This window comes from Urocampus carinirostris, chromosome 8, assembly GCF_059441175.1.
Source record: "Urocampus carinirostris isolate Australia breed hairy pipefish chromosome 8, RoL_Ucar_1.0, whole genome shotgun sequence".
In the NCBI taxonomy this organism is placed as follows: domain Eukaryota; kingdom Metazoa; phylum Chordata; class Actinopteri; order Syngnathiformes; family Syngnathidae; genus Urocampus; species Urocampus carinirostris.
Window position 1 is genome coordinate 39140652 of NC_142356.1, and position 143780 is coordinate 39284431.

Here is a 143780-nt window from a genome sequence, read left to right on the forward strand (position 1 = left end):
GGGGCTCAGTACTAAAAGCATTACATTACGATCTGCGTGCAGATTGAAGTTAAGCCTTAATTTTCATGCAGGAAGCGTGATAATGCTAAAACATTTTGAAAATATATGTGTGAAGTGCTGTTGGAAAATGCTTTGAAAGGGACAAAACATGCAGGCCATCAATATCTGTCCCTTTGGTTCTGATCATTTAAAAAGTATTCCACAAATTTGCTAAGTGTATAAGTTATTATATGTACCGTTATTTCCAGCAGTCAACACCCTTGACCCGTTCTGAGTTGAGGATTGCAAAGTAAAATTGGCTTTAAGTGGGGTACACAAACTGATGGTAATGCCTTCCAAATAACCAGTACAGTAATCGCTTGGTTTTAGCAGGGGTTGCATTCTTAAAATTACAGTGTATAATGTTTAGTGCCTCCTATTGATACAAAAAAACGTTTATTCAGTAAATAAAATAAAATAAAATAAAACACATTTGTTTGAATACTTGGCAAAAGTACATGAGCTGTCATACCAATGAAAATGTTTATAAAAAAAATTGGTCGAGACATTTGTATTCCTTGTTACGTTGCGCTGAGAGGATCCAAATGCAAAATACACGTTTCAGTTTTTACAGTCTGAAATGGGGAGAAGAGAGTAACAAGTACTGACTTGCAACATCTCTATAAATCATACAAGGTTCTGAACTAAATTAAGAAAAAGGCATTGTGCATGGTAATTCAGGCGATAGTATATCTGTATTTTCCTGATGGTGTTTTGATTGTTATACCGGCTGGCAACCGGTTCAGGGTGTCCCCTGCCCACTGCCCAAAGATGGCTGGGATGGGCTCCGGCACCCCCGCGACCTTACTAAGGATAAGCGGTGCAGATAATAAATGGATGGATGGATATATATATATTCATATATTCATATATTCATATATTCATATTCATGGCCTGGACGGATCTATTGACACTAACAAAGATGTTATATAATGAAATTGTGAATATGTTTGATTTTCGAGAAGGTTTGTTCAAACCTCACTTTGTGTTTGCTGTTAAAAACGTAATATTGGAATATAATATTGTGAATGTGCTTAATTGCTGTTGAGATTGTCATGATTGTTTTCTGTTTTTAGTGTCAATAAATTTGTTCAAACCAAAAAAAAAAAAAAAATGTATGTATATATATATATATATATATATATATATATATATATATATGGCACTCCGGTTTCCTCCCACATTCCAAAAACATGCGTTTCAGGTGAATTGGCCGGTCCAAATTGTCCCTAGGTGCGAATGAGTGAGTGCGTTGTCTGTCCCCGTGTGCCCTGCGATTGGCTGGCAACCAGTTCAGGGTGTCCCCTGCCCACTGCCCGATGATTGCTGGGATGGGCTCCAGCCCCCCCGCGACCATACTGAGGATAAGCGGTGCAGCTAATGAGATGAGATGAGATATATATATATATATATATATATATATCATACCTGTCAACCTCCACGGCTCCATGCCCTTACAAACTGTCGTATTTTCCCTTACAAAATACAAAATAATATTACACCACTTTTTTTTTTTTTTGAAACGTGTTTCTGTAGTTTAACATGTTATATTGTACATGTGTTTCGTTATATCATATATATTGTTATTAACATTTTAATGTGAGATACTGAGTTGCTCGACATGAATGAGGTTTATTATAAAAAAAGTTCAAAAATTAAGTAGCTTGGACGTTCACTGTAGAATAAAAATACATGCAAATATAATTAAGTAGAATAATACATTTTCTTATTCAAATTATGAATTCATTTTCTGCATTAAATAATTGTTGGTAATATAGTGATTAAAGGGATAACCACAAACCTGTCTTTATTTTGGGTTTTCTCCTTTTATGCTTCCTTTTTTCCTAAATTCTTTATACAACATAATCATTCGTAATATAATGCATCAAAGCAAGTGAGCCGTTTGAGAGCCGGCTCTTTAATGAGTTGAGCCGAAAAAGCCGGTTCTCTAAAAAGAGACGGACTTCCTTTCTCTACACAACTACCACATGAAATCCGATGTTGAATGATGCATGATGGGAAATCCCCAGGCGGCAGACGCATGCGCACAGTAGCATCAAAACGCTAGCTTCGTTTGCAACGAAAAAAATGATATCGAGATAGAAGCTACTACGGCGAACTCGTTAGACTAGATTGATTTGCCGTTTCGTAATTGACAAATTTGCGTTTTTCCGTACAGATTTTCTTGTACGTCGTACACGTCTTAAAATGCATAATAAATGTACTTTGTATGGCAAAAACGTACAGGTTGACCGTCCCACCTTGCCTCAAAACCTCCACCATCATTCCCGTCCCCAAAAAGTCAGCAGTGGAAAGCCTCAACGACTACAGGCCTGTAGCTCTCACGCCTGTGGTCATGAAGTGCTTCGAGAGGTTAGTGTCCCGGCACATCAAAAACTCCCTGCCACTCACACTGGACCCCCACCAGTTTGCCTACAGGGCAAACCGCTCCACTGACGACGCCATAAACACAGCACTTCACACCGTGCTGAAACACCTGGACCACCGGGGGAGCTACGTCAGAATGCTCTTCCTGGACTTCAGCTCAGCCTTCAACACCATTATCCCGGAGATCCTGGTGGAGAAACTTGCACACCTAGGACTCTCTCCCTCCATCTGCCACTGGATAATGGACTTCCTCTCCAACCGCCCACAGTCGGTGAAACTCGGTACCCACGTCTCTCCCACCCTAACACTGAACACTGGCTCCCCCCAAGGTTGTGCACTGAGCCCCCTGCTTTTCACCCTCTACAGCTCCGACTGCTCACCGACCCACCCCACAAACACTATTATTAAGTTTGCTGACGATACCACCTTGATCGGCCTCATCTCTGAAGGGGACGAGGCGGCATACAGGGATGAGGTTGAGTCACTTTCAACGTGGTGCTCGGAAAACCACCTCATATTGAACACAACAAAAACAAAAGAACTGATTCTGGATTTCAGAAGGAATAGCAGGAATCCAGCACCACTCATCATAAAAGGAGACTGCGTAGAGAGAGTCCACTCGTTCAAATTTCTGGGCGTGCACATCGCCGACGACCTCTCCTGGTCTGCAAACACCAGAGCGGTGGTAGGGAAGGCCCAGCAGCGACTGCACTTCCTGAGATTGCTCAGGAAAAATAACCTAAAACAGCAGCTGCAGGTGTCTTTCTACAAAGCCACAGTGGAGAGCATCCTAACATACTGCATCACGGTGTGGTATGCGGGGTGCACAGCAGCAGACAGGAAAAAGCTCCAGAGGATCATAAAAACAGCCCAGAGAATCGTCGGCTGCTCTCTGCCCAGTCTGGAGGACATTGCCTGCTCTCGCTACCTCAGCAGAGCAGAAAACATCGTCAAGGACTTTTCTCACCCCGGCCACCATCTCTTCGATCTGCTGCCTTCCGGCAAGCGCTACAGGTCACACAAAGCAAAAACGAACAGACTCAGAGACAGTTTCTTCCCCACAGCCATTACCACCCTAAACAGACACCGCACAAACAACTGAAAACTGTTGCAAAAAAAAATAAATAAATAAAATACCTCACACGTATGTAAAATGGTACTCACGTACATGCTGTCTGCACTATGTTTGTTCACTGCTCAACAGACACCGCACAAAAACTGAAAACTCGTGCCAACACTACCTCATACGAAAATAATGTTACTCAAGTCTTGTTCTTGCACATGTCGACTGCACTACGTTTAATGCTCAAATTGCACAATGTCTGACCATTTCCTTTTTTTGCACTATGATGTCTATGCTTGCACCAATGTATATGCGGACTATTTTTGCACCATGATGACTTTGCACCAAATGCAATATTGCACAACCGTTACGATACAACGTTATCACGACAACCCTGTATGTAACATCCCACATGCTGACATTGTTGTGTAAATACCATGTAAATTATAACTATAGCCTTATTCCCCTTGTTTTATAACATTATCTTCTCTGTTCCTTTATCTTCTTGCTCATACCCTCACTATGTGTAAAACTGGAGTGTCATGCCCAATTTCGTTGTCACAATATGTTAGCCCATTTGTAACAATGACAATAAAGGTATATTCTATTCTATTCTATGATATATATATATATACATATATATATATATATATATATATATATATATATATATATATATATATATATATATATACAGTGGAACCTCGGTTCTCGACCATAATCCGTTCCATTTCTTTGTACGAAAACCGATTTGTACGATCACCGAAGCCATTTTTTCCCATTAAAAGTAATGTAAAATTGTTTTAATCCGTTCCAACACCCTGAATGTTTATCTTAAATATTTATCGTAAAGCTAATTTTTGGTCGAGAACAGATTTGTTCGAAATGAGAGGCGTTCGAAAACCGAGGTTCCACTGTATATATATGTATATATGTATATATATATATATATATATATATATATATATATATATATATATATATATTAATACAGTGCTCTTCAAAATAATAGAAGGGCAATGTGACTAACCAGTATATTTTTGGTTGTTAAATGCCAAACAAGTTACCAGTAGGTGCGGTAGAGTCTCAGAAAAAAAACAAGACCCAGCATTCATAATAGGCATATCTTGTTTTTTTTTTGACAGCTAAATTGGCTCCTTTTTGTATCGTTTACAGTATAATTGTTATGTTTAACAATATGCATTTCCTCAACTGCACTTTTTAAAATGTGGGAGTACAAATATGTGGAAAAATAAAACAAAATAAAAAAATAAATACTTTCTTTACCAACAAAATACATTTTTTTATTTTTTTCCATTTTTTGTATTTATGTATAAACTTTTTTGGGTACTTGAGTTTGAGCGGCGTAAAATACATTTAAATACAAGTAATTGAAACAAAAAATATTCAATGCATTTCTCCTGATGCATTAATTTAAGAAAATAAATAAAAAGTGGTTATATAACTTAATGTGTGATCCCATTAGAATTCTTGAAAATTCCAGCTCGGTCCAAGCGGGCCAAGAAATGTTCAGGTTGAGTGAGAGCTGACTGAATTCTTGGATTCTATGTGAACTCGCTTGGGACTTTTTGTGGCAAGCTCCTTCAAAAAGTGTGGGGGATGTTGGACATGTGATCCTGCAGCCAATCAGATCGTTCCGTTTTCTGGATGCGAAGCGAGACAAAACGTATATAATGAGCTCGTTGGAGAGGATGGAAGCAGAAACCAACAGCTCATCTGAACCTCGCACCCAAGAAAACAAGCAAACTCCGACTTAAAGACAAGATGAAAACTCTCAGACTTCTCGCCATCTGCGCTCTGGTTGCAGCCTGTTGGGCCATGGGAGGTAAAAAAAAGTTCTCCGGATCGTCTCCGTTCTTTTTTAAAATATCTTGTTCATAGTTTGGGTTTTTCTCTTTTTCTCCAGGTGAAAACGGAGCTCAGGATGGCGATTCGGACCACTCGGTTGCCGCCATTGTCGCAGACGATGCAGACAATGCCGCCGATGCCGGTGATGCCGGCTCCTCGGCATCCGACTCCTCGGCATCCGACTCCTCGGCATCTGACTCCTCGGCATCTGACTCGTCCGCGGCTGACTCTTCGGCATCTGACTCCTCCGATTCTGACTCCGACTCAAACTCTGACTCCGGCTCAGACTCCGACTCTGATTCCGACTCCGCATCTGACTCCGATTCTGCATCTGATTCTTCCTCTTCTTCATCTTCATCTTCCTCTTCATCCGAGTCAGACAGTACTGAAGGTAAGCTTGTCCCAGATGAATAACTCCATTCATAGTCGTACTCCTTTTCTAATTCGCATCAATTTAGCGCCATCTCATGGCATCTTAGTAAATTTCGATTCGACTCAACTTTATTTATAAAGCCCTTTAAAACAACCCCAGCTGAAGAAAAGTGCTGTACACAAGTAAACTATAGTTAACCAAAACAAAGAGCAAAGTCTCAAGTTGGGTCAAAAGCCAAGAAATAAAAACGTGTTTTAAGACTAGTATTAAAAATGGACAGTGAGAGAGTCTTTAAGAATGACATTTCAGAATACAGTCGTACCTCTACATATAAGCTACTCTAGCGTGAAATTTGAGATACAAGATGATTAGGAAGATTTGTATACCAATAAGGGTGAGTCCGGGAACATATTAATTGGTTTTCAGTCATTCCTAATGGGGAAAATGTGTTCAATATATGAGAAATTACAGATACAAACTCAATCTGGGAACAAATTAATCTCATTTTCATATTCATCATCTCCTTTTTTTGTTAAACGTTTTAAGGAAAAATTATATCGATGAAAAATTCGTACCACCTAAGAAGGGGGTCTCAACAAGCGGCTCTGGAGCAGCATGAGGCTCTTTGGCGCTCCCTTGTGGCTCCCTGGGGGTTTTTCAAAAATGTTTGATAATGGAAAACTATATGGTTTCTGTTGGAAGACAAACATGATACAAAGATTGTTAAAGGTGGTGTGCATTGTTTGAGGTGTCCTTAAAAAGTTGAAAATTAAATATTTTCTCTATTAAGTATGTGTTAACAACGCCCAACTGAGTTCAAAGAGCCCTATGCTTTATTTTTCATTGGGCCTGTCTGCTTTTATCTAACAATTATCAAGCCATTCGGGGCGAAAAAACCCCAAAAAGATGAAAAAAGTTTTTTCGAGCGTGTCTAAGAAATAAACACACATCATGTGTTACTCCACCACTATCTACTGGCTTAAAGTCATGATTTCAGCCTTAAGTTTTCAATTAGCGTACCCCACCTTTAACGTTTTCCAATGAATAAAGATAGGGGCACAATTCCCTAGGATGGATTTTGGGCATGTACAGCCTGGAGGCACCCAATCCTCTCCAGTCCAACATATGTCTCCACCCGGTCTCGAACCAGGCTTTTCATGTTTTGCCAACCCCTGACCTAAGAGGGCAAAAAAATTGAAAAAAAAAAATGTAATTGTCTGTATTTTTCCACTTGATGGCGACAAACTGCAACATAATCCTGTGGCATTTTTTATGTGTAAGGATTTAAAAAAAGTGCTCCCAGAAATTTGAAAAATTATTTTAAAAATGAGTTTTCAACTGATTGAGAAAAAACAACATAAATAATAATTGTAGTAATCCAGATGGTGACAAACTGCAACAACATCCTATGGCATCTTTGGAAATTTCATAATATTTTTGGGGGAAATGGGTAAGGTAAACAGAAAAAAACCTGAGAGGAATTGAAAAAATTACTACGAAATTTAGGTTTTGTAACACGTAAGAAAAAAGGGAGAAAATATAATTGCTTGTTCGTGTCACTAGATGGCGAGAAACTAAAAAAACATCCATTTGGTATTTTAGGACATTACAGAAAACAATAATTCTTTAGAAAATTATTGGGATAGGAAAAAAAAACCTGACAGGAATTGGAAAAAACAATTAAAATTTGAAGCTTGTAAGAAAAAAAAATAGAAAAACATAATTGTATGTATGTTTCACTAGACGGCGATAAAGTGCAACAATATCCTCAACTGAAAGGCTGATAATAATTTTAACTAAAAACAATCAACATGTTAACCACAATAGGGCATCTAGAAACCACTATATGTTTCTCAAAAGCAGAACAGTTAACGTATGCAGTATAATTCAACAACAATACAAAAAAAGTGTAAGCAATTTTGTACAAAATGTTAGCATAAACAAAAATATCCATTCAAGTAGTCACAACATGTTTTGTGCTAACATAAAATTATTGTCCAAAGGAACAACAAAAGAGGACTTGCAATGAGCGTTTGAAAGTTCTGCCCTTTTCTTTTGTTTGCTTTTAGTAATCAACAATTAACATAAGAACACTAGAGGGCAATTGAACTCTCTGTGTTTCTCAAAGGCAAAACAGTTGCAGTATGAAGTATCTTTTCATTGTAATTATGCATTTCGACTTGTATTCACTGAATTTTCTGGTAAATAAGGCGCGCCCGATTACAAGGCACATTTTCATATTTCTGACCAAAATTTGGGTAATTTTAGGTGCGCCTTATAGTCTAGAAAATATTTGTCTATTATTATTATTATTATGAATGTATTATGTTTATATTAAAATCAATGAATATTCCTTATAGAAAAAGAAACTGAAAACGCTCACGTCATCATGAAGCGAGACGTGGCTTCCGTCTTGCTCAGGACGAGACGCCAGGCCCCTCTCACCCTTTACCAGATGGAGCGGTACGACCCAAAACTTTTCATTTTCCATTTCTATGATTTTTGAATAAGGTCACTAACGTTTTTTTTTTTATTTCTTAGCCTGAGGGAAGTGTGCGAGCTGAACGCCGGCTGCGACGAGATGGCCGAGACGCAGGGGCTGGTGACGGCCTACACCGCCTACTACGGGCCTCCACCCTTCTAAGCGGGAACCCCAATACCCCAAAACCCCTCTAAAGAGTCACAAAAATTCCAGTTTGGACCCCATAGTGATTCAACGGACAGCAGCCACGAACTTTTGCACAAGCCACGTCCAGAAAGGTGCACATAAAGTATTTCTCAAGACCCGCCCACATATGTTGAACATATTCCTCAAACCCCGCCCACTTAATGTATTTATTCGTATACAACGTGCGTCTCCTAAATTTCTTTTCACTTTCTCTCAGCTTAAACTAACAATTTCCCTCATCGTGCTCTTTTTGTGTTTATTTGTATCTTTTAGGACAACTTTATGTTTTCTCCATTCGTCTTGGATACCGTGACTAAAATGGCGTAATATACGAACAACAGTATGATAAACCTATTTCTAAAGCTGCACCCTCTTATGTTGAACAAATTCCCATAGCCTCGCCCCATAGATGTTGAAAATACCCAACTTACCCCGACCCCCCGCCCCTTCCAGTTACGATACGAGTGGTGCTAAAGTGTATTTGAATGATTGTATTGATATATTTATGCCACGCTTCAGCAACGGTTGTATTCATGAGCTATTCGTAGCGTTAGTGCGCAGTGTGCGTGAAATGAATGATCTGTAACCTCATGTTGCCTCGGGATTTTGAAGAAATAAATTATTTTATTTGTCCAACTCTGACTTCAAGTGCTTTTTTCTTAACTACAGGAGGTGTCTGCAGCTTGAAATGGATATATATATATATATATATATATATATATATATATATATATATATATGGTCTGCATTTGTAAATGGTCTGAATTTATACAGCACTTTTCAAGTCACTGAAGACCTCCCAAAGCGCTTTACAATGTGCTTCACACTTTTCCTTTTACACACACAAACTAACCGACAGCAGCGTCAGCCATGCAAGGCAACTACCTGCTTTTTGGGGGCATTAAGGATTGTCCAACACGGGGGAGACGGGAATCGAAACTGCGACTGCTCGATCCCAAGATGAGCCCTTAACCTCCTCCGCAGGCTTAAGTGACAAATGTATTGAATACGTGCGGCAATGATTAAAATAATTTATTAAAAACTTAAACTATAAGCAAAGTAAGATCGTATTCCACACCGAAAATTAAAATCATCATCAGACGGGGTGGCCTTACCCGGACGGGGTCCACTGTATTTAAAGTACAACCATTGTGACAAATTACGCAGTAGACAACTTTCGACACCTACACCCTCCTTTATCTAAATATTTTCTAATGCAGTTTGAGTCACTAACGCTTGGATCTGATATGACACAAATAATTAACTCTGCTATCAGTATTCGATAATGACCTTGTAATTCATTTACGAAGATCAGCAAGTTCATTGGGTTTGTTTGATTTGAATGGATGTTTAGTTTGTTACGTAGTCACTCTAACATACTTTGCATTACTGTTTGAAGCATTATGAAATTGCTATTCTTTTGTTACGTGCTCTCCAGATATTATCAATCAGGTGAACAAAAACATCGATTATGTGAATTGCCAGAGTGGTAAAAATAACTTGTATCCAACCCATGGGCCTAGCCAGTCCGCTTTGGGGGTGCTCAAGCACCCACCAATTCAACCCAACAGCCCCCGAAAATTATAGCAATATTAAGACTCTTTTCCTTGATAAAGGACAGGTTCAGCTTACTTATCATTTAAAAAAATGCTAGCTAAAATATAAAAAAAGTAAAACAAAACAAAAATGTGTTTACTTTGCTTAAACAATCTGATGGGAATCAAAATTATTGAATACGTGGCGGCAATGGCTCAGGAGGTAGAACGCTCGTCTTAGGATCAAGAGATCGCAGTTCGAATCCCGGCTCCTACGTGTTACATGTCGAAGTGTCCTTGGGTAAGACACTGAACCCCTAATACCCCCAATAAGCAGGTTAGCCCCTTACATGGCTGCATGGCCGCTATTGGGAAATGTGAAGCACACTGGGAAGTCTTGACTTGAAAAGCGCTATATAAATGCAGATCATTTCATTTCATTTCAAAATAAATGATCACGTGCGGTTTTCATGCATTATTTTCCTGTTGCGTTTGTTTTTGAATGAATAAATAAATACATAAATAAATACATCAAAGGCTACGTTACGGTGTCACTGTAAAAAACAAAAACCTAAGAAAAATAAACAATTTACCATTTTTTTAAAAAACACTTTTGTTTAGAATGACTTCTACTCAAGTAGCATTCCAGCGCTTGAACCCATTTTATTTATTTTGTTGAATTGTTTTCTGTTATAAATAATAATAAAATATTCCTGATCCGAATCAAAATAAGTCGTCACATATAGTTATCATATATTAAATTGTGGTCTTCTTTTCTTTTTGAAGGAAGCAGTCAAAAAATACAAGTTTACGTTACGACACCACAGAAAATATAAAATTAATAGGCTGATTTAAAAAATAAACCATTACAAATACTAAGTTTTCAAACACTATTGGGCGGCGAACTAAGTAGGGATTCCAATAAAAATTAAATACAAATTTCTCCACCTATGATTTTTTCAAATAAAACTGAACTTATAGTTCATGTTGTCAGATAAATCTTTTTTTTTACTGAATGAAAGTTTTTGTACCACAAGGAGGCACTGAATAATACTCACCGTTTCTTTAAAATTAATACTGTTTAGTATTTTCTTTCTGTTTCTGTCTCCCCACACCCCACTCACTCTGCCTTTCATGCAGTCCGTTTCTCCAGCTCTCTGGGCGGACCCAGAGAACTGGGCGCACAGTTGGGGCCTGGATCGTCCCTAATCACCTTTATTCCACCTGAGTTCTCTCAAATAAAATGAAATTTCACTTCCAAGAGCCAGGTCATTGAGGCGGTTCGTTTTGCAAACGACACATCACTTTAAACTGGACTCAAGGTCTAAGTGTAAATTCCACGGCAGGCCACTGGTTCTACTTGATCCGATTTGAAACCATTTTAAGCTGGTACGAGCTGTTGTGTTTCATTAAACCTTGGCTTTAAGGTTGCAACAAGCAATATCTTAAAATATGTTTGAAACATTTTATACATTTGACTATAAAGGATTTTATAATCTTGTGAATGAATTGAATACAAGCTACATTTATTGAGTTTAATGCAAGATATTCACTGACTGTTTTTCTTCAAGGTACATTAGAAGGTTAGGCTGTGCGGAATGCATCAGACGTATTTCTGATAACAGAATTCCTGTGAGTGCTACGAAGAAGGCCAGACGCACAAGGACAGATATCACGGCACCCTTCGGCAAGGAGGTGGTGAAGCCCAGGGCGGGCTTCCCTGGCATGCCCATGAAGGGAGCCGGTGTACCATTGTGCGGCGAGAAGATGGCCAATAAGAAGAAAGCTAAAGGACTTGAAGAGAGGGCTTCCCAGAGACTCAGACGACACTAATTTGACTAATTCAGCCGATTTCGATGGAGTTCACTTAGTTAATTTGTTAAATAAATTAAATCTGCCCCCGTGTGAAAATGTCAGCTATTCTTGTTCATTTTTTCCATCGAGAAACGAGCGCGCATTGTTGGGTGAATGTAGGTTGTGTTTGGTTAATGGAGTCGGATAACTAATTCGAACAATTTGGTAAACGATACATTTTTAATATTTTATTCCCAACATGTTGAATCTGTTGGCTATTTTATTGATCAACCAATGAAGAAGCTATATATATTATCATTTTAATCACTTGATACGTTTATAGTTTAGTAGACACTTTAACAACAATTTAAAATTTCTTATCTGTGGGATTGGTCTTCTAATATTCTCCTTGCAAGTTCAAAATCCAATGATGCCTTCTATCCTTATTTTAAGTGACTACTAAACTATATAATAGTCTGTAGTTCGCAATAGTCTGTGGTCTGTTCAGCACGTTGATACTCCTTGTTATTAAGGGCTATACAAATAAACATGACTTGACGCGACTTGACTCTTTGACATCCTCACACAAAAAAACTGCAGAGTTCAACACTGCTCTCTGCTGGATATTAAACACGTAACAAGGACTCGTTTCCCTGCTCTTCGTGTAATACAGAACCCATTAAAACGATATTGAGTATTTTTTTATACTTGTGGGCCTAAAAACGTGCATTCAAAAACTGGAGCTGTAGTTGAACCACTTGAAATATCAGCATTGTTTCGTCTCTTTTCAAAAACAACACAACCAGTTTTCTCCTCTACAGTCAATATCAGTTTAGGTACTGCTGGCACTGAATGAGATTAGTTTGAATAAACCCACCAAAAAAACCCATCTTGTGTCCGCCCATTTTATTCTATCCATAATTCTGCCTGGAAAATTAATTTTACATTGTGGTGGGATAGATTATCACAACAGGATCACAGCCCAAATCCTTCCTGCGCTCCACCTCAAATTTGACAACAATACTGACAAAAAATGAGTACGTTTTCCGAAAGAGAGGTCCACATAAACCAAAAGAGTGAACCTTTGGAGAAGGAATGTATCAACATCAAAAAATGGTTTGGGCTCTAATGAAAGGTAAGACTTTGCGCTAAATATCCACCATCTGTATTAAAAAACTGTGGATTCCAGGCTTTGGACTAACTATATTACTGGAATACATTTACTGAATCCTTGTTTAGGTAATATCATAATTGATGATGGATTATGAAATTGGGTCGGACGTTAATGAGGCTGAAATGGTGAACTCCATATTTTATGTTAATTAACCATTGATTTCCTGCAAATATGATTCTCTCTTATTAGGTTGTGTTGCGTGTTGCGTGTGAGTGGGATGAATGAGACTGCAAAGAAAGAGGTCCGACCGCACATGGAAAATGTAAACAAAACTAATGCGAATGAGGAAAATAGTTTAAAAAGAGTTAAAACTAGCGCACACCGGACATCAATATTGTCACCTGTAGTGTCCGACATAAAAATGCTTTTGAATAAAATTGTAATCCTGCAATGTAATCCTTGTGTTTAATAATATTTCAATTCTAGTCAAGCCAAATCACTTGTATTTGTAAAGCCCGTAATCACAAAATATCTCAAAGAACTGCACAGGTTACAATAACACCATCCCCTGATCTGAAACCAACATGCAGGCAAGGAAAAACTCAAAAACCTCAACATGAGGAACATGAGGAATACACGAAACTTTGAGAAAGGGTGGTAAAAACAAATGTAATAACCTGTAATTTGATTACACCTTTTTTCTGCAACTGTAACAGAAAAAAATTACTCTGTTTTGTATCATGATTACGTAATGCCGTTACATGTCTTCCCAAGCCTGTACATCAAGTGCATGTGAATGATTTGAAGTTGTTCTGCACCTACTGAATTTCCCTCAGCAATGCCGAAGAAATGGGAGGACACGTTTTCCTATTCATGGTGCAATACATGAAGCAGTTTTACTCAAAAAAATCACTTTTGTTATACTTGGAAGAGAACAATTATTTAATTTCACCTTTTTGTTTCAGTTACGAAGTTGCTTTCTTATATTTATTAATGTATTTGTTTGTTTATTCATTTTTGACTTCTGTGGCTCTAAACCACAGGTGTCAAACAGGCGGCCCGCGGGCCAGATCAGGCCCGCTAAGGGATTGAATCGGGCCCGCGAGATAACACTCAGAGAAGCGCAAGAGAAAAACAAGCTGCAGGTTGAAATATGTTAACTTGATGTTGCCAAAGCCAGGTGCCTCTCACAAAGTAACTGTACTTGTATTTCTCTCTCTCTCTCTCTCTCTCTCTCTCTCTCTCTCTCTCTCTCTCTCTCTCTCTCTCTCTCTTTCTTTTCCACCCCTTTTCTCCCACTCTGTCTCTTTCACTCTCTGTGTCCCTCCTTTTCTCTTCCTTAGTTGCTCTTTGTCGCTTTCTCTCTCTGTGTCTTTTAACCTCCTTTGCTCTAACTTCCTTTTTTTCTTTTCTCTCTTTTCTCTTTCTCTCTTCATACCATTTGTGCTTTCTTTTCTCTTTTCTCTCCTTCTGTCTTTCTATTTCTCTTTGGATTTCTTTCTTCCTCTCCCTTTCTTTTCCCCCTCTCTCACGACTTTTTATCTTTTGTTCCTCACGTTATTTCCCTCTCTCTCTTTTTCTTTCTTTGTCCCGCTGTCTCTCCTTTTCCCTCCCTCTTTCTCTTTTTTCTTTATTTCTTTTTCTTTCTCTTTAATCTACTAGTCCGGCCCCCGACAGAATGTTTTTTCTATCGCGTGGCCCCCGAGTTAAAATGAGTTTGACACCCCTGCTGTAAACCAATTATTGAAAGCTTAGCATCTATTCAATTCATTGATACTTTAGAAGCTTTTGAAATATGACAAGAGATAAGATTAAAATGTTCTTTCGAAAGCAACGCTCACCTGTAAAAGGTTAACCTATGCACTCCTGTTCTATACTTTGCCAGTCGCACGTGTTGAAACATTCTTATCATCAAGTGGGAAAAGGTTTAAAATTGAAAACTGTTGTTAAGTTCAGATATTTTTTTATTTTGATCATGTAACTGCATTTGATCACCAGCAGGGGGCTTTTGTCTTGGTTTGAATATATTTTTGTCATGTGGGGAAAAAGATACAGTATCAGTTAGAGTTACTATTGCTAGCTCTTTTGGCAATAAACAAGGATGAAATGAAGGGGGTTAGCATTGAAGCTAGCAGCCATTTTAGCACTGTATTGGCTATTGCTAATGTTCAGCGTGTCTACGAGCGACTAAAACTAACGACTTAGTGCTTCTATCACCAATGCTAGGGATTAGCATGGCTAATGCTGCCACATGTAATAGCGCTCAAACAGCTAGTTTTGTGTTTTAATAGCTAATGCTGGCGACATTAAAAATAGTACTAACTGAAGGAATTCTTTCCCTAACTACTAAATTAATGTTGAATTACAAAGCAAAGCAAACTCAACACACATAAAAGTTCAACACATTTATTTAGATGGACTCTCATCTAATTTCAAACCACATATTCTTTGAATATAATTACCGAATATAATTACAAAATCATTTCACACCTTCATAAGATGTGTCAACAAAGTCATAGCAGTGAAAAAAAATATTTGAAAAGTTAATAGCAGATAAAAATGAACAAACAGCATTGTTGAAATAGTGATGTTTTTAAAGGAACAGTGTGGATTATTTAGCACCACAATACAGTGACATCTAGTGTTTAAATAATATACACTTTCCCTTTAAGTAGCACCTAGATATGGTTATTTCCACTTTTTCTTTTTACGCAGCGTGTACGTGGAAAATGTGATGTGCAGTTTTATTTTATGCCACACGGGACAGTATTGAGGCAAGATTGAATCGTGTGAATGAATATCGTCGCTGTCATGTTAAAAAATGTTGGTCAATATCTTTACTTTTAAGTCTTTATAAGATGTTTACATTGTAAAACTTATCAAAATAACTTGTTATCATGTGAAAAAGCACATACATTGTTTTCAGAAAGCAAAAAGAGGCAAAACAAAGCTAAAAAATTATGAGATTTTCTTTTTCTTTAGGAATGTTTACCTTGCAAAAACATTTTGTCAACATTTTGACGAACGTTTTTTCTAATGTAAAATAATTACATTTTTGTAATTGTTTTCACTCTTTGCATTTACGACGAAAAAAAATACACCCAAAGGACAAAAGACTGGAGATACGTTTTTTCACTTGACAGCGATGATATCATAGTACTGAGAAAAATCGTGGGGTTAAGGGTTAGTATTTGTGGGTTAGGGGTTAGGGTTCAGGTTAGGAAGTTAGGTTTAGGGCTAGAATTAGTGGGGTAAGCGTTAGTGGGTTATGATTAGAGTTAGGGTTTAAAGTTAGGGGGTTTGGGTTAAAGGCTTGGGTTAGGTGTAGGGTTAGGGGGTTAGGTCTAGTGGGTTGCAATAAGGGTTAAGGTTCCGGGTTAGGGTTAGGGTTAGAGGTTAGCGTTTAGGGGCTAGGGATAGTATAAAATTAGCCCACAAAGGAAAATCAAAGTTTGGACATTTTTAGACTTCCAAGCTCAATCTTAATCTCATTTTCCATTTCTTTCTCGGCACACATCACAGGGTTATCGTAGGTTTCCATCGCCCCCTTTTGGTCACCCTCATCGATGTTGCAGCATTTGCAGCAGCAGCAACACTTGGATGTCACCATACCCACAACTTTGTCCCACGGTTTCAGAGAGTGAGCCCAAAGAGGGAGGAAATCCCAAGAACGCAACGTGGCCGGAAGGCACGCCGGCTTCTTCTTCTGCAGCACGTTGATGACAGTAATGACGAGGAGGAGGGCCAGAAGGGGACAGGCCACGCCCACCAGTACCTGCCACCCAGCCAATGAAAGACTGAAGACCAGGAGTGGGAGGAGGAAAAAGCAAAAGACAATGTAGACTGCAGCGAACCAACGATAGGAGGCAGTTATGTTGCCCAAGGCTTTGGCCAATCGGATGGGGAGTCGTGTGAATGGTATCGGATACCACAAGATGATGCCAGAGATGTTGAACAGGAAATGGACAAGGGCTATCTAGAGAAGCCATCGACACGCATTTAAATCCACAAGATTGGGAATGGGTTGTTTTGTGATGCGTGACTGACCTGCAGTGCGTTTGCCAACCTATCTCCTGGACTGGCCATGGCTGCCAAGATTGCGGTGGTAGTGGTGCCGATGTTGGAACCCAGAGACAACGGGTAGGCTCTCTGGATGCTGATCACGCCGATACCTGGAAACAAAATGATTGGTGAAAACCAGGTTGAGAAATGGTTGGTTGGTTGGTTGGTTGTTTTTTTGTTGACGACAAAACAGTCCGTGGTTTTTTTCCAAGTCAGCTGGACCAGACTGTCCTAAACAAAATAGCCACTGGAAATCTGGAATCCTGGGAGAAAAGTCTCATCCAGAAGTGGTGTGAAACGTATACCAACGTGGTAAGATCAAACATCACATTTGTGCAATAATACCAGCTAAACAAAAAAGTTCATAGTATGCTTAGCATTACGAAACTTAAACATACCTCAAACAAGACGAGATGTCGAAATCACACTGTACATTTATTTCCAGTACTGAAATATCTCAAAAAATGTGCAAATATTATCAACAAACATAAACAGGAAACTCCCTTTTGCTAGATTATTACTTTTAATAATTCAGTGTCATAACTAATAATTACCTAATTACTGAACTTTTTGTTTTTATTAGGAACTTACTTTAGTTTGGGCTTTTTGAACTCAATGATAGTTCTCTTATGTAGTTTAAACAAGGTTGAGTCTAATGTAGTGAGCTGCTAGCATTAGACACTAGCACGTTAAACTAGAATTAGCCACTAGAACGCTAATACTAGGAGCTACGAGAGCAGTACTGCAAGAGGCAGCACTGGCTATTACAGCACTAAAGTTAGCAGCTACGTTAGTGCTTCAGTAGTTAAAACTAGTAGTTAAAGCGTTCGTGCTATTGTGCTGGTTGCTTACTCCATTCAACTCATCGCTGTCTAGTGCCATGGCTAGCATTAGATTAAAAGGGGATGGAGGGATTTATAAAGAAACAATTGATGAATGGATGAATGTGTGGATAAATTAGTCCATAAATAGGGGGTGGATGGATAAATAGGAAGTTAAACAGGGGATTGATGGATGAGTAAATAAATAGGTGATGGATGGAGGTGATTCCATCCTTTGTTGTCCCTCATATGACGGACGGACAACAGAGTGTCCTCACCCACAAGCGGCGTGATGGCGGAAGTAAAAACGGAACTGCTCTGCACGATGAAGGTCATTCCAGCCCCGACCAAAATGGCGATGTAACCGGTCACCCATCCGAAAGGGAAAGGGAAATCTGCGCACACGCCTTAGGTTAGCATGAGGCAGCTTCACGCAGAACCGTTTTTTTTTTGTGTTTCCGCTAACCGGTGTTGAGTATCTTCTTGATGATCATGGCCACTTGTCCTTTGAGCATGGAATTGAGCAGCTTGACTATGAGCAGCAGGCAGGAACACAAAACCAGCAGTGACAGTGCCAGAAGGATCAGACCCACCGCCAGATCCGACAACTGCACATCCACAAAAAGGTGCTCACCTGCCAAAACAACCAAGGTGGAACCGCATCGAGTACACGCGCCCAGAAAATGTTTTTTCTCTACCACGTTTCACTCACATTTTTTGATGTTAAAGGTCTGTGAGATGTTCTTGAGGGTGACTGTTTGGTTGCCGTCCACCCAGCACAGTGAAGGAGATGTGCAGTTCTCTGGACCAGGGACGGTGACGTTGACAAAGCTCTGAAAGCCGGACAAGTCACAAATATGTTCATCTCTTTAAAACTCAGACTTTGCAAAAAACTAAGATGTTCCGTTCCTCTAATGGGGTATCAGTCACTAAAACTAGCAACTAGTATTGCTAATGGTAGCTGTAGTGGCACCAGATAGAGATGAGTTGGGGGTTAGTCGCTAGCAAGACCCATAAAAGCGCTTAAGTGCCATGCAGGTTTAGTTACAAGAGCACTAAAGATAGCAGATGTTTTGATGATATGGTAACTTGTGCTAATGGCTAGCATTGCTAGTGCAGCCACCAAAACATTTTCTTAATACTGCATTAGCACTTTTGTAGCTTCTAGCATTAGCGTTATAACTGCCAATGCAGTGGTCCACTTCCTTTACCTCAACCTTGTTTTAAAAAACACTTAAGGACAACTATCATTGTGTTCAAATATCACAAATGGTGGAAAATGTATTATGCTATCTCTGGTGGTGCCAAACAAGGATGAGTTGGAGGGAGTTAGTCACCAGCAGGACCTAAAACCACCCTTAATGCTGCCAGGTTTAGCTGCTAGAGCATTAAAGGTATCAGCCGTTTTAGCCCTTTAGTAGCTAGTGCTATTGGCTAGCCTTGGTACTGCAGCTACTATAAGTAACAACTGAGAACTTCAGTCACTAATGCTAGGGTTTAGCATCACTTATATTAGAACTTTCTTAGCTAGTAGCATTAGCGTTTTGATATTATTGTTTATAATGCATTTTGACACATTTGTAATTGCATTAAAAAAAACACATAATAAAGTCACAAAGAAAAGGTCAGTGACTATTTTACTTAATTTAGTAGAGAAATAGAAATATGAGTGAAAAATAATTCTGAAACAAATGTATTTAAACATTTCTTGGAAAAACAAATAACACAAGCATTTATTATGCTAGCCGTGGCACTAAACAACGATGAGTTGAATAGAGTTAGTAACCAGCACAATAGCACGAACGCTTTAAGTAATAGTTTTAACTACTGAAGAACTAACGTAGCTGCTAACTATAGTGCTGTAATAGCCAGTGCTGCCTCTTGCAGTACTGCTCTCGTAGCTCCTAGTATTAGCGTTCTAGTGGCTAATTCTAGTTTAACGTGCTAGTGTCTAATGCTAGCAGCTCACTACATTAGACTCAACCTTGTTTAAACTACATAAGAGAACTATCATTGAGTTCAAAAAGCCCAAACTGAAGTAAGTTCCTAATAAAAACAAAAAGGTCAGTTATTAGGTAATTATTAATTATTACATTGAATTATTAAAAGTAATAATCTAGCAAAAGGGAGTTTCCTGTTTATGTTTGTTGATAATATTTGCAATTTTTTTTAGATATTTCAGCACCGGATATATATGTACAGTGTGATTTCGACATCTCGTCTTGTTTGAGGTCTGTTTAAGTTTCGTAATGCTTAGCATACTATGAACTTTTTTGTTTAGCTGGTATTATTGCACAAATGTGATGTTTGATCTTACCACGTTGGTATACGTTTCACACCACTTCTTGATGAGACTTTTCTCGCGGGCTTCCAGATTTCCGGTGGCTATTTCGTTTAGGACAGTCTGGTCCAGCTGACTCGGAAAAAAAAACACAGACTGTTTTGTCGTCAACAAAAACGTTTTTTTCAGAACAGGAATCCAAGCGTCGTTAATCGTTACAATTGGGAACATGCATGCAATGATCTGATTGGACATGGAATATGCCAGAATTCCCATTTTCTAGGAAGGATCGTTGGCACCTTTATAATGGAATCAGTGAGTGGGTCTGTGATGACATTCAAGAGGTCGGGGGGTTCCCCGCTCTGGATCTGGAAGGAGTCGATGATGAGCTTGGTGACCACATACAGGTAACCCGTGGCCACTTCCAAAGGCAGCAGCACCAAAACTGAAAGCCAGTTGAAGAAGTCGTGCACGGTGGCCCCTGCGAAGGCCCTGAAGCCGGTCCGGTTCAAAAGAAAATTTAAATTTAAAGGTCATGCAAAAGGACTTTGTCAGCTTCTATCGGTAGCGGTGTAATATACTTTATCATTAGTGTATTGCTTGAGATTATGACTACAGTGTCTGTTTTATGACACACTGGTTGATTTATGGAACTCCCACAGCAAATGTAAACATACTATCACAGGTTGATTTAATTGGGTTTAAACCTCAGCATTTGTTGTGATCTGGGAGGAACATAAAATCTGTCATTAAAACATTGGAAGCTGCTGACATCAAGACAAGAAAATTCACCATGCAGAAAGGGTTCCTCCCCAAGTCCAGCACCCTACGCTAAGTAGAAAGAGGCAGGTCCAGGGCTAGTGAGCATCAATTCTATGGTCCAGGATGAAACTTCGAGAATACAGGAGTACATTGAACAAATAACCCCAAAATACTGTATGACCTGCCGAGTGAATGTTTCAGGCAGCAGAATCCTGATGAGAATTTAGAGGAGGAGGAGCAAACATCCTGAAGGGACAAGTCGCTACATGGAATCTACCACCATCAGATAAAGTCGGTGTCTGACATCAAAGAAATCCTACCAGTGGCTGAAAATGCAGGACTGACAGACAGCACAGTGGCTCTGTTCACAGCAGCATAAAAATAGGTCATAAGCAAAAGAGCCATAGAGGCCAGGAACTACCAGAGTAGATCAGACCCAAGGTGTAAAGTGTAGACTGTGCAGAGACGCCCATAAAACAATCCAGCACATCGTGGCAAGGTGTAAGAAGTTAGCTGGATCAGCGTACATGGAGAAGAAGAAGCAAGTAGAGCAGGAAATCTGCAACAAGTATGGCATAGAAGTACCCAGATCTCTGTTGGCCGTACTCCCCCCAAAAAAATCTGGTTAGAGCGTAGCCCCACGGTGCAGAGGTCCAGGAATCAATTCGAGCTACCACAACCTCCCCATGCAGGGTTTGCATGTTCTTCCCGTGCCTGAATGGGTTTTTCCAATCCACCCCTGGTTTTCTCCCACATTCCAAAACATGCGTGCCAGGTTAATTGGCTGGTCTAAATTGTCCCTAGGTGTGAATGAGCGAGTGAGTTGTCTGTCTCTGTGTGCCCTGCGACTAGCTGGCAACCAGTTGATAGCTGGGATGGGCCCTGGCACCCCTGCAACTATAGTGGGGATAACCGGCGCAGAAATTGGATGGATGAATATTTAGAAGGACTGCAATAAACACAAAAACAACAGTTTCTTTGAATTGGCCCATTTTGTTGTATAAATTGCTTAAAACACTTCTAGGTCAAGACTGTGTTAATCCAAGTGGGTTGTTTCAGAAATCCCACTTTCCTTGATTGTAACATTATTTCCATTGTTTACCTGCGAAAGACACTACGATCCCCAGCCTGTGTCATGGCAACCAACGTGTTGGTGACCGATGTTCCAATATTGGTACCCATGATGATTGGAACAGCTAGCTGGACTGTAAGCACTAACAAAATAGAAAGGTTAAACATCTTAAACCTAAAACTTGACTTTACATCAGATGTCTTGACCCTTACATCCCGAGGAGACCATGCTGACGACAATTGAGGAGGACGTGGACGAGCTCTGGACCAGCAAAGTGACCAGGACGCCGATGACCAGACCGGCCAAAGGGTTGGACAGGACAACGTTGTCCTGGAAAATGTCACCCGCCGCTTTGCCTGAGTGAAAACAAATTGTTTTCATCACCCAGGTGCAAGCGGTCGGTCCTTTTTATGCTGTAGTACCTCCGACGAGTTGGAAAGCAGAGCTGAGGACGTCCAAAGAACAAATGAATGTGTAGAGGAGACCAAGCAGCACCACCAGTTTCATCACCGCGAACAACACCCGAAGAACCTTCCCTTTAGTTTCCAAAGCTGATAGAATAGGCAAAGTCAATCAATCATTCAATCGTTATTGATTTTTCTCCAAACTTCAAACTGTGATTCTCATCACTTTAGAGAACACATCGAAGCCCCAGTGTGTAACATTTGACCACTGTATGGCACTGTGTTGTCTGATGCGAGTTAGGGCCAGTGCCACGGAGCCCAGCGTGGCAGCACTGATGCCGATCAACATGGCAGAACCCTAAGCGGGGATTCCACTGTGTAAAGGAATTTTCTCGACCTATGATTTTTTTTTCTTTTCTTCTATTAAAAATTAACATTGGGATGATAGTTCATGTATTCTTGCTTAGTATTCAAATCAATATTTACGAAAAACATGTTTCATTATGGGCAGCATGGCGGCGCAGTGTTTAGCACGTGTGTGACACAGTTCTGAGGTCATGAGATTGAACGTCCAGTGTGGAGTATGCATGTTCTCCCCATTCTCGCGTGGTTTTCCTCCCACATTCCAAAAACATGTATTTTAGGTTAATTGGCCGGTCCAAAATGTCCCTAGTTCTGAATGAGTGAGTGAGTTGTCTGTCTGTGTGTGCCCTGCGACTAGGCTGGGAACCGGTTCAGGGTGACCCCTGCCCACTGCCCGAAGATAGCTGGGATGGGCTCCAGCGCCCCCGCGACCCTACTGAGGCTAAGCGGTGCAGATAATGGATGGATGGATGTTTCATTATACTTTTTGAACCCACTAATGCAGTCTCAAATCTCTACAGCAATACATAAGGGAAAAATATACCGTAGACAAATCCAATAATTGTTTTATATCATCATGGCCATTTCAAAAATATGTTTTTGTCTGTTTTTTTGGCCTTTAGCACAATGTGGCTAATATTTTTTTATTTCTGGGAAACATGATTATAATAAATCTATACTGCCAAAACTATGGCCCCTGGGCCATTAATGATCTGCCCACTATATTTCAGTAGCCTGCAGCATAAACTGAAATCAAATGCTCTGCAAAAAAAGGTTTTTGACTTTTGATAACTTGTTTTTTTCCAATATTATTGAACACCATGCCTACTGTTAAGCATGGGGGTGCTTTGGGGGTGTTTTTCTGCACATGGGACAGGATGAGTGCACTGCATTAAAGAGAGGATGACTGGGGGCTGTGTATTGTGAGATTTTGGTAAAATACCTCCCTCCCTTAGTCAGAGCATTAAAGATGGATCGTGGCTGGGTCTTCCAACACGACAACGACCCGAAGCACAGCCAGGAAAACAAAGCATGGCTTCGTAAGAAGCATATCAAGGTTTTAGCATAGCCCAGCCAGTCTCCAGACCTGAACCCAATCGAAAATCTTTGGAGGGAGCTCAAACTCTGTGTTTTTAAGCAAGGACCCAGAAACATGACTGATCTAGAGCAGGGGTCGGGAACCTATGGCTCGCGAGCCATATATGGCTCTTTCTATGAGTATCTGTGGCTCAGAGACAAATTTGATTGCATGCAAAATTTCTCCATCTTGTTTAAAACTTGAGTTGTCTATCCTATTCTGATACACGCAAAGCCAATTCAAAGCTAAATGACATGATATTACTTTGCAGTATATATATAGGGCACGTTTTTCACTACAATTTACAGTCAAGGTGTCACACAAAAAAAGGGGGAAAAAAACTCGTTTTGGTTGTACAACGCTAAAGAATCCTTTATATAAAAGTTCACTATATAATCTGTGTTCAGTGTTCAGATACCTTAGGATGAATCCACAGAACTGTAAATACGCCAAAACACCGGAAGAGAACTTAGTCATTTGATTGGGTGAGTGGGAAGGATGGGTGGAGCTATGCAAAAAGTGCAAGCACTCCCTCCCATCTCTCGCCATACGCTGTCTGCGCCAAAAGTGAGCTCATCAGGCTCCCTATTTGCAGAATGTTGTGACGTTTTTACACAATAACTGCTTGCATCTGGTTTTGAAACCAATATATATGAAAAAAAGGGTCAAAAGGAGTTTAACCGATCTTGAGTAATTGCAAGAAAGAGACAAGTTTAAAGTTTTATGTTTGTTGATTTTGGGACAGGGGCTCTGGCATTATTCTCTTTTCATAAACCCGGGGCGCGGGTTTAGCAATTTAGTAAATTTGTCTCATAATATATGGCGTGGCTCTTTCCCAAAATAAAATTAATATTTTTTGCTTTTATGGCTCTTTGAGTCAAAAAGGTTCCCGACCCCTGATCTAGAGGAAGATCTGTGTGGAGGAGTCGGCCAAGATCCCTCTTGTAGTTTGTGCAAACCTGGTGAAAAACTACAGGGAACGTTTGACCTCTGTAATAGTAAACAAAGGCTACTGTACCATTTTCTCAGGGGTTCAAATACACACACACACATACATACATACATACATACATACATACATACATATATATATATATATATATATATATATATATATATATATATATATATATCTCATCTCATCCCATTAGCTGCACCGCTTATCCTCAGTAGTATATTTCATATATATATATATATATATATATATATATATATATATATATATATATATATACAGTTATTTCTGGGAAACATAATTATAATAAATCTATACTGCCAAAACTATGGCCCCTGGGCCATTAATGATCTGCCCACTGTATTTTAGTAGCCTGCAGTATAAACTGAAATTAAATGCTCTGCAAAAAAATGTTTTCAACTTTAGATAACTTGTTTTTTTCCAATATTATTGAACACCATGCCTACTGTCGATCCATCCATCCGTCCATTATCTGCACCGCTTAGCATATCTATATACAGTTCTAAAGTCTTGGGAACCTCCTGTGTCGGTTCTTGCCCAATTTCGTTGTCACAATATGTTAACCCATTTTGTAACAATGACAATAAAGGTATATTCTATTCTATTCTGTTCTATTCAAATCCAGCTACCGGACTTCCTGTGCGGAGTTTGTATGTTCTCCCCGTGCTTGCGTGGGCTTCCTCCAGGCACTCCAGTTTCCTCCCACATTCCAAAGACATGCATTTCAGGTCGATTGGCCGGTCCACATTGTCCCTAGGTGTGAATGAGCGAGCGAGTTGTCTGTCCCTGTGTGCCCTGCAATTGGCTGGCAACCAATTCAGGGTGTCCCCTCCCCACTGCCCGATGATTGCTGGGATGGGCTCCAGCACCCCCGCAACCCTACTCAGGATAAGCGTTGCAGCTAATGAGATGAGATGAGATGAGATAATGTATTCATCATATATATATACTGGACTGTCTCAGAAAATTAGAATATTGTGATAAAGTTCTTTATTTTCTGTAATGCAATTAAAAAAACAAAAATGTCATACATTCTGGATTCATTACACATCAACTGAACTATTTCAAGCCTTTTATTATTTGAATATTGCTGATTTTGGCTTACAGCTGAAAAAAAACTCAAAAATCCTATCTCAAAATATTAGAATACTTCCTCAGACCAAGTAAAAAAAAAATTTTATAACAGCAAAACTAAATCAAACATTTGAAAATGTCCATTGATGCACTCAGTACTTGGTTGGGAATCCTTTTGCACGGATTACTGCATCATTCCGGCGTGGCATGGAGGCAATCAGCCTGTGGCATTGCTGAGGTGTTATTGATGCCCAGGATGCTTCGATACCGGCCCTCAGCTCATTTGCATTTGTAGGTCTGGTGTCTTTCATCTTCTTCTTAACTATACCCCACAATTTCTCAATGGGGTTCAGGTCAGGGGAATTAGCAGGCCAATCAAGGACAGTGATGCCATGGTCAGTGCACCAGTTACTGGTGGTTTTGGCACTGTGGGCAGGTGCCAGATCATGCTGGAAAATGAAATCCTCATCTCCATAGAGCTTTTCAGCAGATGGAAGCATGTAGTGCTCTAAAATCTCTTGGTACACAGTTGCATTTACTCTGGACTTGATGAAACACAGTGGACCAACACCAGCAGCTGACATGGCTCCCCAAACCATTGCTGACTGTGGGAACTTCACACTGGATTTCAAGCAACTTGGATTTTGCTCCTCTCCAGCCTTTCTCCAGACTCTGGCGCCTTGACTTCCAAATGAAATGCAAAACTTGCTTTCGTCTGAAAAGAGGACTTTGGACCACTCTGCAACTGTCCAGTGCTTCAGTCAGACGCTTCTTCCGTTGTCTTGAGTTCAGAAGTGTCTTGACCATGGGAATACGGCTATTGTAGCCCATTTCCCGGACACGTCTGTGAACTGTGGCTTTTGATACCTGGACTCCAGCTTCAGCCCACTGTCTTTGAAGCTCCCTCAAATTCTGGAAGCGGCTCTTCTTCACAATTTTGTTAAGGCTGCGGTCATCTCTCTTGGTTGTGCAGCGTTTCCGGCCACATTTTTCCCTTCCAACAGACTTTTTGTGGATATGCTTTGAAACTGCACTCTGTGAACAGCCTGCTCTTTGAGAAATTTCTTTTTGTGTCTTACCCTCCTGATGGAGGGTATCAATGATGGTCCTCTGGACAGCAGTCAGATCAGCAGTGATTTAGTTTACTGAACCAAGCTGAGTGTTTTCAAGGCTCAGGAAACCCTCGCAAGGTGTTTCGAGTTAATTAGATGATTCAGGTGATTAGTTGAATATCCTACTTGTATACTTTTTCATGATATTCTAATATTTTGAGATAGGATTTTTGAGTTTTCTTAAGCTGTAAGCCAAATTCAGTAATATTAAAATAATAAAAGGCTTGAAATAGTTCAGTTGATGTGTAATGAATCCAGAATGTATGACATTTTTGTTTTTTTAACTGCATTACAGAAAATAAAGAACTTTATCACAATATTCTAATTTTCTGAGACAGTCCAGTATATATATATATATATATATATATATATATTGGATGAATACATTAATATATGTTTCCGTTTAAACATATATTTTGATTTATTTGAAATTCAATTGTCTGCACTGCCATTGGTATCAACGTTGTGAAACATTGTATATATTCAAATTGGACATAGTACGCCTGAGAGATAATAGAGACTTTAAAGAGGGGGGAAAAAAGATAAAAGACTTTCAGGATAAAAAAATTATATATTCAGATTCAGATTCAGATTCAGATCTACTTTATTGTCATTCTAGTACACGTGTATACAGAACGAAATGTCGATACATCTGACCCGCACAGTTTCCTTGAATGTACAGATATAAATAAAATGTAGTATTGAGTTGTAGTATTGAGTGCTAATAATATACTAAATAATTATGGCTATGTATAGTATTTTACAGTAGCTCAAATAGTGCAAGAGGAGTAGCTAACCAGATGTGCAAAATGGGCAGTCAGGTAAACAAGTCAGGTAAACAGAACAATAACACTATAACAATAACGCTGTAGGTACAATAGTGCAGAGAAACCCTGAACTGGTTGCCAGCCAATTGCAGGGCACACGGGGACAGACAACTCACTCGCTCAGTCACACCTAGGGACAACTTGGACTGGCCAATTCACCTGAAATGCATGTTTTTGGAATGTGGGAGGAAACTGGAGTGCCTGGAGGAAACCCACGCAAGCACGGGGAGAACATACAAACTCCGCACAGTAAGTCCGGTAGCTGGATTTGAACCCATACAGGAGGTTCCCGAGACCTTAGAACTTATATATATATATATATATATATATATATATATATATATATTGACAACATAGTCCTTAGAGACTAGACTAAGTACTAAGAATAGTGCAACATTTGTGAATGCAAAAGAATAAGGAATTGTATAGTATAGTTCAATGAAAAAAGTGCAATAATATTTAGCAGCAACGAATACAACTAAAATAGGTCACGAGGAATGTATTTTCATGGTTTCTTGTAAAATATTTAGATGCTTTCAGTTATTTTATGATTTTTTTACATTTATACATATTCTGTAATTTCCTTTGTTTATTTCAGGAAAAGTGAACAGTTTTATCTAAGGGAATGTTTAATGAACATTTCTGTGTTGTTTTTTTTTTTTACAATTTTTTTTACAACATTAGCTCAGTATTTTGATTAATTTTGTTTTCTACAATCATAAAATTAATTAATATAATTGTTTACATTGTTTAGTTTGAATTCTTATCATGTTTATTTTCACCAAGTATGGCTGTGTTATATATAAATATATTATATACATATATATATATATGTATCATTAATGTATGTCTTCTACCATATTAACTTTAAATAATATTCCCTTTTGTATATAGATTCTACAACTATAAAATGTATTATTATTATATTTATACACTTTAGTTGAAATTATCATCATGTTTTTCCATCAATCATTAGATTTATTGTATATATATTGTATGTTCTCTACAGTGTTAATTTTAAATAATATTCCTTTTTTGTATAGGGATTTTAATCAGTTATTTTTTTATTACCGTAACTGTAAAATCAAATAATCGAAAGATGACTATAATTATAAAAGTGTCCATTGTAGCAGGCCTTGGTGCTGTTTATGCAGAAGATGCTGACCTCAGCATTTGTTTGCACTCTACACGAACGATAACCTTGATGATCAACATGTACATGTTTTCTTTATCACCAATTCTCCATTATTATGATACCAAATCTGTTGAGGGAACACGCCCAACCTTCTCCAACTTGAATTTATGACATAATGACAAACCCAGCTTTGCGGTAGTCATGACGCCTCGCTTTGGAATGTCACTGATCTTTTCTTTTTCCTTCTTCTTCAAGTGGCGCTTGGCACCATCACTTTGGTGCATTAACTCCTCTGATATGTTTATCCAAATAAAAACAATTTCTTACCTGACCAGGGCTCTCCCGTGTCTTTCAGCTCAGGAAGGTCCCAAGGGTCTTCGTCCTCCTCTGGTTGCCCGTCCACCAAAGCCAGGGTGGAGTGGCCAAGACCTCCTTTGCCAAATATTGACACATTTAAGACAAAAATACAGTGATGATCAGGTTTTCCTTTGTTGTGTCTTGGACAAGTACAGCCTGGTGGTGCCCATCTCTCACCAGGCCAGTTTTTTGGGTTTTTCTCCCCCACACAGGATACTAAAAAAAAGATAACTAGTAGATAATGAAGTATTATTATCACCCTTGTATTTCTGATTGATTGATTGAAATTGTATTCCAAACTCGAGCAAACAAAAATGAAACAAAACAGGTCAAAAAACAAAAACAATGCTAATGTTACTTGCCTGAAAGGAATAGAAAGAAGCATGTGCTTATTTAATCCAACCCCTTCAACTTCCTTTTTGATTGCGTCTTACAGCTAGAGCTCCTAGGTATTTACCCTTACAAATATACATATTTACATTGGTTCTGTGGATTCACAGTCACTTCAACATCATCACTATCACCACCAGCATTGTATACTTTATTATGCTGCAAAAATAAATCATCATACTTTTAGCAGAATATGTTTCCATTATTAAAGCCCCAGTGTGTAATATTTGACCACTAGATGGCAGTGTGTTGTCTGGTGTGAGCAAGGGACAGTGCCACATAGCGCAGGGCGGTGGTAGGATGCCGGACAGACATGGTGGCGACCTAAGTATACCACTGTGTAAAAGAAGTAAAGATTTCTTGACCTATGATTTTTTTTTTAATGAAAAATAACATTGGTATACTGTAATGGTTCAAGTGTTTATGCCGAGTACGCAAATGTTTTTTTTTCACTGAATGAATGTCACGGTCGCCATGGCTACCAGTCTGCCGCGCCCCCGAACTCAGCTGCAGCATATCAGCTGATTGCTGGTCTGCTATTTAAGGCTGGATTTTGGGTTTGGCGGGCGCTGGCTCATTACACAATCCCAGGTCTGTTATGCCTTGTCCTGTTTTAGGTTTAAACATTTTCCGTCTGTTATGCCTTGTCCTGTTTAGTTGAGTTGGAAGAATCAACTGTTTGTTTTGTTACGTCCCAGAGTTTTGGACAAGTTTTATTTTGTTAAATAAAACTTTTGGATCGTTACGCAATTGAGTTCTCCCTTCCTTCCTCCTGCCTCTGTTCTGGTCCGGTCACTCCTTCCCCCCACCACGCCACGTGACAGAATGAGCCAGCCACGACAAGAACTCAGCGAACAATCCCAGCGCGATTTGGGGAGACCTGGAGAACGCAGCTTGGCAAGCGCCCACTGAGTCCGACTTCGACTCCCTGCCCGTTCGAACCACGGCCCCGCCCGTCGTGGCCATTGCTGTGCCTCGAATGGGGTCCCGGGAGGAATTGACGCCTGCCTGTTCGACTCTCATGCCTGCCTGCCCGACTCCCGTGCCGATTGCCTGCTATTCAGTCTCCCCTGCGTGCCAGTCCAACTCCGACTCCGCTGCCTGCCGGGCCGACTCCGACTCCGCTGCCTGCCGGGCCGACTCCGCTGCCTGCCGGGCCGACTCCGCTGCCTGCCGGGCCGACTCCGCTGCTCCTGTTTTGCCGGTTCTGATTTTGACTCTCTCCTGTTTTGCCGGTTCTGATTTTGACTCTCTCCTGTTTTGCCGGTTCTGATTTTGACTCTCTCCTGTTTTGCCGGTTCTGATTTTGACTCTCTCCTGTTTTGCCGGTCCTGATTTTGACTCTCGCCTGTTTTTGCCAATTTTGACTGTCCTCTGTGTTTGCCGGTTCTGAATCTCTGTCTGTCCTCTGTGTTTGCCGGTTCTGAATCCCTGTCTGTCCTCTGTGTTTGCCGGTTCTGAATCCCTGTCTGTCCTCTGTGTTTGCCGGTTCTGATTCCCTGTCTGTCCTCTGTGTTTGCCGGTTCTGATTCCCTGTCTGTCCTCTGTGTTTGCCGGTTCTGATTCCCTGTCTGTCCTCTGTGTTTGCCGGTTCTGATTCCCTGTCTGTCCTTGTGTTTGCCGGTTCTGATTCCCTGTCTGTCCTCGTGTTCGCCGGTTCTGATTCTCTGTCTGTCCTCTGTGTTTGCCGGTTCTGATTCTCTGTCTGTCCTCTGTGTTTGCCGGTTCTGATTCCCTGTCTGTCCTCGTGTTCGCCGGTTCTGATTCTCTGTCTGTCCTCGTGTTTGCCGGTCCAGTTTGCCTGCCGGCCCCCCCCAACCCTGCCGAGCGTCGAACCATTCCGGGGCGTGAGGTAGTATTTTTTTTTTTTTTTTTTTTTTTTTTTGGGACCTCAGGAGCTGTCCCTTAAAGGGGGGGCTCTGTCACGGTCGCCATGGCTACCAGTCTGCCGCGCCCCCGAACTCAGCTGCAGCAGATCAGCTGATTGCTGGTCTGCTATTTAAGGCTGGATTTTGGGTTTGGCGGGCGCTGGCTCATTACACAATCCCAGGTCTGTTATGCCTTGTCCTGTTTTAGGTTTAAACATTTTCCGTCTGTTATGCCTTGTCCTGTTTAGTTGAGTTGGAAGAATCAACTGTTTGTTTTGTCACATCCCAGAGTTTTGGACAATTTTTATTTTGTTAAATAAAACTTTTGGATCGTTACGCAATTGAGTTCTCCCTTCCTGCCTCCGTTCTGGTCCGGTCACTCCTTCCCCCCACCACGCCACGTGACAATGAAAGTTTTTTGTACCACTGAAGTTTTTTTTTCTCTTTCAAAATAAGAAAAATAATCCCTATAATGATCTCATTGGGCAGATTATTTTACTAATGATTTTTATATATTTTACTTGTAATGTACAAATGTATCTACCATCCGATTTATCAAACAAAAACAATTATTTCACAAATAAATGAAAGTGTGACAAGAAGTTCGACAAGCTAGTCTGAAAACACTATATTATTGTTTTGAGATTATTTTACACTTCATTCACATAAAATCTTACCTTTGCTGTCATCCCTTTCGATGCGATCCTCAACAAGCTGAAATTAAAACAAATATGATAAATACCTACACACCATTTTACACACTATCAGATGCCACCCCCAAAAAATAGTATTTTGTGATGTATTGTTCTGCCCTGCAACTGGCATCACTGGCAACTAGTTGAGGGTGTCCCCTGCCCACTGCCCGAAGATAGTTGGGATGGGCTCCAGCACCCCTGCGACCCTACTGAGGATAAGCGGTGCAGATAATGGATGGATGGATAGATATATTATTCATATATCTTATATTATTCATATGCTGTATCTGGCGCATTGGGCTGACTATAATGTGCATGGAATTAATACTACAGCAAGAGCTAGGGTTGCAAAATGAGCACAGCGTAGCAGCAAGAGGGCAGACAAACATGGCGGCAACTACAAGGCATGTAAAAGAAATACAAATTTCTCTATGAATATTTATAAAAATCACTAGAAGCACTAAATACTATACAATGTCCCTTGAGAATAATTATTTTCTGGAACATAAACTAACATTATGTAATTTCACTACTATATTAATGCATTCATAAATTGTTATCTTATGCCAGGCCTTCCAAACATATGGCCCGGCGGCCAGATTCGGCCCGTTGGATGATTTAATCTGACGAGAAAATCTCTAGGTCATTTCTATCTAAGGGGCCGGTCACACAGACATTTGCGGCTGAATCACGGCCAGAAATTTCTGCCTTTGAGGCGGACGCTATTGGACGCATTAAGATCGCCATTCAGACGAGATACAGCAGTGCTTAACACGAGGTCGGAAATTCGCACGCGGGTGGCAGCGCGCAAAATTTTTGCGCTGCTCAATTCTTCAGAGCGCGGGTACACAGCCTTTCACGAGCGTATCAAGGTTGAACCACGGCCAAAAATTTCTGGCCGTGAAGCAGATGCTGTTGGGCGCTGTTGGACGTTTTGAGACCGCCATATAGACGAGATACAGCAGTGCTTTACTCGCGGTCGGAAATTCACACGTGGTTGGCCGCGCGCAAAACTTTTGAGCTGCTCAAAAGTTTGAGCACGTGTTAAACCGCGTGCCGCACACATGGTCAACACGAGGTAATGACGCGGAAATGACGCGGAAATGACGCGGAACGACGTGCTCTGGCCGCGGCCAGGGCGTGGTTACACATGGGTAGGACGGGAAATTTCAGCGGGTAATCGTGGGTGGAGCATGGTAATAGCATGTTCTGCGCCTGTATCGCAGTGTTATTACGTGAAATTAGCGTGTTACGCGTGTGACGGTCAAACGCCTTTTCTCCGCGTATATACAGCGCGATTTGCCGAGCACACTCAGTTGTGCTCGAGACGTCAAGGGGGTGAACATGGATTCCCGTCAGCGTAGTGACTTCGTCTTAATCCATTTTTGTTTCTTGACATTTCTTTTCAAGATAATAAAATAAAAATGATGCCATAGCTTGAAATCTTGATCTTCACTGGACTGTGTCTTGAGCGGTTATGATTTCTACAGCCCGGTGTTATCCGAGAAATGCATCCCTGTCGAGATTCACATCCCCACTTTTACCTCGTTTTATCTCACTTTTAGGGAATGTAATGGCGAACATATAACCAAAACCACTTCGTCTTGCATTTGTTGGGAATGTAATACAACTTAAACCATTCCGTCTTTGTTTTTGTTGTGAACGTAATCGAACAGTAAATCCCCCCCCCCTCGCCTGAACGCGCATTCTGCTGCGCTTCCAACAAAAGCGATCGTATTCTATATAATACGCTTATTAAAACAATAAAGCGAGCTAATTATAACAATTGGGAGATCCTAGTCTATATAACGCGTTTATTTAAACAATAAAGTGCGATCGTATTCTACAAAATGCGTTTGTTAACGCGGATGAAAAAGTCACCAACGTCAATGCACGCTTCCCACAAAAGCGATCGCAGCAGAATGCGCGTTCACGCGAGGGGATGGGGGGGTGGATGTGTTGCGTAGGAGTCGGATTTGGGCACAACACCGGCTCGGGAGCTTTTATACCCATGGTCCACACGAGAAAATGACGCAGAAATGACGCGATGAGGAAGCGGAACAGTCGCCGGCGTGTTTTGCGGGCATACCACCGATGAACAGCGGGTTGGCCAATTTTGCGCATTTTCCATCGCGGGCAACCACGGGCAAAAAAAAAAACGCAAAATTTTAGCCGTGATTCAGCCGCAAATGTCTGTGTGACCGGCCCCTAACGTTATGATATTTCAAATAAATGCAAACCAGATTCTCTCTTCAGCCGCTAGGGAGCATTGTTGAGCTCACATAGGATAGTGAGTTGGTTTTGATGTAAAACTGCATTCACCCTAACTGTTAAAGGAACAGTGTGCAATATGTAGTGCCTCCTATGTGGTACAAAACAAATCTGTCATTCAGTAAAAAACAAAAAACAAATCTGTCATTCAGTAAAAAAAAAAAAACGTGATTTGAATACTAGGCAAAATACATCAACTATCATACCAATGTAATTCGTTAAAAATAATCATAAATCGAGAAATGTGTATTTCTATTGCATAGGGAAATCCCTACTGAGGTCGCCGCTCATGCTTGTCAGACATCTTGTTGCTTGATGTGGCACTGGTCTTTTGTCCACATTACATAACAGTGCCATCTAGAAGAAGAATACAATAGAATTTACTTTTATTGTCAATCTTTGTAACCATGCACATACACCTGACCCGTACAGTTAAACTGTAGCGAGCCGATGCAACCGCAGCCAAACAGTGCGCAGCCATTTTAGTCATTAGGTGACCAAACCCCCCAATTCCAACCCTTAATGCCGAGCGCCAAGCAGGGAGGTAATGAGTACCAATCTTGTAAGACTTAGGTATGACTCGGCCGAGGCTTGAACCAGTGACTTCCCAGTCTCGGAGCAGGCGCCCTACCATGTAGGCTACCGAACTATTGGTCAGATATTACACACAAGGGCTTTAAACAAGTTAACACATTAAATGCCAAACATGAAACCCTTCCCCCATTGTTTGTGAATAAATGTGTTGTGTTTAGAAAAGATCCCTTGTTATCTGTGATTGTAATGCGTGAAATCGTTTTTTAATGTACGCTGAATGATAAAATTATAATACTAAAAAACGAAACCAAAAATATATAGTTGACATTCTTTTCCTGATCCGGCCCCACAACCCAACTGAGTTTAACATCCCTGCCGTATGCACTATAATTTAATAGTAACCATGCATTTTCAATTTTATCCACCGCATTTTCCGATCTATAGGGCCAATTGGCGGTTTTAGGTGTGCCTTATAGCCCGTAAAATACGGTACTTATTAATAATAATTCAAATGTGCTGTTGTTCTAATTCTTCATGAATGTGTATGACTTCATTTTTACCGCTCCGCTAATTGAACTACTCTGGCACGTTTGCATGCCGCAAGGTATTGATCAAATAGTCACGTGTAGTCCTAACAGCTGCAATAAAATTCCATGACACGGAAATGAAGCCCTATTGATTTTCTTTACAAATTTATCTCATTTAAATAAGTGATCCTAATGCAGGAGAGGGATAACTACAGTAGCTCAGACTTTTCAATCCTGCCTGCCAAGCAGAATTGGTAAAAAATAGAATAGAATGGAACAGCAGTCAGGAAACTATGGCTCGCAAGCTATATATGGCTCTTTTCATGAGGACATCTGGCTTGGGGTACATGGTAATTGGAAAATGGTCTGCATTTAGATAAAACAGAACTTCAACATTTATGTACGGCATTGTTACACGTGCGAAGCTGAGACTATAATATCTATCAATAGAGTTTGGTCCAGTATATACTGTATAGAGCACAGTCTCAACTATGGTTTACAGTCAGATGTCACACCAACAGATGCCGTTTTGGCTGTACCTCGTTAAATAATCCTTTATATTGTAGCTCATTAAACAATCTAGGTTCATTGTTGAGACACTTTATAATGAAAAGCCACAGAACAAACGGTCTACCCAAAATTTCTTAAAAAAAAAAAAAAAAGCACCCAGAGCATTTTGATTGGGTGAGCAGTAGGAATGGGCAGAGCTGCACTTACAGCCCGCATGCCTTCTCCTCGCCCAGCGAAGGCTGCACTGAAAGTGTATACATCTTTATCCTCATTTGCAGTCTTTTGTGGCATTTTTAGAAAAAACTTTGCTCCCACCTGGTTTTGAAACCAAAAATGTCAGTCAAAATGAGGCACAACACTCTTAAGTAACTGTGGGAGGGAGAAGACATTTAACATGCATTTACATTGGTATGGCACACATGCTCTGGCAAGATTATTATTTCATAGATTAAATCTCATCATCTAATGGAATAAGATGTTCTGAAGAATTAGCTTTTAGTCTGGAGACTGAGTTTGAAGGTTTTGTTGAATGCTGTCTTAGAATATATGGTGTGTGTCTCTCTCTCTCAAAAAAGCAAAAAGAAAATATTTTGCTTTTATGGCCCTTTGGGGTGATAATGTTGCCGAATCCCGGAATAGAATATAATTCATCGTCATTGTAACATGTGAAATGCACAACTAAAATAAAAGTGCCATCTTGATGGTGCAAGAACATCCACCCATCCATCCATTATCTACTCGCTTATCCTCAGTAGGGTCGCGGGGTTGCTGGAGCCCATCCCAGCCATCTTTGGGCAGTGGGCAGGCGACACACTGAACTGGTTGGCAGCCAGTCTCGCAAGGCACACAGAGACAGACAACTCACTCGCTCATTCACACCTAGGGACAATTTGGACCGGCCAATTAACCTAACATGCAGGTTTTTGGAATGTGGGAGGAAACCTGAGTGCGCGGAGGAAACCCATGCAAGCACGGGGAGAACATGCAAACCCCACAGAGGAGGTTCGATATTATGACCTCAGAACTGTGTCGCACACACGCTAACCACTGCGGGGCCGTGCTGCCCCAAGAAAGAACATTTACAAGATAAAATACCACAGTTTAAGATAAGTTAAGAGTGATAATATAAAAAAAGTATTGTAAAATAAATTACAAAAAATGAAAAATAAACACCTGGAGACTGACTCGTCTTCCTCCTAAGTAATTCATTGTTATTATTATTCATAGTTACCATTGAAGATAGTATTAATTTGAAATATCATTATCAAAAGTATTTTTGTTATTGTATACATTTTGGTCAAAATTGAGCAAATTGTTAAAAACATTGTAAAATGTACAATACAATATTTAAAAAGTAAAACAATTGTTATTCATGGTTATCTTTTTTACTTTCGCACATTAGTTTTCCTACTTTACTAAAAAAGAATTGATCTTAAAAAAAGAGAAATTGTATCATAATGTCTGGTAATATTGCTATTTTAAATATTTGCTGCTATTGTACTTAACTAAGTAATGATCGAATGTATAAAAACAAAAATGTTCCGTAGGCTGATAATTTTTCTCATTTTGAAAAAGTGTTTTTGTTTTTTTATTTAGTACAATTCTTAATTTCCCCAATTGCTATAAAATATACAAAATTTATTAAAATAAGTAAAACATGGTTTTAATAGATAGCCTTGAAGATATTTTAAATTTCAAATATTTATTTCCCTATTTCTCTACAAAATCATTCTTAAAATAGTTTTTCTCTTTCCTATAGTTTGCAAAAATTTAGGAAATTTCAAAAATCATACAAAATTTAGTAAAATGTTCAAAGATTTATTAAAATAAGGAAATAATTGTCTTTCTGATCTATGTATGCTAAGGGATAATTTGGCTCATTTAAAATATGATTTATCTTTATCTTAATATGATTTAATTACTGAAAAATAATCCTTGAAATCAAATGAGTATATATATATATATATATATATATATATATATATAGATATGTATACATATCTATATATATATATATATATATATATATATATATAGATATATAAAATCAGTTCTAGTAATCTTGCTATTTTAAGTATTTGCTTCTGTCATACTTCCTAATAATTTTTAAGGAATGATTAAATGTATAGAGAAAACATGTTCCTTTTGCTCATTATTTGTACTATCTAAAATAAGTATATTTTTTCAAAATGGCTTATTTTGTAATATAATATGAAAATTATGTTAAAAACATGGAAATCCATTGTCTTTTCTATTAATGCTTGAATATCATTAGGCTTGTTCCCAATAATATTTTTCCTATATGAAAAACAACAAACGCAAAAAAGAATCTTAAAATAATTAAAATAAAGTATCTGTCACGTCTGTTAATCTCACTATTTTAAAATACTTGCTGCAATCGAACTTATTAACTAAGTAATGGTTGATGTATAAAGAAAAAAAAATAAGTAGGGTGATGATTTTGCTGAAAATGTGTTTTTTTATATTTTACCTCTTTTTTGTACATTTCTAAAATTGCTGTAAAATGTGCAAAAATGAGGAAAACAATTGACTTTCCTGACTATGCTAGAGGATGATTTGGCTTATATAAAATATATCTTCTTTTAGAAAAAAGAATTATTTAGATAATAAAAAATAATATCTATCAGGTCTGCTACTTCCTATTTTGCTTTAACAAATAAGTAATGATTGATCATATTAAACATTTATTATTCTTTTTAATAAAAAAATAATTGTCAAAACTAAAAAAAAATTATATCAGACACATTTGAAATATATATTTTTTATCAGCTACCCCTGACAATTCCCCCAAAATAAACATCAAATATATAAACTATATACTATTAACATGGTTAAAAAATATGTTAAAAAACAGTCAAACGGGGAAAAAAAGTAGATTATGATTATTGTTCAAAATTATGATAAATACTTATCACGGAAGATTTTGCTTATTTGAAAATTTGTTTTTTCTATTTTAACCTAAAACACTTACTTACTTAATATTTAATGTATAAAAATGAAAACACGATATTCAAAATAAATGAAAAAAAATGTATCTGCATTCAGAACAAGAACATTTTTTGAGAAAGTATAATATATATATATATATATATATATATGTTTATATACATATTTCTTTCTTTTTTTTTCTTCTGTTTTTTTTTTTTTTAAAAATTTAATTTTTTTTGCATTGCTGTTTTGATCTTTGAAGATAATCCTTTTTGGTCATGCAATTATTATGTATATTATGTCTTGGGTTTTTTTGCCACAGTCTGCCCCAAAATAAAGTCTTTACTGTTACTACACTAATACTTCGAAATGAGAGAGTGAACCTAGAAGTCAATTCCTCATAAGCACGAAGATAAGTTTAAAACATAATTATAATGTCCTCACCTCAGGTGGTTTGATTGCATCCATGATGTCCGTGGAACGGTTCTGTAAGTGCAATCTGAATGTGAAGGTACCTCCCTGGAGGTTTTCACATCGCAGAGAGCTCCAGATAGATAAGATGAACACACCTTGCCGGGATTTCTTGCAAGTGCAACTGTGAGGGTGTGTTGCAAGCTCTGATGGTCCTGAATGACATGCTTTGTGTACGTGTGTGAGTGTTGATCACTGAATTGATCCTTTTCAAAGAGCCAGTCATGGGTCAACAATGTGCTAAGTTTAAACCGTGGATGGGCAACTACGGCCCAATGGGCCGCACGAGGCCAGGCTTTTTTATCTGGCCCGCCAAAACTCAAGTCATGTTTTTTAGTCAATCACAAGCGGTTTCAAAAGACTGTATAGACAATACACAGACATTATCAATATAAACTAAAGGGAATAACAGAATGTCTGGTCGACAGCTTCCCGAGGTCAACATCATTCAAAAGATATTGAGTACAAGTGTGTTTTAAGCCTAAATTTAATCTGAGAGGGCAAAGCACTCCTGAACCTTGTACTTCTGCACCGTGGGACTGCACGCAGACAACCCAGCCGCCGTGCCGTTCAAATTAACAATATATAGAAATATAAATAAATCAGTACATGTGAAAAACAAAAAGGGTACAAAACTGCAATCAAACAAAATCACATGACAATTCAAATGAATATGTAAAAGTACAAACAAATAAATAATCACATGAACATGAAAAAGGGATTCAAAACAATATTGCTGAAATCAAACACAAAAAAATGGCAATTTTAAGTCACAATATACGAAAACATAAATAAATACACGTACAAAAAATATACACAACAATAATTCTGAAATTTAAAAAAAATAACGACAATTAAAATGAATAATGTATAAAAATATAAACGAATAATTATTGAAATGATGTATGAGTAAAAATGGATACAAAACATGAACTCTGAAATTAAATAATGAATGAATTATGTTTATTTATTAAGGCACAGCACAAAAGAGCCTTAATCAAGTTGAAAAAAAAGAAAACAATGAACCATTTGCACACAAAAAATACATATACAAATACACAGAAATGGCAGTTAAAAAGATGATATATAACAAGATAAATAAACATGAAAAGAAAATGGTCACAAAAATTAATCACAGTGAATTACAATTAAATGGCAATTAATTATTATTATACTATTACGTACAATAAAGATTTGCCACAGACAGCGCTTGAAAGAAAACATATGCAGTACCAGTGTTTTATTTTACTCATTGGTATAAAATAGCACTTTTATATTCGTTTTTGTATGTAACTTCATTTATTGTTACATTTATTTTTTGTTTTGTTGTTTTTACCTGTATCAATTTATTCATGCATCTGTATTTTTTTGTTTTTGTTTCAATTGCATTATATTAATTTTACATACTTTTGCTTATTTTTTTATTGTGCTAAATTTGGAGGCATTTCAAATAATCATTGTCATTTCGAAACACAATGCTACAGCGATATCTAAGTTTCATGTTATTGTATTGCAACATTTTATTTCATTTGAAATTACATTAGCTGAGCAATCTAAAGTCGCAATAAAAACTGGTTTTAATTTTTTAATGAAAAATAATTGGGGGTCCGTACTCTTATTTCTTGATGTTTGATAAGACATAAAAGATAAAACTCATACTTGTGACAAGACTGATAAATGTCACTAATATTGATTGACCATCTGCAGTAACCGTTTAAACCGCTGAACAGCAGTCGCGAGCAATTTCTGAGGCATACACAACCCCCAAAAAATATATCTATATTAAAATAATAACAATGTTATACATACTGTATGTTACTCTAAATATATCATATTATTGTGTATTTTAATTAATTTAGGTTATTTTTAGGTTATTCACTTGTTTCCAAACCCCCGACAAATGTTACCTTTTCATTTCCGGGTTACGTCACACTCAGCGATGACATTGTCGCAAACAGTACTCACCCAGTGCGCCCCCTTTTGTATCCACAAAACATCCCATTAATAATTTGAAAACATGTCGTCCACTACTGTGGACGGTTTTAACGAGCAGCGACCGAGCCAAGGAGCACAGGTTAGCTGCATGCTAATAAACATTAGCCGACCCTTGGCATATGCTAACTGCCTTTAGCTTTTTAGCTAGCTCGGGGGAAGGTCCAGTGGTCCCTGCAAACATAAAGTTGACAAAAAGCAATTTCTGCATTTGTAGTGAAATTGTATTTTTCTTTGTTTTCTCTCCCAGCAGTTGCCCCTCAGCACTAATTACATCCCAACGGAGGAGGAGAAGCGAGTGTTCGGGGAGTGCAACAACGAGAGCTTTTGGTACAGGTGTAAGTTTGCTGCAACTATTTTTTTCAAGACATTTTTATCGAAAAAAAATTCACGAGTGCCTGGTCTGATCATTTGCTTAAAGGGACAGTGTGTAGTATTAGGTTTCTCATAGTGGTACTGAAAAAACTTTCATTTAGTTAAAAAAAAGATTTGAATACTAAGCAAAATTACACGAAGTCAAGTCATTTTTATTTGTATAGCCCTTAATCACAAAGAGTCTCAAAGGGCTTCACAGGTTATTACACAGACTATTTTTTTCAGACTATTATTTCATTTCATTTTCATTTCATCCCCTGATCTGGAACCAACACGAGGGCAAGGAAAAACTCAAAAACTTCAACATGGGGAAAATGAAGAAACCTTGAGAACGGACCGCACATGTGGCATCCCCCTTTCAGGATTACCAGACAGCAAAGGATGTTGCAATCACAAATAATACTGAGATATTGTCCACGAAAAGTATAGGTTATTCATATGCCTATTTATTAAGGCACATATGCTAACGAAATATCATACCAATGTTAATCATTATAAAATAATCATAGGTCAAGAAATGTGTATTTCTTTTACATAATGCAACCCCTACTTAGTTCGTTACCATGTTTGTCTGCCGTCTTGTTGCATGCATATTTTTGTTTGCATTGGACAACAGTGCCATCTAGTGGTCAAATGTTACACATTGCGTCTTTTAAAAAAAACAACTGGTATCTAAATATCATTTTAAGTTTTCACGGTTTGAGACTCTTGTTAGAAAGAAAAATCCTCACCCTACATGTCAGATTATTAAATCCAAGACCCTTGCTATAAAAACTTATATAGTACCTTTTTTAGTTTATATGAAGGAATGATGAAATGTATAGAGAATCTCATTATTTGTACTATTTAAAATAAGTAGGTTTTTGGAATATAGCTAAATTTTTGTAAAATAATAGAAAATTGCAGAAAATGTAGTTCATTTTCTAAAATGTTAAATGGAGTTCAATATCTTTGAAATAAAATCTAATTTTAGGAGTACTGAGAGCTGTATTTAATGATCAAGCATATTAGACTGAACAAAATTGTACATTAATCTCACAATTTTCGCACATAATCTGTTCCATAACTACCAGTGTTAAGTGAATTTATGCAAATTAGAAACCATACATGTTTGTGTACTACAGTGTAACACATGTAATCTGCTTAATTGTGTTTACCCGGAATATTTTTATGCTGCAAAACACTATGAGACTCTAGTACAGACACGACTTATATTTGTGTATTGGTTGATTCCTCTGGGGCATTTCACTTTTCTGTCCCCACTGCAAAAATACCACAATCCATAAATAGTGGATGTAACAGTTGTATTAATCCATATGTAGTGTAAGTCTATCCTTCCTGAAAGCCACATAAAGCACCCCTGTAATCAAACCAGACACAAAAATCGAGACCACTTTAGGAGCGAGAACCAACATGTTGTTTAATTTTGGTGAGTGATAGGAAGTAAATCATCCTTTAATTCAGGGGTCGCGAGCCAGATATCACTCTTTTAATGAGTTAAAATAGAGTAAAATGCTATTAGAGATAAGAGAGAGCAGTGCAATTTTTCTCTGCAGCCTTCCAATATTGATGATCTTTAAGTCCAGTGTAGTACGTACATTACCGAAACAACACTAATGATTCAAGCTGATCGGTCCCGAATATGAAGGGCACAGTTTTGACGACAGTTTACAGTTCACACCGGTATTGGCTGAATGTTGCTCAGAAGAAGTTTGTCTGCTGCACTAAGGGGAAAACACGTCCATAAACTTTTTGTTTGCACTTTTTTGTGACATTTTTACAAAAGAAATCTGCTCGCACTTTGTTTTGAAACCATTATTTACAAAAAAAATGATGGTCAAAATTAGTCTCAACGATCTTATGTAACTGGGAGGAAGACAATTTTAAAGTGGTATATTCGTTGATCTGGGGCACATGTGGCATCCCCCTTTCAGGATTACCAGACAGCAAAGGATGTTGCAATCACAAATAATACTGAGATATTGTCCACGAAAAGTATAGGTTATTCATATGCCTATTTATTAAGGCACATATGCTAACGAAATATCATACCAATGTTAATCATTATAAAATAATCATAGGTCAAGAAATGTGTATTTCTTTTACATAATGCAACCCCTACTTAGTTCGTTACCATGTTTGTCTGCCGTCTTGTTGCATGCATATTTTTGTTTGCATTGGACAACAGTGCCATCTAGTGGTCAAATGTTACACATTGCGTCTTTAAAAAAAAACAACTGGTATCTGGTATTGGTTGATTCCTCTGGGGCATTTCACTTTTCTGTCCCCACTGCAAAAATACCACAATCCATAAATAGTGGATGTAACAGTTGTATTAATCCATATGTAGTGTAAGTCTATCCTTCCTGAAAGCCACATAAAGCACCCCTGTAATCAAACCAGACACAAAAATCGAGACCACTTTAGGAGCGAGAACCAACATGTTGTTTAATTTTGGTGAGTGATAGGAAGTAAATCATCCTTTAATTCAGGGGTCGCGAGCCAGATATCACTCTTTTAATGAGTTAAAATAGAGTAAAATGCTATTAGAGATAAGAGAGAGCAGTGCAATTTTTCTCTGCAGCCTTCCAATATTGATGATCTTTAAGTCCAGTGTAGTACGTACATTACCGAAACAACACTAATGATTCAAGCTGATCGGTCCCGAATATGAAGGGCACAGTTTTGACGACAGTTTACAGTTCACACCGGTATTGGCTGAATGTTGCTCAGAAGTTCTTTGTCTGCTGCACTAAGGGGAAAACACGTCCATAAACTTTTTGTTTGCACTTTTTTGTGACATTTTTACAAAAGAAATCTGCTCGCACTTTGTTTTGAAACCATTATTTACAAAAAAAATGATGGTCAAAATTAGTCTCAACGATCTTATGTAACTGGGAGGAAGACAATTTTAAAGTGGTATATTCGTTGATCTGGGGCACAAGCTCTGGCATTATTATTTCATAATTTTCATCAAATAAGCTAATGTCACAGAGTGACATAAAATGCGCTGAAAAATTAGCTATTGTCTGAAGAACTGGTTTGGCGGTTGTGCAGAATTTTGTCATGGTATTATATAGCTCTATCAAAAAAAAAATCAAAATATTTTGCATTTATGGCTCTTTGGGTCAAAAACATTCCCGACCCCTGCTTTAACTAATCTATCGATGTCATTCGTGCTGGCCCCCTTGATTGGATCACTCTATTCATTTGTATTGCTCTGATCAGCACACAGGGCAGTTCTCGGATTGGTTTGATTGTGCTGGCGCGTGTTAAGTAACGCCAAAATTCAGTTATGTACGTAAAAATCCGCAAAACTAATTAATAGAAAACAATTTGATGCAAGCCACTTCTCTCTGACCATGATAACCTTTTTTTTTAAATAAGTTTGCTTCCTTTGCAGCTGTGCCTTTCTCTGTGGTGGCCATGGCAATCACTCGAGCTCTAGTAGCCAGAGGTAAGACATGTGCTTATTCTATGAAACAGTTAGAATAAATTGGTTTTTCCGTTTAGGATCGCTCTCTGCATCTCCAAGATTTGGATCAATACCCAAAGTGGCCTGTAAGTGTGGAGACAATTACCATTTAGCATTCAAAGAAAAAAAACTATAGTTCCTGGTTATGTTGAATAGACTTTAGACTAACATGATAAACATTTCCTACAGTATTGAACGCAGCATTATTTTTAAATGGTGTGTCCTCTGCAGTTGCCGGCTTCTGCGGCTACATGGCGGGGAAAATGTCTTACATGAAGACGTGTCAGGAGAAGTTCAAGAGGCTGGAAAATTCCCCTCTGGGAGAGGTCCTTAGACAGAGAACAGGACTGTCGCCACAATTGTGTGTTCTAACACTAACTCTTCACTTAAAGAACCAAAAAATCAGGTCCCTAACAGCTATTGTGATGGTCCTGTCCAGGTCTAAAGAGGCTCCGTCAGAGCTGAGTGATCCTGACCATCAGAGTTATGACTCCATGTTCCAGTCGGCGGGCATGCCAGCTTCCTCCACGGAACTTGGATACGGATTAAGTTCTGACGCATCTGTTCCCATGAGGAGAGCAGATGATATTAATGTGCTAGGTAAATAATACCTTCTATGCATAATCAGATATGGTCAGAAAACATAATGTATTTTCCAGACTAAAAATCCCCTTTTTCCCATCGTTTGGCCAGGGGTGCACCTTGTACTCTGGAGCAGGGGTCCCTAACCTTTTTAAAGCTGAGAGCGACTTATCGTTAATGAGTGGCACGAGGGGTTACCAGTTTTAGATGTTATAAGATGACAAGTTATCTTGTTGTTACTATGATATCACCAGGTAATAATTAAAGGCATGAAAATTGCTCACCTTTCGTAATAATTCAATGTTTTGAAGTCAAAAAGGGTGACCTATATGAATTGTATATATCCAAGGGTAAAAAGGGTTACAAGAGGAGGGGGGTTGTGAGATTTTGCAGAGAATGAACCCGGCGTTTGAGACGCTGCGTTCGTGCAGGCAGGAGTAGTTGCCATTTGGGCCATGCAGCTGTTATGTCAAAAGTGAGGATCTCCGCATATGGCAGATACAGCAACGGATAAATCAAACCCAATGTTTGTGTTTCTAGCCAATTGGGGTGGAGAATGGTTCACTGCAGCCCAAAGATCATGATGCACAGATTAGACATGAGACGATGCCATAATAGCAACAAGAATGTGTTGCAATGAGTCGTTGCAGAGTTGCCTAGGAGGGTATTGCACATACATGGAATAAAAAAATCAATGCTAACTGATTAAGTGCAGCTGGAAATGGTCTGGCTCAGGCATTTTGGCTTAATCAGTTGCATATTTGCAAATCCTAATTTTAGTTCCCTTATTTTCTTTTCGTTTTATTTAATTGATTTTTCGTAAAGAGCAAATGTCTCTTTGACTAGGAAAGGAATGAATAAGAATAGTATAGTAATGGAAATACTTTAATACCCTTGTCAAAAATGTTATTGAATACCTTCTTTGCAAGTTGATGTGTCAATTTTTAGAATCTCACAAACAGCTTTGATATTTAATTCATAAAGGTCTGATTACCATTTGGCACACTTACATAATTGGCATAGAAATAAAAGACATAGCTATAAAATGACTGTTGCAATTATACAGTCAACAGATTTAATAAAATTACAAAACAGTATGTAAAACTTTAATGCAGGATAGTTCGAATACTGCAACATATCAAGAAAGTCTATAGAAATGTTATAAAACCCATTTAGTTTTCACAGTGCAAGATGTGTCCGAGGATAATATTAGCCTAGTTGATAGCCTGGTTAGGAGCAGGCTAGCTGCATAGAATACACCATCAACTTAACCAAGTCGGGCTAAATTTGACATGCATTCTTGCAAGTGACTTGAGGCTACATTAATTAACATTAACAATATTTTGTTTGGTTGTACTGTGTACTGGAACATTTCTCCTACACACTCTTCTCGCCCTTTTAACCCTAGACCCATTTTCATGCCTTTAATTATTAGCTGTTACGTTAAAATAGGCCTATTCAACCACTAAAACATCATGCCAGTTCCAAATCAAATTTTCGGGAAAATCACTGCAAATCACCGAAATCTAATCGACATTGCAATGTGACGTAATGCGATTGTGTAATCGCAAAACACTACATTTTTTTCCAAGGATTTATAGACAGAAACCTTAACAAATCTCTTCAGAAGAGGGCGCGGTCTTCTTAAATTTAACCCTTAAGCGATCCTGAAAAAATTACCTTAAATCTCAATCCAAGACGTACCCAAAGTAAATTGAATGCTGTTGTTTAACCGTTGGGAGAATCTGGACGTTTTTTGTCTCTTTTGAAAGGAAACACTCAAGTTTTGTCCCCGACTGAAATAGCTCTGCAAGTGCTATTGACATTGAGTAATTTAAGTTGGAATATGCAGAAATAAGGTCAAGGTTGATCACCATCTGAAAAACTAAACATTAGTATTTTATACATTTTCTAAGGGTATGTCTAGGCGTGACTGGTGACATCTTCCAGATACCTTTTTGCTTCTCAACAGTGTCTGCTTGCAGGCGGGTTAAAGCATGCCACTAGAATTGACACTGCTATCGGTTAGTTAGTGTGTATAAGGGAAAAATGTGAAGCGCATTCTAAAGCGCTTTGGGAGGTCTTCATTGACTTGAAAAGCGCTATATAAAAGTAGACAATTTTTTTAGAATTAACCTTTGAATGCATAAATGGAATGAAAAAATGACCCCACGGGTTGTTATTTTTCAAAATCATAAAAAAATAAAAAACTTTGGTCATATTCCAGGTATTCCTCATAAAACATGTTCATTACTTGATGCCTTAAGGATTTTTTTCCCCCAATTTAGTAGCGACTCCACTCATGAAAGAATTAATGTACTGGTAGGCCATGCATCCAAGGGTTAAGTACTTCCATAAATAACGAAACTACCACAAAAAAATGCACCTTTCTTTAAAATAGAAAATTGCATGGAAATTGCAATACTGGTCTGAAAAATCGCAATTAGGTTTTTGTCTCTAAATCGTGCTATCCTAATCACAATGACACATCACTGGTGATCAGGACCTGTCTGTGGGTTATCAGGTGTTCTTAGGTGTATATGTGGTTCCTGCGGGCACCACGCTGGAGAGCCGTGCTCTGAACCAATATATGTACTTGTTATTTTCACACTAAACCACAAAAAGTTGCTTCAGGTCAACTGAGAAGTGCTAAGCAAAAATGACACCAAAGAATCATATTTATTGGATTACAAGGTGCAAATGGCAAAATACGCAGCCAAAAACTAATTATACAGCTGAAAGAACTGGATATTTTGGGTGACATAGACATTTTTTTTTAACTCTTGTAAACTTAGTTTGGTGTTTATTCTATAGTTATCAGCACTCCTAACATAACAGACACATTCTTTCTTGTATCATGTAAAGCAGTGGTTGGCAACCACCGGGCCACGGTCCGGTACCTGACCTTGGGTCGTTTGGTAACTGGCCACACTGAATTGTTAAAAATAAGCCTTGTTTTTTTTGATCATCCCGTCTTTATTCATATATACATCCATTGGGTGTGCGTTACACTGAGGTTTTACAATAATTGAATCTGACATCATTTGCTCAGCAATGGGAAGCGAACGCAGATGGCAGCGTTGAGAGCGCTGTGTTATAACCACAACGTTATTATGATTGTGGATGACATAGGAAAGGGTGTTAGATTTTATCTCTTCACCCTATTTTACTCACAGTGCCACATTGGACAACGTTGTAATGGAGCCTTATGGGAAAGAGTTGAGCCAAAACAACGTCATACAACATGGTTGGTTGGATCCCTTAACCGCTTAGTTTGTAGGGGCACCATTTCCTGTGGTGTGTCTTGGGCAAGTACAGCCTGGTGGCGCCCATCCCTCTCCAGGCCAACATAGATTTCTACACGGTCTCGAACTGTGGACCTTTCGCATACAACGTTGGAACCATGACTAAAAAAATAGTGTGATGATGAACTCGAACATCTTTTCCTATGGAAATTAGATTTTCAGGGGTCCAGTGTTTACAGTGTGTATTTGGGTTTATTATTATTGTTGTTGTTGTTGTTAGGCCATGCCTTAGAACAGACCTGGGCACTCCGGTCCTGGAGAGCCGTATGTTCTGCATGATTTTTGAGGTTTCTCTGATCAAATACAGGTGATTCCAATCACCAGTATCGTTAACGAGCACTTGCTAGCTTGCTAATGAGGTTATAATTTGTATCACCTGAGTTAAAAAAGAGCAAACTTCAAAATCTGGCAGGACGTATGGCCCTCCAGGACCGGAGTGCCCAGGTCTGCCTTAGAATATAGTTTGAAATTAAACTGATCAGTGGTACAGAAAAGGTTGCCAAATACTTATGTAACATAAACATACTATTTGGCAAGTTTTTGCTGCCATTTTAATTTCAATTGTCGTTTTATATTTCAAGTCATACAGTGTTCTTAGTGTTGGATTTTATCAAATTTTCAATGCAATTTATAGTCTGCAAAACACGGTAATGCTTATCCGGCTTTGATTTTAAACTAGATCCCAAGAATAGTATGAAAACATGGTCAAATCTTAATTTCGGATTCATATCAGAGGTGTCTTTGTATGACAACTTGTTTCAAACGGTCACCTACAGGTGAATCCTATGAAGAGGATAATGAGCCCAAGAAGAAGTCCATCCTATACGAAGACCTGCGAATTAAAAACCGGGAGAACTACGAAGTCACTCTCACCCAGAAGGCTGAGTCCCTCCTCAGAACTACCCCTGAAAAGGAGCCAGAAAGACCAACTAAAGCTGGTAAAGAATACACAATCCTCAATCAGGTCTCGATCATTATATCGTATTTTCACGACCAGAAGGCGCACCTTATTAAGGTGCAGTCTCCGTAGCTGGTTCTATTTTTGTTTTTAACACTTATCCTGGGCGCATCGCACAATAGGGCAGAAGTGGCCTCAGTTGTGGGCACTTCTGTTGTGCCTAAAGCCTTCGTGTGAACTATGCTTCCCAACGCAGCAGTGTTGTTGACGTTTGCATGTCCCAATAAATTCATTATATAAAACACAATCTTTTTTTTTTGTTTTAATAACGCCAATCAATAATCCTTTGTAAACACATTATAGAGACGATAGCAACATACGTTCTGTTGGAAAACAGTGCATGTTCACGCATAAGGGTATCTGATTTTGCAGGGGAGTCGCATTTAGGCTGCTCAGTCTCTATGATCTTCAGTGTAAAAAAAGAAATCAACACTCCATATCGGAAAAAAACTCTGAAAGCATTCAATGGCGGGAAAATTGGGTTTTGGATCTAATTAATATTTGGAATGACAACTCTCTTCAGCCTCCAGTAGCAAATAAACACTAAAATTACCATCCATGACTTCTTCCGCAAACAATGCATTGCGTGTGACGTCACGTGTCCTCTTCTGCACAAACAGGAAGCTTGTGGCATCTAAACATAAAATGCTTGAATGATACAGGAGATCGCATACAAGTTTCATTGAGTTGAAAATGTGAACGATCTCACCCAAAAAAAAAAATCAGCTTTCACCCAGAAATGTCTTAAGTCTTAGGTATGACTCGGCCACAAGGCTCGAACCAATGACCTCCCACTCTTGGGGCGGGTGCCCAACCCTAAAGTCACCACTTTACATCACACACAGGGCGCACCACACAATAGGATGCGCCGCACAATTCAAAGAAAATCTGAGACTTGTATGTGTGCCCTGTGGTAGTGAAAATACGATAATCAAAAAAATGAATAATAAATTATTCTTTTTTTTCAGCGAAGAAGAATATCTATGGAGACCATTGGGAAGAATGAGGTTTTTTCTGTGTGTGTCCTTCTCAAGAATTAAACCAAAATGCATCAAGTGTAATTCATATTCAAAGATTAAACTTTTTTTTCTTACTCAAGATCCTTTTTTTTAAATAAAAAAATCACTTTGTCGAAAGTACAATGTTTGATGCTTTTGAGGGTCAGCTCTTATAGAAGCTTATTTCTGACATGCCAGCAACATAAGAAAAAGAGCTGTAGATCATTTTTAACTGGTTTCAAGTTTTGCATATGGTTACTTTAGGGACAGTGTGCATTAGTTGACCACCACATGTCGCTGTTTGGCAAAGTGGAACTGAAAATGAGTGCTAAAGGCAAGAAGATGAATACAAACTAGACTCAAGTGACCAAAATGCACAATCTTACTTGTCATTATTTTGCCCAGACGTTATAACTCCCCACCCAATTCCTCTTCCCAAATGTGATCTGCCCTGAAAATCTTTGCTAAAGGATAAAAGTTTTTATGTGCTCTGAGATTATTTTATTAAAACATAAGTGTGCCTTGGCTCAAAAAAGGTTACAAAACAGTTATGTAGAACATTAAAGTTCAGGGGCAAATTTGTAATTAAATACATTTTAAATTTGCATAATATCCAAGTGATTTACTGAATGAAAAATACATAGAAATGGAATGCAAGCTCCTTTGCTAACATTTTTTTAATATTTATGAAGCACACTCACAACAATCATTTATCTTAAATGTATGTTATGTTAATTAAAAAACTATAGCTGAGAGTGACTGTGAGGGGCCTGTAAGCAGCTGTGTCCATCACTTGTCCCACTAAGAGTCTGTGTAGAAGGAACATGAGAGATTGGCGAAGCTTCTGTGATAGGATTCGACCAACCTTCATACATTTTCACTGAACTACCCACCATGTTGGCACTTGAAGCTGGCACGTAGACCTGCAATGGGTAAGATCCAGGAGTCGGGTTAATCCGAGGCAGGAGTGTTTTCTTCCTCTCTTCTGTGGACGCCGGCACAAACGGCACCAATCTCAAGCTCCTCAGCATTCTGCAAGGTGGCGTCTTCTCCACAAGTCCTGCCCTGGCTTCAGTGATCTCCACAAAAGAGAACCATCCTCTTCCGTGCAGCCATCCGACCAGAATGGCAAACAGATTACACGGGAGCACTGTGTGTGGAACGACCAAGTTTGTGATGAACACAAACACCAACGGGAGAGCCATGGTGGGGAAGCTGATCCCACAGAGGAATGCTTTGGTCATTTTTGTGTGAGTGGTGGTGAGGGCCACGCACGCAAGGGCCATGGGGACCAAGCCCTCCGTGGGTATACTGCTTTCCTGCAGGAGATCTAGGAAGGCGTACGACAAGCCTGTAAAGGTGGACATCAGGATGCAAGTGAAAAGGAACCGAACGGTGCCAAAGCCTTTCTCCAAGCTACCGCTAAGGAACACCATGGAACAGATGCTGAGGAGGAGTTGAGTGTAGGTTCTGTGGTAAAAAGGGTACGTGAAGAGTGTGTGGATGTGACCTTTAACAAAAACATTGGCGCCAACACTGAAAGTCCCCTGAGACAGGTCTAAGTAGTTTTGGATGACGAACGTTGCACATGACGTCAGTGTGATAAGTATCATCCCGCTCGTAATCATGGGAATCATATCTCTAAAAAGATGCAATATCGTCATTTGACACACAGTCATCTTTTGATTCTCTGACTCCAAACTAGAGTAAAATATATACAGGTTTGAACAGACAAAGCATTTAACCATTCAAACCACACGAGCACATAATCCCGAAAGTAAGGTATTTGTTAAACAGATAATCGCAATTTAAACCACAACAACATTACACAATACAGCAATTCTAAACACAGCAACAAATATTGCTTATTTTGATAAACAAAACACTATGAATATCATACACAGGTTATACTCCGGTCTGGGTTGCCACCCTTCCCCATTTCCTAAAGAACTTCCGGTTACGGTTTTTCACGATTTTGTATAAAAATGAAGTCTGTCGGTGAGGGTTGCTCCTTTACAAAGTTCTCGTTGACCAGTTAATTTTCCTGAATTGTTTAAATCTTTTCAAGGGAAAAAACCTAAAATTCAGTTTTTTTTTTTTATAAATACCAAACACGAATTTAACTGCACTGATTTAAATGCTACATTATTTTGAAAATAATAACACACTTCTTATTTCCTCCGCAGGGGATGTGACCCAGCAAAGAATGGATCGCAATGGCTGGTTCGTGATTGTTAAAAAAATGTTTGTATTTGGTTTGATATGGTTCAACTTACTTGAAAGAATGAAAGAAAGAAAAAGAGTCTAACTAGTTTCATCGCGGCAGAAACATATACGTCGATACAATGTGGCGACTGCATATGAAAATACAACCTTTTCAAAATAAGAGAAAGAATTGGAACATGACTGCTGTGTATTTTGTGAAATTGATTTTTTAACAAAAATATGGACAGCCCTTTAAAAAACTACATGTACTGCTATGAAATGTTTATAAATTAGTGTGTCTTTTTATTTGTTTCTATGTTAACTAACTTCAGAGTGCAATACACATTAATTAATTATTATTGGATCAGTGTGTAATATTGAGGGCCTCCTAGTGGTAAAAAAAAACCATCCAGATGAAAAAAAAAACATTGATTTGAATATGAGGCAAAAGTACATAAATAATCATACCAATCTTATTTAAAAAATCATAGTTTGAGAAATTTGTATTTCTTTAACACCATGGAATCCCCACTTAAGTTGGCGCCATGTTTGTCCGGCATGCTGCCGCCAAGCTATGCCGTGTATCGCAGGCCTTCGCTCGAACCAGACAACACCAAGCCATCTCGTGGTCAAACATTACATATCGGGGCTTTAAGTGTTAAAAATATGTTTGAAAAACATGATTTGTGAGAAAAAAATATCAAGTGGTCCTTATTGACACATTCTGGATGCTGTTTAATCTTCAAGACACATGTGAAATCTAGAATATTTGTAATGATGCAAACACAGCTATAAAATACATACAAAATTAACACATGGGATTGAGTACATAAAGGACAATTGAAAAAAATTAAATACACCAGGGATCACCAACAGGAGAGCTTCTTTTTTGTCACTAATTAGTTTGCAGCGCCTTATGATTTTGTTTTATTAGGGGCTACACAAATAAACATAACTTGACTTAAATTCATTTTCTGTCAATGTTGGAAATGAAAAAGTTCTTGTTTAAGTGAATTCCCCCAAAAATACAATTGTCTTTATTGTCATTGATTAGTACATATTGTACATTGTTTTCGATGTATCAATATCACTGTATCACAATTTTCATTCATTCAGTTGTTATTTAGTCTCGCCCTAGTATAAAAGGGATTGTCAGCCTTTTTGACAGCACTCTTGAGAATCCTACAAGCCATTTTCCGATTGCTTTTTAGTGGCTGGAATATTCTGTTATAATAAAACTTTCATGAAACTGATCATTTTATCTTCAGTTTATTTTCCCGTCTCACAACCTGGATGCAAATAAACATGCGGTGGAATAACAGTCATTCCTCTTCACGCTCCAGGAAAAGAGTTATGATATAAACATTATTTTTAAGAGAATATTAGGTTAGATAGGCATTATTTACAATGTAGTGTCTGTAGACAAACCTAAATTTAATGTACAGTAACCCCTCACTATAATGTGGTTTATTCTTCATGGTTTTGCTACGTGCATTGTATTCTGCATTTTGATTGGCTAAACAGTCTCTCTGCTTAATATAATTTGACAATACTGTAGTTATTTGAATTAATAAAAATATTAAAATCATTTCCTACAGTACTTTTGTTAAACAAATGCTAGGGCCTGTAAAGGAGTTTTTTGTTGTTGTTTTTTTTTTGTTTGTTTTTTTTCAGCGTATAACATGATTTTTATTGTATGTTGCTTGTTTAAAAAAAGAAAAAAGATTTCTACATAGATTTAGCCAATCACGTTTTTTTTTACATAATCCCAGGACAGACGACGCGCGTCAATTTAAACGTTTTCGGTTTCCCTAAATTGTTTGTTTTTTAATCATTTCAAATTGTGTTTGCCATACAACAACTTTTTTAAAGGGAAAAATGCTTTAATTTAAAATAAGCAATGCTTAATTAGTGGGGGAAAAACCGAGAAGATGATGAAAATAGTTTGGTTGTTTATTTGGTAAATAAAATAAACTCGCGTACACAAATTATCTAACACAAATGAAATGAAAATAAAAATGAAATGATCTGCATTTATATAGCGCTTTTCAAGTCAATGACTCCCCAAAGCGCTTTACAACGTGCTCCACATTTCCCAATAGCGGCCATGCAGCCATGTAAGGCGCTAACCTGCTTATTGGGGGTATTAGGGGTTCAGTGTCTTACCCAAGGACACTTCGACATGTAACACGGACAAGCCGGGATTCGAACTGGGATCCCTTGATTCCAAGACGAGCGCTTGTGTTTTGTGTTTCTACGTCGTCTGTACTGCCATGAGTAAATAGGTCCCGTGTTATGCTTGTAAGGTTTGTTATCGCATAATACGGGGGATTGCATTCATTATTAAGGGGAGTAATTAGCTGTTCTGTGCAAATATGTCGTTGTTTCTTTTTGTAATCTAGCGTTTGATGTTGAAAGTGCCTAAATAAAAATTGCACGTACATTCGAAAATTGAAGTAAATACGTAAAATATAATCACACTGAATGTTTTAATTTTTTTTAAATATCCACAAATAAATGGTATTTAATTCCAATTGCATTTGTAATGGTTATTTTTTTTTCTTCCCCTCGATTTCTCCCAGGGATTTTATGTTGCGTGGAAAAACCGAAGCCTCTTCCGGTGTCGTATGGCGACTGCAACGGATGTTGATATTTTGATATGCGAGCCTTGCGAGATGTCAACTCTCGCCTTCGGAACCGAGCGCTCCACATTCTGACCTGGTTTCTCCTCCGCTTCGTACTTCGCCGCTGAACCGCAGCGGCATCGTGTCCGTCCCGGTGGCGTCTCAAACGGGGAGCGCCGCGGCGCTCCGTCTCCGGGCCGCGCGTGCGATGATGGAGGACTTTGACGAAATCTACGAAGAAGAGGAGGAGGAGGAAGAAGACGAAGACAGGGCCGCGGAGGAGCAGCTCCTTAAGTATGCACCGGACCCGGTGGTGGTGCGAGGCTCCGGACACGTCACGGTGTAAGTAGCCGACGAGGCCGGTTGTCAAACCGGGGCAGAGTTTAAGTGTTGTGGTGCGACGATGGGAGAGCTGTGGAGCTGTTAGCAGAATGCTAATTGATTAGCATCCGCCTGTGGCTCTGAACTAGTTTAGCCTAACCTGTTAGCCTGATGCTAACATTGACAGTAACATATATTTTAATGGACTTTTCATCATTTTCAGTATAGAGTCCCCTTTTATATCTAAAATAGGTCAGTTTCCTAATGGTTTAGAATTATGACATGCAGATTAAGATGGTCAAGTGGTTTAAACTCTGATTTTACACCAGTTCTCTGGTGACACCGAATTTTATCATTTGAATTCACGGTTTGCTTCGATTTGATTCGCTTTTCTACACGACACTTCAAAATACAAATTTATAAATTGACCATTTAAGTTTGAAGTTTTTGTGGGTAATTTAACGATGCACCACAGTACACCCCGGGATACGACACGAATCGTTCTGAGTTGGATATTACTATGTGAATTTGACGTATGGCGGGGGAGAGAACCCCACGGCAATAAGTTCGTAACCCCCGGTTCCTCAGATATACAGAAATAACTTCTTGTATCTAATATAAAAGATAAAATGCTTTACATGTAAAGGTTAAAATGAAATGTGATATGCAAGGGGATGATGAGATGGTGATGGTGAAACCGATCATTTAAAACATCCACTTGTGATTATTGTCATGCCCTTTGAAGATTATTATTATTATTACTATTATTATTAGATGTCCATATTTGTAACAATAGTCCAAATGGGTTAAGGCATGGGGTGTCCAAACTTTCCAGAAAGCGGGTCAGATATGGTAAGCTGAAAATGTGTAAGGGCCGACTATTCAGCCTGCCATTCTTTGAACAGTCTTTGATAAATTCGTCCTGCGTTTGCAGTGCTTGACTATCAGCGTCTCGACCACATAGTTTGCCGTTGTAGCCTTTTATTTGACTCATAGGATCTTGTGAAATAGTGCTGCTGTGCCATTAAAACAGCTTCCAGTTGCTTCTGCTGATAACAGCATATGTTTCCCGCTAGCTTTTTGTTTCATCTAGCAGTGCTTCTTGATACTATATTATTTGAAAACAGCCACAGTCTCATGGCAAATAAGGCACACGCAGTTGTTTCTTATTTCAGTGAAAAAAATACTCAAATTTCCACTTGTCCTGGAAGTGGCAGCCTTCACAGTCAACTGCCCTTTTTTATTTATACTCGCCATGTTGGAATGAGGGTGGGCTAAAATTCAAATGGAAAAGCAAGGGCAAGGTGGCCCCCTGTGCTGCACTTTGGACATTCCAGGGTTAATTAAGGCCATGTCAGGATTAAGGCCATGCAATTAAAGAGTGTAGTGATATGGGTGCCTTCTTCGTATTTTTTACAATCACAAGCTTAATTTCCATTTTTGGCACGATTTTGCTTCTCCCTTTAGAATCAGTGCAAGCCTTAGACCTATAGCAAATAAATACAGTGCAAATACATTATTGTATTACTGACTCGCAAAGTCTTTACTAAGCACATGAGATTCTGAACTAAATGAAGAGAAAGACGTTGTGGGAGGTAGTTCAGACAATATTTAAATTAAATTAAATAAATTGTTGTTGATGCTGAAAAGTGAGGAAAATCCCATAAATTGGGACTGAAAAAAACATCTTATTCCACACTTTATAAGGCAACAACTTCATTTAGGGGGTCCCGTATGCCGGTGATCTCCCGTAAAAGGGTCTGCAGAAAACATTGATAATTGATCATTCAATCGATTTTTCTTGTTCAACTAATCACATGAAATTTAAACATTTTTATTTGAATCCAGCCATTCTAAAACAGAACAATAGTTCAATATACCATTATAAAAAGAAATAATGCCAACCAGATAGTTACTAATTTGGTACCTACTGTTCCAGGCAATGGGCAAGTTAATCATGATTACTGAAAGTAAAAGCAAATTGCTACAGTTAACCGTTTACTTTCGAAATAATCTTACAAGGAAACCCCAAACACAAATAATAATCTGTATAAATCTCACCTTAACGAATATTATGGATTTTGAAGAAAACACATGAAATTCAGCAATTTTTGAACAAAATATTTCAGGACCGACATCAAAATATTTGGTTTCAATTTAACTTAAATCCCAAAAGACATTAAAAAAAAAATCACAGAAGACATTTAAAAGTAAAAAAAAAAAGTAGGATACGGTTTTCAAAATGTGTAAAATTGAAAACAATGAAAAGCAACAATCATAAAATGTTTTCTGACAAAAATGATTATTTGCCTTAAAAGATCGATCTCGATCAGGCCTTGGCTTTTTTATCAATATTTTTCCGCAATGGATTTTTGTGTTGGCAGTTGTATTTTAATGTCCCCTTAAATCCACAGGTTTGGACTTAGCAACAAATTTGAGTCTGAATTTCCCTCAGCGCTTACTGGAAAGGTAAGTACAAGCACATTGTTCAATTATTACAGTGAATCCTCATTTATTGTGGGGGTTACGTTCCCAAAATTACCTGTGTAGTAGAAACAATTTTTTTAGAATTGTTAAACAATTTAATACTCTTATACATTGACACCAAAGAATAAAGCATTTTACTGGCTCAAGTGTTTTACAAATACATGTACTGTATACGTTTTTTGTAAATTACAAACACCTACTCTACTATTAAATCATACTTCAATCATCAGGTAGCAAAAACGTGGTTTAGCTTATTGTTTCTCGGCCTTTTTGGAGCCAAGGCACAACTTTTTTTTTCCACAAAAAAACTGAAGCCCTGCCTAACCAAAATTAATTACGTTTTATGTTCTTTTTCAAAAGGTTGGATCATCATGTTGCCTAAATTGACAGTATAGCTTTTTAAAAAAATCAATTTTAGACACTGTGTCTAATGCAGTTATTCATGTTACAATTTTTAAGTTGTTTTTTCAAGTATTACTATTATTAAGTGTTGTTTTTTAATAACAAACATATTACTTAACTTAGCTTGACTTTACAAATTCTCAAAGCACACTACTGTTCGCGAACACTGTTTTAGCCAATCAAAATGAAGAAATCGATGCACAATGATAATCAGTGAGTAAGCATGAACCGTGAAAAAGGTAGTCTTGTAGCAAAGATTTACTGTACAGTAATCCCTCGCTCTATCAATGTTTACATTTTGTAGTTTTGGTACTACACTAATGTTGAATTGAATTATCTTTATTGTCATTAATATCAATGTATCGTGCATTGTGTTCTGCAGAAGACAGCACACAGCAAATGCTATCATGGGGCAGGTTAGGGGAGGGCTTCGTGTAAGTTTATTGCGTGCGCGCGCGACTGATAGGCTGGTTATGCTGTCAGTCAAACAGCTGTGCTGGGCAGGCACACAGGTCAATGAGTCCACCTACCCAAAACAAACTGCGAAGCACGGCTACAACTATTATTTTAGCGGCTCGATACATTGAAAAGAAATTAAACTGGACTCTGAGGAAAGTCAGAAGAGCGCAAAGAAATGCTGATCACCAGTGGGTGCTCCGTTGATTGTTTTTGGGTCCGGGAAGAAACTGAGGCGGCGTTGGGAGAGAAGGCAATAGCCGAGCCGCATGTCCGGCCTACTGCGGCAAGGCTACGTAATAAGTCTCATAAGCTACCCCTGTATCTCACCAACGCCAGAACTATTACCCATGAAACGAATGACCTGAAGCTACAACTCGTAGAAAGCTACTACATTTGGGCCGCTTGTATTTTAACCATCATGGAGACCTGGCTCAATTTGAGGATACCAGATCTAGCGTGCAGCTAGCCAGCCACTCCCTGATTAGCTTTCTTACACTGAAAAAAGAGGCCCTTCAATTTCATTGTACTTTATTATAATGACAATAAAGACCATTCATTTAATTGCCGCTCTGTTTTCCGTATTTTTATTTGTAGATTTACAGGTGTTATCTTGTTACAGCTGTGTATAGAATATATGTTACTGATAACTAATTGATAAATAAAATGTTTCTATTAAGCAGGTTTTTACTATCTTAGGACTTTTTTGAAACGCAAACCCCGAGAAAAACAAAAGATTACTGTAATCTTAAATCGTGGCAATGTAATCCATTCATGCACCCTATCAGGTGGCGCCCGAAGAATTCAAAGCGAGCATCAACCGTGTGAACAGTTGTCTGAAGAAGACGCTGCCCGTCAACGTGCGCTGGCTGTTGTGTGGCTGCCTTTGCTGCTGTTGCACGCTCGGCTTCAGCTTGTGGCCCGTCATTTGTCTCAGCAAGCGGGTAAGACGACAGCACCGGCAACAATGCACTATTTCTAAATGCACTGCAGTGCCGTGAAAAATGATTTGCCCCCTTCCTGATATCAGGGTTGTTTTTCCTGTGCATATTTATCACTCTCAAAAGTTTCAGATCATCAAACAAATTGTAATGCCACACAAAGATAACCCAGGGTAATACAAAATACTGTTTTAAAATGTTGATTTATTAGGGCACAAAAATAATCAAAACTAATAATAATCTGTCCCAATGTGAAAATAAAATTTGGACAGTTGAACGAAATATGGTTTTGATGACATGCATTTTACATTTTCTACGCATATATTTCACCCTAAAAGAGAGCTTGAGAATTATGTCGGACTGTGCCTGACAAGCATATTGAAAAGAAAATGAATGCCATCTGAAGAACACACATGTTAATCCACTTTGATTTCAAACTGTTAAGAATCCTTAATTACTTAATTGTACTTTTCTCTATGCAGTTAGCAACTGAATGTCCCATACACTTCTTGTAATATTTGTTTTATTTACTTTTCTACTGCTGCTAAATAGCTTGTTTCTGGTTTACTGGGATAAAAAAAATGTTAACTAGATTTTAATTTATTTTTTATTTGCCCTTCCCTGGAAAATCCACTGAAGTTTATGCATGGTTTATCCCTACTGATCAAGCACTGTACCTAATTGGTTTAATGTATCGAATCCACCGTATTTTCACTAGAACATGTATTATTAACTGTACCCATTTTTCTTGTGTTCATTATCCTTTGCCACATAATTGCATCAAATTCAGGCTAAATTTAAGGAAAAAAATGTTACTTATCGTTTCAATAGTCGTGACTTGTTGACTATTGGGACAGTGGTTAGTTGCAGCCCTAATGTCTAATCTTGAAGGCAACAATGTTCACCATGTTTGTATCAATGACTATTATTTTCTTAACTTGACCTCACCAGGCAGGTTTGACTTTTGTCTTCCAGACGAGAAGATCCATAGAGAAACTTCTCGAGTGGGAGAACAGCAGATTGTACCACAAAGTGAGTGACATTGCCTTCTTACTTGTTGTTTACGTCCGACAAAATGTTAGCCGCTAAGCGAATTAGGAAGAATTCAAGACTTTTTTGTGCCTTGGTCAAGGCCTGCTATTGTATTTTTCAAGGATAACAAATGTGGCTTCTAGAATTCGGGTTCGTCAATATTGACATTAGTGCAGGGATCTCTAGGTTATCCTACGGATTTAGTCCAAGATGATGCAGAGAGAAGCACTTGAGAAAAATGAGCCGCATAACGGCAAACAATGACCTGCCATTTTTAATACGTCCATTTGATGTCGTCAAAGCTAAACGTCACTTACAGAGAAAATCCACCAGCCATACCTGCATTTTACGACTACCATTTATCAATCAGCGAACATTTGAAGCAGCAAGTTCCCAAATTTACATTTTCATTAAAAATAAATAAATAAAAACCCCAAAAAAGACATTACACAATTTGCACTTGAAATTGTTTTAGTGTGCTATTTTCTTCACTTTCTAGTTTACCTGAGTTTCCTCATGTTGAATAAATTGTAGCGTGAATGAATTTAATAGTTGTTTTGCATTTTTTTACAAAATGCTCAGTTGCTAAACATTAAAAGAGCTTAAATATTAGTGCAGGAAAAAAAAATAGTTGACACAAAAACTCATAAATCGTTTGTTAATTGAATCTTATACACCTGAATTATAATTTGATTGTGAGCGTCTAAAAGATCCCCAACCCTTCAAATATTTCAAAATTAGCCTGTAATTTGAATACAGTGCCGTAAAAAAGTATTTGCTGCCTTCCAAAATTCTGTTTTTGCATATTTATCAAAGATTTCTGATATCACGCAGAGAATATATCCAAGGGAATACAAAATGCAGTTTTGAAATGTTGATTACATTTATTAAGCCCCAAAAAATTTAGGCCTATGTGAAGATCTGCCGAAAAGCATCTTTGCATCGATGGATGTTGTTAGCTGAATTTTTAGCCACCAACCTAAAGTGTGAGTCACATCTTTTCTGGCCAATTTTTTACCCCGCTTCAGCCTATACCAGACTGCATATACCAATAAAGAACCGCCTCCTTTACCTCCAAATAACTTTAGTTAATAGTGACCAATTCAAACGACGATTGACACATTGGTTTGGAAATAAAACACCTGTATACAGTATATAAGTCCCAGCATGCAGCGCGCACCACTTATACAGAGGAAAATTGAGTCGGCGGCTGCTTACCGTAGTTGTGAGACCTGTTGAGACTCAATATTGTTCCATACATAAAGCGTATTATAAGGCTCATAGTTATCTTTTGATAAAATAAAAAATAAAGGCATTTAGGTGCGCCTTATAGTGCGGAAAATACTGCACTGTGACTAAACACAATTTTGGGAAAGCTGCGTTAAATTCCACGGGTCACACCCAAAATTGTTTTCCGCCACCTGTGTCAAATTAAGAAATCACTTAAATTGAATCTGTTAGGCTTTGGGAAGACACTTGACATGCCACGATGCAAAGAAATTCCAGAAGAAATCAGAAATAAGTGATTGATATCTATTAGTCTATTAGAAGGTTACAAAGCTATTTCCAAGGCTCTAGGACTCCAGAGAACCACTGTCGCAGCCATTATCCACAAATGGAGAAATTTAAGAACAGTGGCAAACCTTCCCAGGAGTCATCGACCAACTAAGATTACTCCAACAAAAGAACCTCGAAAAACATCCAAGAAACTGCAAGATTAGCTGGTCTCAAGGAAAGGTCAGTGTTCTTGACCTCACTATGAGAAATTCGCTGGCCAAAAAAATAGCATCATGGGAGAATCCACAATAAAAAACCACTGCAATCACAAAAGAACACAGAGAGTCATCTCACATTCTTAATTATCCTCAAGACATTTGTAGGAAAAAATTGTGGACTTATAAGTAAAAAAATTAACTTTTGGGAAGGTTTGCAGCAAATTGCATCTGGAGTAAAAATGGCTGAGCGTTTGAAAAGAAGAGCACGATACGTGCCAACAGTAAAGCAGGGTGGTGGCAATGTGATGGTCTGGGGCTGCTTTGCTGCCTCATGACTAGGACAGGTTGCTGTGATTAACAGAATAATGAATTCTGGAGTTTACCAGAAAACCCTGTAGGAGAACGCCCGGACATCGGAGTTTGTGCCCTCAAACTCGAGTGTTCTTGGATTATGCAGCATAATAACGATCTAAACCACACCAGAAAGTCCACTTCTTAATGTCTCCTAAAAAAATAAAAAGGAAGGTTCTGGGGTGGCCATGTTAAAGTCCATATTTACATTTGAGATGCCGTGATGTGACCTTAAATGGCTGTTCATGCTAGAAAACCTTCCAATATGGTAGATTTGAAACAATTTTGCAAAGAAGAATGGGCCTAAATTCCCCCACAGTGTTGTGAAATACTCATTAACAAATATTGTAAATGTTTGATTTTGTTATGGTGCCAAAGCTGGTCCACAAAATAGTACTGGGGCAATTACTTATTCACATAAGGCCAGATAGGTATTGATTTTTGTTTTGTGCCTTAATAAATGGAATCGACATTTCAAAACTCCATTTTGTATTTTCGCGGGTTGGCTCTGTGATATTAAAATTGTTTAGATGATCTCTGAAACCTTTGTGGGTGATAAGTATGCAAAAAAAACACTGAAATCAAGAAGGGGGCAAATACTTTTTTTGCGGCACCTTATGTAAATCACTCTGTTCCCTTATACAAGGCCGATGTTTTAGTGGTTGACAGAGCCCTTCTTGTCATTAAAGGAAATATTTCGAATTTCGCTCCAAGGGAAGCCAATCTTTGGTGACAACTTGTCTCCATGCTCATAGATGTTCAGGCCGAGTGCATCAACCCTTAGCCAGAGCTGCGTGCCCTTCTTACTTTGGATTTCAAAGTAGTTGACTCCGTACATCTCCAGGTCCTGGGCGATTTTCACATATTCCATCATAGAATCCTCTCTGAGAATTCCTCTGTGCTCCTCATGCCAAGTTTGGATCCTGTCCTCCCACTGCTCCTTGGTCAACTTGTGCTGCTCTAGCACTCTCTGAGGCAGGAGCCGGTCGTGCGCAAGGTATCCAGGCTTGTGGTCTCCATATTTAGCTTGCACAGCATATGAAGCGAGCAACAGCGAGCCCTGGTTCTTAGTTCTAACTTGGTAATCACATAATAACCACATATTAGCAAAATAATAATAACATGCTATGTTATTACCAATGAGCTCGGTAGCCTAGATGGTAGGGCGCGCGCTCCGAGACTGGGAGGTCGATGGTTCAAGCCTCGGCCGAGTCATACCTGAGACTTACAACATTGGTACTCATTGCCAAGCCATTAGAATTGGGGGGTTTGGTCACCTAATGACTCCCAACACAGCCGTATAAAATGGCTGCGCCCTGTTTGTGTGCAGCTGCATCGGCTCGCTACAGTTTAACTGTACGGGTCAGGTGTATCGACATTTCGTTCTGTGTGCATGGTTACAAAGAATGACAATAAAAGTAAATTCTATTCTTCTTCTATTTTGGAAATACATATTTTAAGTCTTGTTTATTTGTATAGCCCTTAATCACCGAAGGTCTTAAAGGGCTGCAAACTAACAACGGTGACAAAAAAGTAGCTCTCCTGTTGGTGATCCTTGGTGTACTGAATTTCTTTCTTTCAATTTTTGTTTTTTATCGTTATGTTTTATGTGTTTAATCCGATGTGTTTTTTTTGGGGTATGTATTTTACAGCTGTGTTTGCATTGGAGACTCAACAAAAGAAAATGCGAGTCAAATAACATGATGGAATATGTAAGTGATGCTTTGTTACTGCTGTCCAATGATATATATATATATTTTTTTTTTTTGTTCATCTAATGCAAAAAAGGATGCTCATTCTAATTGATTTGTTATATTTTGTATCAATAGGAAGCGGTGAAAATTAATTTTCATCAAATTTTATGTCTGTTAATAAAAGCTAAAAAAAATGTTAATAAAATGTTAATAAAATTGGAATCTTTTCCATATAAATGTATCTTTTTCTGCCAGCAGGTGCTCATTTTTTATGATTTTATACTTTATTTTAAACTTATTTTAAGTCAAATTAAGTCATCTGATAACAAAACTCGGGAATCTAAATTAAATAAATATTTTAACATGCAATTTTATCTTTTTCTGTCTGCAAATCATTTTGCTAATTTTGAATATTGTTTTTCTTAACTTATACTATGTTTTTAATTCAAGTCATCGGACATTAAGAATTCAAAAAAATCTTAGTAAAGTGATTGGTAATCAGTTTTTTATTTTATTTTATACTTTATTTTAAAGAAATATCAACTGATTAATCAAATTAAGTCATCTGATAACAAAAACTAACAAAGATATTGATCAAATAATCATTTTACCACGTAAACTTAGCTTTTCCTGCCAGAAGATTATTTTGTTCATTTTAAATATTATTTTTACCTCGTTTTGTACCTTATTGAAAAAAATGCCATCTTTTAAAGAAAATATCGATTAACATTATCATAAATACCATATATATATATATATATATATATACCGTATTTTCCGCACTATAAGGCGCACCGGGTTATAGGGCGCACCCCGAAAAAATAGTTTTTGGTCCTATTTTTGACATACATAAGACGCACCAGATTATAAGGCGCTACAATGGGAACGTGGACAAAACACTCAGATAGTTCAGTAAAGATAGTTCAGTCTAACTGATTACCCCCTTAACATTCCCAAAGCTTGCAAAGACGCAAATACGTGTCGAGAACACGTGCGGATGCGGTGTCCGTAAGATGTCACTCAAATGCATCGTTCCATCATTCGGAAGGTTAAAGTCTTGGGATTGAAGAAATGCCAACCATTCCTTAGTTTCTATTTTCTTTTTCGCTCGCAACTTTACTGTGCATATTACAATAAACACTTGGAATTGAGTTTAATTTAAAAATAGACACTCCATTCCATCCATTATCTGCACCGCTTATCACAGAAACATCGAGTTCAGTCTGAAACAAGATATATAGCCGGAGTAGCTCACCGAAGTCGTTGTGTTCATAATAATGTGCAGCCGTGGTCCTCTTATATCCGTGAGTGTAGTAAATCCAGGAGAATAAAATATTTACAAATACAGTATAGTAAAAAATGCTTTCTGTATGCCGTCAGCCACGTGTTATACACATTCATTTTTTTCTTGACCTCCGAATAACTTTAGCCAATAGTGATCGATTCAACTGATGATTGACACATCTTTTTTGGCCAATTGCAGGCTTTGTTTTGCCGTTTAAGCCAATGCCAGCCTGTAAATGATAAAAAGGATCCGCCTCTTGACCTCCGAATAACTTTAGCCAATAGTGATCGATTCAAATGATGATTGACACATTGGTTAGCCAATGAAACGCCGGTAAAAAAATCCCAGCATACACCGCGGACTACTTGGCGTTCGGGGGAAAATCTAGTTGGCGGCTGCAAGTTAGTTGCAAGACTTTGCGAATTAATATTGATCCATAAATAAGGCGCACTGTATTATAAGGCGCATGGTCAGCTTTTGAAAAAAATAAAGGCTTTTAGGTGCGCCTTATAGTGCGGAAAATACGGTGTGTGTATATATATATATATATATATATATATATATCTGCCAGGTGATAGTTTTGCTGATTTAAATTTATTATTTTTTTCTTATTTCATACTTCATTTTAAAAGAAAAAAAAACATGTAAAATCATCCGATAATAAAAACTACCAAAAATGTTAATAAGATAATCAGTTTACCAAGTAAAGTGATCCATTCCTGTCGCCAGATAATTTTGACCATTTTATTCATTATTTTTCTTAGTTTATACTTTATTCAAAAAATGAATACCATAAAATTCAGACGACAAGGCGCACCTGATTTATAAGCCGCACTAAGTACATTTGTAAAGGAAGAAACGTTTCGTACCTACATAAGCCGCACCTGACTATAGGCCGCACATTCCCACATTGAAACATGAGATATATACAAAGAAAGGCTGTACACAGAAAGAGTTTCAATAATATGCAGTAGCTTAACCCCTAACGTTTGGACGGCTCGCCTTTGAGCTGCCAAACTTTTGATGAACAAATTAATGTTTGTACGATGTCACCAGTCACTGAAATACATCATGCCACATATCATTGGGAAACTAAAGCTCTTGGGATTCAATATATCATACCATTTTAAAATATACTCTTCAGAGAAACATCACGATCAGTCTAAAGGGAGATACCTGAAAACTATAAAGTCAAGTCCTGTTTGTATAGCTTTTAATAACAAGGAGTCATCCCCTGATCCAAATTCTACATGTGAGGGCAAGAAAAAACTCAAAAACCTCAGCCAAGGTAACTCACCAGTACGTCCCCTGGCCATCTTCAACTTCTTTGAATGTCTGTGTGGGTTCAAATCCAGCTACCGGACTTCCTGTGAGGAGTTTGTATGTTCTCCCCGTGCTTGCGTGGGTTTCCTCTGGGCACTCCGGTTTCCTCCCACATTCCAAAGACATGCATTTCAGGTGGATTGGCCGGTCGAAATTGTCCCTAGGTGTGAATGAGCGAGCGAGTTGTCTGTCCCAGTGTGCCTTGCGATTGGCTGGCAACCAGTTCAGGGTGTCCCCTACCCACTGCCCGATGATTGCTGGGATGGGCTCCAGCACCCCCGCGACCCTACTGAGGATAAGCGGTGCAGCGAATGAGATGAGATGAGATTTTCATGGATTTAAGTCCTCCAATATGGCAGATTGTTAAAACTTTTACTGGTTTCAAGTACTAGTTTGTTATTCTTATTAGCAAAAATAGTAAAATAATTTCAAATCGTACTTTATTATATTTATTCGTCAATTGAACCCTTTTGTGTAAATACCATGTAAATTATAACTATAGCCTTATCCCCCTTGTTTTATAACCTTATCTTCCTTTGTTCCTTTATCTTTTTGGCTCATACCTCACTGTGAATGTGTAAAACTGGAGTGTCATGCCCAATTTCGTTGTCACAATATGTTAACCCATTTTGTAACAATGACAATAAGGGTATATTCTATTCTATTCTATTCAACAACAAAAAAATCATCACAATGGCAATTTAACATTTGTACATCTTCTCAGTAAAGACTAATGATGTTTTGTGCTTTCATTGGTCAATAATTACATTTTTAAATTTTTTGAATAACTAATTTCAAAAATAACTCATCCTTTTGTCATTATCAGGTCATTCTAATAGAATTCCTACCGAAGATCCCCATCTTCAGACCCGACTAGCCGACACGATCTACGCAGCCGCCGCCGAACTTTCCTAAAGAATCACTCGGAAGTATTTTTTATTTGTTTACAGGGTTGTTTACAGTCAGCCCTCTCGTCTCCTTTTCGGACGACGTCTTGGCGTATTTGGTTTACGTGTCCAGCAACGATTATGAGTGAACCTGGGCCGGCCGGCGAGCTGGCGGTCATGCAGTGCTGGGGTTGGCCATCTTGAAAGGCTCGATTTGTAGACTGGAGCGACCTGGATGGACACAAATAGAAGCTGGACTGACCCAGAAAATACACCCCAGTGCTTTGGGCCAGCGGACAGGAAGCTTCACCTGTATAGCAGGAAGCGACAATGTACTCCCGGTCGACTTTTTTGTCGATTACTGCGCATTGGCCGACCACAGAGACAATCACACAGTCTTGATCGCACTCCACTTTCTGGGACAGCGTATATGCCCCGCCTTGAGTTGCCCCGGCAACAATGAGGCTGGCCATTTGTGATGACTTATTTTTGTCAAGCATCTTTGAGAGAAAGTTGTGACATCAGTTTTTTTTAATGGAAAGCAGCATTCAGTTTTTGATAATTTCTCTTTTTGCCAAATATGTCTTTGTGTTTTTCTTTCTTTTCCATTTATCTGTGTGCGGCATGTCTCAATAAGACGGAAGCTCCAAAGTCAAATTACTTGGCATTTCAAGGAAATACCTGAATTAAGACATGTTTAATATATAAATGTAGCTACTAAACCTTTGAGAAATAGATTAGAACACAATATATTGATGTGGCAGCACTAAAATATACCAACGAGTTAAGATTTAAACCTTGAGTTAAAGCTGTAACTTTTTCCCTGCTTTATAGATTTAAACTTTTTATTTGCTGTGACTCTTTAGATTTTTAGGCATCTCTAACTTTGGAGTTAATTTAGGCTCCAACATTTGAGATCAGCTCTAACCTTTGAGTTAAAGCTTTAACTTTTGATCTTACTATACTATGCTCTGAATCTTTAGAGCTTCTTAACTGAGTTAAAAAGGTTTGAATCTGTATCTAACACCTAAGCTTTATTCCTTGAGTTAAAGCTTTACCTTTGTCCTTATTATGCTAGTGCTGTCAAAGTTAAAGCATTAAGTGTCTCTAACTCTCAAGTTGAAACTTTAAAGAGCCTTTAACTCTGGTGTGTTGAAGTTTAAAATATTTGCCCACGTAAGTGCTGTCAATGGTAAAGTTTTAAAGTTCCTTTTGTATTAAAGCTTCTAAGAGACTTAATCTCTTGAGTTAAGAATATAAAAAATTTTGCTTTAGAGTTAAACTTTATTCCCTGAGAATATGTTTAACGCTTACCCCACTATGCTTGTGCTGGCAGTCAAAGATTAAAGTTTCAATAACGCTTGAGTAAAAGCTTTAAAGAGTCTTTAACTCTACTGTGTAGAAGGTTTAAATATTTGCTTAAAAGTTACATTAATTCCTTTAGTTATCACTTAGACCATACTATGTTAGTGCTGTCAAAGTCAAAGCTTTAACGTTGCTCAAACTTTTGAGTTAAAGCTTCAAAGATGCTTAATCTCTGGAGTAAAGAAGGTTTAAGTCTTTACCTAAGAGTTGAGATTTATTCTTGAGCCAAAAATTTTACATTGACCATACTTCATTAGTGCTGTCAAAGTTAAAGCTTTTCAGTTGCAATAACCTTTAAATGAAAGTGTTGAATAAGCCTTATTTATTGAGCTAAGAAGGTTTAAAGCTCTACCTAAGAATTAAGCTTTGACACCTGAGTAAAAGCGTTAACTTTGACCTTAGTACTCTAATTCATCAAAGTATAGGCTTTAAAGAGGCCTTCTCTCTTGAGTTGACGTTTAAAGCTAAATCTTAAAATTAAGCTAAACATTGAGGTAAAGGTTTAACTTTGACCCCACTATAAAAGTCCTGTTAAGGTTTTAAAACTGATTTAACTCTTGAGTTAAAGAAGTTGAACATTTTAACTGGGAATTTGTTTTTAAAACGTTTAACTCTGACCCTACTGTGTTCGTGCTTTAAGGGTAAAGCTTCAAGTTGCTTTCTCTTTTGAGGTAAAGCTTTAAGGTTCACTTACTTTTGGGTTAAATCTTTAAAAAGGCTTTAACTCTTGAGTTTAGAAGTTTTAAAGCTTGAGCCAAGAGTTATGTTTTAACCCTAGAGTGAAAGCTTTAACCTTGACCATACTGAGCAACTACTTCAAAGCTTAAAAGTTGCTTAAGCGTTCAAGTTTTGACTCAAAAGTTTGAGGAACTTAAAAGCTTTGAGTTGATAAGTCTTAAAAGCTTTACCTCAGAGTTTAAAGTGTAACTTTAATCATACTATGCAAGTGCGGCCCAATTTTTAAAGCTTTAAAATCGTTTTAACTTTTGGGTAGCTTTTAAAGCTTTAGACAGGCTGTAACTCTTAAGAAGGTTTGATTAATAACCTTAACGTTTTAACTTTAAAGCTTTGATTCAATGTTTAATCTGCTTCAACCTTGGATATGGAAGACAATAGATGAGCAATGTAATAAGTTTCTATGTCTTTTTTTTAATATAAAACAGCAATTGTTAGACATCCTTACATTTTCATCAATTCTACAACTTTGGAGCTTCCTTCTTTTTTTTAACGTTTAGCCACAAGTCGTTGCCTTGTTACTTTGTCACCCTATAAAGAAGGTTTACAGCTGTGAGTGTGGCCCAGATAAGAAACTACATAAAATATCTTGGTGTAGCCAGGTAGTTCAATGGCTTTGCTCTGTAATAACCCGGTCAACTTTTGGTGTACTTTACAACTCATAAAGCGTAGATCCGCCGTCATCAGCTTACCTTTTATCGCATTTGATTACATTTTAGAAATGTCCCAAATTAATGTTGTTAGCATTTACAGTGTCTTGCAAAAGTATTGTCCCCCCAAGATTTTTTTGACATATTGCATTATTTCAGGCTTCAAAGTTATACTTTTAAAACTCGTTTTTTTAGAAGAATTAACATGTGAGACATAATTAAGAAAATAAATCATATTTGTCCAACATTTTATATTTTACTAAAAAAAATTGATATGTTTGCAACACCTACTTATCAGCCTTTTTTGAGTTCAAACTTTTCACAACCTGCTTTTGCTGCGAACACAGACTCAAGTCTTTTTGGGTATGTCTAAGTTTTGCGCATCTTGAAACAAATATTTGCCTATTCCTCATTACTAAATCGCTCATGTTCCTAAAGGTCTAATTGGAATTGTTTGTGCACAGCATTAATCAGATCTTTTCTCAAATTATCTATTTGATCAAGGTCTGGACTTTGGCTCGGCCATTCTAACAACTTTATATTGTTAGTTATTTACCAATCCATTGTAGATTTTGTATAATAGTTAGTGTCATTGTCCTGTTGGATGGTGACCGGCCCGCTATTCCCAAGTCTCTTGCAGACTCCAACAGATTTTCTGCCAGAATCGCCCTGTATTTTGCTCCATCCATCTTTGCATCAACTCTAAAGATCTTCCCAGTCCCTGCTGAAGAAAAGCTACCCCAGAGCATGATGCCGCCACCACCATGTTTGGCTGTGGGGATTGGATTTTACAGTATTATTCTTACGCAAAATGTATTACTTTGCATTCAGCCCATCTGACCAGAGCACTTTGTTCCACTCATTATTTGTGTCTCCCATGAGGCTTGAAAATACCTGACGGGCCTTTTTATGGTATTCTTGCAGAAAGGGCTTTCTTGCCACTCTTCCATTAAGGACATGTTTATTTACGTGTCACACCTCAGCTGTGTATGCCTGTAGGTCATCCAATGAGATCATTGGGACTCTTGGTTGCTTCTCTGATTAGTTTTCTCCTCTTAGGCTAAAACAATCGGCCATGCCTTTCTAGGTTTGCAGTGGTTTTATGCTCTCTGTATGTTGCTCTAACAGGGCTTTGGGAGGTGTGAAAATGTTGCGAAATCTAATTGTATTCTATTTCTGCTATGCTTTACCATAACAAGCAACACATTTGTTAGGCACTGTAAGTCGTTTACTGCTAAGTACTTGGAGTTTAACTAGCCCAGCAGCGAACGAGTTAAAAGCTGCTTAAACATTCGGCATCAAGGTACCGTTTGGGAATATAGATTGTTTTGTCAAGATTTGTAAATAAGGATGGGCGTTTTTGCAAGATAACTACTGTAAAATTCGGACTATAGAGCACAGCTGATTATAAGCTGCGCCCAGTACACTTTTAAAGGTAGAAACATTTTGTACATATATAATCCGCACACGGCTAGTTTTAGTCATGCACAAAGCGCTTGACACATATATCCTTCGTGCCTCACTCTTACCGAAACTGCTCGGGCGCCCCTGGCGGCCGTTAGAAAAAATGCATAAATTCGCAGCATCATTGCATAAACCCCAGAGTTTAAAGCTTGGGGGAACGTTGCGGTTTATAGTTCGAATTTTACGGTATTATGAGGAACAAATACATTGTATTGGTTAATAATAAATTCTCATCCCTATTTTGGAATTAGGTGTGGATGTGGGTCACACTCAGGGGCATTCTCTTTGATCGTTAAAGTGTAGCACAGTCAGGGTATTCTAAATGTTAATCCACGGTACTTGAATATTTGTTTATAGTGTATCGACCCCTACCCCCTTCTTCTTCGCCACCCCTTCCCCAGCCAACGGAAGAAGTAAACACATACCACCACTTTGTGTTGTTTTTATATCTACCGCACTTTCATTATTCATAGATTATGAATTATTGTATCTTAAAATGAATTAAGCTTGAAATAAAGTGGAAAACTGTACGAAGAAACATGAGGAATTCAAAACGCTAGCAGCATGCTAATTTACATAACCGCAACCAATTCAGTCGGATTTGTTTTGTAAAAGCTATTTCATACCTCGCAAAAAATGTGTATTATTTAGCACCTTGTGGAAAAAGACGTCATTAACAAAAACACTTCATTTAAATGATAAGCAAAAGTACATGAACTATCATATTAACAGGCATATTTTAAAGTACGCGCGGATTGTGTAATTTCATATATTTTATAAACGCGGGTTTCACCTATAGGGGGGAGCTGACAACTGTATGCCATCTTGCTGCTACCGGTAAAAAAATCTGAAAAACCTGGGGTTTGGTTACTTCTCTGTAGTTTGTATTTTTTGCTGTCCTATTTTTCGTATTTACAAAACAGCGACATGTAGTGGTCAAATAATACACGCTGGCCCTTTAAATTGTGTTGTATGACGGAAAGCAGATGATTTTAAAGGGACAATGTTTATTCTTTCGCCAAGAGATGTTTCTGTATGGTCTTTAGTGCTAAAATTCGTAAGGAAAATACAAACTAAGTGACCAAAAAGCAGTGAGCATTTTTTGCCAATCTAATATTGCTTTTTACCACTAGGAGACGCTAAATAATACACACTGCCCCCTCAAGAAAATTAGGTGGGCTAAACTGTATGTTTATACGTTTTTATCACTGGTTTTGGAGTTTAGAATTTTAGCTTAACAAATCAAAATTATTTCTTACTCGCTGAAAATTTTAATCTTAAAGCCCCAGTGCATAATAATGATCCTCTATATGGCACTGTTATCTAATACGAACGAAAACCAGCGCCACAGCAAGCAACATGGAGGCGACCTAAGTCGGGATTCTACTATGTAAAAGAATACAAATTACTTGATGTATGATTTTTTTTTTATAAGAATGAATATCGTTATGATAGTCTATGTATTTTTACCTTGTATTCAAATCAATGTTTTATTATGTTTTTACTCAATGAAAGTTTTTTTTGTACCACCAGGATACACTAAATATCGCATTGTCCCTTTAACAATAAAAAGTTATAAATCTAACTATACATTATGTAAAAAAAAATGAAATGCTTATATTTATTTGGTGTTAAGGTTCTTTCATTGGTTTTCATTTTGGGGATTTTCCTTTTTTTTTTTAATTGCTGAATTTTCACATTATATTATGACTATTGTAGTTAGGATGTAACTCTGAGCAGACTTAGAATGAGGGATGCAATTCTCTCAACTCGTGGTAGAGAGAGATAGTGAGACCAAGGATTTCGATTTTGTGCACATCTCAGCCCCAAAACAGTACAGTGTTATTGGTATGGCACCACCAAAAGACTGTGACTGACCACAAGGGAAGCGTTATTGAAGCCTTCTCCGGATGGTGAAAACTGAGCAGTACAACACTATACATTGAGATCAGGTGCCAAAATGTTCGCGAAACTAGGGACAAAGGGAAGTGAGAGAGAGAAGGATAGAAAGAGAGGAAAATAGAAAGAGAAAGAAATGGAGGCAGATAATTAAAAAAGAGAGTGAATGAAAGAGAGACAAAGGAGAGAGAAAATGAGCACTGATAAAACTAAAACTCACTTCTACTCCATAGCATATGAATAACCTACTCTTCTCGTCGGCTGAAAAATAGTCTGTGTAATATAGTGTAATAATCTGTGAAGCCTTTGAGACTCTTCGTGATTTAGGGCTATACAAATAAAAATGACTTGACTTGACTTGAAAATGAGAGAAAGACAGAGAAGATTAGACAGAGAGAACGAAACAAAGATTGAGAGGCAGGGAGAAAAAAAAAAGAAAAATAGAAGCAAGAGAGAAAAGGAATACAACCAGTTTCTCTGTGACAACCAGTGGACATATTTCAAACTGCAGCTCGTTTTCTCTTGCACTTCCATCTGCATTGTCTCACAAACTGGATTAATACTTTTGGTGGGCCAGATCTGGCTCACGGGAAGCATGTTTGCCCCCTGTGCTAGGCAAAGGTGAATAAATGCATGAACAATGAAAAAAATTGATTTTTTTTTTGTGACACCAATTTTTTTCAAAAAAAGCGACAACTTGCTATCGTTTTTATTGGCAGAATAACGATTAGGTGGGTAAGGCCCCATCACACCATGTGGCTGTTTTTGTTTGTTTTCAATTCCCGCTCCCAATCAATTCCATAATTGTTTTGATTCCATCTTGAGAGTTGAGCAGCTTGTCCAATATTTTCATATATTCTGGGTTGGCATGTTCCAGGACGGGAGTCAAATCAGTTGTGTCCGAGTCTTTTGATGAAGAGTTACCTGTGCAAAAACCTGGGGGGGGGGGGACACTTTTAGGTCTCTGTAGATTGCTAGCTACCTAAGCTAACCCTAAGCTAAGCTAGTTTATGGTAAAAGGAATAAACTTTTATTTTTGTTCGCGTTTAAATGACTAGTATCTATTTACAGTAGTTTAATTTTCAGTGTTTCAGGGATTTGACTCAGCTAAAGATGAGCTATGGCATCAAACGAATGTAAAACATCCAAAATGGTCAGACATGTCACCTTTGTCCGCGTCAAAAAAGGTTGGGGACGGTAAGTTGAGACACGCTGCCTGCCTCTTAAATTCATCCACATCAGCCGTCATCAGCTTGGGCCTCCTGGCTGGGAAACCAATAAAATTTAAGTTAGCACATCCAAAGTGAAAAGTGAGTGAAAAGTTGTAGATATTTGTGCCATCTTAAACATGACACAACCTAGCATGCTAGCCTGGTTATTTGAAAACTTGGCACTTGACTGTTGTCAAATACAAGTCAATTATCCTTCCATCTATCATCCGCACCACTTATCCTCAGTAGGGTCACGGGGGTAATGGAGTTTATCGCAGCTATCTTTGGGCAGTGGGCAGAGGACACCGTGAACTGAATGCCAGTCAGTCGCAGGGCACACAGGGACAGACAACTCACTCCATACCTGTCAACCTCCACTGCTTCATGCCCATACAAACTGTCATATTTTCCCGTACGAAATAAATAATCGGACACCATTTTTATTTTTTTCGGAATGATGCATTATGGGAAATTCCCAGGCGGCAGACGCATGCGCACAGTAGCATCAAACCGCTCGCTTAGTTTGCAACTGAAAAAACGATACCGAGATAGAGGCTTCCGGGGCGAACTCGTTTGACTTGATTGATTTGCCGTTTCGTGATAGTTGGTGTATACTGGATGGTAACCATCATTGACAAATTTGCGTTTTTCCGTACAGATTTCCTTGTACGTCATACTCGTTTTAAAATGCATAAAAAAACATACTTTGTCCAGCAAAACCGTACAGGTTGACAGGTATGTCACTCGCTCATTCACACTTAGGGGGAATTTGGATCGGTCAATCTACCTGACATATATGTTTTTGGAATGTGGGAGTAAACCGGAGTTCCCGGAGGAAACCCACGCAAGCACAGGAGAACATGCAAACTCCGTAGAGGAAGGCTAATTGCTGGATTTGATCCCATGACCTCAGAACTGTGCCACGGACGCGCGAAACACTCAGCTTACAAATCAATTAACTAACTGAAAATAATATTCTTAAATAAGTTTAATTATCGGTTTAAAAGTCATGTCAAATATGATTTCCTAGTGAGTCTCTCTCTCTCTCTCTCTCTCTCTCTCTCTCTCTCTCTCTCTCTCTCTCTCTCTCTCTCTCTCTCTCTCTCTCTCTCTCTCTAAAAAACTAATTATTTTAGAAAACATTTTTCCCGATTGTTTGACTTACTCAGGAGCTGCATCCCCATGTATGTGCTGGATCCAAGGGTGTAATTGGACAGTATGAGAATACAGTCTTCGCAGCTGGTCGTTATGAGAACTTCAGTGGCCTGGAAGGGACTCTCTGACGCAAACGCAAAAGCACATAATGTTTATTTGAGCAAAGTACGAAAAAGGAACACGAGCATTATCCATGTGAATGTTGATGGACAGCTCACCCATGCGAAGAGTGTTGTTGACCAAGGTCAACTTAGAAGTGACACTATAGCAACCTCCCAACCTTTTGGGGGGAAGAAACTCAACACAATAATTGAAAACAACACTTAGGTTATCAGTTTTCCAGTACCACACATTTTTTGGACTTGAAACACGTAAAAGGCATCGCTCTCATTGGCCAGGAAGACCTTCCCCCAGACGTTCTGCACAAACATCTTGGTCAGGACTTTAGATCCTGGCATGTTGGTGCTTTCCGCCGCAAATGTCCATGAGCCCAAGAACTGTGGCACAAAACACTGCTTGTAACATATGCGAGGATTCCGGGTGGAGGATCAAATCTTACCTGGTCGCGACTTTGGATGGGGATCTGTCGGGTTAGGGCGTCACAGTCGGGCGCAGGAGCTGAGAGGGCCCCCGGAAGAAGGGCCACGACCAGAAAGTAGAAGAACATCGTCGGTATGTGTGTGGATCTCAGAGCTGCTAGAACGCTAATGTCAACTCTACTTACTTGCAGTTGTATCAAAGTTCAGTCATTTGTTTGCACAAGTTTTGTCGCACGATGGGTGTCTGAACTTTTTCATCTGACGGACACAAACAATAACCTTTTTATTTATAGTACAGTAATACCTAAAGATACAGTTTGTGTTGATTTTTCGGGAAATATGAAATTTAAAAAATCAAAATTCGTCCCATGATATACAATAAAAAAATTCTGTAAAATAACTGCTAGTGTGGTTTTGCTGAAAAAAAAAATCATTTTTCTCACAATAACAAACTTAATGGGAGCGTATCGTAGACATACAACAGGAGTGGGCAACCATTGGAAGTCGGGGGCTGCATGCGATAACAATGCGCCCAAGGGGCCGATCCTCGATATCCATCCAATTTTTCATTTATGAAAAAATATACATGCAGACATCTACATCTTATAATTCTCTATATTTGTTTTTAAATATAAATTTGATCAAAGTATAGAAACACTCAGAATTAAAGAAAAATAATGTAGTACGTCCCTATATATATATATATATATATATATATATATATATATATAGGGGCAGCACGGCGGCACAGTTCATGTCATGGGAACCTGTCGTGGGTTCAAATCCAGCTCCAGACTTTCTGTGCGGAGTTTGTATGTTCTCCCCGTGCTTGCGTGGGTTTCCTCCGGGCACTCCGGTTTCCTCCCATGTTCTAAAAACATGCATTTCAGGTGAATTGGCCGGTCCAAATTGTCCCTAGGTGTGAATGAGGGAATGAGTTGTCTGTCCCTGTGTGCCCTGCAAATGGCTGGCAACCAGTTCAGGGTGTCCCCTGCCCACTGCCCGAAGATGGCTGGGATGGGCTCCAGCCCCCCCGCGACCCTAATGAGGATAAGCGGTACGGCTAATGAGATGAGATGAGATATATATATATATATATATATATATATATATATATATATATATATATATATATATATATATATATATATATATATATATATATATATATATATATATATATATATATATATATATATATATATATACTGTATGTGTATACATTGTATTTCTGTAGTTGTAGTTTTTAGTATGTTCGTAGTATTTCTGCAGTTTTTTAGTATTTTAGTAGTATTACTGTAGTTTTGATTTGCATTATATTTGTCATATTTCTACAGTAGTATTTTTGTTGTATTTCTGTAGTATTTTGTAGTATTTCTATAGTATTTCCATTGTATAATGGGTATTTTTGTAGTATTACTGCAGCTGTATTTTTTCACTTTTTCTTTTGTAATATTTATATAGCAGTATTTCTGCAGCATTTTTTGGGTATTTCCACAGTGGTGTTTTTGCCGTATTACTTTAGTATTTGTGTAATATTGCAGTAACTGTATTTGTGTAGTATTTCTGGTGTAATATTTCGCTAGTAGTATTTTGGTATTATAGCATTACTGTAGTAGTATTTTTGTCCTATTTCTACAGTACTTTATTCTTTTTAGAATAAATGCAAAATAATATACGTTTTAGGTCCCTGTTTTTATGCACTTGATGTTTAGGTTTGCAGTAGACACACAAAGTGACAAAGGGGACAAAGCTGGCTCCCAAAAAACTTCATTTATTTTATCAGTTGTACTTTATCTACTATTTTATATATATTGACATTGTATTTCGACAAATTTTGCATGTAGCCTACGGGCCATAGATTACCATAGTATAACCTTGAAAGCAGACAGCACGGCGGAAGGGTGTTTAGTGCGCATAACCATGGTGCAGAGGTTCAGGGTTCAAGTCCAGCTACTAGAGTTTGCATGTTCTCCCTGTGCCTGCGTGGGTCTCCTCCCGCATTACCAAAAACATGCATGTTCGGTTAATTGGCCGGTTCAAATTGTCTCAAGGTGTGAATGAGCGAGTGAGTTGTCTATCTCTGTGTGTGTCCTGTGACTGTCTGGCACCCAATTAAGGGTGTTCCCTGCCCACTGCCTGAAAATGACTGGCATGAGGTCCAGCACCCCTACTACCCTACTGAGGATAAGCGGTGCAGATAATAGATGTAATGGATGGCTGGATTAACTTGAAACCCAAGCTGCAGTTACGCTCCAAGCCAGAGGGGACACTCACGTTAAGATACAGTGAAAAAGTCTTTTGCTTTTATTTTTTTAATGCTTTAGTGAACAAAATCAGATATTACGACATGTTGACATTTTTCCCACTTGATACTGTTTACATCATTCTTGTATCTGATTGTACTGTATACATATCAATAAAAGTAAAGGGGCATGAAACAAAAGTGAACAAATGAATGACAATATTAACATAGAAACATGGGGTAATTCTGTTGTCAAAATCATTTTAGAAAACATAATTTTGTCAATAAACTTCCGAGTGGGTCGGCGTGGTTTCGTCATGTTGCCATCCTCACTGATTATTTCCTCTTCATTGTTCACTTCCAATCAAATCCACAATTTGCTTGATCCCATCTTGTGAATTCATCAGTTTGTCCAAAGCATTCATAGCATAGCATTCAAGCCGTGTGTCCTAAAACAGCAGTTAGATCAATGGTGTCTCCATTTGTAGACGAATCGTTCGGACAAAAACCTGGAGGGTGGACAGATGCCTTCAGCTAAAGACAGTGTTTCTCAAAGAGTTTGATAGAATTTGACACTATTTTACATTATTTTTCTTATTCTGTAAGAAAAACAAGTAAAAATCACATTGGAAAACAATATATTACACTCAGCAATAGCACACCCTTTTCATGGCCAAACTCAAGCACTCTTTAAAGACTCTCAAAAACAATTTTGCATTTCCTTCAGTACCATTAAAAGAAAAAGGTGGCCGAAATATTGGATTTACAACAGACAATGGAAGAACACAAATCATTTTGTGTAGTTTAATGGTTCAGACAGTGTTTGGAAAACTAGAAACATAGAATAGTTGGGGTTAATAAACAACATAGACCATAATTTAATGAAAAAGGAAGCGTTGTAATTGGATCCCAGCATTCTATCTACAAGTGAATATAGAGACACCATAAACTAACTTACTAACTAAAACTACTGCTAAACTAGAACTAAATGATGATTGTTGATCTCTGTCGATTTTGCTTCTCTCACTCAGCCACCAAAAGACTCTTTATATGCTTCGAGGCATTTTTAGGGTCGAAGGTATATCAAGTAATTTTTTTGTATTTTTACATTTTTATTACTTTATTTATCTGCATTTTCTTCCATTTTAACTTGTACTCACTCCAATATGGCAGCCCGTTATATCCTCTCGTGATCTTCGGAATTTTTTTATATAAATGAAAAGGTCAACCAACAGCAGACATCTCACCTTTGTTTGAGTTATAAATGATGGGCGAGGGTAAGTTCAGACACGCCACCTGCCTCTTGAATTCGTCCAGTTCAACAGTCGTCACTTTGGCTCTCCTGGCTAGAAAAGAAAAGCATATTGAGGATTTTCTGCATTTTTCTTACAAACGAGTCAAATACAGTGGCGTGCTGTGAATTTCACACTTGGTCCTTCAATCCAGTCGGAATTAGGGATGCCTTGCTTGTGAACGACACCTTTTTTCATGGATTCTGTGTTGTTGACTTGAAAATTGTTGAGTATCAAATTCCATTAAATGTGTGAAGTGAAAAGCAAAACTCGAAAAGCCAACAGTACGCTCTCCTTTACTCTAACCTGCACCCCATTTAATACAGAAGAAATGACAGCTGAACCATTATAACACTGTGCCACAACTTTACCCAGACGTTCCTTTTCCACCAAAAATCGTATGATCAAATCGTTAATATCATCAGCTGGCTTTCTCTTTCAACTCTGTCTAAGCGCTCCTCGACGCCTGTCTTTGTGACTTAACGCACAAATAGTGTGATCTGCACTGCGATACAGGCTTCTGTTGTCTAATCCACCATAACAGGATGATCAGTCCTTTATTATTAACTGTGCTGTAATGATAATTTACCTTCTAATCCCTTCCACAATCATTTCAGCAAAAGCAGTGACCGTGTTGTTTTGTGTTTTGCCCAACGTCTCACTAAACAATATTAGCAGTGTTGGGAAAAAAGTTAAGTAACAGCAGATTTTTTCAGTAACAAGGTAATCCAACTAATTATTTTGTCCACCGTTACCGTTACTGACGGTCAAAAGCGATGCGTTACTTTGAACAAATTGAGACGAGACATAATATAAACATTCGGGGACTTACCGGGTATGCTCAGTAACAATGTGGCACTATGGGTAATGTAGTTTGTATGTTATTAAGCACATAAACTCACCATTAGGGATTGGATAGTCTCTTTATATTGTTTTATAGTTGATTTTTGCTGTGAAGAAAATATTTTAAGTGCAGTTGCCGTTTTCTACTTGACCAGTGTTCTAGGTTGTGAGAGTTGATTCATTTGTTTTACACTGCATTGTCAAACACACTGTATATTGTTGAACTGTTTGTTGTGTGAAAATACTTGAAGTACAGTAGCATATGTCTACTTGAGGAGTTGTCTGAGTAGAGATATATTGTTTTCCATTTGACTTCTGTTGTGAATAAAATAATTGTAGTACTGAACGTCTACTTGACCAGTCGTCTCGGGTTGTGAGAGTTAGATTTAATTTATAAAACTCACTTTGTATATTTTACTGCTGATTGTTATGTCATTATATTCCCTCCGACCGTAGGGACTCGTGAGCCTCCGCCGTCGAGAATATGGGACCGCATAAAACACGGAAATCTGGGTTTCCAACCGCATTGCATCTGTCGGTCAGAGCTATATAAAGTCGGAGGAAATTAAAAATAATTTTACGAAACAACGGTCCATAGTTTTGTTAGTTTACTTAATATCCAGTTTGTAGCTCTATCACGTAGATAAGACAGGGAAATATTAAGACATGTGAGAGTTAAATTTTAGACTTGTAGACAGTGGTTAGCACATTCGCCTAACACGCGAAAGGTCCCCGGTTCGAGACAGGGTGGAAACATGTTGGCCTAGAGAATGATGGGCACAACCACTTGCCCAAAACACCCCTGGAATATTGTACCTACGGCCATAGTGTTTAAGGGAACCAGCCATCCAACCAACCAGACAAAAATTAAGACCTTTTCAATGCCTTAGTTTGCGGTTATCAAATTTAAGACTTTTTCAAGTTTTCAAGAGCTTGGGAGAACCCTCTATAAACTGATTTTCATGTCATTGGTCTTACTCATAAGTTGCGCAGCCCTGTACGTGCTTGCTCCAATGGTGAAATTGGACCGGAGAACGATGCAGTCTGAGCAGCCAGTCTCCATGAGGGTCTCGGTGATGGTAATAGGACGCACTGACATAAATGCAAAAAGCTCACGTTTGTATTTGCAAAAAATTACCAAAAACGGCATCAATAGGAAGCTCACGTGTGTAAAGAGTGTCGTTGGCCATGGTCACCTTAGAACTGATACTGTAGCAACCATCATACCTTAAATAAAGGAAAAGAAAATGTTGATTATAACACATAATCAGGTACCGATTTTCCACTACGGTACATTTTTTGGACTTGGAACATATGGTAGGCGTTGCTCTCATTGGCCGGGAAGACTTTGGCCCACATGTTCAGCACCTGTTTGGATAAAATGGCGGCTCCTGGCATGTTGCTACTTTCGGCTGCAAATGTCCACACGCCTAAGAACTGCGGCACACAACACCGGAATCACTTTCAAAACATTTTCTGATTCGAATTTGGAATGAATTTCTCACCTGGTCGCGACTTTGGATGGGCAACTGCCGGGTCAGCGCGTCACAGTCGGCCGCAGGGGCTGAGAGGGCCCCTGGCAGAAGGGCCACGGCGAAAATGTAGAAGAGCATCGTCCCGTTTCGTGGCGATCTCGAACTAGAATGATCACTCCGTCTGCTCGCAGTTCAATAATATCCTGTATCAAAGTTGAATCCTTTGTTGACATGAGTTTTGCAATGTGTTTTCAACTTGAGTTCCCCTTAAAAAAAAGGTTGCTAGGTCCAATCATGTGGCCGTTCTGCACTAGGATTGTCATTATAGCAGGGGTGGGCAAATTACAGCCTGCGAGCCAAATGCAACCCCTCAGGCTTCTGAATCCGGCCCACCAAATGTTTTTATACAATGATGAGATGCATAAAATGTGATAAAATAGGATGCTACTGTCATGATTGCTGATTGGAATCACCTGCGCCCGCTCATTTGGCGCCACCCGCTGCGGGCTATCTGATTGGCTCCCTGTCCCTATTTAAACCCTGTCTTGTCACTCTCCTGTTGTCAGTCCGTCTGCGAACCTCTGTTGATACAAGGCAAGCCTTTTTGACCCTGACTGCTGCCTGTCCCTTTTTTGCACCAGGTTTTCCACCTGCCCGTTCCTGATCTCCCCCCTTTGTCTCCGGCTATGACCTGTTTTTATCCCGACCACGTCTGCTCTCCCGTTCCGGCTTACGACCCGATTTTTTTATCCCGACCACGTCTGCTCTCCTGTCCCGGCTATTGACCTGTTTTTCCGTCCCTGACACCTCCATCACCCGCTCCACTTCTGTATTCGGATCACAATCCGATTGCGAGAGCGACTTGCCTCCCGCGTCCAGCGAGCACCGGATCGTGGGTGCAGCCCTTCCTCTTTCTTTCAATAAAACTTGTGGTAAACGTTACGCAATTGGGTCCTGATTCCGTTCTGGTCGTGACAGCTACTAACACTTGCTCTGGAATGTTTCCTTCTTTACTCTCTTGTGCTACCGCAGTGTAGAGGAAATTGCTTTAATTTTGATTTATTTGATTTAGAATTGAATTTGTTGGTTACCTATTAAACCATCAGATGGTGCTGAAGATATTTTCCTGGACTAGTTTATAATAGGGCAGCACGGCGGCTCGTCCGTGGCACAGTTCTGAGGTCATGAGAGCAAACCTTTCTGTGTGCAGTTTGCATGTTCTCCCCGTGCTTGCGTGGGTTTCCTCCGGACACTCCGGTTTCCTCCCACATCCCAAAAACATGCATGTTAGGTTAATTGGCCGGTCCATATTGTCCCTAGGTTTGAATGAGCGAGTGAGTTGTGCGTCTCTGTGTGCCCTGCAATTGGCTGACAACCAGTTCAGGGTGTCCCCTGCCCACTGCCCGAAGATAGCTGGGATGGGCTGCAGCACCCCCGCAACCCTACTGAGGATAAGCGGTACAGATAATGAATGGATGGATAGTTTAAAATAGTCTCATTTATCTCTCTCACTATAAATATACAGTTACACAAATTTCATCAATGTTTCCCTTTCACGTGTGTGAGAACTTTAACAATGCAAGAAAAGTACTTTGTCTCACAATTTCACATGCACAGGATCGAGTGTCTGGTCTTGGTGTCTTTTGGAGCCGATTTGTCAAGACACACATCTAGAAATATGAAAAGTACGTAACATTAATCCAAGATACAGTAACAACAAACAAATGAGGGGATTAGTTTTTTAATATATAAATAAAACATTTGATTTTTTTTCAGTTATGTATAATATAAATTAATTGTATTGAATGCACTTCATGATGATTTATTCTCTTGAGTGTAATTATTGACTTTCTGATAAATCCATTCATTCAGTTGTTTCAAGTAGTATTTTAGTTAGAAGATGGTCTTGAGTTTTATCAGTACTTTGTACTTTAAAGAAAGGGCTGGTTCGAAGTAAAGATTTTCCACTACCTCCAGTTTTATTTTTATCATAGCCCACCCTCCTAGTATAAAAGTGATCATTAGTCATTTTTCCTGCACAATTGTGTATCAAAAAGCTTTGCTCTTTTGCTCGTTTGTTCCCAATATATTTTGAATATTAGCTTATTTTACCCGTCTTACAACCCGAACAAACTTGTGCAGATAGAAAAGGCATTCCTCTTCACTAGCAAGTCTCACAGATAGTATCTGGATTCAACGATAGAAGCTATTTTAATCCGAAGTCTTAATTTAAATGATTTCCCGGGAAGACAGCATAGCATTCGTCAAAGCTTGCCATTTGGTGCCATTTTGAGACACAAAAGACCCAGAAAGATTAAATAAGTAAGAAACGTATAAAAATGAGTTAATGGGACTCTATGGAATATTTCACCACTAAATGTCACTGTATAGTGTAGTTCACCCAAAACAAGTGCTAAACGTCACAAGGAAGATTACAAACAAGAAAGAAAGAAAGAAAGAAAGAAAGAACACGGACAGACACAGACAGACACAGACAGACACAGACAGACACAGACAGACACAGACAGACACAGTCAGACACAGACAGACACAGACAGAAAAAAGGGAAAAATAAATAATATAGAAAAAAGGACCTAGTTTGGTTGAGAACTTAATAAAATGGTTTCTTTTTTTTATTTTCACAAATAAAAAACAGTAACATATGAACATAACAATCCTCCACCAAAAAGTCAAATATTCTCACATTCAAACCAAATTTACAACTATAAAATAAAAAACTGAGTTTAGGAGGTCAAATTATATGCACAAATTAGTTAAACATAGCTAAGGTAGGCAGCCCGTGGTGAAGGTGGCATGGCTTATACAGGAACAACAAACCAACAGGAAATCAATGAGGCATACGTAAGCACAGAATTTACCGTAACATGTAACGACTTTTTCAGTTTTTATTTCTGAAGAAAAACCACTTGAACAGTACAGAGAAATGGAAAAAAGGAGATTTTCAAGTTGTTTGGGACTAAATGGACATGGAGTGTCTCGGCAAAGTTATTTTTCAGGTGGACCCAAGTGAAGTGGAGCAGGAACTGAGACAGGGTTGCTCAAAATAAGCATGGTATTTAATATCAAAACCAGGAACAAAGGGGTTTAAAAATAAATAGCATGTCCAATCAAAATCAAACCTGACAATATCCAAAACAGAAAAGATGGAAGAGCACAGAAATGACAATGATCTGTACGCTTAAGGACCATGGGGAAGCTTCCACATCTCTGTCTCGGTGGTGAGAAGAAAGCTTCTTGGCCGTTCCTGGTTCCTTGGTTGCTGTCTCAGCTGCGAGCAGAAGGCCCCAAGGCCGCTTCTGGTTCCTGGCTTACCGGATTCCCTGCTTCCACATGTTGGTGTACACAATTCTTTTATTTATTTTTTGATGTATTTATTTTAAAACTGTTTAAGGGAGCTGGCTTCAATGCGACTGTTAACCATAATTTGTAACCAGATTACCTTCAGAGTAACATGCTACTTATTGGTATCAGTAAACTGGGGAGTATCCTAAATACTTTTTAAATGAACTAACTAGGAATTTCATCTGATTACTTTTTTCAGTAACGCGCCCAACACTGAATCTCCTTAACTCAGGGGTCTCCAACGTGGTGCCTGTGGGCACCAGAGTGCCCCCAGAAGAAAGCTAAGGTGCCGCGGACCTGTTTGGAAAATAGCTCACCAGCACTCGGTCATTGTGATTTTCTCGTAAAAAAAAGGTTTTTAATGGTTGATCAAGACTATCTAACCTTACTTCCTAAGGGTGGGAAAACTTTTGGAGTAAGGGGCCACATTGGTTTAAAAAATATGGCCAGGGGCCCAGGGCTGGAAACCTATACAATTTTTCTCATTTGCATTTATGAATAAATATACACGCATGTTACACTTCTATTTATATTTGTTTTGAAATAGATTCGTTTCATTCAATTGGTTTTGAAACGCTCAAAGTTAAAGCAAAATGGTATCTTTGGTCCCCTTTTTAAGCACTTACATTGACATTTAGGTATGTAGTATCACTATAGTTGTCATGAACCAGAACGGACACTCGGATCCAATTGCGTCAGTTTCAGAGTTTTTATTGACAAGGATCGTTGGCACAGGCTTGGGACGTCGGCTCTTGCTGGTCGAGAGCCTCTTCGGGCGGAACGGCAGCTCCGTGATGAAAAGCGAAAGGTGCAACGTAGCGGGTAAGTCGGTGGCCGGGGCGGGAGAGTAGATCGTAAAACTTGTAACAGAAATAGGTCAGGCAACGAGAGGCAGGCATGAATCAGGCAAGAGAAATCGTGGGTACCTTGTATGTTGGAGTCACACTCCGAGTTACGAGGAGTACACTCGAACGTCCATCTCTGGACGCTGACAGCTTAAGTGGGAAACACCATCCAATCAGGAAGCGCACCAGATGATTACCCCAGGTGGCTCCACTTAGGTAATCACGACAATAGTATCTTCTATTTTTTTGTAGTAGTATCTCTCGAGTATTTTGTAGTATTACGGCTATTGTACTCTTTAGTGTTTTTCTAGTGTTTCTTTAGTATTTTTCTATTTCTGTATTAGAATTTCTGTAGTAGAAATGTTGTATTATAGTATAACCGTAGTAGTTTCTTTTTAATACTTATTAAGGATTTTTTTTCAGAATTAAAGCAAAATAAAATATTAGGTCCCTTTTTTTAAGCAGAAAATTTAACATTTTTTAGTACTGTACAGTATTTCTGTTGTATTCATTGTGTAGAAGACACACAAAGCAACAATGGTGACAAAAACTTTACAATACATTTACTATATATATATATATATATATATATATATATATATATATATATATATATATATATATATATATATATATATATATATATATATATATATATATATATATATATATATATATTTATTATCATGACATAGTTACCATTTTTTTTCCCGCTGATCGTATAAAAAAGCCTGGTGGGCCACATATGGCCCTTGGACTGTAGTACCGCCAATAATCTAACATGATCAGGTGTTATTTTCTAAATGTATGCCGAACTGGTTGTCCTTTCGGCTAACTAGTAGCAAAAATTAGCTCTCGGCTTGAAAAAGGTTGGAGAACTCATATTCCCTCAGATGGATTTTGACCGTAGCCTCAAGGACAATGAACTTTATCTGGCAGAGGACTTACATAGAAGCTGCGAGACCAGGTAGGTACTACTCCCCATGGTGTAATTGGACACCCGGTTGATGCAGTCGAAGCAGTTGGTGGTCAGAACATGCAACAATATGGTTGGATCCCTTTTATTGGATGGCGGCAATAGGATGTGCTGATGTGAACACGTAAAAGACAACAGGATGTTTTTGTGGGCTTAAAGTTGCAAAATCAGGAGAAACAAGATATAAATATTCGTGGCTTACCCATGCGGACAATAAGATAAGATAAGATAATCCTTTATTCGTCCCACAATGGGTACATTTATTTTGCTACAGCAGTAAGACAGTAAATAATGAATGACAGCTATGATGTTTAATAACCTAAACGTGTCATTAGAGTAGCGTCCATCTCTTTGAAAACGAATAATTATATTTAACACTTTGAAGTGTCTTAAACATGGGCCCGAGTTCATTTACAAGTGCTCGGCATGATCCATGAAGAAAGCATCGCTCTCATTGGCCGATCAGATCTTCTTCCAGGCGTTGGACACGTACATCAACCACAGGGTTTCGGATCCGGGCTGGTTGTTACTTTCTGCAATAAATGTCCACTTGCCCAAAAGCTGCCAGACACGGCAACCGGGTCACTTGCGGTAGTGACCCCATGATTATTTATACATGTCTTTATGCATTTCCTCATTTATTTTTTCCTTTATTTATTTAGGTAATTGTCATCTTTTTAGTCGTGTATCTTGTCATTGATTATTTCAGTATTTATTTTGTCATGTACAGTATTTTGTCACATATTTTGTCATGTATTAAGTCGTGTATTTGGTCATTTATTCCGGTATTTATTTCTGTATTTCTTTTGTCGTGTTTTTGTAATGTATTGTGTTGTGTGTTTTTCTTTGTAATTTGCCTTGTATGTTTATAATATTGTTTATTTTGTCATTTATTTAACCATCTTTTATTAGTTATGTATTTATTCTGTGTATTTCATCATGAATTTAATTGTGTATTCTGTCGCAGATTTCGTCATGTATTTTTTAATCATCAGGTCGTGTTTTTTGACACTTATTTATTCTGGTATTGAGTTCTGTATTCATTTTATCGTGTCTTTTGTCGTGTAATTTGCATTTTGTCATCAATTTATTCTGGTATTTGACAAATGTAATATTACCCAGAGTGACTTGGTCAAATATATATATATATAAATATATATATATATATATATATATATATATATATATATATGTATATGTATATAGGGCAGCACGGCGGCCTACCGGACTTACTGTGCGGAGTTTGTATGTTCTCCCCGTGCTTGCGTGGGTTTCCTCCGGGCACTCCGGTTTCCTCCCACATTCCAAAGACATGCATTTCAGGTGGATTGGCCGGTCCAAATTGTCCCTAGGTGTGAATGAGCGAGTGAGTTGTCTGTCCCAGTGTGCCCTGCGATTGGCTGGCTACCAGTTCAGGGTGTCCCCTGCCCACTGCCTGATGATTGCTGGGTTGGGCTCCAGCACCTCCGCGACCCTACTGAGGATAAGCGGTGCAGCTGATGAGATGAGATGAGATATATATATATATATATAAATATATATATATATATATATATATATATATATATATATAAACAAAAAAAATCAAGGGTAAATATGTTTTGGTCACTTTGAGTCTGTGGAGTTTGTATTCTCCTTTGTGTATTTAGCGTTTTCGGTTGCACAATAACATACAAAGACAGCTAGAGGTCAAACATTAGACAGTGTACTTTAATGGCTGACTTTTAATAGGAAATCAAACAGGAGGTTTGATTTGTTTGCGTACATGAAAGCTGAGTAAGAGTACATGTTTTGTGACACGATTTCTATCAGTTGATAAAGAAGTCAAAGATTTGGTCCAGCAGCTTCGCCACCCGCTGTCCCATTTTGGCTTCTAACAGAGAGTTGAAAGCAGCGAGTCCGTCCGAAGTTGCTATGTCGTCAGGGCAGGGTTCTGTTTACCAAAAAAGAAAACAAAGTAGATAAAATTAAAATATATTTACGAGAAATATTTCGTGAATATCACACCCAGGCCTACACAAGTGCTACGTCTGATTCAGTCCAACCCTCCATCACTATGTTATGGCTATGAAAGATTTACTGGAGCTACAGCTGTGACACATATAAAAAAGCAACAATGATAAGGTTGGAAATCAATCGAAAAAAAATTACTAATCAATCTCAGTTTTGAAATAAATTAATCGCGATTGATTAATAAATCCAGATTTTACAAATGGGAGTAAATATGAAAACAAATGTGCATAGAAAAATAAGACTACATTTATTATGTTAAATGGTATATATTTTTCCCAGACCTAATCAATATTAACATCTTTTTTTTCTAAGTTCAATCAACAGAAGAAAAGTTACTTAAATTTTCGGGTCAAACACCAATTTCTTCATTCGTAGAGTTATTTGAGGCCTGGGATTTTGAGGGTTCTGCGCAATATTTTAGCTGTTCCTATGACTGCAGTCTTCTGGACTGAGGTTTCAGATGTTGTTCCTGGGATCTTTTGGAGCCACTCTTCCTATTTGGGGGTTTCTGCCTTGAGTGCCCCCACTACCACGGGGACCACACTGGCCTTGACCATCCACAGCTGGGATCATCACATCTTTTATCACCACGCTCTTCTGCTGTTTGTCCACCACTATGTCCGGTTGGTTAGCCAGGAGATGCTTGTCAGTATGAAAGCTGAAGTCCCACAGGTTCTTGGACCTGTCTTTCTCAGCGACCTTCACTGGTAAGGCCTACCAGGATTTGAGTACTTTATGCCATATTGGTTGCATGTGTTCCTGTATACTATCCGAGCTACTTGATTGTGCCTCTCCATGTATACTGATCAAGCCCGCATCTCACACTCTGCCACAATGTGTTGGACCTTTTAAGGGGCGTCTTTGCACAGTCTGCATCTTGGGTCTGTTCTATTGTGTTAGATTCTGGCCTCTATGGCTCTTGTACATATGGCCTGTTCATGTGCTGCCATGATCAGAGCTTCTGGGCCAACTGTCAGTCTTGCCTTTTCCAGTCACAGGTAGGACTTTTCGATGTCAGTGACCTCTTCTATCAGCCGGTGGTACATTCCATGTAGGGGCTTGTCCTTCCAAGATGTCTACTCCTCCTCCTGTACACTCTCATCAGGTTTCTGCCGCCCTAGACATTTGCTAAGCAAGTCATCCTTTGTGGCTGGTATACTGGACTGTCTCAGAAAATTAGAATATTGTGATAAAGTTCTTTATTTTCTGTAATGCAATTAAAAAAACAAAAATGTCATACATTCTGGATTCATTACACATCAACTGAACTATTTTAAGCCTTTTATTATTTTAATATTGCTGAATTTGGCTTACAGCTTAAGAAAACTCAAAAATCCTATCTCAAAATATTAGAATATCATGAAAAAGTATACAAGTAGGCTATTCAACTAATCACCTGAATCATCTAATTAACTCGAAACACCTTGCGAGGGTTTCCTGAGCCTTAAAAACACTCAGCTTGGTTCAGTAAACTAAATCACTGCTGATCTGACTGCTGTCCAGAGGACCATCATTGATACCCTCCATCAGGAGGGTAAGACACAAAAAGAAATTTCTCAAAGAACAGGCTGTTCACAGAGTGCAGTTTCAAAGCATATCCACAAAAAGTCTGTTGGAAGGGAAAAATGTGGCCGGAAACGCTGCACAACCAAGAGAGATGACCGCAGTCTTAACAAAATTGTGAAGAAGAGCCGCTTCCAGAATTTGAGGGAGCTTCAAAGACAGTGGGCTGAAGCTGGAGTCCAGGTATCAAAAGCCACAGTTCACAGACGTGTCCGGGAAATGGGCTACAATAGCCGTATTCCCATGGTCAAGCCACTTCTGAACTCAAGACAACGGAAGAAGCGTCTGACTTGGGCTATGGAGAAGAAGCACTGGACAGTTGCAGAGTGGTCCAAAGTCCTCTTTTCAGACGAAAGCAAGTTTTGCATTTCATTTGGAAGTCAAGGCGCCAGAGTCTGGAGAAAGGCTGGAGAGAAGCAAAATCCAAGTTGCTTGAAATCCAGTGTGAAGTTCCCACAGTCAGCAATGGTTTAGGGAGCCATGTCAGCTGCTGGTGTTGGTCCACTGTGTTTCATCAAGTCCAGAGTAAATGCAACTGTGTACCAAGAGATTTTAGAGCACTACATGCTTCCATCTGCTGAAAAGCTCTATGGAGATGAGGATTTCATTTTCCAGCATGATCTGGCACCTGCCCACAGTGCCAAAACCACCAGTAACTGGTGCACTGACCATGGCATCACTGTCCTTGATTGGCCTGCTAATTCCCCTGACCTGAACCCCATCGAGAATTTGTGGGGTATAGTTAAGAAGAAGATGAAAGACACCAGACCTACAAATGCAAATGAGCTGAAGGCCGCTATCGAAGCATCCTGGGCATCAATAACACCTCAGCAATGCCACAGGCTGATTGCCTCCATGCCACGCCGGATTGATGCAGTAATCCGTGCAAAAGGATTCCCAACCAAGTACTGAGTGCATCAATGGACATTTTCAAATGTTTGATTTACTTTTGCTGTTATAAAATTATTTTTTTTACTTGGTCTGAGGAAGTGTTCTAATATTTTGAGATAGGATTTTTGAGTTTTTTTCAGCTGTAAGCCAAAATCAGCAATATTCAAATAATAAAAGGCTTGAAATAGTTCAGTTGATGTGTAATGAATCCAGAATGTATGACATTTTTGTTTTTTTAATTGCATTACAGAAAATAAAGAACTTTTTCACAATATTCTAATTTTCCGAGACAGTCCAGTATATTACAAATACAATTTTGTTATTATTATAATGTATATAAAATGGGGTTGGTTACCGTAGCTGGAGTCCATCATGAGCGGAGTGGGCATCTGGAGGCATGTAGCTTGCATCTTCAACATTTTCACATCAGCGGCTGAGACGATTCGTTGCTTGCCTGCAGATCAAGCAAGCCACCAAACATTTTAACCACGCACTACTTTATCTATCCTGACACTCCAGAAATAATTATGAGGATTGGTGTGTGATAGGAATCTTACTGAAAAGCAGAAGACTCTTAAAAGAGTCCTGGCTGGATTTGACTTCTTCGTAGACCACCAGGCAGTCAGAGCAGTCAGTCTGTAGGAACACGTCCTTCAGATAGAACGGGTCCTCTGTTTTGGAAGGGGGTTCAGTTAAACTGAAGTAGAAAAATGTCTATATCATAATGTCCTGTTTTGACTTACTGATCAACATCGAGCTATTTTCCGCCGTCACGTTGTAAATCATGCCGGAACACTCGCCGTAGCTGGAGAGAGTCAAACACTTTCAGTCCCATTGGTGGTTAGAAACGACAAATGTCCGTTTTTCATTGGAATTAATTTTAAGAATACAGTAGACCAGTGTTTTTCAACCAGTGTGGCGGGGCACACTCGTGTGCCGTGAGAACTTGTCTAGTACGTTGCAGGAAATTACCCAATTTTATATCTGCAAACAAAAAACATGCCATTGTTTTTTTCTGGAACTGTAATCCCTATCAGTAGGTGGCAACACATTGTATTGTTTTCTTTTTATGTAATGATTATCTGCTCAGGAAGAAGCACAGGCACACATATTTAAGAACTTGTTTTGTTTAATGACGCTGTTTAAGATTGTCTGGCAAGAAAATAATAAAACACATTGAATAAAGTGAAAAATCTTGCGCATCATTTAAATTATTTTTCCATCATTTTACTCAAAAAAGTGCTTAGTTATTATCTATTTTCTGGAAAAACAAAATAACAAAATTTGAAATACAGGTTAAAAATTCAATAACATCTAATATTACAGCAAAATGATTAACCAAAATGATAAATCTCGATTGCTTCCTGAGCCATGATGAACATAAACAATAAGAAAAAAATATAATGTCAGTTTAAAAAATAAAATTAAAATGAATAATTTTGAAATATTCTCAACAGAGATTCTCTTGAGATTTTTGCAATGAAAAAAAATGTGTGCCATGGCTCAAAAAAGGTTGAAAAACACTGCAGTAGACCCCGGAATATGGCAACCCTGCCTTGCGACATTTTCACTTTACGGTGCATCACAAGATGTTTTTGACCCCTCTTTACAGAATGCTTCCGACTATACAACTTCAAAACCATTTTATTTTGCATACCCTAGGACAGGGGTCGGGAACCTATGGCTCGCGAGCCATATATGGCTCTTTCTATGAGTACCTATGGCTCAGAGACCAATTTGATTGCATGCAAAATTTCTCCATCTTGTTCAAAACCGGGAATGTCTATGCTATTCAGGTACACGTAAAGCCAAACCAAAGCTAAATGCAGAAGAAACACTTCGCAGTATATATTGGGCACGTTTTTCACTACAATTTACAGTCAAGGTGTCACACAAAAAAAGGGGGAAAAAAAACTCGTTTTGGCTGTACAACGCTAAAGAATCCTTTATTTAAAAGTTCACTATATAATCTGTGTTCAGTGTTCAGATACTTTATGATGAATCCACAGAACTGTAAATACGCCAAAACACCGGAAGAGAACTTAGTCATTTGATTGGGTGAGTGGGAGGGATGGGTGGAGCTATGCAAAAAGTACAAGCATTCCCTCCCATCTCTCGCCAAAGGTAAGCACATAAGGCTCCCTATTCTCAGAATGTTGTGACGTTTTTACAAAATAAATGCTTGCATCTGGTTTTGAAACCAATATGTATGAAAAAAAGGGTCAAAAGGAGTTTAACCGATCTTGAGTAATTGCAAGAAAGAGACAAGTTTAAAGTGGTCTGTTTGTTGAATTTGGGACAGGGGCTCTGGCATTATTCTCTTTTCATAATTTTTATCAAATCATCAAAAATAAATGTGCTGAAGACTAAGCTTTTGTCTGGGGCGCGGGTTTAGCAATTTAGCAAATTTGTCTCATAATATATGGTGTGGCTCTTTCCCAAAATAAAATTAATATTTTTTGCTTTTATGGCTCTTTGAGTCAAAAAGGTTCCCGACCCCTGCCCTAGGACCTTGAAAATTCAAACTTTGCAGTGTTTGTGAGAATAATGGGTTAGGTTTTTAAGATGCCTGTCTGCTAATGGTCGATGTCACTTAGAATGCTGCTCGGTTTGCATCACAGGATCATGAAAATCCCACTGGGTGAACACCTACCCACAATGCCTCTCTCTCGCTTATGTGATTCGGCAATACAATACAATTTTTTTATTTTATGTATTTACACTTGATCGCCTCAAGTCACGTCACACTAAAGGTAATGTTTCTTTAACTTTTCAGGGGGTTCAGGGGCTCAGGAGGTAGAGTGCTCGTCATGGGACTGAAAGGTCCATCCATCCATTCATCCATTATCTGCACCGCTTATCCTAAGTAGGGTTGCGGGGGTGCTGGAGCCCATCCCAACTGTCTTTGGAAGTGGTTGCCAGCCAGTCACAGGGTACACAGAGACAGACAACTCACTTGCTCATTCACGCCTAGCAACAATTTGGACCGTCCAATAAACCTAACATCCATGTTTTTGTAATGTGGGAGGAAACCGGAATGCCCGGAGGAAACCAACCTAAGCACAGGGAGAACATGCAAACCCCACACAGGAAGGCTAGTAGCTGGTTTTTATCCCTCACAACTGTGCCGTGGACTGAGAAGTGTACTGTCGAAGTGTCCTTGGGTAAACTCACTAAACTCCTAATGCCCCTGATAAGCAGGTGACTTGCATGGCTGTCGCCGCCATCGGTGTGTGGGTGTGTGTATGTGTGTGTGTCAGTGACTTGAAAAGCGCTATATAAATGCAGACCATTTACAGTGTATTTATTTATTGTGGTTTTTGATTACCGTATTTTCCGCATTATAAGGCGCACCTAAAAGCCTTTATTTTTTTCAAAAGCTGACCATGCGCCTTATAATACAGTGCGCCTTATTTATGGATCAATATTAAGTCGCAAAGTCTTGCAACTAATCCAAGCAGCCGCCGACTAGATTTTCCCCCGAACGCGAGTAGTCCGCGGTGTATGCTGGGATTTATATACCGGCGTTTCATTGGCTAACCAATGTGTCAATCATCATTTGAATCGATCACTATTGGCTAAAGTTATTCGGAGGTAAAGGGGGCGGATCTTTTTTATCATTTACAGGCTCGCATAGGCTAAGGGGAAAAACAAAGCCTGCAATTGGCCGAAAAAGATGTGTCAATCATCAGTTGAATCGATCACTATTGGCTAAAGTTATTCGGAGGTAAAGGAGGCGGATCCTTTTTATCATTTACAGGCTTGTATAGGCTAAAGGGGCTAAACAAAGCCTGCAATTGGCCGAAAAAGATGAATGTGAATAGCAAGTGTGGTTGTCTACGGCATAGAGGAAACATGTTTTACCATTCTGTATTTGTAAATATTTTACTCTCTTGGATTTACTACACTCCGGCTATATATTTTCCCAGTATCTTGTTTCAGACTGAACTCGATGTTGCTGTGATAAGCGGTGCAGATAATGGATGGAATGGAGTGTCTATTTTTAAATTAAACTCAATTCCAAGTGTTTATTGTCATATGCACAGTAAAGTTGCGAGCGAAAAAGAAAATAGAAACTAAGGAATGGTTGGCATTTCTTGAATCCCAAGACTTTAACCTTCCGAATGATATTTGGAACGATGCATTTGAGTAACATCGTACGGACACCGCATCCGCACGTGTCTACGACACGTATTTGCTTCTTTGCAAGCTTTCGGAATGTTAGGGGGTAATAAGTTTGACTGAACTATCTGACTGTTTTGTCGACGTTCCCATTGTAGCGCCTTGTTGTTGTTGTTGTTGTTGTAGCGCCTTATAATCCGGTGCGCCTTATGTATGTCAAATATATGACCAAAAACTATTTTTTCGGGGTGCGCCCTATAACCCGGTGCGCCTTATAGTGCGCAAAATACGGTATTTACACATTTGTTACAAATAAATAGTACTTGGGATATACTATTTTTCAATGTATTTCTCTGGAGCACCTGGGGTTCATAACACATTAACTTATTATGGAAGGAGGGGGTCCCCAAACTTTTCTGTACCATGGACTGATCTGAGGTCTGACAATATGATCTCGGCCCAGCCCAATTATAACAATAGTGATAATAATAATAGTAATAATAATAATAATAATAGGTCCAAATCCACTTCGTATTCACCAGACCACTGGAGGATGTAGATGACATACAAAAAGGCATTCGTTTTTTTTTATTATTATCACATAATCTTTAGTTACAATACCATCCTGAAAGACAGAAATGCAAAAATATTGATGCGGGAAAAAAACTCTTTGGTATATCTGATGATGAATTGGACTTTGATGGACATTAACTAGATACATTGTAAAAAATTTTAGCACTCACCGGCACCGTCAGACCCAGAGAAGCGAGCAGGCGGCTGTGGAGCGGGAGATTTTTCGTAGACGGAAAAAAAATCACCCTTCCTCCTTCCGAGTCCTCACAAGCAAAATATGATCATTTGGATTGGCTAAAGGCTCGGTTTCTCAAATCAAGTGAATTGGTGGGCTCAAACTGGGTCGCCCTTTAAAAGGCGCAGGCCCCGGTCCAGCTGGATTTTTTTGCCCGATCTTACCTCAATCCTGGATAGTCAACAATGTGGTACCGTAAGTAAAAATAGTGTGATGATGAGATAACATCTAAAACCTTTTCCCGTTTCTTTTACAACCCTAGTGATCTAGTGGTTAAAATTTGGCACTTTCACCGTCACTATCCGCGTCCGATTCCTGTTGGGCAAATGTGTGCAGCAATATTGTTCGTCTGATCAGTCATTACTCAAATTCAGTAATATACCATCGTCAAACTTTGTGTATATCACAAGAATGCACGTTATGTATGAAAAAATGTGGTATAAACAAAATGTAAGGTATACTTTTTCTTTCTGTGCGGCCCGATACCAAACAATCCATGGCCTGGTGGTTGCGGACCACTGTTCTAAAGTTTCTATCCCATATCATACTCAAATTTCACCCCATTATCCACACCTCGTTTCCCGGGGTCCACTGTATTTTTTACTGCAACTGTGTACGTTTTTTTACATTCTCTGCGTCTGGAAGATGGTGAGGACGTTGCCGAGAGAGGTGGGGCCAATATCCAGCCAGATGTTATTGAGCAGATGCCCCAGGGAGCGACTTCCTGGGAGGTCCGAGCTTCCACCGATGTACAACCAGCGCCCTAACATCTGTGGCAAACCCGCAGCGCTAATTATATGCAGAAATATATACAGTGCCTAGCAAGTATTGGCCCCTCAAAAACATTTTATCGAATTGCAACATTTCAGGCTTCAAACGTAAAGCTAAAACACTAAGAATAAAGAACATGTGAGACACAATCGTGAAGTACTCACAGCTCAGCCTCCAGAAGTTCCCTAGTGACTTCTGAATGATCCAGTGTCGACCTAAATGACTAACAATGACAAACAGAGAGCACCTCTGTGTCATTAAGTCTAAGTTTAAATGCAACTAAATAGACAACATTATGACAGCATGTTGAAAACCAAAGAACACACCAGGCAGTGGAAAACTTCAAAAGCAGGATTGGGATACATGAAGGTTTTGCAGCTTTTAGACATCTCCACTGTGAGCACTGTTTGAGCAATAATATCAAAATGGAGTGAGCATAAAACAACTGCAAACTTAACAGGACCTGGCTGTTCCTCTAAACTTTCGGCCCAAGCAAGGAGAAAACTAACGGACAGGCAACCAAGAGGCCCATGATTACATTGGATGACCTGCAAGCCGACACAGTTGAGGTGGTACAATCTGTGCATAAGACAACTGTTAGTCCTACTCTGCATAAATCCACCCTTTATGAAATAGTCGCTAGAAGAAGCTTTTCTGAAGGAATACCATAAAAAAGGCCTATTTGGCATTAGAAAGACGCCACATAGGAGACACAAATAGCATGTGGAACAAGGTGTTCTGGTCATATAAGACCAAAATGAAACTTTTTGGGCTAAATTCAAAGTTTTACTTTAGCGTACGAGTAACACTGCACATCACTCTGAATACACCACCACCTCTGACAAACATGGTGGTGGCAGCAGCATGCTCTGCGGTTGCTTTTTTTTAGCTGGGACTGGGATTATCTAAGAAAGATGGATGGGGCCAAATACAGATTTGAAAGTGGGCGCAGATCCACCTTCCAACAGCACAACAACCCTGAGCATAAAGCAAAATATGCAATGGAATAGTTTAAAATTACCAATATAAAAGTGTTTGAATGGACAAGGAAAAGTCCAAACCTCAATCTTGTGGAGCATTTGTGGAAGGATCTGAAAAATGCTGGGCACAAACAATCAACATCAAAATCAAAACTTAAAGAACTTGAGCTGTTTTGTAAAGAAGAATGGGCAAATATTTGTTTCAAAATATGAAAAACACAAAGAGAAATTTTGTGGCTTTAATCACTGAAAAAGGAGGTTGTACAAAAGATTAATTCAAAAGGGGGCTAATATTTTTGCACCGCCTACTTTTGAATTTTATATTTGTTAGCACAACCCAAAAAGTTGAATCAATTTGGTTTCTTTTCACGATTGTGTCTCACATTTTGTTAGTTCTTGGAAAATATTTTTTGTCTCTAAGTTTGAAGCCTGATTAATAAATGGCAATTTTGAAAGGCACTGTATATATACACGCCCTGTATATCACACATTATATCCGGTTTGCACTCACTTGTTCATTGCTGATGCTGATCGGTTTGAGCAAGGCATCGCAGTCGGTCATTGGAATTGCACGACTCGCAGAGAAGAGAACAGACAAAAGGAAGACGACGGTCTTCATCGTTTCAAAAATGTTCTTTACTCTTCCAGTTGTTCAGTTAGTGGAGCAAAGTAAAGCCAAAAGATCGCTTTTAGAGTTTCGAAAGCAAGGGGCGGGCCCTGGAACTTTGACCCGTGTGAAGAATGAAAAGAATCTCAAATTAATCGTCGTATTACAGAGAAGCTTTGTGGAGGTGATTAGCGCCCCCAAGTCTAAAATAAAACGCACAAATACCGAAAAGAATTATCTAGGGATCAAGTCACAGAGTAGTTTAATATGTGCATTGCCCCGGTGATCAAAGCTCTTTGTGATAAATAAGTGATGATAGACTGAAGGGTCATTCTCTAGTACAGCTTTAAGGGACAAAAGAAGTTGTTTTAGTTGACTTTCTCAGGAATCTCACACAAAGCGAAAGGGCTCGCAGATATCTTTTTTACCAATACTTAGGCAAAATTGCAATATAAATGACAAAACATATGCTATATCAAAGGTCTCAAATGAGGTGCCCGCTAAGCAATGTTCCCTCTAATCTTTCACGGGTCTGACACAAAGTCGGTGAGCAACGCTTGAAACAACAGCGAGCAACAGCAACCCCAAGTGTGGCAACTAAATCATTATTATGTCCAAAACTTGACATCACGTTACATTTTGCTGATTTCCGGCAATGCAAAATTATTTCTCACTTTTGAATGAATTGACTAATGTACGATTGCAAAGGTTGCAGGGCCTACAAACGTCATTTGTTTTTACAATTCTTTCACAAGATTTCCATTTATTTTATTCCTGGTATCTTTTGTCACATAATACTAACACTTCTGGGGGCTTATTTAGTCGGTTGCACGATACAGAACTGTATTTAATTACCGGTACATTTTTTAGTGGTAGTACAATGTTGGCAACAAGATTAACTTGATATAATTGGAAATTATTTGAATGTAACACAAACTTTTTCCTCTTTTCCCCCGTTTTTTCTCCTTTTTTTAAAAAATCCTTTAAAAAAAAATCTCAAAGTGATTTTTTTCTTAGCTGTTACTTTTTTCTTGTGTTTTTGTTCTCTATTACTTTTTTCCCTTTATATGCTTTTTTCTTTTCTTCTGGCTTTTTTCTGAAATTTTCCTGCTCTTTTTTTCTCTTCTTTTGTTTCGTTTTTTTTCTCAGCTTTTCACTACTTTTTCATTTTGGTATTTTTTTCTTTCCTGTTCTATTCCACCCCCCCCTCCTTTAGGTAATTATGTGCATAATTTTACATAACATTTGGTAGTTTTAAAGAAGCAAGCATTTAAGAAGCAAAAACAACCTGAAGAGCCGTTTGGGACTTGAAAGAGCCGGTTCTTTTTAGTGAGCCGAGCCGAAGAAGCCGGTTCTCGAAAAACTCTACTGACTTTACTCAACTTCGTTCTACTTCGACATTGACTTCAAAATACCACATTTAGAACACAGCGTCAAGGGAACCTGTGTATTTTTACCTTCATGCACTGTAACTTTGACTTAATTTTCTTTTTAATTAGCAATTTCGAGCCCTCATTTTTGTGAGCTGGCAAGATTTTCTTGTGCGCGGAAAAGCTCTGGGTAGTGCGCAATTGCGCACACGCGCAGCTTAGAGGGGACATTGCCGCTAAGTACAGTTGAGGTGCCCGCAGACCTGTTTCAAAAATGGCTCACCAGTGCTCGGTCATTGTGATTTAGTAAAATTGTTTTTTGAGTTTATTTAACCCCACTGTTAATAATTAACTTGGTCCCCGGTTTGAGAGCGGGTGGAAACATGTTGGCCTGGAGAGGGATGGGCGCCAGCAGGCTGTACTTTCCCAAGGGACACCACAGGAATTGGTGACCCTACGACCCAAGTGGTTAAGGAATCCAAACAAACAACCAACCAATAATATAATAATATAATAGTATATTGTTATTTTAGAAATATAGATAAACAAATTCCTGTTCATGGGCTTCACGGACAAAAAAAACCTCTATCTTCCATCACTGATTCACAGTTCGCAGATCCCAGGGTCATTGGGGCACAAATTCCTGTGGTGTGTTTTGGGCTAGTACAGCCTGGCGGTGCCCATCCCTTTTCAGGCTGTTTTTTTGGGGGGTAGGCGTTTGCTCCCCTACATGAAACAGAAAGTACTGGTTTCCATGTTTCCCATTAGCAGGAGAGGCCTCCTGATCTGACTCAAATACAGCAACTTCATCGTCTAGTTTCTGTTGTTTTTCAGCATGACGCATCATCCCATTCTTCAGAGATAAATCGAACCTCCAAAGACAGGCAGCAACATGTAACAATACTATTTCTAGATACTAAATCACTGGGGGGAAACTTTTGAGTTGACATTTTTTGCTATATAGCTAACATTTTTTGCTAGTTATCAAGCTAAATTTTGGCTTATGAATGACCTATATTTCATGTTGACTTAATCTTGGAATTATTTGTTATTGCCACATCCGTTGCAACACGGTCATCCTGGAAGGGGATTACCTCATGTCCGGTCCCTTCCTCATGTTGAGGTTTTTCAGTTTTTCCTTGCCCTCATGTAGGTTTTAGATCAAGGGATGGTGTAATAATAGTCTGTGGTTTGCAATAATCTGTGGTCTGTGCAACCCTTTGAGACTCATTGTGATAAAGGGCTATACAAATAAACATGACTTGACTTTCTTCCTAGCGAGCCATCTAGCTTTTTCTTACCTCAACATCTTGCTATTCAGTTAGCTGTTTACTCTTAGCTAGCTTTTTAGCTCCCTTTATGTTCTTTACCTGTTCACTCTTCTAGCTAATGTAGGCGTAGACATTTTGTGTTCCGCCGCGTATTCAACGACTTTTTTCACAAAGTTAAAAAAAGAAAACATAGTGCACTTCGGTCTAATTGATTAGGAAAGCATTCAGCCTACAAAAGGGATTGAAAAAATGTTTCGCCCCTCCCTTGAGGCCTGGATTGGACAAAATAGAAAATGAAACTTACATTGGCTGACATTTTCCAGGGAGGGACACCTTTGTTCAGGCTGTATCTAATTGGCTTTTGCGGGTGTTCAGTATGGTAAGGCACTTGAAAACATTACTGGGAAAGTACCAAATTCATTCAAACCTCGAAACATTGAATACAGGAAGTGTATTGACTTCACTTACATATGCGGATAAGCATAATTTGCATTCATAACAAACTAAATAAATTGTGTCGATTAGAATAATAAAACCAATTTAGATGGAAACTCCTGTAACGCTGACAACATGCTCAGTGACAAATTTCAATAATCTAACCCCAACTATCAAGCTCCTTTTTACCTATTTGGCATGTCATCTAGCCAAGTTGTTGTTTCAGAAATTCACATAAAACTGGGTAACCTTTGTAATAATTAGTAAGAAAAAGTAGCTCTCTGCTTTAAAAAGTTTGGAGACCCCTTTACTATATGTATAATTACTATTGACCAAGGATCACAAATGTGGTCTTGAAAGAAAACCTGGGTAGCCCTGGGACCTGTTTGGAAAAAAGCTGTGATGGTTCATTGTTATTTTCTAGTAGTGATACCTCGAGGGGCTGCACGATTTGTATATAAAAAAAAAAACCTTGTTGCGATTTTTCATTCCTGTATTGCAATTTCCATGTAATTTTCGATTTTAAAAGAAAAGTGCATTCCTCCGAAGTTTTCTTTTAATCATAGTGACATGTAAACGTACCTAGAAATGACGCAATTACCAACATATATAGTATAGCACAGTAACAAATAACAACTATATATATATATATATATATATATATACATACATCATCAAATACAGTATTCCAGTTGAATAAATGGTCTTTACTATACAGTAAGACCTCGGTTATCGCGGTTAATGGGGGACCAAAACCACCCGTGATAAGTGAAAATCCGCAAAGAAGCGGCGCACCTTAAAAAATAAATAAATAAATACATTTTGTTTCTTTTTAAATTATTATCTTTTTAGACCCGGTTAATGGGGAGCAAAACCACCTGCAAAAAGTGAAAAGCTGCAAAGTAGCGACGCCCATTCAAAAAGAAAAAAAAAAAGGAAAAAATAATCTCATCTCATTATCTGCACTGCTTATCCTTATTAGGGTCGCGGGGGGGCTGGAGCCCATCCCAGCCATCTCCGGGCAGTGGGCAGGGGACACCCTGAACTGGTTGCCAGCCAATCGCAGCTGCAAATCACATTAGTTCTCGCAGCTAGCTGTGTTCTTCATCAACGCACGAGCCGAGTGATCCACCGCTAAGAGTCGTACAGCTGGGCGATTTTAGGTCCGCCCGGGACGATCGGAGACAAATTCACGACAGGGTTTTTACTTATGCCGCACCGCGGGGGCCCTTCGGTCGCTCTCGCGAGCGAGCCCCTAACCCGCGCTGCGGGTACTTTCGGGCGCGATACGCACGACACCGCGACAAGCCGAGCGGGTTGGGCGCTCGGCGCGGAGGCCAGCGTCTCCCACCCGGGTTGCGATGGCTCTACATGGCCCTCGATGGCTCCGGCCGACGGACAGACGGCCGCAGGGGAGGCGGTGAAGCGGAAGCCGCACCAGGTCTCCGCTATCATAATAGTAAGAATCACATATGTAGCGGTTTCCCATGAGTTGTAGCTCCAGATCATCCGTTTCATGGGTCATGGATCTGGCATTGGTGAACTAGAGCCTCCGCAGGTTTGTCCTAAGAGAGTTGTTAGCCTAATGGCCGTTGCACTAGGCCAGACGGTTCTCTCCTGACACCACCTCAATCGATTACCTAACGTGGTAACAATCCACGGAGCACCCGCTGATAATCACCACTGCTTCGCGCTTTTCTCACTTCCTCAGAGTACGATTTAATTATATTATTTTCAATGCAACGAGCCACTAAGGCTACTAGCTGTCGCCAGTGAAACAAAAGAATTATTTGTGCTGAATCGTTATTTGAAAGATATTGTTGAATATTTATGGAGAACATTTAAAATTACTGTAGCTACATTGGTAATTCTCTTATTCTGCAACTTAAGTATTATTTAATACAATAAAAAATAACAAGCCCCGTATCTGCCGTTGAAATAAGAAACATGTACATGAAGGATTAGTGTTTTTTTTATAATCTATCAACTAGCCCAGGGGTGGCCAACCATTCAGCGACTAAGAGCCAATTTTTCGTCTGTGTTACTACAAAGAGCCACATCATAGTTGTTAACGGGGGCGAGTTGATTATTTTTTTTCTTTGTTACTAAAAAGCCACATTATACACATAAACATCTTTTAATCATGTACGCACGCATACACAAATCTCTACTCGACTAGATCTGATGAAAATAACCACACCAACATGATAATATCAATAATTTTCAACAGTTAACATTGTGAGCACTGTTCCAGATCCATTATCGACTTGAGGTCTGAGAGCTTGGGATAGTCCTTGTCCTTCTCTTCCATGAAGTTTCACTGGATCCAAAAGCTCAAAGAAGCGAGATAGTACCTGGCTTTTTGACAGCCACCTCACAGTGCAGTGCAGCGGCAGGTCACCTGGAAGTCCTTGGTCCAGTTCAGCGATGATATTCCTGAATATCCTCCGGTTAAGCGCACATTTCGTTCTTACAAAGAATGACAATACAAAGGAAATTATTATTATTATTATTATGTCTCAGCATATCCCATGTTGTAACAATGACAATAAAGGCATATTCTATTCTATGTATGCAGATGAAGTTGACGATTTCCATCACAGGTTTCATGACGTTGTCAAATTTGAGTGATTTAGACACGAGTTGCTCCCTGTGGATGATGCAGTGGAAATCCCAAAAGTCTGGAAATGTTTGATCAGCTTTGTACAGTCCCACAAGCCTGTTCATTGATCCGATGATGGCTGGCGCTCCATCCGTAGCTCTTGCAGTTAGTTTGTTTGCAGGTCAGTGTGCAACTGTTATTCAACAGCTGCATTAATATCGGATATTCTTCGTTCCATACTGTGGCGAGACAGTTGAACATCTGATTTGCTCTGTTTTAGTTTGTTGTCTACAGGAGCCAAGATTTCAAAGGCGTCAATGACGCATTTTTAATGAATTCTCTTTCGTTGTATAGCTTTTTAGCCCGTGCTATGTTCCAAGCTAACTGATAAGAAGCAAGCGTTACGGTCTCAGAGTGTTTCATATTTTTTTTGAAAGAAATGCAACTGTTTTTCTGCTTTGCTTTTCGTAGTCAACAACTTTTTCTTACTAAGTTCAGTCCCTTTTGGAAATTCCTGTTCGATGTTAGGGTGGAGTGCACTGAATTGACGCTGAAGATTTGAAGCTTTGAAATGTGCTAATGCCGCGTTACGTATAAGGCAGATAGGCTTGCCATTACGTTCAATAAAATAATATAAACTCTCCTATTCTGGCAAAAACGTCCTGTGTTCTTCTTCATATTTTAGTTTGGCCGTGCCTTTTTACCTGCCATTTCAAGAGGTAATTTCACATAAATTGACTACAATACATTTTGTCAAACAAATATTTTCTCGTCGCTCGTTTTACGTCACTAAAACAGACATTCATTGTCGGAGTGCCATCTAGCTGTAGGGAAGGCAAATTACAGTGCCGGCTAAACATTCTTGATGCATGTCATGTTACAGCTTCGAAAGAGCCGCATTAAACCAGTTTATAACAGCTCCTAAAGAGCCGCATGAAACTAGTTCAAGAGCCGCATGCGGCTCGAGAGCCGCGGGTTGGCCACCCCTGAACTAGCCTATCGTCATTCATCAATTAATGGTCAAATATCTATACTTCCTACAAAAAGCAGGAACAAATAAAGCTTTTTTTGCGACATGAATGCTGATAATGGACTAATAATTATTATTATTATTATAATGATTATATCATCCAAGAGCAAAAGACATTCACTATTTCCAAAATCAATCCAGATGAGACAAATTATCAAAAATGTGTTGTTTTTTTTTAATTGAAATTGACATAATCAGGAAACTAACAGCTGTTTTCATACACAACATAAATCATTGTGACAGGAAAACTAAAGAGCTAAATGGGAGGATGAACCGAAGGAGATTGAGGCAATGACTTTATCCAGTTGTGGAAAAATTCCAAACAGTCGCCATAATGGTTTTTCCCGGCAAGCGACGGCAAGCAAACAGTGGAAGGAGGAGAGGGTGGAGGAAAAGGAGGTAATTGGGAAGGTTTGGCTCACTCCATGGCTTCCTGGTTCTCTTGGTCGGCTCCCATGTCCTCGCTGGCCTCCTTTCCCTCCTTGCTTCTCTTGCTCTTCTTGTGTTTGTGTCTCCGGTGGCTGTCAGCCTCTTCACTGTCGTGCCGCCTCCTGCTGCTGCTGCTATTGGAAACACAAGAGAGGAAAACAATGAGGTACTAGAAGTAAAAAGTTAGAGGCACAAATGGAAGGTACTGATACGTTTTAAGTATAGTAAAACCTAAAAATACAGAGAGAATAAACCAATGTCCCTGGCCCACTGCCCGAAGATAGCTGGGATGGGCTCCAGGTCCCCCGCGATCCTACTGAGCATAAGCTGTGCAGATAATAGATGGATGGATAGATCAATGGATTTAGAACTTGCAAGGAGAAGAGGAGAAGCCAAACCTCAGGTAAGAAATTTCAACCTGTTCTAAAAGCCATTCCCTGGGCCCTTTCTTTTAAATAAATTTAGGTTACAAAAGCAGAAACGCCCTAAGGGTGTGAAAATCAAAGAACAGCAACGTGTTTGGCAAACAGTGACAATGCCGGCATGAAAATTATGGGTCGAGGGTTAAAAAAGTGAAAAGAGCATAGGGTAAATATGTTATCATACATTGTACAAGTCAACAAAATATTGAATTCTGTCAAGCCACATTGTGTTTCAGTCATCTACAGGAGGCACCACACACACAAACCTCTGGGACATTGCACTGAAGACAAAAGATTAAGCCTGGATTTTTCATACTGGAATCATTTCCAGAGGGTTGATACTTACTGATTAGCTTTGCCAAACCCTTTATAATCGTTTATTAAAATGAATACAAAACATATTTTGGCAATCAGAGACGATGCTTCTGAAAACATATTACGCTATGGCACTGAATGCTTTGAATGTAGTATCCCGAGGGTCTATTGTATGGATTATGGGCAAAATGTTGGCGCTGAAACTGAGAGACGAGATTGCGATGGTGAAGAGTTGCCGTACCTGCGAGACGACTTGTGGCGTCCTTCGTCTTTTTCCCTATGTCGCCTCTCACGGTGTCGGTCCTCCTTCTCACGGCTTGCACGCTCACGGTGGCGATCCCCGTAACCGCGTTCCTGGTACTCTCGGTAACGGTAGCGCTCCTCATCACTGTAGCAGAGAATAGGATTAAGACAATTTTAAAAATAAAATAAAAAATCATAAATGTATGATAGTTTTACCCAGACTATCTTTTAAGACACGTGTAGGTGTTAAAGTATTTTGTCTCATATTTAACACTATGTGGAAGAAACATTCAAAACAAACATATAGGAAGGCACCCTCTGGTGGTTCTCTGCAAAAAAATAAAGTAATCACATATCTGCAGCCATGCTGGACATTTGAAACAATACAAACGAAGGGTGTAAGGAATTACAAGTCAGTACATAAATCAGGCTTAATTTTCTTGTTTTGGGGTTTCCCTGATTGGCCTATCTTTTTGAAAATATGCTACTCTTATTAAAACATGAGAATTGTCATTTTTTCTGATAAAATAATTGATTTTTAATCTTTTTAAGAGCACTAATTTATGTTCTAATTAAAATGGCAATACATTTGAAAATGATTGAAAAGGTGTGCAGTGAGGATTGGAAAAATAGATTTTATAGGTTGATGAAAGTAAAAAATGAGTACAGAAAAATTGTATATAAAAATAAACAAATATGTTAAAGATTAAAAATAATTTCCCCAAATTGTACATACCACTTGTTAAACACAACTAATTCATGTTCCAAATAAAAAAAAGAAAATTTGATGGCTCAACCGATATTAAAATGTTTTTGATAAAGCTATCAGAAATGTTTGTGGTGCTTTTAGAACTAAAAAACAGGATTGGCAAAATGCATTTTTCGGGGTTGAAGACATTGTGGTATTTGTGCGGAAAACTACAGCAAAGATTATAGAAGATAATTCAACAACATTTCCACATTTTTGTTTTGTTTATACCAGATCCAAACTATGTACCGTATTTTCTGCACTATAGACGCATCAGATTATAAGACAAATCCCCTCGAAAATAGTCTTTTGTCATATTTGCCATACATAAGGCGCACCGGACTATAAGGGGCTACAGTAGGAATGTCAACAAAACAGCCAGATACGTCAGTCAAACTCTATTAAGCCCTTAACGTATTGACGGACTGTTGAGAAGTAAATACGTGTCTCAAGCACATACAGACACAATGTCTGCACAATGTCACCAGTCATGCCGCATATCGTTGAAAAGCTTAAACTGCTGGTATCCAAAATATGCTCAACACAGAAACACCCAGATCAGTCTTAAACAAGATACCCAAAAAATATAAAGCCGGGCTAGCTCACCAAAAAAAACGGCTTGCAGCCATGACATTTGATGATAATACGCATCCATGGTCCCCTTACATCCTTGAGTGTAGTGAATCCAATCGTATAAATTATTTCCATAATTTAAAACACGCAATAATGCAGCCAATCAAAAATAAAAAAACGCTGAAAAGCATCTCTGCTTTGATGGGTTTTGCTTGATACTAGATGTTTTTTTGGACCCATAAAATTATTTTCTCTAGGCTTGAAGAACCACCTAACATGTGATTCACATCTTTTTTGTTTTTCATCTCACCTCGTATAACCCATCATCGCAGGGCTGTGATCTCGTTCTCTCTCCCGGTCTCGCTCCCTCTCATGCGTCCTCTCTCGGGGACGATCTCTGTCCTTGTCGCGCTTGTCTTCCCGGCGGGAATAGTACTCCCAAGGCTTAGAGTTGTCCATCAAAGGTGGCCAGGGAGTTGGCACACCTCCAACCATGGGGGGAGGGTATGCACCTGGAGATATTAGATTTTCGTGTCTAATGGTAATCCGTCAATGAAATCTGTACAAGATGCCATTCCAAGTTATTTACCTTGCGGGAAGGGATAAGGGGGCAGGCCGCGTCCGTCGTAACCTCCGTGACTGCAGAAAGAGATATAACACAGCTGAGTAATTTTCCACATTTCATTAACGTGGCAAACTGCAAAAAATAAAAATGAAAACATGAAGTCCAATTGTGCTACCTAAAGCGCACACCTGGCACCAACTGTGTAGTGAATTTAGCATCAACGCTTTAGGCTGCAGAATGCAAAAAGCGCCGTGCCCCGGCACACCTAATTGTTTAGGTCATGTGTTTTCGGATCATGTGACCATTCAAGATGGTGATTACAAAGATGAACACATATTTACTACTGTGCCGAAAGAAAACGCAGATGAAGGATGTGTCGCGTAAAAAGTGGGCCCCTATTTTTCTAAATTACAGCGCCAGGGCAACCATACTGAGGAGAATAGTACCAGATTACAACACAATGTGTTTTTATCAACTGCGAGCAAAGCGAGGGTTGTGATAACGTTTTCGTTTTGGATCCAAGTATGTATCTGTTTGGCTGTTTGTGTGTCTGCCCACCCAATAAAAGAAGGAATGAGTTTAAATGTGACCAACATATTTCACAGACAGGTAGGTCACCCTAGATTTTAAAACTGCCAAAAAAAAAAAAAACCTGGCTTGACATTGATTTTGCTGACTAATCAGCTTCTCCAGACAGACATTCTACCCTTTCGGGCCAGAACAAATTTGGCCAGGATCACTTTTTTTTTAAACAAGCAATCAGTTTGGTCTTCTACAAGTGAATGACCTAGCCAACAAGGGAAATTCCACCCCAAAATTATTTTGTATCTCGACACGGGTGCATGGCTGTTATATTACAGAGAAATTAATCAATTAAATCTACGACACTGTAGAAAGTCAGAAGAGCGCAGAGAAAAATGATAATCACTAGCGCGTTCTCGTGGATTGTTATAAGGTCTGGGAAGTGACTAAGACGGCACCGAGGAGAAGGAAATACTGAGGGTGCAGGTCTGACCTACTGTTGGAGATAGGGTAACAACTCTTTTAAGCCACCCCTGCTAAAACTGTAACTCCACAACAGCAGATCCATGACCCATAACATTGACGAATTGGAGCTATAACTCATGGAAAACGAGTTCATTCTTACGTGCAGCCAGCCAGCTGGTCTTTGAATCATTTTTTTGCAGTGAGAGGAGAAGCACTTCATTTTGTTGTACTATTGTTTGATGACAAGAAAGACCATTCATTTACTGCAATTTGATACAATATTCGAACTCCAATTCCTTCTTTTTATTCGTAGGTTTGTAGTTGTTATTTTGCTACAGTTGTATATTCGCAATCGTAACGGGGTTTTATGAAGGTGCAACGGTACTACTACTATTTGCGGGGGTTCTGTTCCTAATTAACCACAATAACAGAGGGATTACTGTACAGTCAAACCCAACGTGTTTGCTCACAAGAGGTATTATATGAATAATGTTGGCAAAGAATTAACTAATTTCTCCTCTAGAAGGGCATCATGAATCTTTCCAGACGTCACAGCGGTGTTTGGTATTCACACCGCAGGTGTTGAGAAAAAGGGCAGCTCGCCATATTCCTTGGTGCGGCGCACACTTGAGGAATTTGGTGACAGAGCACCAAAATTATCCCATGTTTGACACTCGACGCCATTGGCTCCGCAATGTTTCCCACCAAAAGGTACCCTGGCACACCTGACGCCAAATGACGCCTGTAGCATTAATGTGCATTTAATCTGCATTAATATAGCGCTTTTCAAGTCAAGACTTCCCAAAGCGCTTTACAGTGTGCTTCACATTTCCCAATAGCCGCCGTGCAGCCATGTAAGGGGCCGGTCACACAGACATTTGCGGCTAAATCACGGCTAAAATTTTGTGGTTTTTTTTTTTTTGCCCGTGGTTGCCCGCAATGGAAAATGCGCAAAATTGGCCAACCTGCTGTTCATCGGTGGTATGCCCGCAAAACACGCCAGAGACTGTTCCGCTTCCTCATCGCGTCATTTCTGCGTCATTTTCTCGTGTGGACCACGGGTATAAAAGCTCCCGAGCCGGTGTTAAGCCCAAATCCGACTCCTACGCAACACCCCCCCCAAGACGAGCGCTATACCTCCTGACCTACTGGCGCCCCCATTATACACGGTTGCTGCCAGGTGTGCGCAGGGTTTTTAGTGTGATTAGTTTAAGATGCTCATGATATTGACTGGGTTGAACAATGCAAGCATGTCCTAAAACCTCAATGCGTTTTTAAAGCAAAAATATCACACGGTGTCGTTTTACCCGTCCAGCGTGGGAATGAGTGAAGGTGGGGGACCACTTGGAGGAGGAGGAAACCCAGGTGGCGGAACAGTGATGGGCAACCCTGAAAGAGACACAAAAGGGAAAAAAAAAACAGAACAATGGTCATTCCTCTTCATCCGCAGGTAGGACTGTAAAAATTATTGCCAAAAACCCATAATCGAAATAGTCGACAATGAATTTTATTGTCTACTATTGTCGCTAGACATGTGTTTTTTTTTTTTCCAAAAACAGTGAGGCATCACCACATGATTATAATCTCTGTTGCGATTTGCTTATGGACCGTAGCTTGTCTCGAGCGTTAACATAAAGTAATGATGGCGTCAATATCAAGTATGCGCATCCAAAACTTTGGCAGCATTTTAGCCCAAATGCAGTGAATTAAAGGACTGCTTGCAAAGTTTTCATATCAGACCTTTTGTATCATGACAATACCTGGTGATGCACAAATATTTTAAGAGAACAGTTGAACAAAACCGTCTGACTCGCCTCGGCAAGTAACATTCAAGCAAATATGGTTTTGATGACATACATTGTAGATTTTATATGCAAATTTTGCTATTTAGGAGAGCTAGAGCGTTATGCCAGGCAAACAAATTTGAAATTAAATGCATGCAGTATGAAGAACAAATACCAAATACCAAAACTTTAAAAACAACACATGTCAGTTGTCAAAATAATTTGATTTCTAACTGTTGAGAATTATTAGGTACTTTTGTAATAGACTTTGCAGTTGACCACTGAATGTACTTCAAAAATGCACATCTTTGTGTTTACTGTTCTACTGCTACTAATGAGCCTCTTCTTTGTTTACACGGATAAATATGTTTACTTGATTTTAATTGACGATTTATTTGCCTGTCCCTAAAAATAGACAATGGTTTATACATAGATTTATGTCTACCGACCGAGCATTGTGACCAATTAGTTTTGATGTACTTTCCATTGTACCAATTTTTCTTGTGTTTATTATCATTTGCCACATCATTACATCATACTCAATTTAAGAAAAAGATTATGATTATCCTACGATTTGACTAATCGTTTCAATAGTTTGTGAGTCATCGACTATTAAAATAGTCGTTAGTTGCAGCCCTATGTGCAAGTTAACAGGCAGCTCTAACTTACGAGGCGGCGGGATGAGCGGGGGCGCCGAGCTGACATTAGGAGGCGGTGGGAGGAAGGGAGGCGGGGGCATATTTGGAGGCAACGGTCCAGGTGGGAAGAATGTTGGCATTTTTGCAGTATTGGGATCACCGTCTGATGTTGAGTGTTCAGAGATCACCTGAATAAAAAACAAAACGAGACTTGTTTGAAGTGTTAAAAATGAGAAATTCAGATTTGCGTGACAAGAAGTATCGCAGTTACCTGGATGTTATTGCCCTCAAGATTGTGTCTGCGTCGCCCCTCCACCCTGCTGATGGTGGCTGTCCCTCCACCAATCACATCGATAGTACCGGACGTCTTCCTGGGAACAGAGCAGAGGCATTGAATTACTCATCAAGCTTAACAGAGTGGTTTTCTTTAATTTCTTCAGGCTGCATATTTTTTTTAACTTAAGACGGGTCAAAGTATTCATCCATTGGACAACTGGCAAAAGTGGACAAGTGAGTAAATTGGTTGGAACAGTTTTCAATTATTGAAACTTTAGTTTATCACAGAAGTTGTATTTGATACCATATCTTTGCTTTACATCGCTCTCTAATCACCAACAGACGCACAACGCCGTCAGGATTTCATTAGTGAAACTTTATCAAGGATTACCTTTTTCAGGAGAATGATTCATTTAATGTGAGGGTTGAATATTCAAAATCAGTTGAAACTTTTCATTGCAGATGGTAACAAAATCAATTGTTTTTACCCAAGGGTTCCTACAGCTTAAGGCAAGTGAAATTTAAGACTTTTGAAATCAAACGTAAGATAAAGTCGACTAAACAAAACTCACAATTGAAACAAAAAAAACAAACACGTACTAATTGAGGCTGTTTTAAACATTTTTTATTTAAATCACATTTTGGTTCATTTAAAAACTTTTCATCTAAAAACCATAACACTCAAAGTTTTAGTCATAAAAAACAATGTTTACAGTACATTATGGATCATCAGTCAAAACTGGTAGAAAACTACTAAATTCATAGAACTCTTCTGCTACATTTATGAAGCATTTTTATCATGATGCATGGTTAAACAAAAATATTTTGTAAATTTAACAAATAAATACTATTGTTTCCAAATATTTTTAAATTTTAGAAAATTGGATTTAAGACATTTTAATGCCAATCAAGGCCTTAATTTTGGACTAATGAATTAAATGTCTTTTAAGACTAAGGATGTGCAGAAACCCTGTGACCTGTATTTTCTGGGACTGGATTAAAACCATTTTCTATCTGATGCGGGCAGTAGCCACATTAGCGGTTAGCTTTGCTGACACAGCTGCTAGCAGTGGCAACTAGCATTCACGGCAAGCTTTGCCACTACTAGCATTAGTGTTCTGGTCCTTTGAATTAGAGACTAGCTTTTGTTCTGACAAAATGTTGACTAGGTAAAACGTCATTGTCAAGTAAAATTTGTTTTATGGCTCCTTTCTTGAAACCCACATCAAGGGTCACCAAACTACGAACACCCGAGTAGACTGGGGACCGGTTCTGAAAATAGCTTACGGTGGTAGGTTCATTATAATTTTCTCTGACCCCTCTCCAGTCACCACAGGTCTGCCCAAGGGCTCTGTCCTGTGGCCCCTCCTCTTTATAACCTACCTACTCCCCCTAGGCCATATCCTACGGATGTTCCATATTTCCTTACAATGCTTTGCGGATGACACCCAAATTTGCCCTACCTGCAAACCCAACTCCATACTCCCACCACCCAACCTTAACTTCGCCTTTATGAAGTAAAATCATGGTTCACTGTCAAATTTCTCAAACTACACAGCAATAAAACTGAACTACTTCATATCTGCACCAGATCCATCCTCTCTTAAGGCTCGGTCACACAGCCTTTCGCGTCTGTATCGCGGGTAAAAGTTTGCGATTTTTTTTTTGCCCGTGGTGGAAAATGTGCAAAATTGGCCGGCGACTGTTCCGCGTCCTTATCGCGGGTAACCGCGGCTGCATTGCTGTGCCGCCCGCGGTTACCCTTGGTCAACATTTTTGAGCAGCGGAAAACTTTTTCGCGCGGCCAACTGCGTGTGAATTTCTTACCGCGTGTAAAGCACGGCTGTATCGCGTCTGTATCGTGAGCTCAAAGCGTCCAAAAGCGTCTGCTTCACGGGCAGAAATTTCTGGCCGTGATTCAGCTGCGATATGCCCGTGTGACCAGGCCATCAACTCTCATATAAATAACATCACCCGGTCAGCTTACTTTCACCTCCGCTCAATCAACCATCTTCGGCCCTCCCTCACCCTCACACAACCGCCATCCTCGTCTATAGCCTTGTCACCCCACGTCTCGAATACAGACGCTCCCCTACTTACTAAAAACAGTAGATACAAACATTTTTTTGGGATGTCAAAAAATGTCCGGACATAAGTTATAATTTGTATTGTGTGCACCTTTTTCCGAGTAGAGGACAGTACTGTCATGCTTCTTTCCGCCACGTGCGTGGCGCTGTGAGAGGTCACCCAGCATCCACCCTGAAGAAATCCGGCTTCAACTTCCTAGTTAGTGTGTAAACATACTGTATTGAATCTCCAGCGCGCTAAGAACTTTGACATTTTTATTGTATAATATCTTGTGCATCCAATTGATTGGTTGGTGTAAAGTGTAATGAAGAGGCGAGCCGTTTCTTTTGAAATGAAAGTGGAATAAAGTAAGGTTTAACTTACTTTTCGGAGATGTGCTTCAAGAGGTCTTCCTCCGTGGTAAAAAGTGGCCGAAAAAAAGCGTTCAGACCAATTTCTCAACCGCATAATACTTTCCTATTCTACTTTTGCTTCAAAAGAAATGGCTCGCCTCTTCTTTAATCTTTACACCTACCATATTGAATGGGTGCACGAGATATTAAACAATAAAAACGTCTAGGTTCTTAGCGTGCTAGCGACACAGTACACATTGTTATGATTACACACAAACCAGTAAGTAGAAGCCGGATTTCTTCTTCGGGGTGGATGCTGGTATACCTCTCACAGCGCCATACGGCGGAAAGAGGCACTACAGTACTGTCATCTTCTCAGGAAAAAAAAGGATGTAAAAAAATTGTGATATTAAATTTGATTTGTGGGAGGCGTAAAATGGGAGTTCCAAATTAATTTACAGAAAGTGGCCATATGCCAAGCATGAAGCATCCGTGACATACTTTTTTTTTCTCCGTTTCCCAAATGGGACAAAGCCGGGCCCACTTACTTATAATAGGACATGTCCTGGACAGGCGGGCCAGTCCATGGAGGGGGGGAGATCCTACCAGGGGGGTAAAGGATATGAGAGTAACAGACATCAACACAGAGATGAAGAGGTCTTTCTTCAAATGCTTTCCCCTTTTTTTTCATGTTAACACTTCGCTTTCACATTTAAGTCATCTGACGTACTTTATTTATTTACCATGTTCTCTGTTGGAAAACGAAATCAGCATCTATCGTCTTATCATACTTAAAAATGGAAAAATAAAGGCATTCAGGGTACCTGGGGACCTGACTGCTTGTAGACTTGTACAGGCTGATTGGAGATGTGAAGTCCGATTTGGAAGTGTGAAGAGCAAGACTGGGTATCTCCTTGTCATTGCCTGTCCTGCCTTGTTGGACCTTTTAAAGAAAGCAAGACAAAAAAATGAACATCGATGTTCTTCAAAAGACAAATAAAAGGACTTTGATATTGACAGGCCCCTAAATGCACTTACAGTAATTTTACTTGTGGCCGAGCCAACGTTTGAGACTTCCATGCCTGTGCGCAATCGCTTTTGTTTTTCGCAATAATTTTTCCACGTGTCTTCATTAAAGCCATAGTTGAAGTAGTCCGACAAATCCGCACCTGAGAATATCATTCATCAATAAGTTGTGTTTGATTGAAAGCTGAATGTTAATTTAATCCTAATCACCACAGAAAACATACCTGGTTTCCGCCATGGCTTCTCCTCGAAAGACTCCATATCCACTTCCAACACCGAGACGCCATTAATGTTACCGGGAGCATCAAGATCGACTCCTTTTAGTTTTGGGGTTACTAAAAATAAACCACCAAAACATGTTAATAATGGAGTTTGCTTATGACTTATCAACAATTTGGACAAGACAAAGCTCTAACCCTGTCCATAAGGTCTGGAGCCAGGCGTTTTGATGTTGAGATTGACCGGTGGAGCACCATAAGGTCTGTTGGAAATAAACAACCAAGGACAACATCAAATAGGCAAAACCACAAGTTTGTCAAGAATTTTTTGAGAATGTCCATAGCGATTTAAAAGCATACGCGTATTGTGGAGGCCCTGTTTTAATGTCTCCAATGGTGACGCGGACGTCATCATCATCATCGTCGCTGTCGCTATCACTCTCCCCATCATCGTCTACAGTGTCTTCAATGCCTTGAGACTTATTCGGGAAAAAAAGGGTTGAAAAGTGACTGCATTTCAACTACTGATGCTTATCAACGTGTAAGAGGGATACCTCGGACATCACGCCATTTCCTGTGGCATGCTCGGCTGCTTCTTCAGTTGGAGCCTCGGTAGGAACGTCAGCAGGAGCACTATGGATCAAATGAAAGGTTGTCCTGAATATCGATGGGAACATAAACACATGAGTGTGTAACATGCACGGTGAACCTCTGCAGGAACGCTGTCCTCAGAAGATACGCGATCATCATGGTGACCGAGATGGTATGACAGTTCTTACAAAGTTCATGCATTTTTAATGCATCAGATCAGTTTTCTTGGAAAAAAATGTTATTTTGCAAGCAAATTGCGCTTGTGTTTAAAAATGCGTTATTTCGATATTGGATGTATCACAGATGCAAAAAAAAGTGAAGTTTCTGCATCAAATGTATCCTTTCAAAAAAAGAATACCAAGCGGTTTTTCTCAGAAGTTTTCTTGGGCAAATCAAGTGAAGTTACCTGTTGTCAGCATCTGGTTTAGCTTCCTCTTCTTCCTTGCTTTCATTTTCATCTGGGGGGAAAGGGTATGTATCGATTTGGTACACTTACAACATTTTTTTTGTCCATCAACAATGTAATCAAACACGACTGTCCAAGCTGGAAAATTAAGACTGAATTGTACAGTCGATTTAAGATAAATCATAATAATGAACTGGCAGTATCACGCGGCCAAATTAGCCATATACTGATTAGCCAAGCTAAGCTAATTGCCGGCCTCACTATTTTGACTTTATTGTATCCAACACCTTAAAATGTGAGTATCTATCACACAGTTATGACTTTAAATAACACCCAAATTTAACCAAAGTGCTTATGTTAGAGGGTAAGACAGCTTCATTACCTCCATACAACCATTCTTCCTCCTCGTCCCCACCGCTAGCATCAGTGGTGGCCGTTTTGTCCGCTTCTTCGGCCGTGGACATGTTACCAAATCTTCAAAGCTGCTTAACTGGAACGAGGCTAAACAATACTACTCGGTGGAGGCACACGCATTAGAGTTCACCTTTTATTTGGGAAGTGTGAGGGAGAAAAACAAATTCATAGATTCATTCTGTCCCGTTAGCGAGGGAGGGAGAAACCGGAAGTAATTGAAGGAGCGCTTTCGGCTGTAATGGTAACGACTTGATGGTTTTGTGTAGAGTAGATAAGAGACAGTGCCCCAAGCGGCCAACTTTCTAAACTCTATACAGTACTGCAGTGTTTTTTAACTTTTTTTGGAGCCAGGGCACGTTTTTTACATTGGAAAATATTTGCGGCACACCACTAACCAAAAATGTTATAAAATGACACTGAACAGTATGTTTAATTACAATATAATTTGTAATACCCCCAGTTTTTACAGCACAGACACTTGACGATGAAATAATATTTGCAGAAAATGATTCATAAATGTTTTATACAATTTTACATTTTAAAAAGTGACATTGGATAATTCCTCACGGCACACCTGACGATCTCTCAAGGCACACAAAATCACTGCAGTACTGTACAATGCTCTTTTTATGTGTTTGTTCCCATATGTCTTGTTTAAAATCTGTTTTCTGGAATTTCTATTGTAGCATGTGATATTCAAATGTATTTTAAGTTTTTCAAAGTAAAAGTTTTTTTTTCCATGAAACGTCTATTGTGACTTCACAAAGCAAGTCATCATTAAAGTGGCCTCACGTCTTTGCTGTTGTGGTAGCCTTTTGCACCAGAAGTGGCCCCCTAGTAATGCTTTTTAAACACATTTATGGCTTATGACCAGTTAAGATGGACCACTTTAGCTTCTTACTAATTGGCATTTGAAATTTGTGGATTCTCTTACGGCGTGCTTTTTTTCTTTCCTCCATCACTTTAGCCATTAGCACCGTGACGATTAGTCTTTTAATGCAGTGCTGTGTGAGATGAATATCAAAAATGTAATATAGAGGGCTCCGCGCTTTGTGCTAAAAATAGTAACACGGCTTCGTGCCGCCATCTTGGAAGTCTGTCGATTACAAGCGGTGATAGCGAGAGGAGCAAATATTTACTCAGTTTGTCTATTTATTTACTCAACTAGCTTCGTTTGTGTACGGATTTTGTCCATCAACACTATGGAAAACTACGTGGAGAGTTTAGACAAGCAAGCACGCGAGCGGTACGCTGCGAAGTTGCATTTTATTGGAAAATTGGATCCCTACAAAATTAAAAACAAGGACTGGAAGTCTGATCCCGATTTGTTGCCGTGTGTGACTTACATCGAACTTGTTAACTATCTTATTTTCCACCCAAGTTGCCAAGATGATACTACACTGAAACTCAAAACGCTATCCCGCCCCCCTCAGCCATTGTAAATTAAAGGTGTTAATTATGAGCCTTTCATCCAAACAAGGATTGAAAATAAATACAATTGCAAACAGCGCATACTTCATGTTTGTTTGATACATGTGTATGGTGAAGTAGTTATTTAATAATGTTATCCACTGAGAGAGAAGAAATATCTCATCAAAGTGGATGAAATGCACATTTACTATGTATTCTTGGTATATACTTGTTTAAAGTGACAACTTTTTCTTCTTTAAACATAAAACAGAACATTCAATGACACATAATTGTTTTTTATTCAAAAGGAACCACAGAGGGGCACATGTTTGTTAAGGCACAACATACATGAACAATTTTATCTAAATAACAATGTTCATCTCCAGTCTTATTGATGAGATAGTCAATGGGACAATTACCACCAAGGATGGCATACTTCTGTCTTACAGTCCCAATCACTCTCTCGACATGTATTCTAACATTGGCAATTTTTCTTGTGTTTTCCACTTCCGTTGCTGAGAGTTGATCTTTTCCTCTCTTAAAGGCTGGAAACAGCACCTCCGCACCTACGAGTCCAACAAGTTCTCGAATGTCAAATCCACGATCTGCTAAAATCACATCACCATGAACAATGTTTTTCATAAAGTTGCAGTTAGCAGCAAGATGTTTGTCACTAACCCTGCCTCCCCAGCCACGTGAAATAAAACGGACAGTTCCTTGTGGCGTCAAAGCAATTAAATATTTGGCAGTGTTATGGTGTTTGTATGATGACCCTGATTGGGCTCGTGCTGTCATGTTTGAAGGTCTGTCAATAAATATTTCGAAACAGTCAATGATGCATGTTATTTTCCTTCGAAAATACTTCCCGAACACCCTAGGCATAGTGTCTTGTAATTCTTCACGGGATGGCCATCGAACTAAATGATTGGTGTCGACAGATGTACATGAAGTACACATGTCCCATAACCTTTTTAAAATTTATTTCTACATCATAAATAATTCAATTTACCTGTCAGAAAGTGGTCAGAACAAACACGAACACAGTCAAGCTTTGGCAAATTCGACCGGTTGATAGCTGCCAGCCACATTCGTCTTCGCTGTTCACTTTTCTCCTGAGCTTCAATCCCCTGATTGTAAACACACTTCGGAAGTCTAAAGAAGCCCTTCCCACCCTTTTCCCCTCGGCTACAACAGCCAAAAATAACGCACGTATTCGGCATTACAATGTAGAATCTAACTGGTTCGCTGAACAATAACAATGAAGTGAAAAGCTTTGTGGACTTCCAAAATGGCCACCAGCAATGCATTGTGGGTAATCTTAGGACCTCGAAGCACTCTATTGTCACGCGGTGGTTATCGCATGTCACGTTCCAATTGACTTACAAGTGCATCTCTGAGGGAATTGTGTTTACTGAGCTAACATGCACGAGAGAAATGCAGGGAGGGGTAAGGAAGGGCAACGCTAAACTGATCAGAGCTCAAATTAAATTTATTTCATACGTTTTCTCTCCCCACTCTCATTCCTCCATCTCTTTCATATTTTAGTAATCTGGGTCTTGACACCCATTTAAGTGTAGCGAACCGTGTTATGGAGTCAAACAACCACAAACAAAGGAGGTGAATGCAAAAGAGAAGGAATGTATGGAAAAGAAGATTATGACATTCCCTAAACGAAAGTTTACCAATGAAACATTATACTCAAGTGGGAACGGCAGATGTGAGAAGATTATTTACACTAGCAGATTCACCTACGCAATTTAAATGAGGGAACTTGATCAGCAGACCGTCTCTTAAAAGAAAATACTCACTTTTTATATAATTTGGGTAAACGGAAGTGGCTTAAAGTGCCTGTGCAATATAAGAGACCCCTGGGTTACAACATTAATCCCCTCTGAGGTGGGGTGTTGTAAAGTGAAATTGCTGTACAGCAGTGATAGAGACTTTTGGTAAATAGCGAATGCAACCGAACCCCCGGTACCCCAGGTATAAACATTTAAACTGGGTATACATATTCAAAATAAGAATTAAAATAATATATGGTAAGTGCTGCTTATATGTAATATATATCTATATGAATAAATAATAATTTAGATAAATATACATGTAAAGGAAAAATGACATTTTATTTACCTTTGGTTTGACATGACTTGAGCTGGTACAGTGGAGTTAACGGGTAAGGACATGGCGGATTAAAACGAAAACTGATTTTGAAACTTTCACATGAGAGGTTTGTCATGCCCTTAGAAGACATTTTGTCGGCAATCATCTTGTTCTTATTGTCAATTGGTTACAGCCATATTGCTAAGAGTAACAATTAGTGTGCCTTCTTTGTATTTCTTGATCATTGAAAGCTTTGTTTCCATGGTCATCATGTTTTTGCTTCTCCCTTTAGCTTCACTGCAACCTTTCGGACCCGTAAGGAATGGATAAAGTACAAAAAAACTCAGTATCAAATTGCTGACTCGCAAAGTCTTCACGAAGCACACAAAATTCTGAACTGAACGAAGAGAGCGTAAGGGATCGTGGGAGGAAATGCACGCTAGTGTTCCGTGTGACCCTGCCTAGTGTGCCGAAGGAATTTGCCCGGTTTTATTATTTTATTATAGGTTTCAGGAAATTGCCCGATTTAATTATTACATATTTTTTTAATTACTATTTAAATACAACATAGCTTTTTCACTGCTCATCCAACGGTAACATTCATTCATACCTGTAGGTGGCAGCATTTTACTTTGTCTTGTTCTGCTCATGATATAGCACAGGTACAAATGTTTAATAACTCATTCAGTTTTTTATGAAGCTCTTTAACATCGTCCAAGAGAAAATAAGAAAAATAAATGGAATAAATTAAAAGTCCTACACATAATTGAAATATTACCTTGATATTTTTACTGAAAAAAGTTAGAACATAGTAAAATGTCATGAGTACTGATGCGGGGCACCTGAGTATGCTCCGTTGGCGCCAACGGCCTCGGACGCTGATTGGCTGCTGATCTCTTTTTAAACCCCTGTCTTTCAGTCAACGATTGTCAGTTTGTCTGCGAACCTCAGCCCTAGCTAGGCAAGCACTTTTTGACCCCTGACTGAATCCTGTCCTGATTCCTGTTTGTTTCCCGGCGCCGACCTCTTTTTCTGAATCCGATTACGTTTCTGCTCCTCCGTCCCGGCCATCTGTTCTTCCCCCCGCTCTTGACACTGCCTTCGCTCGCCACTTCCGCATTCCAAGCGATCTGCTACCCGTGACCGACGATCACCGGATCGCGGGTGCAAGCCTCTTCCTCCTTCTAAATAGAGCGAGTAAAACGAACGCAAGTGGTTCCTGTCTCCGTTTCTTGTCTCTGACAGTAAAACATGTTTTGTTCCACTAGCAAATCATTTTTGCTCATTTTAAGTTATTGTTATTTTCCTAGAAAAAAAGATAACAAATCTTGCAAAACCTGAAGAATAGGTTAAAATATAATACAATCCCATATTACAGCAAAATTATTAACCAGAATGAATAACTTGGTTTACCTCTGACCCACAGTGATCGCAAATGATGATCAAAACTTTATGTACCAGTAAATGTAAATGTATTTATACAGCCCTTTCCAACAGTATTTTCAAAGTACTTATACTTATACTGTATAGAATAGAATAGAATTCACTTTTATTGTCATTTTTTGTAACCATGCACACAGAACGAAATGTCGATACACCTGACCCGTACAGTTATACTGTAACGAGCTAATACTTATACTGTCAGTTAGGCAACATGCTAATTTAAGTTACAAAACAACGACATGAAACTGGTACTGGCATTTCATCTTTGAACATTTTCCACGAACGGTGTTCTTTGAGATTTTTTTTCTTGTAAAAAAAAAAAATGTGTCTTTTGTCAAAAAAGGTTGAAAAACACTGGTCGACTGTGCAGTGTTGGGTGGAACTGTGCTATAACACAACTCTTCCATTCCTTTTTCATCTTTCAATTTCTCCCCTACCTCACATCGTTAGGCCACTCTCCGCTGGTACGGTGGATTATCGCATTTTACAGCGAAATCAATGCTAATCAGGTTTATCTTGGCCGGGTACGATCACAGGCCTATCAGTATAATTCTACACGTTGATAATAGGTTACTCAGATATGTGCAAAACTGCCCGGCAAGTCGTCAATCCACATCCGTGGATTACACGTGCGGTTGCTTATCTTAATGGGTGGTTGTATCATGGCCGTCTTTGGTTTTCATCTAGTGCTGGCTTTTTTCCTGCAGGAAATGGAGTAAAATAAATTCACAGTTAAGATACTTCATTTGGAATGCAGTTGAATTTTTCATCATGACAACACTTTAAAAGGTGTTGTTCGTAACTTCAAAATATTATACTTGCTGACGCAATCTTCTGGCTGAAAACATCATTGCAGCCTTTGTCAAGCTGCTTGTATGGTGTGTGCACGTACGTGTCTCTCTTAAATATGCTCGAATAAACTCTTCTTTTTTTCTTTTTTTTCATGTTTTTTTGGGTTTGAGTTGGAATTTATATTGTATTTAAAACAGTCCTTTTTTACTCTCACCATTTTCATCCTACCATAAAAGGTAACCTCGAGCGCGCGTTCAAAATCACTTTCCCTCCCCATTCTCTCTGCCTCCTTTCTTCCAGCCTAATGCGATCTGTGGCCGAAACACTGATGATAAAAGTAAGATAAAAGCAGATAGGCACGGTGAAAAAATATACACAAATGCTCTTTGAACTCAGTTGGGCATTGTTAACACATCCTAAATAGGGAAAATATTTAATTGTAAATTTTTTTAAGGACACCTTACCTTTAACCAAACTATATTCAATGATTTTTACACAAATGTCCCATTATGTTTTACTAATATTGTTTAATACTACCATTATGTTTTTACTTCTTTTCCATCCATCCATCCATCTTCTGCACTGCTTATCCTCACTAGGGTAGTGGAGGGTCCTGGAGCCCATCACTTCTTTTCCTAAAGTTCTAAATTACTGTTCCTGTAAAATGAGAAAAACATTATTACTTAAACACATTTTTTTGTCATGAAAATAAATTAAACATACTATTGTTAAATAGAATAAATAATCTTTAATATGAAAAATTGTATCTGTATTTATCAAGTTGTCATTTGAGTTAAAATATATGTACAATGATCTGCAGTGCATTAAATTATTTTGTCAATAATAGCGCAATCCAGGGTACAAAGCTATTCAATTGATATATTAACGATATATTTAAGGTTTCAAAACTATTAAAATTAGTCATGTTTGCAAATGACACTAACATTTTCTATTCTAATGATAATTACATGAATTTAGTAAAAAAAAAAACAGTATATGAAATGACCTTAAAACATGGAAAAACATAAATAAATTATCTTCCAATTTCAATAAAACTAGAGTTATATTCTTTAGTAATCACAAGGCAAATCTAGACCTGGCTTTGAATATGGATGGTGTTGCCATAGACACTGTAGCAGAAAATACATTTTTAGGAGCTACAATAGACAGTAAATTAAATTGGAAAACACACATAAGACACATACAAACTAAGGTATCTAAAAGAATTTCAATTATTAATAAAGCCAAATTATTTTCAACTATAATGTATTGTATGTATTATATTATTCTCTCGTTTTGCCATATTTAACAAACTGCAGAAGTCTAGGGCAATTATTACAAAAGTTAACTCCATCCCCTTTCTGTACTCCAAATATGTTCAATAAGCACTATACATAAGGCAGGATACTACGATCACACCAATATTTTATTTCTGCGGTCTACCCATTTGATCTAGTGGAGTTTTCCCCTTTACAACCAAGTTGGGCTGTCAGAGAACATCCAAAAATTATTCATACGAAAAGAACGAAGCTATAACTTGAGGGGATGTAGTAACTTCAATATCCAACCGATGAGAACCACAAGGAAAAGTGTGTGTGTCTGTATATGGAGTGAAACTTTGGAACAAATTACAGAATGAGCTCAAACAATATCCAATTATTCACCTGTTCAAATCTAGATACAAAAGAAACTATATTGTTAAAGTACAGAGAGGAAGAAAATGGGGTCTGAATGATATTAAGAAATTAGAACTATTATATAACAAATGGATGGCTTAAGCCAATGATCAACCATGTCATTATTGTTAATATTATTGTAATTATTATTATAACTGATATTAACTGTTACTATCACTATTGTTATTATTGTCATTATTATTCATGTGAATGATATTTATTGATAAGTAGCATTATGCAGTTAATAGATAGGTAAAACTACTAACTTATCTAGTATACTTATAACTATTATCATGATGATGATAATAACTATGTGACTATTATTGTTATTAGTAGTAGTATTTTTGGTATATCCAAATAATGTTGGAGGAGAAGCCTTATACACTCAATAGACAGGCCAAGCTAATAATTAAGCTTATTATTATAACTATTAATGAGTATTATTTTTGTTGTTGTTGTTGTTATTGTTATTGTTATCATCAACTATGACTACTCCTAATGTTATTGTTGAACGTTGTTATTGTTATTATATTGCTGTCACCATTATGTTATACAAATTAATTACAATCTTGATCTATAATTACAAACAAAACAATGAGGTCAATAAATATGTTGCTAATGATGGTGAAAACTAAACAAAAACTAAATAAATGGAGACAGAATCACATGGAGATAACCTTTAATAAGAACACAAAAGAGACATACTTGCACAACTCATAGTTAGGGCAGACAAGTGGGAGATACTTTGTACGATGGACAACACATACAACAAAACAGTCAGTTGTCACCATGAGCACCAATGAGAATTATTGTTATGATAACATACTGTATACTCTTATTATGTAGTATGCTAAAAATATATATGGAGACAGCAATAATGATGATGATGATGACGGTAAAAAAGTGATGGTGGTGTCGATGATGATGATAATGAAGTGACTGTGCATCCAAAGAACTAATGTAGATATGTATATTTGGGGGGTAGATTTGTAAGGTTTATTGTCCTATATTCTTTATCAATTATCCATTATCCGTTATCGGTCAAATCATAATACGCTACAAAGCCAAGGGGCCGAGACACTTGCTCTCAGCCAAGAGGCCAAGCTGAGGTCCTAGCCCTAAAGCAGGGGTCGGGAACCTATGGCTCGCGAGCCATATATGGCTCTTTCTATGAGTATCTGTGGCTCAGAGACCAATTTGATTGCATGCAAAATTTCTCCATCTTGTTCAAAACCGGGATTGTCTATCCTTTTTAGGTACATGTAAAGCCAAACCAAAGCTAAATGCAAAGGAAACACTTCGCAGTATATATAGGGCACGTTTTTCACTACAATTTACAGTCAAGGTGTCACACTGTAAATACGCCAAAACACCGGAAGAGAACTTAGTCATTTGATTGGGTGAGTGGGAGAGATGGGTGGAGCTATGCAAAAAGTACAAGCATTCCCTCCCATCTCTCGCCAAAGGTAAGCACATAAGGCTCCCTATTCTCAGAATGTTGTGACGTTTTTACAAAATAAATGCTTGCATCTGGTTTTGAAACCAATATGTATGAAAAAAAGGGTCAAAAGGAGTTTAACCGATCTTGAGGAATTGCAAGAAAGAGACAAGTTTAAAGTGGTCTGTTTGTTGAATTTGGGACAGGGGCTCTGGCATTATTCTCTTTTCATAATTTTTATCAAATCATCAAAAATAAATGTGCTGAAGACTAAGCTTTTGTCTGGGGCGCGGGTTTAGCAATTTAGTAAATTTGTCTCATAATATATGGTGTGGCTCTTTCCCAAAATAAAATTAATATTTTTTGCTTTTATGGCTCTTTGAGTCAAAAAGGTTCCCGACCCCTGCCCTAAAGCCTTGCTGCGATCAGTGCGAAAGCACCGTTCCCGGAGGTACTGCGTGGATGGTTCCGATGCGTGGAGTGGACAGAGCAAGCTCTTATTCCATCTCCCGATTGCAGAAATCGATTGGAACTAAATGTCCTTCATTCAATCAATTGTAACTTCATTGATTTTGCACAAATCCAGAGCTATTACATCGATACCGGTGGTACTGCAACACTTCATAGATAGTACACAAATTCAGAACTGCAATACCGGGCCGATGGAATCCCACATCCGGCTGAATATACAGGAAATATAGCTGTAAGAAAGTATTAAGGAAGTCGATGGGGTAGGATTGAATAAGCATATGCCGAATTCTTTTTGGTCATGTTACGTTAACATTTTTTTGTTTTTTTCGACTTGTTGTTTTCTTTAATTTTTTTCATGTACGGAATAACGTTTTATTCATCCATTCATTCATTCATTCAATTAAGCCACACTTGTCATGGTTGCCATTGTGCCCAATTGGCCCCACCCGTGTTGTGCCAGCTGCGGCTCGTTAAGAGATTGACTTTCTGTGTATCTATAGCTCAGCGCTCTCTTGCCTCAGTGTCAGCCCGTCAACAAACTTCTGCCCCACAAGACGTGGGTTCTGTCCTGTTTTCCTGTGATATCTGCAGTCCAGTATTGTTCCCGTTTACTTTTGTCGTGTTTAATTTCAGGTTCCAGTTTTGTTTTCCGTCTATTCTTGTCCTGTTGATTAGTTTCTAAAGTTTTGGTTCCCGTCCAGTTTCTCCTGTTTATTTTTGTTACCCTGATCTGTTATCGATCTCTGGCGCCCTGTCCTTCCACGCCAGACCGGCTTCCTAACGTGCATGACTTCCCATTTCCCATAAAATAAAAAGCTTGTGTGAGAACGTCACGCAATTGGGTCCTGTATCTGTTCTGGTTCTGACAACACTTTATGTTTATGATGCCGAATATTATTATATTGAACAGAATATTATGTACCAAGAAAAAAATGCAAATAATTTTACCTGATTTAAATGTTATTTTATTTTTTAGTAGAGAAATCATTCGTATTAATATTCATAAAATCATTTGTGATTCGATACCTTAATGCTTGATATAAAGATCATTTTTCCCATTTTCACTTTCTCTTTAAAAGAAAAAAAGGAAAGCAGTTTAGTGTTATTTTTGAATTAGCCTCCCACATTCCAAAAACTTCATGTCAGGTAATTGTCCCTAGGTGTGAATGAGTGAGTGAGTAAGTTGTCTGTCTCTCTGTGCCCTGCGACTGGATGGCAACCAGTTCAGGTTGTCCCCTGCCCACTGCCCAAAGATAGCTGGGATGGGCTCAAGCACCCCAGCGACCCTAATGAGGATAAGCAGATAATGGATGGATGGAATTGCCATTAATTTTCCTATTTTGACTTTCTTTTTCAATTAATTAAATACAACAGAGTTGGCTGATATTTTTGCTCATTTTATGTAGTGTTTTAAAAAACGTTTTTTTTAATAAACAATATATTGTGAGAAAATATAGTGGGATGTTTAGACGTGTTCGAAGGGATAAGCAGGGCACCTGTATGATGCGGCAGGGGTAAACTAGTGAAAGCTGTCGGGCCCTGCTGTTGAACAGAAGAGTGTGTTGTGTCGCCCTGACCCGAGCAGTGTTCTCATTTGCCCACGTCCCTGCATCCTAGATACAAAATTTTTGCTGGGGACGCATAGTGTCAAATCAACGTGTGTCCCCGGGACACAAAATTGTCATCATAACCCAATTACTTTTTTTTTGACTAAGATTTACCACACTCCAAACTTTTCGTCAGGCAGATCCGCCATTGTTGTTTTGATCTCGCGGTTTGCGTTTTCGTCTGCACGCTGATCTCGTCAAACGAGATCTCGTTGCTTCGAGATTACGTCATTGTTGTGGTGGTTGTCGTCGAGGGAAGGTTAAATATGCCTCCGAAAAAACAGTTAGTATTAGGTGAAAATCAACACACAATTGGTCATTTCTTTAGTGTCAGTAATAAGTCCAAACATAATGCAGAAAGTGATAACTACGGCAATAATTCCGGCACCAAAAAAACTGCAGAGAAATTCTTCGGAAGATCGCGCAGGCAAGGAAAACACGTGTGTTGAAGCCAACGATTCGACGAAAGAAAATAAACAAAAGAAAACTCTTAGCAAGAAAAGGACTTTTCTGCCAAAATGGACTAAATTACATTACTGGTTACGCTATAAGGAGGTGGCGGGACAGCAAACCACGAAGAATATATGAACTGAAATGTCTGAAGTGATAACCGCTTTGTATTACCAATTAAGTGTGATGACTAAAACTGAATGAAAATATAGATTAATATTTCAGCAATATTATTTTGTATAATGTACAATATTGTGAACAGAAAAATCTGAAGTGATAACTGCTTTGTATTACCAATTAACTGTGATGATTAAAACTAAATGAAAATATAGATTAATATAAGTATTTCAGAAATATTATTTTGTATAATGTACAATATTGTTGTGAACTGAAAAATCTTGAAGTGACAACTGATTTGTATTACCAATAAACTGTAATGATTAAAACTGAATGAATATATAGATTTATATTATATATTTGTCGCTGATTTACAATTCCAACCTCGATAACACAAAATTTTGGGGACCCATAGATCTCTGTTGGGACGCATAGATTTTTGAGCATGCGAGTCCCCGGGACCCATCACAATTCAGAGGTAAAATGAACACTGCGTGAATGACGCTTTCTTGTGTTCTGTTTCATCTGGAGGGACGAAAGCATGACGACTTGGGTGCCGAGGTGCTTTACTTGTGCACGACAGGGTGGCTGTCCAGGGAATTTGTCCAGTTTTAGTGAACTGTCACTTGATGATCTCAAACAGGTGGTGAATGCGGCGAAACCGACAACTTGCCAGTTCGAACCGCTCCCAGGTTCACTTATTAAAAGTCTTTTTGGCGTCCTTGGACCTTCAGTTCTAAATATTATAAACATATCCTCAGGTGTAGTTTCAGCAGCTTTTAAGTCCGCCGTTATTAAACCCACAATGAAACGACCCAACCTTGATCCAGAAATCTTATGTAATTATAGACCTGTGTCAAACCTACCTTTCCTTTCTAAAGTACTTGAAAAAGTAGTGGCACAGCAGCTGAATGATTTCATATTCGAGAATAGCCTTTTTAAATCTATGCAATCAGGATTCAGGACTAACCACTCTACTGAGACAGCTCTGATCAAGGTAACAAATGATCTCCTACTGGCAATGGATTCTGGCGCTTCATCACTTTTGCTACTGCTGGATCTTAGTGCTGCTTTTGACACAGTGCACCACAATTTCCTACTAGAACGGTTGGAAAAATGGATTGGTCTCTCAGGAACCGTCCTCTCATGGTTCAGATCCTACCTCTCAGATAGGACGCACTGTGTTAAATATGGCGAAATTACATCTGAGCCCTTTAATGTTACCTGTGGTGTTCCGCAGGGTTCAGTGCTTGGCCCCCTTCTTTTCAGCATTTACATGCTTCTATTAGGTGATATTATTCGCAAGTACAATATCAGTTTCCACTGCTACGCAGACGACACTCAGGGATGGGAGGAATGTGCCACACTAAACTGTGGAAATTTGGAGGCCTGCCTCATTGAGATAAAAGAGTGGATGTCACTCAATTTCTTGCGTCTTAACTCTGAAAAGACCGAAATGTTAGTCATCGGTCCATCTAAATGCCGTGACTTATTCTCAAAAACTGCTGTGAACATTGACAAATGTCACATCACACAGAGTGACTCAGTTAAAAATTTAGGTGTCATATTTGACCCTGATCTATCCTTTGAAACGCATGTAAAGAAAATTACTAGAACCGCTTTCTTCCATCTTCGTAACATTGCTAAAATTCGTTCTATACTGTCTCAGTAGGATGCGGAAATTATAATTCATGCGTTTGTTACCTCCCGTCTCGATTACTGTAATGCACTACTCTCTGGTCTCCCGAAGTCTAGAATCAAGTCTCTTCAGCTAGTATAAAATGACGCAGCAAGCCTTTTAACTAGGACAAAAAAGTCCGATCACATCACACCGATTTTGGCTAACCTGCATTCGCTCCCAGTTAGCCTTAGATGTGATTTCAAGGTTCTTTTAGCATTATACAAAATCATACATGGACTTGCTCCCTCTTATCTTTCAGATCTGATTTCCCCCTATGTCCCGGTCCGAAGCCTACGATCTGAGAGTGCCGGTCTTCTGGTGATCCCAAGAGCAAAGAAGTGTTCTGCTGGTTCGAGAGCGTTCTCCATCCGAGCACCGGTGCTGTGGAATGCGCTTCCCCCTGAGATCCGATCTGCAACCTCAGTGTGAAAATGTTTAAATCCAAGCTTAAAACCCACTTCTACTCTATAGCATATGAATAACCTACTCTTTTCGTCGGTTCCAGAGCAGTATAATAATATTCTGAAAAATAGTTTGTGTAATAATCTGTGAAGCCCTTTGAGACTCTTCGTGATTTAGGGCTATACAAATAAAAATGACTTGACTTGACTTGTTTGGGTGTTTAGGCATTTGGTTTGGCCATGGTCCAAAATATTTTTGTGTGTGTTTTTTTCTACTTTTTCCTTTTTTTATTCTGTTTGTTATTGTATGTGTTTGTCTTGCTGTCGGTCACCCCTCTCGAGGGATATGACCAGGGTAGATACATAACAAAATATGGAAGTACTTTAGCCTAATTTTAACATTATTTTTTTTAATCTTTAGTAGAAAAAAAAGACATCTTGAAACTGGCAACATGATTTGCCATCCTATATATTTGGCTCAATTTAAAGACAATTTTCCTTAAAAATATCCTCTGTGAAAAAACAATCAAATAAACAATTATATTGGCTCATCATTTTGCCTATTTTATGTAGTATTTTTTATTTTTTTCTCTACAAAATAAGTCTCAAAATTGGCAAAATGATATGCATCTGATATATTAAATGTTTATTTTCACTTTATCTGTAAAATAAATGAATAAATAAAGTTGGCACATAATTGTTATCATTTTATGTAGTATTATTATCGAATAAATTACACATCTTAAAATGTGTTAAATAGTCTGCCATCAGACCATCTTTTTGTTCAGTTTGAGTATTCTATTCCCACTTTTTAATTTATCTGTAAAGTAATCAAATTGATGAATAAGTCAATAAATAAATATTTTTGCAACACCCACTTTTTAGCTTTGAGAAAAAAGAATTAGGTTCCACTTTACGATTTTGTCTAACATTTTGTTGAGTCTTTGAAAATATTTTCAGTTGTTTTGCTCTAAGTTTGAATTGTGGCAATATGACCAAAGATTTTTGGTGGGGCAATACTTTCACTTTATATTGTACACGTATATTGTTACTATGTTTTTATTTGTTTGTAATCTATTTTGAAAATTGGAAATGTTTTTTTTTCTTACTAATATTACTTTATATACATTTTTAATCATTTGTTCTAGTAAAATGACACAACCATACCTGTCAACCTGTACGTTTTTGCCGTACAAAGTACATTTATTATGCATTTTAAGACGTGTACGACGTACAAGAAAATCTGTACAGAAAAACGCAAATTTGTCAATTATGGGTATCATCTGGTATACACAGACTATCACGAAACGGCAAATCAATCAAGTCAAATGAGTTCGCCGCGGAAGCCTCTATGTCGGTATAATTTTTTTCGTTGCAAACAAAGCGATCAGTCTCTTTTTAGAGAACCGGCTTTTTCGGCTCAACTCATTAAAGAGAGCCGGCTCTCAAACGGCTCACTTGTTTTGATGCATTATATTAGGAATTATTATGTTGTATGAAGAAGTTAAGAGAAAAAGGAAGTATAAAAGAAGAAAATGAGAAAAGACAGGTTTGTGGTTATCCCTTTAATCAGTATATTACCAACAATAATTTAATGCAGAAAAGGAATTAATAATAAGCTACTTAAGTTTTATTTTTTTTTCTTAATAATAAACCTCATTAATGTCGAGCAACTCAGTACCTCACAACAAAATGTTAATTAACCATATATATAATACAACGAAACACATGTAAAATATAATATGTTAAACTACACAAATAAACACGTTTGAAAAGAAAAATATGGTGAACGATTATTTTGTAATGGAAAATACGACAGTTTGTAAGGGCATGGAGCCGCGGAGGTTGACAGGTATGCACAACAAACGCAGGTACATTAACACAAAAATACTTGAAATTTACAGTTACTGACAGTTTATGTATTTATCTATGTGTGATGCACAGTAATCCGTTCCATGTCAAAATATTCATAAAACCCATTTTTTCCCCACAAATCTGAAATGTCTTGCTTGTAATATGACCAAGGTGATTCAAATTTACCGACGAGCGCAAAACAAGACTGTCGCAAACTCTTTTTTTCCGACTTTCGACTCTTCTTTGTCAGGTCTATTAAGTGGGACTTAAGAGGGTCATAAAACACTCATAATTCAACCACGAAGTGACTCCAAACAACCGCAGATTGTACAACAATAAAGAAAGAGACAACAACAGCTTACTTTTATCTAGGCAGGCCAAGATGGAGAGCTCATATTCAGACAGGAGAGCATTGGATTGCATCCCAATAAAAGCTTTGGTCAGTCACAGTGAAACACAAAACCACGAGGTATGTTTTTTATCTTGTTTTCTGGCTTAACTCCACGTGGCCGCCCGAGGGCGTGAGCTCCATTTGTAGGTTGATTGAGTTATGGAGCGCCTTCGCTATTAGGCAGAGGGAAGAAAAACTACTGGACTAGTCCTTTGTTTGATGCGTGGTAAGATTAATAAAACAAACAAAAAATACAATAGAAAATAAACTACCAGAGTCAAAGATAAATTGAACCATAGCCGACAATTTCATCAACAAAGGAAAAAACAATAGGCAGCATTTAACATAAATTAGAATAAAAGAACATTCTTATTTGGTTTAGGGCAGCGGTGTCAAATTCCTTTGAGCTTGGGGCCACATGGTAGATAACTCTCACGGGGGCCAGACAAGTAAGTTGAAGAGAAAGGAAGTGGGACAGGGAGAAATAGAGGGGATAGAGAAAAGGGGAAAGAAAAAGCAGAAAAAGAGAAAGAAGATAAGAGAGAAAAGGAGAGCGAAAGAGGGAGAGAAAGAGACACGGAGATAGAGAGAGAGAAAGAAGTAAGATAAAGAAAGTGAGAGAGAAAGAGTAAGGAGGAGAGAGAGAGGACAAATAGAGAGACAGAAAGAGTGGCGGACAGAAGGAAACAATGAGAAAAAAAGAGAAAGAAAAGCAGACAAAGAGAAAGAAAAAGGAGAGACAAAGAATGAAAAAAAAACAGTGAGAAAGAGGCACGAAGAAAGAGAGAAAAAGAGATGAATGAAAAAGAAAGATAATTTGCTTTTTCGGAAAAATAAATAGATAAATTCTATTATATTATTTTCTTAACCACTAAGAGATAAATTATAGAGAAACGACTGTAGTTTACTTTCATTATCGCCTGCACAGTTAGACTCCGTAGCTCCATGACTTTTCTTACCTACATGACTACGTCAATGTTGCAAGTTTCCAAAGCAGTTCTTTCGGTCTTATTTCTTTCTTTCGGTCGGCGTATTAAAAAGAGCTGGCTCTTTTGACACCAGCTCTTCAGATTGTTTTTGTTTCTTTCATCTTTATATTACCAATTATCATGTAATATTATGACCTGAAAAGGGAAAAATCTAAAGCAAAAAAAGAAAACAGGACAAAAATGAAAAAAGAAACTAAAGAAAAAAGATCAAATAAAAAAGGAAAAAGAGAGAATGAAAGAAACCAGAGGAAAAAGAAGAAAGAAAAAAGAAAGAAGCAAAAAAGGTAAAAGCTAGGATAAAAGAGGAAAAAAAAGCTAGGAAAAAAGAAACAAAATAAGAAAAAAAGTAAAGAAAAAGGGTCAAAAATAATGAGGAAAAAAGCAAGATAAATAAACATTTTTGGGGGGCCCTTTGATCGCTCTTGTGTAACATTAAAATAATTTGCAAATACATCAAGTCAGTTTTTCATGGGGTCAATTGAAGGCCTGCTAAACTTCTTATCTTCACAATTAATGCTTATACTCTGCTTAATGTACTGCGTGGAGGTTAAATGTAAACAAAACACTTGGCCACTGATAACATCACTACCCCCTAGTGTAGTGGAGGTGTAATTGCCCTTTATTCTGTGAAACTTTAAAAAAAAGTTCCCCGAAGTGAAACGCATCCGCACTCCTCTTAACGGAGCATCGCACGCCGCCCTCCCCCGACCTCCCACTAGAGGACGTTTTGGTTTTGCTGGTTTTGTTTTTGAAAAAAGGTCGCCGCTAGTCATTTGGGTGGAATGGTGGGTCCTCAAATCAGACCAATTGAGAACCAATGCTATCGAGGAGAGAGGAAGGTGACAGAGAGTGCTTGATGGGGTTGGGACCAGGAGAGAAATGCTTGCCCTGACGTAATCTAATGGAAGTGGCTAATTTTCTGGTATAAACCCTTTGCTGTCCTCCACGAAGTTGCCGTCCTCATCTGTGTAAAAGCATTGAGTGACTCACACAGACACACACAAGTCAGAGTGAGTCAGCCCAGATCTGCCGTCGTTGTTCACCTTACTTATGAATAATGAAAAAGAGGAGGAAAACCGAGCGCTCGGGTGACATGGATGGAACGGTCGCTCGTGGACCATTTCGGTTAACAACAACTTGCAGCGTCACGCTAACGGAGACATATGCTTGGTTCGGGTGTGTGGTACTTTGACACCCTTCTTTTGTTTAGCAGGTGCATTCCAGCTGGACCATAAGAGTCAGTGTTTGGGATGTTGTAGTTTGATTATTTTTAAAAATCCCAGTGGAAGAATCAGGTCATGTTTTTTTTCATAGCAGACTCACATAGCAGACTTTTTATATATTTTTCCCACAAAACGAAAATATGAAGAAAAATGCGAACTTCACTAGGTTTTTTCAATAGGTGAGCTTCCTCATAGCCAATATATCCATCCCTTCAGCAATGCATCCATCTTTTCATACATCCATCAATGCATTCTTGATCTTCTATCCTTTCATCCATGATTCAATGCACTCTTGCGTGTAAAATTACTTTATCCATCCATCCATCCATGCGTCGATGCATCCATCCATCTATGAATTCATGCATCGTCTGTCCTGTGATCCATGCACTTGTGCATCCTTGCATTATTTCATCCATCCATCCATCCATGCATAAATCCATCCATCTATGAATACATGTCATGGACTTCTCGGGGTGGCGCGGAAGCACAATGCAGAAGCAAGGGTGATATTCAGTCCAGGGGTACACATTTGGGTTACACAAATGAGGCAGAAAAATTGAGGCAACAGTATTTTGATCACCAGAGGCAATCAGGGCAAGCAATACCAAGTGTGAGTGGAAATCAGTCAGGTAGGAAGTGACCAAAAAGGACAAGGGAAAGCGAGAGGGGTAGAGGGAGCGAAAACCAAACTTAACAGCCAGACTGCATCATCTATCCTTTTATCCATGCACCCTCCATCAATGCATCAATCCTTTCATTCATCCTTAAATACATCTATCCATCCATCTAGGAATTCATGCATCATCGAGCCTTTCATCCATGAACACATGCACCCGTGCAACCATGCATTATTTTATCCATCCTCTCATCTATCCATTCATGCATTATCCATGCATCCATCCCTCCATCCATTATTTTATCCATCCTTTCATCCATTTTTTATTCATTCCATTCTTCCATGCATCCACTCATCCATCTATCTCCTATCTATTGATGCATGCATCAATCCAGAATGCATCAATCCATCCATGCGTACATCCATCCAGGGTTGGATATTTCTATCCATCCATTCCTTCATTCTTCTCATACGCCATACATGCACCCATCTACCCACGCATCCATATATCCATCCATCCATCCATCCATCCATCCATCCATACATACATAACTACATACATAACTACATACATAACTACATACATAGATACATAGATACATAGATACATAGATACATAGATACATAGATACATACATACATACATACATACATACATACATACATACATACATACACTAAACTAATGCTGTCAAAGGTAAATTTAACTCTTGGAGAGAGCATTGGAGATAAAGTTTTAATTCGTGCATGGGAGTAAACGCTTTAAAGCTGCCTTAACTCTAAGGTAAAATTGTTTATATAAAAGTAAGTTTACAATTTTCAGTAAAATGGGCTAAAGTAAACCGAGCTTCTTTCGTTCATGAGTTAAAATTGTGTAAACTAAAGTCAAATAAATAGGAACGTAGTTTGAAGCATCTTTTCAAAATAAACCTAATTTTAAATATTATTCATGTTATCCAACAGTTGGATTATCATCAATGCTAATTCAATCACGAGCCATCAAAAATTGTCGTTTATAACTTCTACAGAAGTGTCAATTTGACGTCTTCCCTATGAAGGATCATAAGAGCGTAATGTCATTGTTACTTCAAACAGTCATTTTGGCAGAAGTACTACGGAAACAAGGGTGGAATCACAGCAATGAAACGGATACATTAAGAGAGTTTCTTCCATCCCACTTCATTATACTGGCTTCAGTTATTTCACAGAAAATAAGCAACGCCCTTTGGAAAAGACAAACATAAAATATGTCCACGCTGTGACCAAAAAGCCACAAATCAACACTGTATTTTTTGGGCCTTTTCTGGAATCATCTCATGAGCCTAAAAAAGGCACAGCCACAGGGTGATGTAAAGAAAAGGGAAATTCATCATGTGCATTTGAAAAAAAACCTCACACAGGCACAACAACACTCCCACTGTTGGCTCACATGTTTCTCAGCAGCGAGCTTAGGATAAAGTGTCCGATTCATTGTGCCGCCGGGAGGCCCCGCGTTGCGATAAAACCTCATTTGGCCCAAGAGACTGATGTTTGCTTTGTGATTAACACACTACAAGAGGCTCCACATGCCTATACAACAGGAGTCAGCAACCTTTTGAAAGCTGAGAGCTTCTTTTTTGCTACTGATCAGCGTGAAGGGCTTGATATGCATTTTCCAAAAAACATTTGTTTTTAATTTGTTATTAGGTCTTTACCCGGTTGTACAGTTTAAAAGTAGAGTTAGAATAGACCCAATCAACCACTAAAAAGGGGTGTTAAACTCAGCGGGGGGGCACATTCTAGTAAAAAAAAATCTCACAGAGGCTAGTAGATTCAAGAATTGAGAGAAGGTGAAAAAGAGAGAGAAAAGAGCAGGAAAAGAGAGGGATAAAAAGACAGAAAGAGAACAAGGGAGACAGAGTGTCTCTTAAGTGTTTCAGAAATATTGGCTTCTGTTCTCTCAGGTCAGCTAACTGACTCCAGAAGTTCCCTGTTAGTTTCTGATTGATCCAATGTCGACCTAAGTGATTAATAATGACAAACAGAGTCCAATTAAGTCTCAATTTAAATGCATCTGCTCTGTCAAAGGTGTTTGTAAAAGCAGACACTGGAAAGCAGACGCTTGAAAACAGACACCATTATGAGGACCATACAACACAATAGGAAGGTCCAGGATAAAGTTGTGAAAAAGTTCAAAGCGGGAATGAGATATAAAAAGATTTTGCAACATTTACACATCTCCCTGAACACTGTACGAGCAATAATATGAAAATGGAGAGAGCATAAAACCAGTGCAAACCTACAAAGACATTGGGCTGAAAGTGTAGAGGGACAGCAATCAAGGAAAAAGTGGCCCATGATCACAATAGATGACCTGCACGCATACACAGCCGAGGTGGGATAATCTGTGCATAAGACAACTACTAGTTGTATGCTGCACATCTGCTGTTTAAGGCAGAGTGGTAAGAAGAAATCCTTTTACTGAAAGAATACCACAAAAAGGCGCCCTTGGCGTTTGCAAGAAACCACATGGGAGACACAAATACCACATGGAACAAGGTTCTCTGGTCAGATGAGACACAAATTAAACTTTTTCGGCTGAATGCAAAGCGTTACTTTTACCGTAAGAGTAACACTGCAAATGACCCTGAAAAAAACATACACACTGTCAAACATGGTGGTGGGTTGTTCTGGGGTTGCTTTTCTTAAGCAGGGACTGGGAAGATCTCTAAAGTTGATGTGAAGATGGACAAATCCAATTACAGAGCAATTCTGGCAGAAGATTTGTAAGTGTCTGCAGGAGACATGAGAATGGGCCGCAGGGTTACCTTCCAACAGGACAAACTGTACAAAATCTACAATGGGATGTAAAACTAACAATATAAAGGTGTTAGAATGGCGAGGCCAAAGTCCAGAACTCAATTCCTATAAATAAATTGCCGAAATATCTGAAAAGGGCTGTTCACAAACAATCACAATCAAATTTGACTGCCTGTGAAGGCAGAAAATGGACAACAGAATGGGCTCTCAGTGTCACAGCAGGCAGCACTCAAGTGTGAGAAGTGGCAGTCGTGTTCGGAACATACTACAGAGTCCTCAAAACAAATTAGCAAATGACGAAAAAAAAACAGGCCCGTTTTTGCTTGTTCCTCCCATAAAATCGCGTTCAGGCTAGAAATTGTCGAGTCAATTTCCGGTAATGCGCCTCTCATCACTTTTGGCTCGCCTCCAGCCAATGCAGGACTGGGAGGAGGTGCACAAGAGCGAGGAGAGAGAGGCTCAGTTTCTTTAATTCTCTTTGCATCCATCAGTGAGAGAGATCTTCCTTACGCAGGCTCTCTTGCCACAGTTTGGCGCCTTCTTGCGACTGTGCAAGATGTCATGAGACTCATGGAATAGAGAGCCAGAATGGAAAACTTCAGCATGAGATGCCGGTGGATTGTTTTTGCATCCTTTTTTATGTTACTACCAATGACAGGTAGGAAACACCTTTTCTTATTATTGTTTACAAAGAGTAGGTAGCACTTAATTTCTTGGAGTCTCTTATTTGGAGATGTTTGATAAAAAGACTAGGCAAAAAAAAGACAGAGAGAGAGAGAGAGAGACAGAGAGAGAGAGAAAAGAGAGTTGATTTTGTTCGTGGATTATTTTTGCATCCTATTTCATGTTACTGCCTCTGACAGATAGGAAACACGTTTTCTTAATATTGTTTACCAAGAGGAGGTAGCACTTTTAGTTCTTGGAACCCTTTTTTTGTGGGGATGCACAATAAAAACCCAAGGCAAAAAAAAAGAAAGACAAAAAATTCAGAAGGACATTTTAGCAGTTTTTTAAAATGTATTTATTCATCCTATTTTGTGATACTGCCACTGATATGTAGGAGACAAATTTTCTTATTTTTGTCTGCCAAGAGTAGGTATCGCTTTCAGGTCTCGGAATCTCTTGTTTGGGGATGGAGAGAAAAAAACATAAGGTAAAAAAATAGAGGAAAAAAGTCTGAGTGAATTTTGCCAGTTCTATTGAGCTCATTTTATTTTCTAACACTCATAAATATATATATATATTTTTTTTAAACAAGTCAGTTCAAACTGAGTAAATATCACATCTCATCTCATTAGCTGCACCGCTTATCCTCAGTAGGGTCGCGGGGTGCTGGAGCCCATCCCAGCAATCATCGGGCAGTGGGCAGGGGACACCCTGAACTGGTTGCCAGCCAATCGCAGGGCTGAGTAAATATATGAAGAAAAATTGATCCATCAAATGTAGTTGAATAAGAATATTATAAATATTGTAAACATTTAAAATAGTTAAATAAGAAATGTAGCTGCCATTCTTGCAGGGGCCTCATAATCAAATCTTCTGCATTGAATAAACTATATTGTCAATTTAGAATTAAATAAGAGAATTCAAAATATTATAAAACAAGGCACTTAGATTTTAAAACAGTTCAGTAAAAAATGATCCGCCATTCATTGGAGGGTCCATACAAGCAAATCTTCAGCATTGAACAAATGTTGGTATCAATTTAAAATTAAACAATAAAATTAAAATATATATTAAATAAGACAGTTAAATTTGAAAATAGATACATAAGAAAACTGTTTGACAATTTGGCAGGGTCCTTTAAAGAAAATCATCAGCATTCATTATTTATTTTATTATTTTATCGGAGAGCTGACTGAAAATGGTTAATTATTTATTGATGCCGTTTTTGTGCTTGGTTTTTTCATTGCCGAAATAAAAAAACAATGGACTAAAACTTACTAACTAACTAACTTCAATATTAATTTAGACTAAAACGAAGTAAAACTATAGTAAATTAGGAAAAATAATTTTAAAATATATCCATAAATAAGAAAATTTTGAATACTATAAAATAAGAAAATAACATTAAAAATAGTATAATAAGAAAATTATCTGCTACTTTTGGCAGGGTCCTTGAAAATGTATTTGATTTAAAAAAACAAACAAACGTTGAACATACTACATTCTAATCTTAATTCAGAGTTACATATTCCAAGGGTTTCTCTATATCTTTGTAATTGTAAGAATTATGAAACAAACAAAAACATAATAACAAGTCAGCTCTGCACCTTAATCCAGATCCTCAGAAAAATTACCCTATATTAAAACTTGTTTTCTTGCTCCCCTTTACAACGTTTTGTGATACACAACTACGGTAAATGTTTTTTTGTACTTCTGCTAGCTGACTAACAATAGAAAATGTGTTAAAGGATAAGTTAATAGATATTCCCAGATTTACAAAACCCCATCAAATGACCTATCATGATGCAGATGTACTGTAGTCCAATGCAATAAAGACATAATAATAATACTGTTCCAGTTAGTCCATAACTTATTATCTTCCATATTTCATTATGGTATTGCCTTATTTTAGTGAAATAAAATATTAAAAACATATCTTAATCATATACATTTGCTTTTTTGGAGAAAAATTTCATTTTTACTAGAAAAATAGTTTAAGAATATACTGTAGTAGGGAAAGAAAAATATTCCTTAAAGGAACAGTTAGTAACAGTATTTATGACCACTGATGCTATTGTATAGAGTAGTGCAACTGAAAATGGGTGGTAAACATCATGAGAATGACAATAAATTGACGAAAATGATAAAATGACCAAAACGCACCATTTTTATTCAACTTTTTTTGCACAGCTTTTTGTAAAGTTTTTGTTTTGTTTGGGGTACATGACCCAGCAAGATGGCCGACAATAATGCTAGCAACATCCAGGTTAGGCTTGCGTCACCTAAAAATA

General features: G+C 38.6%; 10 protein-coding genes and 1 pseudogene across 21 annotated transcripts in view; 4 read left to right on the plus strand and 7 right to left on the minus strand.

The window, feature by feature from the left end:
• Nucleotides 1-5227: 5227 nt before the first annotated feature.
• On the plus strand, nt 5228-9042 carry bglapl (bone gamma-carboxyglutamate (gla) protein, like). Its single transcript, XM_088343206.1, has 4 exons — nt 5228-5336; nt 5418-5750; nt 8093-8195; nt 8274-9042. Exons 1-4 carry the CDS (start codon nt 5276-5278, stop codon nt 8374-8376), a joined length of 600 nt encoding a protein of 199 aa, XP_088199332.1. The 5' UTR covers nt 5228-5275; the 3' UTR covers nt 8377-9042.
• Nucleotides 9043-15526: 6484 nt separating this feature from the next.
• On the minus strand, nt 15527-36253 carry LOC148361852 (sodium-dependent phosphate transport protein 2B-like). Its single transcript, XM_088342941.1, has 13 exons — nt 36170-36253; nt 32103-32139; nt 29138-29242; nt 22264-22392; nt 22054-22197; nt 21872-21983; nt 20307-20499; nt 20044-20139; nt 18439-18559; nt 18193-18360; nt 18005-18121; nt 16891-17015; nt 15527-16819 (listed from the first exon to the last, which is right to left on the minus strand). The coding sequence occupies exons 1-13, from the start codon at nt 36251-36253 to the stop codon at nt 16289-16291; spliced, it is 1962 nt and encodes a 653-aa protein (XP_088199067.1). The 3' UTR covers nt 15527-16288.
• A 5044-nt stretch (nt 36254-41297) lies between these two features.
• Nucleotides 41298-51205, plus strand: unm_sa25545 (un-named sa25545). Of its 2 annotated transcripts, none has more exons than XM_088342658.1 (8): nt 41298-41456; nt 41625-41712; nt 45153-45206; nt 45263-45310; nt 45456-45585; nt 45664-45824; nt 49888-50049; nt 51038-51205. In XM_088342658.1, the coding sequence occupies exons 1-8, from the start codon at nt 41400-41402 to the stop codon at nt 51073-51075; spliced, it is 738 nt and encodes a 245-aa protein (XP_088198784.1). In that variant the 5' UTR covers nt 41298-41399; the 3' UTR covers nt 51076-51205. The 2 variants fall into 2 exon arrangements, with proteins under 2 accessions (XP_088198784.1, XP_088198785.1); XM_088342659.1 differs by having other exon boundaries at nt 41628-41712.
• rhbdd2 (rhomboid domain containing 2) lies at nt 50318-52998 on the minus strand. 2 transcript variants are annotated; one of them, XM_088342657.1, is made up of 2 exons: nt 51961-52998; nt 50318-50703 (listed from the first exon to the last, which is right to left on the minus strand). In XM_088342657.1, exons 1-2 carry the CDS (start codon nt 52813-52815, stop codon nt 50560-50562), a joined length of 999 nt encoding a protein of 332 aa, XP_088198783.1. In that variant the 5' UTR covers nt 52816-52998; the 3' UTR covers nt 50318-50559. The 2 variants fall into 2 exon arrangements, with proteins under 2 accessions (XP_088198783.1, XP_088198781.1); XM_088342655.1 differs by lacking the exon at nt 50318-50703 and having other exon boundaries at nt 51727-52998.
• A 237-nt stretch (nt 52999-53235) lies between these two features.
• LOC148361855 (cysteine-rich hydrophobic domain-containing protein 2) lies at nt 53236-73434 on the plus strand. 3 transcript variants are annotated; one of them, XM_088342662.1, is made up of 7 exons: nt 53236-53290; nt 55855-56238; nt 58632-58686; nt 60351-60506; nt 61479-61535; nt 65254-65313; nt 68854-73434. In XM_088342662.1, the coding sequence occupies exons 2-7, from the start codon at nt 56105-56107 to the stop codon at nt 68992-68994; spliced, it is 603 nt and encodes a 200-aa protein (XP_088198788.1). In that variant the 5' UTR covers nt 53236-53290; nt 55855-56104; the 3' UTR covers nt 68995-73434. The 3 variants fall into 3 exon arrangements, with proteins under 3 accessions (XP_088198788.1, XP_088198790.1, XP_088198789.1); XM_088342664.1 differs by having other exon boundaries at nt 68730-68999; XM_088342663.1 differs by lacking the exon at nt 53236-53290 and having other exon boundaries at nt 55837-56238.
• On the minus strand, nt 68808-77997 carry LOC148361856 (uncharacterized). 2 transcript variants are annotated; one of them, XM_088342661.1, is made up of 6 exons: nt 77829-77997; nt 77621-77766; nt 77488-77549; nt 77280-77393; nt 76071-76169; nt 68808-69021 (listed from the first exon to the last, which is right to left on the minus strand). In XM_088342661.1, the coding sequence occupies exons 1-6, from the start codon at nt 77934-77936 to the stop codon at nt 68966-68968; spliced, it is 585 nt and encodes a 194-aa protein (XP_088198787.1). In that variant the 5' UTR covers nt 77937-77997; the 3' UTR covers nt 68808-68965. The 2 variants fall into 2 exon arrangements, with proteins under 2 accessions (XP_088198787.1, XP_088198786.1); XM_088342660.1 differs by lacking the exon at nt 68808-69021 and adding an exon at nt 75598-75839.
• A 2095-nt stretch (nt 77998-80092) lies between these two features.
• Nucleotides 80093-83879, minus strand: LOC148361857 (uncharacterized; annotated as a pseudogene). The gene is made up of 6 exons (XR_015851159.1): nt 83694-83879; nt 83483-83625; nt 83354-83415; nt 83167-83280; nt 81301-81399; nt 80093-80562 (listed from the first exon to the last, which is right to left on the minus strand). The product of XR_015851159.1 is annotated as an uncharacterized LOC148361857 (transcript).
• A 6657-nt stretch (nt 83880-90536) lies between these two features.
• LOC148361858 (uncharacterized) lies at nt 90537-100798 on the minus strand. Its single transcript, XM_088343207.1, has 6 exons — nt 100507-100798; nt 98872-99014; nt 94058-94119; nt 93872-93985; nt 93670-93768; nt 90537-90780 (listed from the first exon to the last, which is right to left on the minus strand). The coding sequence occupies exons 1-6, from the start codon at nt 100612-100614 to the stop codon at nt 90656-90658; spliced, it is 651 nt and encodes a 216-aa protein (XP_088199333.1). The 5' UTR covers nt 100615-100798; the 3' UTR covers nt 90537-90655.
• A 6663-nt stretch (nt 100799-107461) lies between these two features.
• Nucleotides 107462-119616, minus strand: fip1l1b (FIP1 like 1b (S. cerevisiae)). 4 transcript variants are annotated; one of them, XM_088342666.1, is made up of 16 exons: nt 119334-119616; nt 118951-119003; nt 118509-118607; nt 118315-118433; nt 118153-118217; nt 117961-118071; nt 117749-117879; nt 117535-117653; nt 117259-117312; nt 114286-114385; nt 114046-114202; nt 112900-112981; nt 110630-110679; nt 110351-110552; nt 108718-108864; nt 107462-107870 (listed from the first exon to the last, which is right to left on the minus strand). In XM_088342666.1, the coding sequence occupies exons 1-16, from the start codon at nt 119413-119415 to the stop codon at nt 107729-107731; spliced, it is 1713 nt and encodes a 570-aa protein (XP_088198792.1). In that variant the 5' UTR covers nt 119416-119616; the 3' UTR covers nt 107462-107728. The 4 variants fall into 4 exon arrangements, with proteins under 4 accessions (XP_088198792.1, XP_088198791.1, XP_088198793.1 ...); XM_088342665.1 differs by having other exon boundaries at nt 107462-107873; nt 119334-119615; XM_088342667.1 differs by having other exon boundaries at nt 107462-107873; nt 118509-118587; nt 118952-119003; nt 119334-119614.
• A 1439-nt stretch (nt 119617-121055) lies between these two features.
• Nucleotides 121056-121732, minus strand: LOC148361860 (uncharacterized). Its single transcript, XM_088342942.1, has one exon. It carries the CDS (start codon nt 121730-121732, stop codon nt 121073-121075), a length of 660 nt encoding a protein of 219 aa, XP_088199068.1. The 3' UTR covers nt 121056-121072.
• Nucleotides 121733-141355: 19623 nt separating this feature from the next.
• The window catches only part of kitb (KIT proto-oncogene, receptor tyrosine kinase b), a 41046-nt gene continuing 38621 nt past the window's right edge, over nt 141356-143780 (plus strand). For all 3 annotated transcript variants that reach the window (XM_088342670.1, XM_088342672.1, XM_088342671.1), the window contains exon 1: nt 141356-141481. In XM_088342670.1, coding sequence (XP_088198796.1) covers nt 141412-141481 — 70 coding nt within the window. In that variant the 5' untranslated portion in view covers nt 141356-141411. The remainder of the gene's footprint in view (nt 141482-143780) is intronic.

Coding starts and splice junctions, on each gene's coding strand:
- bglapl (XM_088343206.1), top strand. CDS start 5,276: ATGAAAACTCTCAGACTTCTCGCCATCTGCGCTCTGGTTGCAGCCTGT. Junction 5,751..8,092: donor CGAGTCAGACAGTACTGAAG/GTAAGCTTGTCC, acceptor TATTCCTTATAG/AAAAAGAAACTGAAAACGCT. Junction 8,196..8,273: donor ACCCTTTACCAGATGGAGCG/GTACGACCCAAA, acceptor TTTATTTCTTAG/CCTGAGGGAAGTGTGCGAGC.
- LOC148361852 (XM_088342941.1), bottom strand. CDS start 36,253: ATGCCACAAAAGACTGCAAATGAGGATAAAGATGTATACACTTTCAGT. Junction 32,140..36,169: donor GAGGAGAAGGCATGCGGGCT/GTAAGTGCAGCT, acceptor TTTTAATTTCAG/CTTGTTGAGGATCGCATCGA. Junction 22,393..29,137: donor CACGGGAGAGCCCTGGTCAG/GTAAGAAATTGT, acceptor CTATTCTATCAG/CTTTGGAAACTAAAGGGAAG.
- unm_sa25545 (XM_088342658.1), top strand. CDS start 41,400: ATGTCGTCCACTACTGTGGACGGTTTTAACGAGCAGCGACCGAGCCAA. Junction 45,311..45,455: donor ATCAATACCCAAAGTGGCCT/GTAAGTGTGGAG, acceptor TGTCCTCTGCAG/TTGCCGGCTTCTGCGGCTAC. Junction 45,825..49,887: donor AGATGATATTAATGTGCTAG/GTAAATAATACC, acceptor GGTCACCTACAG/GTGAATCCTATGAAGAGGAT.
- rhbdd2 (XM_088342655.1), bottom strand. CDS start 52,815: ATGGTTAAATGCTTTGTCTGTTCAAACCTGTATATATTTTACTCTAGT.
- LOC148361855 (XM_088342662.1), top strand. CDS start 56,105: ATGATGGAGGACTTTGACGAAATCTACGAAGAAGAGGAGGAGGAGGAA. Junction 61,536..65,253: donor ACAGCAGATTGTACCACAAA/GTGAGTGACATT, acceptor TGTATTTTACAG/CTGTGTTTGCATTGGAGACT. Junction 65,314..68,853: donor CAAATAACATGATGGAATAT/GTAAGTGATGCT, acceptor ATTTGTTTACAG/GGTTGTTTACAGTCAGCCCT.
- LOC148361856 (XM_088342660.1), bottom strand. CDS start 77,936: ATGTTCTTCTACTTTCTGGTCGTGGCCCTTCTTCCGGGGGCCCTCTCA. Junction 76,170..77,279: donor CATGGGGATGCAGCTCCTGA/GTAAGTCAAACA, acceptor TTGGTTTCCCAG/CCAGGAGGCCCAAGCTGATG. Junction 75,840..76,070: donor CTTTTTTGACGCGGACAAAG/GTGACATGTCTG, acceptor CCCCCCCCCCAG/GTTTTTGCACAGGTAACTCT.
- LOC148361858 (XM_088343207.1), bottom strand. CDS start 100,614: ATGAAGACCGTCGTCTTCCTTTTGTCTGTTCTCTTCTCTGCGAGTCGT. Junction 93,986..94,057: donor AAATAGCTCGATGTTGATCA/GTAAGTCAAAAC, acceptor CTTCCAAAACAG/AGGACCCGTTCTATCTGAAG. Junction 93,769..93,871: donor TAAGAGTCTTCTGCTTTTCA/GTAAGATTCCTA, acceptor CTTGATCTGCAG/GCAAGCAACGAATCGTCTCA.
- fip1l1b (XM_088342665.1), bottom strand. CDS start 119,415: ATGTCCACGGCCGAAGAAGCGGACAAAACGGCCACCACTGATGCTAGC. Junction 117,654..117,748: donor CGGCCACAAGTAAAATTACT/GTAAGTGCATTT, acceptor TTTCTTTAAAAG/GTCCAACAAGGCAGGACAGG. Junction 107,874..108,717: donor CGCCACAAGTCGTCTCGCAG/GTACGGCAACTC, acceptor TGTTTCCAATAG/CAGCAGCAGCAGGAGGCGGC.
- LOC148361860 (XM_088342942.1), bottom strand. CDS start 121,732: ATGTGTACTTCATGTACATCTGTCGACACCAATCATTTAGTTCGATGG.